This window comes from Ranitomeya imitator, chromosome 10 (genome assembly GCF_032444005.1).
Source record: "Ranitomeya imitator isolate aRanImi1 chromosome 10, aRanImi1.pri, whole genome shotgun sequence".
Taxonomy (NCBI): Eukaryota; Metazoa; Chordata; class Amphibia; order Anura; family Dendrobatidae; genus Ranitomeya; species Ranitomeya imitator.
In genome coordinates, this window is record NC_091291.1 from 18,539,618 (window position 1) to 18,659,854 (window position 120,237).

At 42.9% G+C, this 120,237-nt stretch overlaps 2 protein-coding genes across 3 annotated transcripts; both read left to right on the forward strand.

Moving 5' to 3' along the window:
- Positions 1-8,730: 8,730 nt before the first annotated feature.
- LOC138651346 (phospholipase A2 inhibitor and Ly6/PLAUR domain-containing protein-like) lies at positions 8,731-25,553 on the forward strand. Its single transcript, XM_069741460.1, has 5 exons — positions 8,731-9,569; positions 10,150-10,269; positions 11,982-12,137; positions 12,385-12,531; positions 23,015-25,553. Exons 1-5 carry the CDS (start codon positions 9,518-9,520, stop codon positions 23,152-23,154), a joined length of 615 nt encoding a protein of 204 aa, XP_069597561.1. The 5' UTR covers positions 8,731-9,517; the 3' UTR covers positions 23,155-25,553.
- A 22,873-nt stretch (positions 25,554-48,426) lies between these two features.
- On the forward strand, positions 48,427-95,858 carry LOC138651047 (phospholipase A2 inhibitor and Ly6/PLAUR domain-containing protein-like). Of its 2 annotated transcripts, XM_069740987.1 has the most exons (7): positions 48,427-48,596; positions 81,275-81,315; positions 82,855-83,042; positions 84,084-84,203; positions 91,698-91,847; positions 91,988-92,134; positions 95,541-95,848. In XM_069740987.1, exons 3-7 carry the CDS (start codon positions 82,991-82,993, stop codon positions 95,681-95,683), a joined length of 612 nt encoding a protein of 203 aa, XP_069597088.1. In that variant the 5' UTR covers positions 48,427-48,596; positions 81,275-81,315; positions 82,855-82,990; the 3' UTR covers positions 95,684-95,848. The 2 variants fall into 2 exon arrangements, with proteins under 2 accessions (XP_069597088.1, XP_069597087.1); XM_069740986.1 differs by lacking the exon at positions 81,275-81,315 and having other exon boundaries at positions 95,541-95,858.
- The last annotated feature ends 24,379 nt before the right edge of the window (positions 95,859-120,237 follow it).

The following is a 120,237-nucleotide window of genomic DNA, read 5'->3' on the forward strand; positions in this document are numbered from 1 at the left end:
CACTGATTGGCAGTTTTCTGTCAATGAACACAGAAAGCTGCCAATCAGTGATGGGGGCGGGGTTATACAGGGCTCAGCATTCTGAGCTCTGCTAGTTCTGCAGCAGAGAAAACATGGATTGTATAAAAATTACAGCATGCAGACCAGCAAGTGATATATTACTGGAATCGGAGTCTCAGTCCCTACATCATGCTGCTTTCAGATTAAAATCTAAGCCTCTCCAGTTGTTGAAAGCAGTAGTCAGGGCATGCTGGGATATGTAGTCTTAAAACAGCTGGAACACCACCGGTTGCACACTGTTGCTATAATTCAGCCTTGTACAGTTGCTCTCGATTTTCTTCTGTTATAGAGTTTCTTATTGTCACACATTTATTTTATTTTTTCTATATCTGTGTCATTTTCAAATACACATAAAACTTAATGGAAGCTTGAGAATATTTAATTTCAGACTTTCCATGCTATATAGACATATATAAATGCACAGTAAATATAATTATACTAGATGGTAGCCCGATTCTAACGCATCGGGTATTCTAGAATATGTATGTAGTTTATTTATGAAGATTTTAGAATAATACATTGAATACACAGGATTCGGCCAACTGCGACCAATTAGCGAAGCGTGGTTCAAATCTACGCCTGTCGCTGATTGTTCGCGGCCGGCCACCTAGTATAAAACAGCCCACATAGTAACTACCACAGTCACGTAGTACATATCACAGCCACGTAGTATATTGCACAGCCACGTAGTATATAGCACAGCCACATAGTATATAGCACAGCCCATGGAGTATATAGCACAGCCCATGGAGTATATAGCACAGCCACATAGTATATAACAGCCCACGTAGTATATAGCACAGCCACGTAGTATATAACACAGCCCACAGAGCATATAGCACAGCCCACGGAGTATATAACACAGCCATGTAGCATATAACACAGCTCACGTAGTATATAACAGCCCACGCACGCAGTATATAACACAGCCCACGTAGAGTATAACACAGCCCATGTAGAGTATAACACAGCTCACATAGTATATAACAGCCCACGTAGTGTATAACACAGCCCACGTAGTATATAGCACAGCCCACATAGTATATAGCACAGCCCACATAGTGTATAACACAGCCACGTAGTATATAGCACAGCCCACGTAGTATATAGCACAGCCACGTAGTATATTACATGCCACGTAGTATATTGCACAGCCATGTAGTATATTGCACAGCCACGCAGTATATTGCACAGCCCACGTAGTATATTGCACAGCCCACATAGTATATTGCACAGTCCACATAGTATATAGCACAGCCCACGTAGTATATAGCACAGCCCACGTAGTATATAACAGCCCACGTAGTATATAACAGCCCATGTAGTGTATAACACAGCCACGTATAATATTGCACGGCCACGTAGTATATAGCACAGCCCACGTAGTATATAGCATAGCCATGTAGTATATTGCACAGCCACGAAGTATATTGCACAGCCACGTAGTATATTGCACAGCCCACGGAGTATATAGCACAGACCCATAGTATATAGCACAGCCACGTAGTATATTGCTCAGCCCACATAGTATATTGCACAGCCCACGTAGTACATTGCACAGCCCACATAGTATATTGCTCAGCCCACATAGTATATTCCACAGCCCACGTAGTATATTGTACAGCCCACGTAGTATATTGTACAGCCCACGTAGTATATTGCACAGCCCACGTAGTATATAACAATGTGGGCATCATATCGTGTTAAAAAAAGAATTAAAATAAAAATAGTGATATACTCACCTTCCGGAGCCCCCGGATCCAGGCGAAGCGTTTACCAATGCTCCTCGCGTGCTCAGGTCCCAAGAGTGCATTGCGGTCTCATGAGATGATGACGTAGCGGTCTCGCGAGACCGCTACGTCATCATCTCGCGAGACCACAATGCATGGAGCGGTCACCGGGGCGTCGCGAAGAGCGGGAAAGGCCTGTTCTGGATCCGGGGGGCTGACGGACAGTGAGTATATAACTATTTTTTATTTTTTAATTATTTTTAACATTAGATCTTTTTTACTATTGATGCTGTATAGGCAGCATCAATAGTAAAAAGTTGGTCACACAGGGTTAATAGCAGCGTTAACGGAGTGCGTTACACCGTGGCATAACGTGGTCCGTTAACGCTGCCATTAACCCTGTGTGAGCGCTGACTGGAGGGGATTATGGAGCGGGCACTGACTGCAGGGAGGAAGGAGCGGCCATTTTGCCGCCGGACTGTGCCCGTCGCTGATTGGTCGTGGCTGTTTTGCCGCGACCAGGGTCGGACTGGCCCACCGGAGAACCGGAGGATTCTCCGGTGGGCCCAGGCCCTGACACCTGCTGGCATACAGTGCCAGCAGCAGCTTAGGGCCCCCGCTGCTCCAGGGGCCCCCAGCAAGTGGGGTGTCGCTAATAGCGCACACCATGCAGCTGCTATGGGGCCCCCGGTACCAGCGGAGAAGCAGCGGGTGACAGGTATCCTAAGCCTGTCCCCGCTGCTAAAGCGAAATGAATATTCACGCTTCCCCATGCCCCCATGGGCGTGGAGAGGAGTGAATTCATTTCACTATAATAGCGGGCAGCGTTTGCCGCAAATTGCAACTAAACACTGCCCGCTATTAGTGCCCGCAGACCAGGGCCCCCCCGCTGCTCCCTCAGGGGCCCCCTGCTCAAACGGCCGCTATGGGGCCGTAAGCCAGGGGTCCCGGTGCCAACGCCGCCCCCCAACGCTCATTAATGGGGAGAGAGCGTCAGATGACGCTCCCTCTCCCATGATTCCCCTCGCCGCTGACACACAGCAGGTGCGCAATGACGTCACTTCATCGCGCACCTGCTGTGTGTGAGGCCGCAGCTCCTGACATCGGAGCAGAGCCGCTGCTAGAGTCAGCGTGGGAGCGAGCAGGAGAGGTGAGTATTGTGCTTTTTTTTGTGTTTTCTTTATTATTGACCAGTCCTGGCTGGTTGTATGTGTGACGTGTCTGGGGTGGTGGACTCTCAGCAGAGGACAAATATACAAAACTAAGGTGTACATATAGGCCCTGGTCTACGAAAACAACTGCAGGCAGAAATTGGGGTAGTTTCATGTAGCAACCAATCAGATTGCTTCTATCATTTTCAAATATACTATGAAAAAATGTAAGCTAGAGTCTGATTGGTTGCTATGGTTGATTGCTTCATGCTCTGTTTGCAGTGGAGAAATGGAATATAATATTTTTTATAATATTTTATAGCACAGAGAACGTTCTGTGGGACAACCCTTGAATAAAAAAACTGAGAGGAGACATCATTTTTTTTTTCTTTTAGTTATGTCATTCTCCTCTTCTCACAGTTTGCTTTCGTCCCTCTCACATGGCTCGACCTGTGTTATTCCCTCAGACATCCATGTTCTCGTTTCTTTTTCCCTCCCCTCTCTCACGGCCCCCACTATACATGAGATATTTCCAGAGATAAATCTCTCCCTGAATGTTTGACAAGAGAGAAAGCGAGACGTGTGAGAGAATTCCTTCTGGGACCAAAAAAAGGGGGTCTCTTAAAAAAAACATAAATAAATAAAAAAAATGGCCGCCCTCCTCAGTATACCTTCCCATTCACAAACAGTAGACGGATTAGCCCGCGGTTTGTACGCGCACGTTCACAGCGACAAAAATGTAAACATAGGCCGCACTTTCCAGCCGCTAGGCCTCAGAATACTGCGAACCACATCTCCATGGCGACCCGTTGCGAGACCCCTACTTCTTCTTCTGTGGGACCGGGCTGTTTGTTTAGTTTACATGGTGTTCGTTTATCCGCATTTCGGGTTTTATAGGGATAAATGGCGTAACGTCAGCGCTGGAGAATTTCGTTCAGAATTTTTTATTTTTTTGCTCATTTGTATTGCTCATCTCTCTGAGGAAAAGTCGTTTAAAGTGGTAAGGGATTTCCTGGTGGGGAGGATTTTTAATCATTTCAGTCGCTGGCGAGTCTACGTAACGTGGGTGAGCGGTAGGACTCACTTCCCACGGGCCTGGCAGAAGAAAGGAGAAGAGGGAGGTGATGAGAACAGAGGTAAAGGATGGGGATCTGGGAGAGCGGGGTAGTGTGAGAGAGGTCTGTACGGGGTGACGTTAGGATGGAGAGGACACCCGGCAGGAAATGGCTGGGAAAGGCTGCCATCATCACTTCTATAGGGGGAAAACATAGGATCCCCCCTAGCGACTCTACTGTCTGTGAGACCCCACCAGAGCGCCCTGTCCCTGCATCCCCTCTGGACTCGCTGACCTCACTTCATGGCGGATTCCCACTAAAACTGAGGCTTTTATACTCTGTGATATGACCTAAAACTGCACTCCTCACCCCTAGCATAGCCCAATAGGTGAGAACGAAATTGGTGGAATCTGTAAAATTCCATTTAGAGTCTTTCTCTGGGATATTTTGGCTTTTTTTTTTGTAGGGACGCTCCTTTTAATGCATTATTCTTGTGTCGTAACGTAACGGATGCAGCAATTTCCATTTTATGTAATAAAACTTTTTTTTCATCATTTTGATCTCTTCTCTAAAACTCCATTACTTCTGTGTGCCCAGATTCTGGCAATGCCTAGTAGGAGTATATAGATGGCAAAGCAGAGAGCCTTTATAAGGCCCCCAAGTGCCACATCGGCACCACGCTTCAGGGGGGCAATCATTGGGGTGCTCCTTCCCAGTGGGCAAGGAGGGGGGTGAGCTGCATGATGCCTTATGGGGGGAGTGAGCTGCATGATGCCCTATGGGGAGGGTGAGTGGCATGATGCCCTATGGAGGGAGTGAGCTGCATGATGCCCTATGGGGGGAGTGAGCTGCATGATGCCCTATGGGGGAATGAACTGCATGATGCCCTATGGGGGGAGTGAGCTGCATGATGCCCTATGGGGGAATGAACTGCATGATGCCTTATGGGGGGAGTTAGCTGCATAATGCCCTATGGGGGGAGTGAGCTGCATGATGCCCTATGGGGAAGGTGAGCTGCCTCATACCCTATGGGATGGGTGAGCTGCCTGATACCCTATGGGGAGGGTGAGCTGCATGATGCCCTATGGGGGAAGCTGCATGATACCCTATGAGAGGGGGCAGCGTGATACCCTGTGAGGGGGCTACATTATATTCCATGAAGGGGCTGCATTATACCTTATGAGGGGGGTTGCACTATACTTTAAGGGGGCTACATTATACCCTATGGGGGCTGCATTATACTCTGAGGCTGGTTGCATTATATTCTAGGGTGGGGGCTACATTACATTCTATAGTGGGCTGCATTATATTCTGTGAGGGGGATACATTGTACCCTATGAGGGGGCTACTTTATTTTGTTTGAGGGGGCTACCCCAACCCCTGCTACATAATTAAGATGTGTACTACCTTATATTATACCCTGATATTAACGTGTTTTATCGCACAATTGGTGGTCTTGTATTTATTTCTATGTAGCTACATAGTGGGCCCCAACAAAACACCTCATGAAGGCATTAAATCACAGTAGCCACACACAGTGATATAAATATATTGTAAACTGTGATTTATATATCCTATAGGGACATTAATAACGGGAAAAGTCGCAAAGACTAAATCAACCACAGAAAAAGAAACGACAAGAAGCTCCCAGAATTATTTCGAATACTATATATAAATGTATTAACAGATCAGGTAAAAGATGACAAGAACAGGAAATGGGAGGGGAGTACAGCCACATAACACATGTCAAAAAAGGACACTCATAGGACTACAAAACAATCATAACCTTGTATGTAGGCAACACAGGACATACCTGCTAACGATAAAGTGTAATACAGTGTGAATATTGCACGGCGCCCATACTGCCTGATTGTAACCAAAATAGGTGCTAGGGTATGAATTACAAGTTCCAGAGATTGAAAGGGCCAAAGCCCTGGTGGGGTGGACACTCTGGGACTCCTCTCCTGGTGCTATACGGGTAAATATACTATTTATGTTATGTGGCTCAACTTTGGCCCTTTCAATAAAAGGGTGTGAGCAATATGTGTAAGTCATATGTATCTGGAAACAAATATTGAAGTCATGGTATGGAGCCACAATAGCTTGAGGTCACTTTTTAGGAAACTATGCAAGCCACTACATAGCATTATGACTAGCATTATGACTAGTGACGGGTGGACCTGTGGATGTCCGAATCCGTCGGGTTCAGCCAAACTTTTAACTTTTAACAAAGTTTCGTTTGGGTGACTTAACGGTACCCAAACTCAAACCCAAACCCAGACCCCATTAAAACGAATGGGAAGCCCAAACAACTGGTGGTTCCCATTATGTCATCTGTGTGATTCACCATTTCTGAGGAGACTGAGAGTTGATGTTATTAATCTGGGAAAGGAGAACAATATCTCCTTCCTAGGCTATTAATATCATCCTGCATCCATCTGTTTATCCTTTGCTGGTTAGTAAATATAGAGGGGACCCAACGTCATTTTTGGTGGGTCTCCTTGACAATTACCAGTAAAGGTTACTCAGACAGGTTAAGGCTGATATTAACAGCCTAGAAACATTCATAGTATAGTATAAAATAGTGGCCCCTTCCCGGAATATTACCAGTGCCCAGCTGTGTACTTTTACTCAGCTGGTTAATAAAAATATCTGTCTGACAGCATGGGAAACGCAGCACTCTGACCGATGGTAATGTGGAAGCTTGTCACCAGTCAGACCCGGTGTTTCCCGTCTCATCAGTTCTGTGGTTCCTGTATGGTCCGCAGTCTGTTAATGACCAATAACAACAACTACCAGTATCTCTTTACCATTGTTAGACATATTGGGAATTGTAGGTTTATGAGATACAAAACTATATGGGCCCGACTTAGAAGGATTCAGCTCGTCGATTTTTAATCACATGATGTCATAGACCTAATGGAAAAGGGAAGAATTAACTGGTTAGAAAAGCAAAAATGAGCAACTAACAGTGCAGAGTGCTATATAATAGTTTTACTTTTGATGGTATTTTCTGATGAAAAAGGGAGGGCAGTTTAGGGGTCCCTTTACCTTAGGCTCTGACCCATTCCTTTACTTGGGTGCTGATGGTTCATAGGAGTGGTGGTGGTGGGGGGGGGTAGTGGCATCAGCTTCATCTGCCTAGGACACCAAAATACCCTGTCCTGGCCCTGTTTGTCCCTCTTTGTCCCACTTGTTTGACAGATGGCTCGGCCTAACACAGCAGAGAGCCATTTGTCAATCAGCATGACATCAGCAGTGACGTCCCATCGACAGAGCAAAGCAGAAAAGAATGAACTGCTCTGTCAAAGACATCACAGGAAGCAGGAGAATCCCTGGTGGGTGCAAGTCTGTGGCTGCTATGATCTTCGAGAGGTAGTGACAGGGCAGGAGAGCCAGGTAGTTAGCAATTACCTGCCGATAAGTGCTTAGCTCTGTCCCACAGGAAGTCTTTAATGGGAAAAGACCTTCCAAATATTAGACCATCACAAAATACAACAAACAATAAAAACTCTGCTCAGCATAAAATATAGTAATTGGCTTTGAAATATATAGTATATGATATATAGTCTGACATTTGACCATACTTTCTTAGTCATACAGGGTGTGTTACTAAATCAACATTCTTTACTATTATTTTTCTAACAATGGCCTAATTCTATAGAGGTGAGAACCTGGTGAGTCACTTCTGGACATCAAATCACAGTAAGTAGGTGTTTTTCCATTATTATTATGATTCCATTTATAATTATACAAGTTTATGGTAAAAAAAGAGCTAGATCTGATGTCAGGGGTGAAGGTATAGAAGGTGTGGCGGTAGCAGTGTCATTAGGCCCCAGTCGCCACGTAGAGCTAAAATCCAATCTAACTTGAAAGAAGATTCCAGTATTATAAATTCTTCATGGTAGGTGAATGGCTCGGTTACTGACTTTGTGTTAGGGTCCAGGCTTTGTTACGCCTACATACACTTTTCATAGCTGTTGGCCGAACCATCATTCACCCGACAGCTATCTTGTCAGACTCTCACATACAGAGGAACACTCGGTCTACCGTGGTCAAACTTCCAGGACCTCCACAATCCAGAGAAGGAAAACCTCCAAGTCGGCAACTGATGTAGAAACTCCATCACAACCTCATTCACTTGATCAGATTCTTGGCCTTTTCATTCTGAGGGTAGGTTGGTGACCTGGAAAAGAAATCTACAATTGGGAACAGATTGTGATATAAATACACTTAGAGATTATTAGGAATATTACGGACATGTTGTGCTTCTAAAGATACATAAAACCTTGAAATTTTAGTTTGAAGGAATCCTGAAAATTGTAGGTATGTGAAAGAGTCAAAGAAAAAAATACTTTTAAGTAAAAATTTGGCCACGTATGATACATGTAAGTCAGAAGTTCTCATAATCACAAGTTTGTTTGAAGGACAAGATCACATGGAGTTTCTCTACTATTGGCAGTCATTTTTCATTAAGTTTAATGAAAAGTAAATATGGCGTTAACACCATGTTGGAGTCATTTCAGCTTTTTTTAATACTGTGAAAATGTTAAGAGCTTGATATAGAATTTTCTGCACAGTAAATTTGATTCTGGCAATGAGCCCAGAAGACCGGTTTAACATGCATGCCTTTTTGTGCCATCACCTGTAGTAACCAACCCTTCTGAAAATAACTCCTAGTGTATGCATGGTGAAAGCAGCTATTCCAAGTCAAGATCTTCACAGACTTTAGACTTTTTTGGTTCGATTAGGTCAATTATCGTATCTGGTTCTACCAATTGTTGCACCAATCACAATCAAATTAGCTCACTGGATCATCGTAATGGATAAAACCATGCATGACTAGTCAGGGACACTAAAGTGGACCAATTTGGTTGCACACAGATTTAGAAGAAGAGTTCAGTCAACTGGATATTTCAGCTCAGGTCCTTCAGTGGAGCGATATCAGGTATTAGAGATGAGCGGATAGTTTAAAATTCAAAATTGCTATCTTTATCAAATTCACCAAAACGGCACCCAACTGTCCCCCACTGGGACCTGCTGATCTCTGATAACCCAGGAACTGGCCAACAAATTACAAGGTATGATGATTTGGTCAAGAAACTAGTATAAACGACGTGATGTCATAGCTGTAGGACATTTTTGGGTAAAACGTCGTTAGATTGTTCTGTGATGTTTCAGAAAACAGTGCCTGGCAAGTTTTTCTTTGTAAGATTCTTACAAATCGAATCTAAAAGTGTTTGGATACATGTGGAACCACAAATTTGAGGAAATTCAACTCAAAGTCGATCCTGGCAATATCTAATATACAACAGTGAGTAATATCTACAAGTATTTTCTTTTTTTACTCAAACATTGGCAGCAGCTACAAAACCTCATGCCAGGTAACTCACGTAAAGGTTAATATTCAGCCTCATTTAAAGAATTTTTGTAGTTGCTATCCAAAAACCCTTCCCTGAATAAAAGCCACAACCTGGGGAAATTACCATTGTAAGACAGAAGAAGCTTACAGATTGTCAACATGACACAGTTCGCACCTGTTCTCACCATTCTCTTTGTTTTCATTGTTAAAGGTGAGTTGTTTTTTATATTGTTGTTTAGTATATTTTTGGGAGTAAATATTTTTGAATGTTTTAGTAAATTTAAGGATTTATTGGGGCGCACAAAAACATTTTAAGGACCATATAATTTTAAATTTGTAAATTAATAAATCGTTAAAAATACTGATTCTGCTTGTTCCGGGTCTGTCTGAGTCCAGGTTCTGCATTGGATCTCGGTTTGCAAAATATACAATCATGTGTTGGTCTTCTAAACATCACGTAAAGCCACATTGGTTATAGTCATAGTTAAGAAAGGACAAACTTACAACACCTGCATTTAATTCATCCTAAATGGAACAAAATAACAATACATCCTTAAAAAAAAACATTTTTGATGATTTAAGCCATGTGATTAAAAAGCGCAAGAAAGACATAAGAAATTAGGACACGCCCATATTGACCCTCTGATAATCCGCCCCTGTTGTTGAGGAAAAGGAAGTAGTTTCTTATAAGGACCAGTAATATTGAAGTTCTTATTGTCAAAAGGATCTCGATGGCTAATATTGAAGTGTTATCCTGGCTGTATTTCTGCAATACTTTTTTTTTCCAACAGGGAATTCTTTAAAGTGTCGAGAATGTACCACCACCTCCAAAGGCTTTTGCAGGGGTAAACTCCTCGAATGTCCATCCAGATCAAAAAGTTGCATAAAAGCTCTCGGACTAACAGTTATTGGTGAGTTTGCGTTTTTTATTTGTTTTCCTGGGGAATATTTGATCCACCCTTAATCTTTATAGCATAATAAATATTTGTTAGTAAGTATGCATTAATTGGTAAAAAAAATTACAACAGAATGTTTTTTGTGAAATGCAAATTACGTGTCTAATAAAAGTTGTTCCCATCTTCAATGAATGAGAGAACATAAAATAGACGACCTAACAAAATATTTGATTATATTGACCAAACAATCAGGTTCGATCATGGTCAGCCTTGATTCTATAAATCAAGAACCACCACAAAGTCCTTACAAAGACACGATGTGGTAATGTAATTCTAGAAGAAAAATTGAAATATATTCGAATGGAAAAAGCTACAAAGACATTTCAAGGATTATGGACCACATGGAACCCCTAATAAAACCATCACTTCAATATTGGAGAATATTTGAAACATTTTTCAAATTTTGAAAGTTTGGTTAACCTCACATAATGAAGTGGTGAAAAATCAACAAGAATGTTGCAACATGTCTTAATAAAACCACAGAAGAACTAAAAGCATCCTATCATTAGAGATTTTTTAGAAAAATAATGGCTGGACAATATGATTATATTGACCAAACAATCAATTTTCGATCATGGTTAGCCTTGTTACCACCACAGAGTCGTAACAAAGATATGATGTGGCAAAGGACATTTTAGAAGAAAAATTGAAATATATTCAAATGGAAAAAGCTATGAAGACGTTTCAAGGATTATGGACTACATGGAACCCCAACAAAAACCAGCATCTCAATGTTGGAGAATATTTGAAACGTTGGCCAAACGTTGAAAGTTTGGTTAACTTCACATAATGATTAAAAGTGGTGAAAAATCAACAAGAATGTTGCAAAATGCCTTAAGAGAACCACAGAAGGACTAACAGCATCCTATCATTAGAGAATCTTTAGAAAAATAATGGCTGGACAATATGATTATATTGACCAAATAATCAATTTTCGATCATGGTTATCCTTGTTACTATAAATCAAGAACCACCACAGAGTCGTAGCAAAGACATGATGCAGAAAACGACATTCTAGAAGAAACATTGACTGATATTCGGATAGAAAGAGTTATCAAGACAATACAAGCACTTCGGATCACATGGAACCACAACAAGAACCATCATCCCTACATTTGAGAATTCTTGTAACATTGGTCAAGACACAAAAATTTGGCCAAGTGCCCAAAATTATTACAATTGTTAAAAAATCATCAAATTATCCCAATAGAATCATGGAAGAACTAAAGACATCCAATGTTAAGAGAATCTTTTGAAAAATAATGGCTGAAAATAATGGCATAAAAGATAAGTGAAGTGGCCACCATATTTATTCAAAAGTAACATCTCTACACGTCTTAAACCCACGCTTAAAAACGATCTACATTTTCTGCAGGATAGAATATAGACAGCTTAGTCGAAAGTTGAACTTTGTGGTCCTTAATGTTTAAGGTACTCATGTAGATCCATAGGCTTCTATGTTCCAAGCAGACATCAATATGTGTCTTCTGGGATAAATCTGGATGAAATGGGTATGCTTACCTTTTATATATGAATGTGTTTGAAAGTTCGAGATGCAAGGGGTCACGTTTTTATCTCACGTCAGTACACTAACTGCAGAAATGTTTGGCTTAGAAAAACCAAAGCGGCTCAAAGTTATATCGTTTTTTTAACCTTTCTTCATGTAGGTGATGATGTTTACAAATCGTTTTTACGTGGCTGCAACGATGACGACCATTTATGTAACCGGGATTTTGTCATGAATAGTGGCCATGGGAATAAACAGACACGAATTATAACCGAGTGCTGTACGTCAGATGACTGTAATAGATGCAAGGCGAAGAGTAAGTGCTCAATATCATGGAAAAATTGCTTTAAAAAATTAAGAAGGAGAAATTCTGTAGCATCTAGGGTCATACCACCGTGTTTTCTCTCATCTGATAGAATCGGAACGATTATAAGAATCACACTCTAATCAGATTTTGATCAGAGTGTCTTTAAGAGGGTAAAAACTTTGACGGGAGGAGTGGCTCTTTAGTAGAAATATTACTTATCGTACTTGTGCTCACATGATACTGTCTTTACTCTTAGTACCTCCATATAATTCAACGCTGAACGGTTTCATCTGCCCTGTCTGCTACTCATACAATTCCTATGACTGTATGCACAAAGGCTACATTGAATGTAGAGGAAACGAACTGGAGTGCATTGACTTTGCGGCAACACTTCATAAAGAAGGTAACAACCTCCGATACCTAGATAATATAGCGAAACCAATGCATTACAGACAAGATGCTCCCTCAATTGAGTCGCGGTTATGGGCCATGTTCAAGACATAGTCATGTCTACTTAGTGGTCTATTTCATCCAAACCCCCAAAAACTTGATGTCTTAGTTCACCCCTTTTGGGATTTTTCAACTTAGGTGCTATAACATAGGACGCTTTTTCTGTATCACATTGTTCTTAACCCCTTCCCGACCTTTGACACAGCGTATGCGTCATGAAAACCCGTGCCAATCCGACCTGTGACACAGCATATGCGTCATGGCCGGATTGGGCTCCTGCAGGCCGGGTGAAAGGGTTAACTCCAATTTCACCCGGCCGACAGGGGGAGTGGTAGTTTAGCCCAGGGGGGGTGGCTTCACCCCCCCGTGGCTACGATCGCTCTGATTGGCTGTTGAAAGTGAAACTGCCAATCAGAGCAATTTGTAATATTTCACCTAAAAAACTGGTGAAATATTACAATCCAGCCATGGCCGATGCTGCAATATCATTGGCCATGGCTGGAAACACTAATGTGCCCCCACCCCACCCCACCGATCGCCCCCCCAGCCCTCTGATCTGTGGTCCGCTCCCCTCCGTCCTGTGCTCCGCTCCCCCGTCCTCCTGTCCGCTCCCCCGTGCTCCAATCCCACCCCCGTGCTCCAATCCACCCCCCCTGCACACCGATCCACCCCCTCGCACACCGATCCACCCGCCCGCACACCGATCCACCCCCCCGCACACCGATCCACCCCCCCGCACACCGATCCACCCGCCCGCACACCGATCCACCCCCCCATGCTCCGATCCACCCCCCCATGCTCCGACGCCCCCCCCATGCCCTGATCTCCCCCCCTTATACTTACCGAGCCTCCCGGGGTCCGTCCGTCTTCTTTCCTGGGCGCCGCCATGTTCCAAAATGGCGGGCGAATGCGCAGTGCGCCCGCCGAATCTGCCGGCCGGCAGATTCGTTCCAATGTGAATTTTGATCACTGTGATAAAACCTATCGCAGTGATCAAAATAAAAAAACAGTAAATGACCCCCCCCCCCTTTATCCCCCATAGGTAGGGACAATAATAAAATAAAGAATTTTTTTTTTCCACTAAGGTTGGAGTTAGAACTAGGGTTAGGGTTAGGGGTAGGGTTAGGGGTAGGGGTAGGGGTAGGGGTAGGGTTAGGGTTAGGGTTAGGGCTAGGGTTAGGGGTAGGGGTAGGGTTAGGGTTAGGGCTAGGGTTAGGGGTAGGGTTAGGGTTTCGGTATGTGCACACGTATTCTGGTCCTGTGCGAATTTTTCCGCAGCGGATTTGATAAATCCACAGTGCTAAACCGCTGCGGATTTATGGCGGATTTACCGCGGTTTTTCTGCACATTTCACTGCGGTTTTACAACTGCGATTTTCTATTGGAGCAGTTGTAAAACCGCTGTGGAATCCGCAGAAAGAAGTGACATGCTGCGGAATGTAAACCGCTGCGTTTCCGTGCAGTTTTTCCGCAGCATGTGTACAGCGATTTTTGTTTCCCATAGGTTTACATTGAAATGTAAACTCATGGGAAACTGCTGCGGATCCGCAGCGTTTTCCGCAGCGTGTGCACATACCTTTAGAATTAGGCTATGTGCACACGGTGCGGATTTGGCTGCGGATCCGCAGGGGATTGGCCGCTGCGGATTCGCAGCAGTGTTCCATCAGGTTTACAGTACCATGTAAACATATGGAAAACCAAATCCGCTGTACCCATGTTGCGGAAAATACCGCGCGGAAACGCTGCGTTGTATTTTCCGCAGCATGTCAATTCTTTGTGCGGATTCCGCAGCGTTTTACACCTGATCCTCAATAGGAATCCGCAGGTGAAATCCGCACAAAAAACACTGGAAATCCGCGGTAAATCCGCAGGTAAAACGTAGTGCATTTTACCCGCGGATTTTTAAAAAATAGTGCGGAAAAATCTCACACGAATCCGCAACGTGGGCACATAGCCTTAGGGTTAGGGTTGGGTTGGAATTAGGGTTGTGGTCAGGGTTAGGGGTGTGTTGGGGTTAGGGTTGTGATTAGGGTTATGGCTACAGTTGGGATAAGGGTTAGGGGTGTGTTGGCGTTAGAATTGAGGGGTTTCCACTGTTTAGGCACATCAGGGGGTCTCCAAACGCAACATGGCGCCACCATTGATTCCAGCCAATCTTTTATTCAAAAAGTCAAATGGTGCTCCCTCCCTTCCGAGCCCCGACGTGTGCCCAAACAGTGGTTTACCCCCACATATGGGGTACCAGCATAGTCAGGACAAACTGCGCAACAATTACTGGGGTCCAATTTCTCCTGTTACCCTTGAGAAAATAAAAAATTGCTTGCTAAAACATCATTTTTGAGGAAAGAAAAATGATTTTTTATTTTCACGGCTCTGCGTTGTAAACGTCTGTGAAGCACTTGGGGGTTCAAAGTGCTCACCACATATCTAGATAAGTTCCTTGGGGGGTCTAGTTTCCAAAATGGGGTCACTTGTGGGGGGTTTCTACTGTTTAGGCACATCAGGGGCTCTGCAAACGCAACGTGACGCCCGTAGAGCATTCCATCAAAGTCTGCATTTCAAAACTTCACTACTTCACTTCCAAGCCTCGACGTGTGCCCAAACAGTAGTTTACCCCCACATATGGGGTATCACCGTACTCAGGAGAAACCGGACAACAACTTTTGGGGTCCAATTTCTCCTGTTACCCTTGGGAAAATAAAAAATTCTGGGCTAAAAATTATTTTGAGGAAAGAAAATGTATTTATTATTTTCACGGCTCTGCGTTATAAACTTCTGTGAAGCACTTGGGGGTTGAAAGTGCTCACCACATATCTAGATAAGTTCCTTTCGGGGTCTAGTTTCCAAAATGGGGTCACTTGTGGGGGGTTTCTACTGTTTAGCCACATCAGGGGCTCTGCAAACGCAACGTGACGCCCGTAGAGCATTCCATCAAAGTCTGCATTTCAAAACTTCACTACTTCACTTCCAAGCCCCGACGTGTGCCCAAACAGTAGTTTACCCCCACATATGGGGTATCACCGTACTCAGGAGAAACTGGACAACAAATATTGGGGTCAAATTTCTCAGGTTACCCTTGGGAAAATTAAAAAATTCTGGGCTAACAAATTATTTTTGAGGAAAGAAAGCGTATTTATTATTTTCACTGCTCTGTGTTATAAACTTCTGTGAAGCACTTGGGGGTTCAAAGTGCTCACCTCACATCTAGATAAGTTCCTTTCAGGGTCTAGTTTCCAAAATGGGGTCACTTGTGGGGGTTTCTACTGTTTAGCCACATCAGGGGCTCTGCAAACGCAACGTGACGCCCGTAGAGCATTCCATCAAAGTCTGCATTTCAAAACTTCACTACTTCACTTCCGAGCCCCGGCATGTGCCCAAACAGTAGTTTACCCCCACATATGGGGTATCACCGTACTCAGGAGAAACTCGACAACAAATATTGGGGTCAAATTTCTCCTGTTACCCTTGGGAAAATAAAAAATTGTGGGCTAAAAAAATCATTTTTGAGAAAAGAAATTTTTTTTTTTATTTTCATGGCTCTGCGTTATAAACTTCTGTGAAGCACTTGAGGGTTCAAAGTGCTCACCACACATCTAGATTAGTTCCTTTGGGGGTCTAGTTTCCAAAATGGGGTCATTTCTGGGGGATCTCCAATTTTAGGCACACAGGGGCTCTCCAAACGCGACATGGTGTCCGCTAATAATTGGAACTAATTTTCCATTTAAAAAGCCAAATGGCGTGCCTTCCCTTCCGAGCCCTGCCGTGCGCCCAAACAGTGGTTTACCCCCACATATGGGGTATCTGCGTACTCAAGACAAACTGGACCACAACATTTATGGTCCAATTTCTCCTATTATCCTTGGCAAAATAGGAAAATCCAGGCTAAAAAATCATTTTTGAGGAAAGAAAAATTATTTTTTATTTTCATGGCTCTGCGTTATAAACTTCTGTGAAGCACCTGGGGGTTTAAAGTGCTCAGTATGCATCAAGATAAGTTCCTTGGGGGGTCTAGTTTCCAAAATGGGGTCACTTGTGGGGGAGCTCCAATTTTTAGGCATACGGGGGCTCTCCAAATGTGACATGGTGTCCGCTAAAGAGTGCAGCCAATTTTTCATTCAAAAGTCAAATGATAAGTTCCTTGGGGGGTCACTTGTGGGGGAGCTCCAATGTTTAGGCACACAGGGTCTCTCCAAACGCGACATGGTGTCCGCTAACGATGGAGATAATTTTTCATTCAAAAAGTCAAATGGCGCTCCTTCCCTTCCAAGCCCTGCCGTGCGCCCAAACAGTGGTTTACCCCCACATATGCGGTATCAGCGTACTCAGGACAAATTGGACAATAACTTTCGTGGTTCAGTTTCTCCTTTTACCATTGGGAAAATAAAAAAATTGTTGCTGAAAAATCATTTTTGTGACTAAAAAGTTAAATGTTCATTTTTTCCTTCCATGTTGCTTCTGCTGCTGTGAAGCACCTGAAGGGTTAATAAACTTCTTGAATGTGGTTTTGTGCACCTTGAGGGGTGCAGTTTTTAGAATGGTGTCACTTTTGGGTATTTTCAGCCATATAGACCCCTCAATCTGACTTCAAATGTGAGGTGGTCCCTAAAAAAAATGGTTTTGTAAATTTCATTGTAAAAATGAGAAATCGCTGGTCAAATTTTAACCCTTATAACTTCCTAGCAAAAAAAAATATTGTTTCCAAAATTGTGCTGATGTAAAGTAAACATGTGGGAAATGTTATTTATTAACTATTTTATGTCACATAACTCTCTGGTTTAACAGAATAAAAATTCAAAATGTAAAAATTGCGAAATTTTCGCCAAATTTCCGTTTTTATCACAAATAAACACAGAATTTATTGACCTAAATTTACCACTAACATGAAGCCCAATATGTCACGAAAAAACAATCTCAGAACCGCTAGGATCCATTGAAGCGTTCCTGAGTTATTACCTCATAAAGGGACACTGGTCAGAATTGCAAAAAACGGCAAGGTCTTTAAGGTCAAAATAGGCTGGGTCATGAAGGGGTTAAACCCTTTCTGACATGGGACGTACTATCCCGTCGAGGTGGGGTGGGCCCCCATGACCACGGACGGGATAGTACGTCCAGCGCGATCGGCAGCGCTCACGGGGGGAGCGCCGCCGATCGCGGCCGGGTGTCAGCTGTTTATCGCAGCTGACATCCGGCACTATGTGCCAGGAACAGTCACGGACCGCCCCCGGCACATTAACCCCTGGCACACCGCGATCAAAGATGATCGCGATGTGCCGGCGGTGCAGGGAAGTTTCCCTGAGCTTCCCTGAGCCCCACGCAGCAACGCGATGTGATCGCGTTGCTGCGAGGGTCTCACCTCCCTCCCTGCTTCCTCCAGCCCCGGATCCAAGATGGCCGCGGATCCGGGTCCTGCAGGGAGGGAGGTGGCTTCACAGAGCCTGCTCAGAGCAGGCACTGTGAAGGCTGCAGCGCTGCATGTCAGATCACTGATCTGTGATGTCCCCCCCTGGGACAAAGTAAAAAAGTTAAAAAAAAAAATTCAAAATGTGTAAAAAAAAAATAAAAAAAATATTCCTAAATAATGAAAAAAAAATAAAAATATTATTCCCCTAAATACATTTCTTTATCTAAATAAAAAAAAAAACAATAAAAGTACACATATTTAGTATCACCGCATCCGTAACGGCCCAACCTATAAAACTGGCCCACTAGTTAACCCTTTCAGTAAACACCGTAAGAAAAAAAAAAAAAAAACGAGGCAAAAAACAACGCTTTATTATCATACCGCCGAACAAAAAGTGGAATAACACGCGATCAAAAAGACAGCTATAAATAACCATGATACCGCTGAAAGCATCATCTTGTCCCGCAAAAAACAAGCCGCCATACAGCATCATCAGCAAAAAAAAAAAAAAGTTATAGTCCTGAGACTAAAGCGATGCAAAAATAATTATTTTTTCTATAAAATAGTTTTTATCGTATAAAAGCGCCAAAACATAAAAAAAGATATAAATGAGGTGTCGCTGTAATCGTACTGACCCGAAGAATAAAACTGCTTTATCAATTTTAGCAAACGCAGAACGGTATAAACGCCTCCCCCAAAAGAAATTCATGAATAGCTGGTTTTTGGTCATTCTGCCTCGCAAAAATCGGAATAAAAAGTGATCAAAAAATGTAACGTGCCCGAAAATGTTACCAATAAAAACGTCATCTCGTCCCGCAAAAAACAAGACCTCACATGACTCTGTGGACTCAAATATGGAAAAATTATAGCTCTCAAAATGTGGTAACGCAAAAAATATTTTTTGCAATAAAAAGCGTCTTTCAGTGTGTGACGGCTGCCAATCATAAAAATCCGCTAAAAAACCCGCTCTAAAAGTAAATCAAACCCCCCTTCATCACCCCCTTAGTTAGGGAAAAATTAAAAAAATGTATTTCCATTTTTCCATTAGGGCTAGGGTTAGGGCTAGGGCTAGGGTTAGGGCTAGGGTTAGGGTTTGGGCTAGGGCTAGGGTTAGGGCTAGGGTTAGGGCTAGGGTTAGGGCTAGGGTTAGGGTTAGGGCTAGGGTTAGGGCTAGGGTTAGGGCTAGGGTTAGGGCTAGGGCTAGGGTTAGGGCTAGGGTTAGGCTTAGGGCTAGGGTTAGGGTTAGGGCTAGGGTTAGGGCTATGGTTAGGGCTAGGGTTAAGGCTACAGTTAGGGTTGGGGCTAAAGTTAGGGTTAGGGCTATGGTTAGGGCTAGGGTTAGGGCTACAGTTTGGGTTGGGGCAAAAGTTTGGGTTGGGGCTAGGGTTAAGGCTACAGTTAGGGTTGGGGCTAAAGTTACAGTTAGGGTTTAGATTACATTTACATTTGGGAATAGGGTTGGGATTAGGGTTAGGTGTGTGTCAGGGTTAGAGGTGTGGTTAGGGTTACTGTTGGGATTAGGGTTAGGAGTGTGTTTGGATTAGGGCTTCAGTTATAATTGGGGGGTTTCCACTGTTTAGGCACATCAGGGGCTCTCCAAACGCGACATGGCGTCCGATCTCAATTCCAGCCAATTCTGCGTTGAAAAAGTAAAACAGTGCTCCTTCCCTTCCGAGCTCTCCCGTGTGCCCAAACAGGGGTTTACCCCAACATATGGGGTATCAGCGTACTCAGGACAAATAGGACAACAACTTTTGGGGTCCAATTTCTCCTGTTACCCTTGGGAAAATACAAAACTGGGGGCTAAAAAATAATTTTTGTGGGAAAAAAAAAGATTTTTTATTTTCACGGCTCTGCGTTATAATCTGTAGTGAAACACTTGGGGGTTCAAAGTTCTCACAACACATCTAGATAAGTTCCATGGGGGTCTAGTTTCCAATATGTGGTCACTTGTGGGGGATTTCTACTGTTTAGGTACATTAGGGGTTCTGCAAACGCAATGTGACGCCTGCAGACCATTCCATCTAAGTCTGCATTCCAAATGGCACTCCTTCCCTTCCGAGCCCTCCCATGCGCCCAAACGGTGGTTCCCCCCAACATATGGGGTATCAGCGTACTCAGGACAAATTGGACAACAACTTTTGGGGTCAAATTTCTCCTCTTACCCTCGGGAAAATACAAAACTGGGGGCTAAAAAATAATTTTGGGGGGAAAGATTTTTTTTTTCAATTTTCACGGCTCTGCGTTACAAACTGTAGTGAAACACTTGGGGGTTCAAAGCTCTCACAACACTTCTAGATGAGTTCCTTAGGGGGTCTAGTTTCCAAAATGGTGTCACTTGTGGGGGATTTCTACTGTTTCGGTACATTAGGGGCTCTGCAAATGCAATGTGACACCTGCAGATCATTCCATCTAAGCCTGCATTCCAAATGGAGCTCCTTCCCTTCCGAGCCCTCCCATGCGCCCAAACAGTGGTTCCCCCCCACATATGGGGTATCAGCGCACTCAGAACAAATTGGACAACAAATTTTGGGGTCCAATTTCTCCTGTTACCCTCGGGAAAATACAAAACTGGGGGCTAAAAAATAATTTTTGTGGGAAAAAATTTTTGTTTTATTTTTACGGCTCTCCATTATAAACTTCTGTGAAGCCCTTGGTGGGTCAAAGTGCTCACCACACATGTAGATAAGTTCCTTAGGGGGTCTACTTTCCAAAATGGTGTCACTTGTGGGGGGTTTCTACTGTTTAGGTACATTAGGGGCTCTGCAAACGCAATGTGACACCTGCAGACCAATCCACCTAAGTCTGCATTCAAATGGCACTTCTTCCCTTCCGAACCCTCCCATGCGCCCAAACAGTGGTTCCCCCCACATATGGTGTATCATCGCACTCAGGACAAATTGGGCAACAAATTTTGGGGTCCACTTTCTCCTGTTACCCTCGGAAAAATACAAAACTGGGGGCTAAAAACATAATTTTTGTGGGAAAAATTTTTTGTTTTATTTTTACGGCTCTGCATTATAAACTTCTGTGAAGCACTTGGTGGGTCAAAGTGCTCACCACACATCTAGATAAGTTCTTTAGGGGGTCTACTTTCCAAAATGGTGTCACTTGTGGGGGGTTTCAATGTTTAGGCACATCAGTGGCTCTCCAAACGCAACATGGTGTCCCATCTCAATTCCTGTCAATTTTGCATTGAAAAGTCAAACGGCGCTCCTTCCCTTCCGAGCTCTCCCATGCGCCCAAACAGTGGTTTACCTCCACATATGGGGTATCAGCGTACTCAGGACAAATTGTACAACAACATTTGGGGTCCAATCTCTTCTCTTACCCTTGGGAAAATAAAACATTGGGGGCGAAAATATAATTTTTGTGAAAAAATGTGATTTTTTATTTTTACGGTTCTACATTATAAACTTCTGTGAAGCACTTGGTGAGTCAAAGTGCTCACCACACATCTAGATAAGTTCCTTAAGGGGTCTACTTTCCAAAATGGTGTCACTTGTGGGGGGTTTCAATGTTTAGGCACATCAGGGGCTCTCCAAACGAAACATGGCGTCCCATCTCAATTCCAGTCAATTTTGCATTGAAAAGTCAAATGGCGCTCCTTCGCTTCCGAGCTCTGCCATGCGCCCAAACAGTGGTTTACCCCCACATGTGGGGTATTGTCGTGCTCAGGACAAATTGTACAACAATGTTTGGGGTCTATTTTCTCCTGTTACCCTTGGTAAAATTAAACAAATTGGAGCTGAATTAAATTTTTTGTGAAAAAAAGTTAAATGTTCATTTTTATTTAAACATTCAAAAAATTCCTGTGAAGCACCAGAAGGGTTAATAAACTTCTTGAATATGGTTTTGAGCACCTTGAGGGGTGTAGTTTTTAGAATGGTGTCACACTTGGGTATTTTCTATCATATAGACCCCTCAAAATGACTTCAAATGAGATGTGGTCCCTAAAATAAAATGGTGTTGTAGAAATGAGAAATTGCTGGTCAACTTTTAACCCTTATAACTCCCTAACAAAAAAAAATTTTGGTTCCAAAATTGTGCTGATGTAAAGTAGACATGTGGGAAATGTTACTTATTAAGTATTTTGTGTGACATATCTCTGTGATTTAATTGCATAAAAATTCAAAGTTGGAAAATTGCGAAATTTTCATAATTTTCGCCAAATTTCCATTTTTTTCACAAATAAACGCAGGTACTATCAAAGAATTTTTACCATTGTCATGAAGTACAATATGTCACGAGAAAACAGTGTCAGAATCACTGGGATCCGTTGAAGCGTTCCAGAGTTATAACCTCACAAAGGGACAGTGGTCAGAATTGTAAAAATTGGCCCGGTCATTAACGTGCAAACCACCCTTGGGGGTAAAGGGGTTAAAGGGAATCTCACCGGTCCTCCAACCAACCAGCATTAGACTATTTGTTGATAAATACCTTGCTTAACCAGTACCTATATTGTTTAACACCCATGTTTTAAAAAAGGCTTTATAAACTTTGCATCCCATAACTTAATAAGGCCATTGACAGGTCGACGGATCCTTTGTTTTCCGCAGACTAGTTGTCTATCTCTGCATGTTATCACAACTTTCTTCCCCCACATCATTGCTCCTCTGAAGCTGGGTGTACGCTTCCCGGCTTCGGAGGTGTATTGGAAGTGTCCTCCTCACAAGCCGGTGATTCTCCTGTGATGTCATGTTGAGCAGTTTCTTCTCTTCTGATCTGCTCTTCTGCACTGTCAATGTCATGTTGATTGAAAGCCAGCTTAGCCTAACACAATATTTCTTTGATGCTTTTTTAGGTCACCCCCTTAGAGGGAATATTGTCTCCATAGAGTTGGGTTTCACAGTTGGGATTCCCCTCTATGTGCCGATAACATCAGCTTATACGGTATTCTCCATGTACAACACCGTTGACCTTTCATCTGAATGACCAGCATGTACTATTACATTTACGGTCCAATGATATACCAAATAGTGTTTTTTAACTTTAAGATTCTCACTAATTGTATTTTTTTTATTATTTTTTGACAGGCTATCCAGATTTCAAGTTTGCTCTCATGGGATGCATCACTCAAGGAGGTTGTTCTCTGGGACCAAAAATTATACCTGGGACCAAAATAGTAGATGTAGAACGTTTGTCGTGTAAAAGCGCAAGACCAATTACCCACTAGTAGGAGTTTCTGCTTTGTCTCCAACCCCAGCTTGTTCCAATTAAAGACTAGGTCACTTCTTACTGTAGACAGAGGAGTTGTCTGATCATTTCGCATTATACTCTGAGTAGCATCAAAACCAACAGGATGGATTTATAACTGGGCAATGTGGAATAACAATGTCTATTCTGTCATAAATTGCTAGTACAAAATCATGGAACCCATGATCACATAGGGACCAAAGAGCTTAAAGGTACAGTACCACCGCAAAGTTATACCTACCCATCTAAATGTGATATACACTTGTTGATTGTTATAAGCACAAAATGTCTATCTATCTATTATCTAGCTATCTATTATCTATCTATTATCTATCTATCTATACAGAAAAAAATGTTCTTAGTGCATAAATTGGCCAATTCATGTGTGCCAAACAACCACGGCAAGGCGACCTCCCTCTGATGGGTCCTATTTCTTGTGTACATGCCACTCTTGAGCTATCAGCCCACAGTTAAATGCACAAACCTGTCTCGCTCAAGCCATGAGCCTGCAGTTCAAATGGGCAAGTAGAACTGATCAATGGAAGGAGTGCAGAGTCAGGCTGGAGGCAGTCACACGTCCCATTGACCTGCAGGTGATCGAAATCAGTTTGACTTGCCTATTTGAACTGCAGGCTCATGGCTCGAGAGAGACAGCTTTGTGCATTTAACTGAAGGCTGATAAGAGTGGCATCTATTATCTATCTATCTATCTATCTATCTATTATCTATCATCTATCTATTAAACTCTGCAATAGTAAGATTTGCTCGGGCTCATGGAAAAGTCCATCCTGGATTCCCATCTGTAACCTCCAAATGTTCTAATATGGAACAAGGCTGTGACCCTATAACAATTTTTTAAGGATGTACAGTGTACAATCCATTTTTACTTACATCTACTCTTACTTTTGTCCACCAAAAAGAAAGCATAGCTTAAAAAAATGTAGATAAGTCACCTAGGCAAGCTCACAAGCTCAGACTGGCCCACTAGGGAACATATAAAATTCCCCGGTGGGTTCTCCAGTGACTACATGAGCAGTTGTAGGCACAACTTCACTTTATACAAACATGGGAAGCATCTCATCATTAATTAAAAAAAACAAACAACCTAGTTTATACAGAAGCAGAGATATATTTGTGAATGAGGGTAATGTAATATTTGCATGTAGCTGAACAGTGGGCCACCAGACTCAATATTTCTGGTGGGCCCTTGGCATTCCAGTCCATCACTGGAGTGACCTATCAATCAAACCGAGCTGAGCAGTGTGAGGCTGGCAAAGAGTCTAAGACCCATATGGTTATATGACTTTTCTGGACGTGCCTGATAGGTTCCTTCTCAGTTATTCTATGTGGAGGAGAAACAACTCGATGCCATCAAAAAGAAGGCAAGCCATTGATAATATAACTTTATTTTTTTTCTAACTATCATTGTTGCTACTGTGTTTCTCCGAAAATAAGACAGGGTCTAATACTATGTTTTGTGTCCAGAAATGGGTTAGAGCTTATTTTCAGAGGATGTCTTATTTTTTTTCCATCAACAACTATCCACATTTATTATTCAACTATAATCACACACTGCACATACATGAACATATATATAAACACACTGCATGAGCGGTACATACTAGCCTCTTTCCTCTTCAGTTTCTCTAGACTCTCACATTTAAAAGGACCTTTGGTGATATCATGGTCACATGACCATGATGTCACCAAAGGTCCTGACATCATGGTCACATGACCATGATGTCACCAAAGGTCCTTAAGCAGCCCTAACCTCTGGGAGGCCAAAAGAGAGCGGGGGCCCTAAGTAATTACCCAGTTTCCCACCAATGCCGTCTCTAATTGTAACTATGGCTTATTTTTTATAGTAGGGATTATGTTTCAAGCATACCCAAAAAATCCTGAAAAATCATGCTAGTGCTTATTTTTGGGGAAAATAAGAATGATGGTAATGCTGACGCAGTCATGCACATTTTAATCCAAATTTCCATGTGTACTCATAGACCCTGACCATAAATATTCATATACACCGGGTATTAAGCCAGCAATCTTGTTGAATAATTTTGTAATGATTGTTCATGGATAAACAATCTTTCGTATGATTTTCCTAAAATAATCGAACACGGTCGACCTAATTTCAATTGATGACTGACTGTGGTAACATAGTAACATAGTAACATAGTAACATAGTTAGTAAGGCCGAAAAAATACATTTGTCCATTCAGTTCAGCCTATATTCCATCATAATATATCCCCAGATCTACGTCCTTCTACAGAACCTAATAATTGTATGATACAATATTGTTCTGCTCCAGGAAGACATCCAGGCCTCTCTTGAACCCCTCGACTGAGTTCGCCATCACCACCTCCTCAGGCAAGCAATTCCAGATTCTCACTGCCCTAACAGTAAAGAATCCTCTTCTATGTTGGTGGAAAAACCTTCTCTCCTCCAGACGCAAAGAATGCCCCCTTGTGCCCGTCACCTTCCTTGGTATAAACAGATCCTCAGCGAGATATTTGTATTGTCCCCTTATATACTTATACATGGTTATTAGATCGCCCCTCAGTCGTCTTTTTTCTAGACTAAATTATCCTAATTTTGCTAATCTATCTGGGTATTGTAGTTCTCCCATCCCCTTTATTAATTTTGTTGCCCTCCTTTGTACTCTCTCTAGTTCCATTATATCCTTCCTGAGCACCGGTGCCCAAAACTGGACACAGTACTCCATGTGCGGTCTAACTAGGGATTTGTACAGAGGCAGTATAATGCTCTCATCATGTGTATCCAGACCTCTTTTAATGCACCCCATGATCCTGTTTGCCTTGGCAGCTGCTGCCTGGCACTGGCTGCTCCAGGTAAGTTTATCATTAACTAGGATCCCCAAGTCCTTCTCCCTGTCAGATTTACCCAGTGGTTTCCCGTTCAGTGTTTAATGGTGATATTGATTCCCTCTTCCCATGTGTATAACCTTACATTTATCATTGTTAAACCTCATCTGCCACCTTTCAGCCCAAGTTTCCAACTTATCCAGATCCATCTGTAGCAGAATACTATCTTCTCTTGTATTAACTGCTTTACATAGTTTTGTATCATCTGCAAATATCGATATTTTACTGTGTAAACCTTCTACCAGATAATTAATGAATATGTTGAAGAGAACAGGTCCCAATACTGACCCCTGCGGTACCCCACTGGTCACAGCGACCCAGTTAGAGACTATACCATTTATAACCACCCTCTGCTTTCTATCACTAAGCCAGTTACTAACCCATTTACACACATTTTCCCCCAGACCAAGCATTCTCATTTTGTGTACCAACCTCTTGTGCGGCACGGTATCAAACGCTTTGGAAAAATCGAGATATACCACGTCCAATGACTCACCGTGGTCCAGCCTATAGCTTACCTCTTCATAAAAACTGATTAGATTGGTTTGACAGGAGCGATTTCTCATAAACCCATGCTGATATGGAGTTAAACAGTTATTCTCATTGAGATAATCCAGAATAACATCCCTCAGAAACCCTTCAAATATTTTACCAACAATAGAGGTTAGACTTACTGGCCTATAATTTCCAGGTTCACTTTTAGAGCCCTTTTTGAATATTGGCACCACATTTGCTATGCGCCAGTCCTGCGGAACAGACCCTGTCGCTATAGAGTCACTAAAAATAAGAAATAATGGTTTATCTATTACATTACTTAGTTCTCTTAGTACTCGTGGGTGTATGCCATCCGGACCCGGAGATTTATCTATTTTAATCTTATTTAGCCGGTTTCGCACCTCTTCTTGGGTTAGATTGGTGACCCTTAACCCCTTCATGACCCAGCCTATTTTGACCTTAAAGACCTTGCCGTTTTTTGCAATTCTGACCAGTGTCCCTTTATGAGGTAATAACTCAGGAACGCTTCAACGGATCCTAGCGGTTCTGAGATTGTTTTTTCATGACATATTGGGCTTCATGTTAGTGGTAAATTTAGGTCAATAAATTCTGCGTTTATTTGTGATAAAAACGGAAATTTGGCGAAAATTTTGAAAATTTCGCAATTTTCACATTTTGAATTTTTATTCTGTTAAACCAGAGAGATATGTGACACAAAATAGTTAATAAATAACATTTCCCACATGTTTACTTTACATCAGCACAATTTTGGAAACAAAATTTTTTTTTGTTAGGAAGTTATAAGGGTTAAAATTTGACCAGCGATTTGTCATTTTTACAACGAAATTTACAAAACCATTTTTTTAGGGACCACCTCACATTTGAAGTCAGTTTGAGGGGTCTATATGGCTGAAAATACCCAAAAGTGACACCATTCTAAAAACTGCACCCCCTCAAGGTACTCAAAACCACATTCAAGAAGTTTATTAACCCTTCAGGTGCTTCACAGCAGCAGAAGCAACATGGAAGGAAAAAATGAACATTTAACTTTTTAGTCACAAAAATTATCTTTTAGCAACAATTTTTTTATTTTCCCAATGGTAAAAGGAGAAACTGAACCACGAAAGTTGTTGTGCAATCTGTCCTGAGTACGCTGATACCTCATATGTGGGGGTAAACCACTGTTTGGGCGCACGGCAGGGCTTGGAAGGGAAGGAGCGCCATTTGACTTTTTGAATCAAAAATTGGCTCCACTCTTTAGCGGACACCATGTCACGTTTGGAGAGCCCCCGTGTGCCTAAAAATTGGAGCTCCCCCACAAGTGACCCCATTTTGGAAACTAGATGCCCCAAGGAACTTATCTAGATGCATAGTGAGCACTTTGAACCCCCAGGTGCTTCACAAATTGATCTGTAAAAATGAAAAAGTACTTTTTTTTCACAAAAAAATTATTTTAGCCTCAATTTTTTCATTTTCACATGGGCAACAGGATAAAATGGATCCTAAAATGTGTTGGGCAATTTCTCCTGAGTACACCAATACCTCACATGTGGGGGTAAACCACTGTTTGGGCACATGGTAAGGCTCGGAAGGGAAGGAGCGCCATTTGACTTTTTGAATGAAAAATTATTTCCATCGTTAGCGGACACCATGTCGCGTTTGGAGAGCTCCTGTGTGCCTAAACATTGGCGCTCCCCCACAAGTGACCCCATTTTGGAAACTAGACCCCCCAAGGAACTTATTTAGATGCCTAGTGAGCACTTTAAACCCTCAGGTGCTTCACAAATTGATCTGTAAAAATGAAAAAGTACTTTTTTTTCACAAAAAAATTATTTTCGCCTCAATTTTTTCATTTTCACATGGGCAGTAGGATAAAATGGATCATAAAATTTGTTGGGCAATTTCTCCCGAGTACGCCGATACCTCATATGTGGGGGTAAACCACTGTTTGGGCACACGGCAGGGCTCGGAAGGGAAGGCGCGCCATTTGACTTTTTGAATGGAAAATTAGCTCCAATTGTTAGCGGACACCATGTCGCGTTTGGAGAGCCCCTGTGTGCCTATGCATTGGAGCTCCCCCATAAGTGACCCCATTTTGGAAACTAGACCCCCCAAGGAACTTATCTAGATGCATATTGAGCACTTTAAACCCCCAGGTGCTTCACAGAAGTTTATAACGCAGAGCCATGAAAATAAAAAATAATTTTTCTTTCCTCAAAAATGATTTTTTAGCCTGGATTTTCCTATTTTGCCAAGGATAATAGGAGAAATTGGACCCCAAATATTGTTGTCCAGTTTGTCCTGAGTACGCTGATACCCCATATGTGGGGGTAAACCACTGTTTGGGCGCACGGCAGGGCTCGGAAGGGATGGCACGCCATTTGGCTTTTTAAATGGAAAATTAGCTCCAATCATTAGCGGACACCATGTCACGTTTGGAGAGCCCCTGTGTGCCTAAACATTGGAGATCCCCCAGAAATGACCCCATTTTGGAAACTAGACCCCCAAAGGAACTAATCTAGATGTGTGGTGAGGACTTTGAACCCCCAAGTGCTTCACAGAAGTTTATAACGCAGAGCCATGAAAATAAAAAAAAAATTATTTTCTCAAAAATGATCATTTAGCCTGCAATTTTTTATTTTACAAAGGGTAACAGGAGAAATTTGACCCCAAAAGTTGTTGTCCAGTTTCTCCTGAGTACGCTGATACCCCATATGTGGGGGTAAACCACTGTTTGGGCACATGCCGGGGCTCGGAAGTGAAGTAGTGACATTTTGAAATGCAGACTTTGATGGAATGCTCTGTGGGCGTCACGTTGCGTTTGCAGAGCCCCTGATGTGGCTTAACAGTAGAAACCCCCCACAAGTGACCCCATTTTGGAAACTAGACCCCGAAAGGAACTTATCTAGATGTGTGGTGAGCACTTTGAACCCCCAAGTGCTTCATAGAAGTTTATAATGCAGAGCCGTGAAAATAATAAATACGTTTTCTTTCCTCAAAAATAATTATTTAGCCCAGAATTTTTTATTTTCCCAAGGGTAGCAGGAGAAATTGGATCCCAAAAGTTGTTGTCCAGTTTCTCCTGAGTACGCTGATACCCCATGTGTGGGGGTAAACCACTGTTTGGGCACACGTCGGGGCTCAGAAGGGAAGTAGTGACTTTTGAAATGCAGACTTTGATGGAATGGTCTGCGGGCGTCACATTGCGTTTGCAGAGCCCCTGGTGTGCCTAAACAGTAGAAACCCCCCACAAGTGACCACATTTTAGAAACTAGACCCCCCAAGGAACTTATCTAGATATGTGGTGAGCACTTTGAACCCCCAAGTGCTTCACAGACGTTTACAACGCAGAGCCATGAAAATAAAAAATCATTTTTCTTTCCTCAAAAATGATGTTTTAGCAAGCATTTCTTTATTTTCACAAGGGTAACAGGAGAAATTGGACCCCAGTAATTGTTGCGCAGTTTGTCCTGAGTATGCTGGTACCCCATATGTGGGGGTAAACCACTGTTTGGGTGCACGTCGGGGCTCGGAAGTGAGGGAGCACCATTTGACTTTTTGAATACAAGATTGGCTGGAATTAATGGTGGCGCCATGTTGCGTTTAGAGACCCCCTGATGTGCCTAAACAGTGGAAACCCCTCAATTCTAACTCCAACACACCCCTAACCCTTATCCCAACTGTAGCCGTAACCCTAATCACAACCCTAACCCCAACACACCCGTAACCCCAACACACCCCTAACCCTAACCACAACCCTAATTCCAACCCAACCCTAGCCCTAAGGCTATGTGCCAACGTTGCGGATTCGTATGAGATTTTTCAGCACCATTTTTGAAAAATCCGCGGGTAAAAGGCACTGCGTTTTACCTGCGGATTTACCGCGGATTTCCAGTGTTTTTTGTCCGGATTTCACCTGCGGATTCCTATTGAGGAACAGGTGTAAAACGCTGCGGAATCCGCACAAAGAATTGACATGCTGCGGAAAATACAACGCAGCGTTCCCGCGCGGTATTTTCCGCACCATGGGCACAGCGGATTTGGCTTTCCATATGTTTACATGGTACTGTAAACCTGATGGAACTCTGCTGCGGATCCGCAGCGGCCAATCCGCACCGTGTGCACATAGCCTAATTCTAAAGGTATGTGCACACGCTGCGGAAAACGCTGCGGATCCGCAGCAGTTTCCCATGAGTTTACAGTTCAATGCAAACCTATGGGAAACAAAAATCGCTGTACACATGCTGCGGAAAAACTGCACGGAAACGCAGCGGTTTACATTCCGCAGCATGTCATTTCTTTCTGCGGATTCCGCAGCGGTTTTACAACTGCTCAAATAGAAAATCGCTGTTGTAAAACCGCATTGAAATGCGCAGAAAAAACATGGTAAATCCGCCATAAATCCGCAGCGGTTTAGCACTGCGGATTTATCAAATCCGCAGCGGAAAAATCCGCAGAGGAACAGAATACGTGTGCACATACCGAAACCCTAACCCTACCCCTATCCCTACCCCTACCCCTAACCCTACCCCTAACCCTACCCCTACCCCTAACCCTACCCCTAACCCTACCCCTAACCCTAACCCTACCCCTAACCCTACCCCTAACCCTACCCCTAACCCTACCCCTAGCCCTAACCCTAACCCTAACCCTAGTTCTTACCCCAACCTTAGTGGAAAAAAAAAATAAATATTTTTTTTATTGTCCCTACCTATGGGGGTGACAAAGGGGGGGGGGTCATTTACTTTTTTTTTTTATTTTGATCACTGAGATAAGTTATATCTCAGTGATCAAAATTCACTTTGGAACGAATCTGCCGGCCGGCAGATTCGGCGGGCGCACTGCACATGGGCCCGCCATTTTGGAAGATGGCGGCGCCCAGGAAAGAAGACGGACGGTCCCCGGGAGGCCAGGTAAGTATAAGGGGGGGAGATCAGGGCACGGGGGGGGGGCGTCGGAGCACGGGGGGGGGTGGACCGGAACACGGGGGGGTGGATTGGAGCACGGAGTGGGGGATCGCTGTGCGGGCGGGTGGATCGGAGCACGGGGGGGGGGAATCGCTGTGCGGGGGGATCGCTGTGCGGGGGGGGATCGGAGTGCGGGGGGTTTGATTGGAGCACGGGGGTGGGATTGGAGCACGGGGGGAGCGGGCAGGAGGACGGGGGAGCGGAGCACAGGACCGAGGGGAGCAGACCGCAGATCGGGGGGCTGGGGGGGCGATCGGAGGAGTGGAGTGGGTGCACATTAGTGTGTCCAGCCATGGCCGATGATATTGCAGCATCGGCCATGGCTGGATTGTAATATTTCACCATTTTTTTAGGTGAAATATTACAAATCGCTCTGATTGGCAGTTTCACTTTCAACAGCCAATCAGAGCGATCGTAGCCACGAGGGGGTGAAGCCACCCCCCCTGGGCTAAACTACCACTCCCCCTGTCCCTGCAGATCGGGTGAAAAGGGAGTTAACCCTTTCACCCGATCTGCAGGGACGCGATCTTTCCATGACGCATATGCTGCGTCATGGGTCGGAATGGCACCGACTTTCATGACGCAGCGTATGCGTCAAAGGTCGGGAAGGGGTTAATATAGGGTTTTCATTGTTTCTTGGGATTTCACCTAGCATTTCATTTTCCACCGTGAATACCGTGGAGAAGAAGGTGTTTAATATGTTAAGCTTTTTCCTCGTCATCTAGAACCATACTTTTCTCACAATTTTTTAAGGGGCCTACATTTTCAGTTTTTATTCTCTTACTATTGATATAGTTGAAGAACAGTTTGGGATTAGTTTTACTCTCCTTAGCAATGTGCTTCTCTGTTTCCTTTTTGGCAGCTTTAATTAGTTTTTTAGATAAAGTATTTTTCTCCCTATAGTTTTTTAGAGCTTCAATGGTGCCATCCTGCTTTAGTAGTGCAAATGCTTTCTTTTTATTGTTAGTTGCCTGTCTTACTTCTTTGTTTAGCCACATTGGGTTTTTCCTATTTCTGGTCAGTCTGTTAAGGCAATCATTCATTCTAAAATTGGATTTTTTGGGGGGATTGCCTTCCTGTTATTTTTATTTTGCATAACCCGAGTTAGTGTGTGTGCTTATAACAATCAATGATGGTAGATGTTGCATTTAACATTTAGGGCCATGGTATCATAAAATCCATCTGTATTTAACTTGACATAAGCTAAAACAATCTAGAATGTATTGGCTGCATTTGTAGTTCTCTTAATCAGAAGCAGAAAATAAAGAATCAAGCATTCAGCGGTCCTAGGCCACTTTTCTTTCCTACGCAGCGTTACCGCCTCCAATGAGGTCACTTTGCTTAGATATTAGACATAAAGGCTGAATATTTATGTTCTGATAACTGATTTAGGAGAAGGCTGGAAATATGTACACGATGAGTGTTTTCTGTATTTGTAACTTGGTGGGATGAGTTGGCATTGATGTGGAAAGCTTTAGCAGAAGCTCGAAAGGTTTCACATGCTTGCCAGTCAATCGGAGACAAGGGCACACAACCAGCGTGTGTTGGTGTATGAGCTTGTCTGGTCTCAAAAAGTTTTTCTTACAACTATAAAGATATGAAAAGGAATATGGCTCTACATTACCTAAGGAAGAAGGTATTTTATTTGGGAATAACAGTCATAAATTATAGATACTGCAGAAGTCCTTGAAACTTCTGCCCTGCTTCCAATGCCTTCTGTAACAAACAAAGCTTAACCTTCAAGACAAATCTATATCGGAGGCAATGCCCTGTGTTATTGCTTTTATGAAAAAGACTTATAAAGCTAATTTAATTTAAGCTATTTACTTTTTTATTAAAAAGTCAATATACTTCGATGAAGCCATTAAATTTGTCATTGATTAGCAATGTTTTCTTTTGCCAAAATCTTCGTTCATCTCTTAACTTCCAAGAACTCATGTTGGATGGATTGTTCCTTTTTTTTTACTTGTATGATATTTCAGAATTTGGCAAATCTTCGGCACCTGGCAATCATTCAATGACAAAACCGTCTCTCCAGCGCATTCTTAAATATTCCGAACAGAGAGTTAATTGAAATACAACATAATTTACCCTTTGCATTGAATATTGCAAATTTAGATGGGAAAGTATTTACAGGTCCAAGGCTCCCCTAGTACAGGTAGGGGTAATATCCAATAAAATTTTTCTTCCATATAACGAATCGGAGAATAAGGAAAAGTTTTAAAAGGAAGTAAGTTGCAAAGGAAAACCCAAAGAAAATTGATGTAAGAAGGCTACCATAATTTTTCAGCATAATTGGTGCTATTCAAATGTTAAAAATGTTGTCTATTTTGCTCCCGTACCTAAAAATGGTTTTCTTTATTTAGTCTTCAAAGCTCCTGTACTACCACCCTGAAATGCCTGATATCTATCATGCCGCAGCTATGCAGGTAGATGCACACTCTACTAGATGGCAGTAGAGTGGAGGGAAGACTGCAACACTTGCCAGAGCAGACCTGCAGCGCTGCAGCGAGGCCAACACCAGGTGGCAAAAGGGTAGTCAAATAAGCTGCATCAAAACCTGGAGAGTAACATAGTACAAAGGGGAAAATCAACTCAGAGTCAGAGACACGCCAGAGGGTCAACACCAGACGGAAGCAGAAGTACCAGGAGCAGGAGTCAGGTCAGAGAAAAGCCGAGTCAAGTACCAGAGAGTCCAAACACAAAGGGAAAACACTGAGTCAGAATGGGGGAAGGGGAATGAACAAACACGGGAACAGTCAGGAATCGCAGCAGGACAAATCAGGATATACCCAGAGTCAGCTACTCACGCCATAGGCAGAAGCTATAATTGACACCGCCTGCAGGATGCAGCGGAGATAAATAGAAAACCTGAGACCAGACAGAGGCTGAGAAAAGTTAACCCCTGACATGATCAGACCGGGAAAAAGGAAGACAGGACTCAAAATCCGTTCTGGATCATGACAATATCATTATTGTCTTTCAAAGGTTTCCTAAATTATTCTTCCATCACTTATTCTGCAATGTTTCTCATTATTTATTCAAGCTTCTCTTGCGCTGCACTTGGGTACTGGAATTCTTTTTGCTATACATGTCTTTAATTCTTTCCTATTCTGCTTCTATAAAATTGACCTTGCATTGATAATTTCAAGAGTGTAACCAGCAACAGTATGGCCCATTTACAAAACATTAAAATTATTGTCCGCTGCTTGGACAACCCCTTCTTTAATACTATAATCCCCAGTGTAAAATTAAAAAAAACAGATACTTGTGTCCAGAACCATACGTTACAGCCATATCTCCAGGGGCTTGCTGGACATTATTATGTCACATGAGCACTGCAGCCAATCAGATGTTGCTAATGAGCTTCTTTGCTCACTCCTCCTTTGCGCAAACCTCAGATGTCTTAAGAATGTTTGAGAACTTCAGGCAATTAGAGATCCCTGATCGGCTGCAGTGCTTGTTGCATAATCATCAAAGTCAGCATATGGCGGTCATGTAGGAGCGCTGAGGAGGCAGCCAAAAGGATGAAAAAAGTGTCGAGTACGGCCGCAGCTCCAGCCGAACACCTCCAAGAGAGGAAGGAAACAGGATCTGGTGATGGGAATCGGTCACAGGAGCACTGAAAGGAAACTCTGACACAGGATAGAATTTAGCCACAACGCGTTTCGACCGACGTGCCGTCTTCAACAGGTGGGAGTTTTAGTTTCAAAACTCCCACCTGATGAAGACGGCACGTCCGTCGAAACGCGTTGTGGCTAAACTCTATCCTGTGTCAGATCCTGTTGCATAATCATGTCACACAAGACCCAAGGAGACCTGACGTTAACATCGCTGGGTGCGGGAGGCGAGTATATGTTGCTTTATGTTACACTGGGGAATAGAGTATTTAAGAAGGGGTTGTCAAAGTGGTAATACTCCTCTAGGACCCCAATTTTGAATTAATATTGTCTGCCATTTTATTCAATTTGCTGCAAAGTCTGTAAGCCAAATCTGAAAGATGTTATTAAAAAAATACTTAAAAGAAGGCAGCAGATCAGGGCTTATATGTCTTTTGAAGAAAAAGGTTTCAGATCATTCAAACCTGTTCTGGTTTTCCTCCAACCCATTTTGATCTCAGGTCTTTCACGATATGAGCTAGAAATGGTTCCATAAAGATCAATACTTGGCGGTTTGTAAGTGGAGCGCCGGCAATAGTCCCAGGAAGGGGAAGGTAGATGGCTCCAGCCGGGCACCCCTGATGGAGGATATAACGACAGGTTGTAGAAGAGAAAGCCGGTCCTAGGAGCGCAAAATAAATGACTCTGACACCAGGTTAAGTTGAGCCACTACGCGTTTCAACGGCATACATAGTCTTTTTCAGGTGGTCCACCGTTGAAATGCGTAGTGTCTCAACTTAACCTGGTGTCAGAGTCCTTTATTCTGCGCTCCTAGGACCAGCTTTCTCTGATATAACCAGAAATGGCTCCATTACCTTCTATTCCATTAGTTATGCCCAGGCACCACTCACGTTCGGTGTATGGGAAGGTCTTGACACTCCTCGACAGAGATAAGTTAAGGTACCGTCACACTTAGCGACGCTGCAGCGATACCGACAACGATCCGGATCGCTGCAGCGTCGCTGTTTGGTCGCTGGAGAGCTGTCACACAGACAGCTCTCCAGCGACCAAGGATCCCGAGGTCCCCGGTAACCAGGGTAAACATCGGGTAACTAAGCGCAGGGCTGCGCTTAGTAACCCGATGTTTACCCTGGTTACCATCCTAAAAAAACAAACAGTACATACTTACATTCAGCTGTCTGTCCCTTGCCGTCTGTTTGCTGCACTGACTGCTGGCCGCAAAGTGAAAGCAGAGCACACCACAGCCACAGCGGTGAGTCACCGCTGTGTGACTCACCGCTGTGCTGTGCTTTCACTTTCACTTTGCGGCCAGCAGTCAGTGCAGGAACCAGACAGCAAGGGACAGACAGCTGAATGTAAGTATGTACTGTTTGTTTTTTTACGATGGTAACCAGGGTAAACATCGGGTTACTAAGCGCGGCCCTGCGCTTAGTTACCCGATGTTTACCCTGGTTACCAGTGAAGACATCGCTGAATCGGTGTCACACACACCGATTCAGCGATGTCTGCGGGGAGTCCAGCGACGAAATAAAGTTCTGGACTTTCTTCCCCGACCAGCGACAGCACAGCAGGGGCCTGATCGCTGCTGCCTGTCACACTGGACGATATCGCTAGCGAGGACGCTGCAACGTCACGGATCGCTAGCGATATCGTCTAGTGTGACGGTACCTTTAAGTTGGGGTGGTATAAATAAGCTACTGCCAGAGTTGTCTATCAGGAGTTTGACAAAAAATACATATGGCTGGACTCTGGTGATGACTCACGCTTAGTCCTATTACTGGAGATAATGGGAGTCACTGCACATTGAATTAATAGAAGTGTCGGGAGAGGTTCCTTCTCACACACTTATTGTGTTTGCGGTAATATTGACTTTTTACATTAAGTAAATTAAAACGAAATCTTTTAATTAACATTAATTGCTTCTTAGGTTCTGGTTGCCAAATGGTAAATACATTGTTCCGCATGTTCTTGTAATACAGGAACTGAGATACCTCATCATCATCTTGTACAATACAATACAAAATGGAGAACAAAGGGTATATCCATCATTACGTCCATGATAGGTAATTAAAGGCAGAACTCTTTGTTAGGCCGTGTTAAAAATTCAATAGATAAAATTCCATAGAAAAAAAAGAGTAAGGTATGAACAGAGAAAGACCTCACGCATTTCGGACACACATGTTCTAAGTCATACTACAATTCCCTCTCTTGAATGACTCGATTTTACAACAAAGTAAGAGGAAATTACATTTGCGGTCCAAAATCTGGAGAATGAATGGCATAATTTAAAATAATAACTTAATGAATATACATGAGGTCAGAGCTAAAATTCATCTAATATTCACTACATACCAACGGCCAATCAGAGGCCGGCAGCCAATGATGTCGTTCTTGTGACTGGTGGTGCATGACAGTGACGTCATGCGCTTCCCATCGCTTGCTATAGAAGAGGACACCACATGGTGTTGGAGTGGGGGCAAGGTGAGTAGAATCTTTCATTTTGTTTTATGTAGTAAAAATCAGCGGAAAAATGGGGGACATATATACCAGGATGGGCCCAGGATATGGAACATATTTACCAGGATGGGCTCAGGATGTGGAACATATATACCAGGATGGGGGGCATACTGTATATACCAAGATGGGGACATATATACCAGGATGAGGGACATATATACCAGGAAGGGGCCCAGGATGGGGTACATACAGTACAGACCAAAAGTTTGGACACACCTTCTCATTTAAAGATTTTTCTGTATGTTCATGACTATGAAAATTGTAAATTCACACTGAAGGCATCAAAATTATAAATTAACACATGTGGAATTATATACTTAACAAAAAAGTGTGAAACAACTGAAATTATGTCTTACATTCTAGGTTCTTCAAAGTAGCCACCTTTTGCTTTGATGACTGCTTTGCACACTCTTGGCATTCTCTTGATGAGCTTCAAGAGGTAGTCACCGGGAATGGTCTTCCAACAATCTTGAAGGAGTTCCCAGAGATGCTTAGCACTTGTTGGCCCTTTTGCCTTCACTCTGCGGTCCAGCTCACCCCAAACCATCTCGATTGGGTTCAGGTCTGGTGACTGTGGAGGCCAGGTCATCTGGTGTAGCACCCCATCACTCTCCTTCTTGGTCAAATAGCCCTTACACAGCCTGGAGGTGTGTTTGGGGTCATTGTCCTGTTGAAAAATAAATGATGGTCCAACTAAACGCAAACCGGATGGAATAGCATGCCGCTGCAAGATGCTGTGGTAGCCATGCTGGTTCAGTATGCCTTCAATTTTGAATAAATCCCCAACAGTGTCACCAGCAAAGCCCCCCACACCATCACACCTCCTCCTCCATGCTTCATGGTGGGAACCAGGCATGTAGAGTCCATCCGTTCACCTTTTCTGCGTCGCACAAAGACACGGTGGTTGGAACCAAAGATCTCAAATTTGGACTCATCAGACCAAAGCACAGATCTCCACTGGTCTAATGTCCATTCCTTGTGCTCTTTAGCCCAAACAAGTCTCTTCTGCTTGTTGCCTGTCCTTAGCAGCGGTTTCCTAGCAGCTATTTTACCATGAAGGCCTGCTGCACAAAGTCTACTCTTAACAGTTGTTGTGACTACCTCTTGAAGCTCATCAAGAGAATGCCAAGAGTGTGCAAAGCAGTCATCAAAGCAAAAGGTGGCTACTTTGAAGAACCTAGAATATAAGACATAATTTCAGTTGTTTCACACTTTTTTGTTAAGTATATAATTCCACATGTGTTAATTCATAGTTTTGATACCTTCAGTGTGAATTTACAGTTTTCATAGTCATGAAAATACAGAAAAATCTTTATTTATACAGTGTGAGCACCTACATAGCCCCAATATGCAAAATGAGCCCTTGCATAGCCGCAATATAGAGTATGAGTCCCCACATATCATCCCTATATACAGTATGACCCCCCACATTGCTTCATATATACAGTGTGAGCCCCCACGTCACCACACCATATGCAATATGAGCCCCCACATAGCCTCTATATAAAGTATGAGCCCTCATAATACCTCCTTATATACAGTATTAACCTTCACATAGTTCTTAAATGCAGTATGAGCTACCACATAGCTTACTATATACAGTATAAGGTATGAGCCCTCACATAACCCCCTATATACAGTGTGAGCCCCCACATTTCACCCCATATACAGTATGAGCCCCCTCATTGCTTCTATATATACAATGTGAGCCTCATATAGCCTCTCTATATGTGATATGAGCCCCTCCATAGCCTCCTATATACATTATGTGCCCACACATAGCCTCCTATATAAAGTATGAACCCTCATAAAGCCTTCTAAATACAGTATGAGCCCTCACATGGCTTTTTCTATATACAGTAAAAGATCCCACATAGCTTCTTTCTATGCGACGTGAGCCCCCATATAGCCTCACTGCATATGTGAGCCCTCACATACCACCTATATACAGCGTGAGCCCCTACAGAGCTTCCTACATACAGTATGAGCCCTCACATAGCCTCCTATACAGTGTGAGCCCCCACATAGCTTCCTATATACAGTGTGAGCCCCCACATAGCTTCCTATATACAGTATGAGCCCTCACATAGCCTCCTATATACAGTGTGAGCCCCCACATAGCCTCCGATATACAGTGAGAGCCCCCACATAGCCTCCTATATACAGTATGAGCCCCCATATAGCCTCCTATATAGTGTGAGCCCCCACATAGCCTCCTACATACAGTAAGAGTGCCCATATAGCCTCCTATATATAATATGAGCACCCACATACCCTTCTTTATACACTTTATACACTTCTTTATACACTGTGAGCCCCCACATATTATCTCTACATACAGTGTGAACCCTCAAATAGCCCACTATATACAAAATGAGCCCTCCAATTTCCCACTATATGCAGTAAAAGCCCCTACATAGCCTCTTATATAAAGCATGAGCATCCATATAGCTCCTATAGACAATGGAGCGCACGATGGCAGCGCTCAAGCCATTATAGTGAGGGTAATCTGGCTATGGACCCTCCCGGAGTCACGTGGCCCCAGGCGGTAGCCCAGATTGCCTTTATAGTAATCTATGTTTGATGACATCATCCACCAATCACACAGTGCTGTTAAATACTTTATTAATAAGCAGTAGACGATTCACGGCACTAAAGCTGTTCATATGTTACTAATATTACTAAAATCATTATCAGGCTATGTTCACACTGAGTTTTTTGATGACCAGAAACCGCTTCAGAATACTTTTCCTTCTTTTGAGACCAAATTTTCAGAGATGTTTTACTTTTTTCAGAAGATTTTCCTTGGGAAGTATTGAAAAGTTTTGGAAGACTTTTTTCCTTCATTGTGTCGTTTATTTTTTTGCATTAATTTGATTGGACAGTGCCTGACTTGAAGAGTTTTCCTTCAGGATCTCCTTTAAAGAAGTGACATGAACTTTCATTTTTTTTTCTACCATACAGTTTTCAAACCAACAAAATAATGTTGAAACGTACGTCGGGGTCTGAGAGGAAGGCTTATGTGACACATTCTATTATTATGTAACTTTATCTCTTCACTATTGATATTATTTTTGTGCATTACATTGCACCAAAGCTCTATATATCTAACTCGCTGAATTGCATTATAGTTACCTTTGCGGATATTCATTATATCCATATACATCCCTGTTATCATCACTTCTTGGCAGCATTCTGCAATCTATTGTCTACCCTTTCTATTGTTTTCTTGCTTTAATTATTTTATGTCTCTCATTGGCCTCCCCCTGCTTTCATTGTAACTTGTTTTTATTTTTAACTTTTAGATTTTATTTTTTTACTGTGTAGTCGAGCATTTTAATAAAATATTTATTGCATGTATACTTTTGTCTAATTTGTGATTAAATTGGAGTAACACATATATTTTTCAAAGACTCTTCTGAAATTAATGCTAAAAAAACTCCTCATCTGAGCAGCAAATTGGATTTCCCATAATAAATTAATAAGAAGAGTTTTCGAAAAGGATTTTGAATGGATCCACTACAAATACTCTTCAAAAAACTGTGTGTGCACTTAGCCTTATGCTACTAAAGTTACTAATTCTAAATTGATTACATTCTAAATGGTCTTTGCTTTTTCACAGATGAAGTGATCTCTGTCAATTTCACGAACTCCTGGAACAGGCTTATATTCATATTTGCAGCCAAGTTCTGTAATGCAACCTTGTACAGACATCCCCACAGTCTGTCCATCTATAAAAAACAGTAAAAAAAAAAACTCCATTAAATGACTTAGTGAAGTAGGGTATGTCATAAAACTCCACAATAATAATCGTCTAGAAGTGTGAAGATTAATGTCGAATTAAAACCAGAATTGAACCAGAAGGGAACTGAAGGTAACTGGCCAGTCACTGTAAACAATGATTCTGTTTATTTTCACTCTCAGTCTCAACCCTATAATCCTTCACTTTCTGCTAACTCCCCTAATTCCTACAGTAAGGAACTGTTCATCTCGTCATCAATCCTCCCTATCCATCTCACCTCCTCCTCAGAACTGTTCCTCAACATACAATCCTCTGTCTCCAAGCACAGACAGCCACCTCATGTCCTCTCCTGCTCCACCTGCTAACACTTTCTCTGCTCCTTCTGACTGCTGGTGATATCTCTCCAAATCCTGATCCTCCTCACCACATCCTCACAGTCAGTTCTACCTCCCATCCACGCTCTATCACAAATTTCCGTAACCTCTCTAACCTTATACCCATTCGCCCAGCCCCCACCTCCCCAGTCCCACTAACAGGAGCTCTGTGGAACGCTCGCTCTATCTGCAACAAGCTTTCCTACATCCATGGTCTTTTTATTACTCACAAGCTTTCCTTCCTCGCCATCACCGAAACCTGGCTCACCCCTTCTGACACAGCCTCTCCTGCTGCACTTTCGTATGGTGGCTTCCAGCTTTCCTACACACCCCGCCCCAGCAGCAAGCAAGGTGGAGGAGTAGGTTTTCTCCTGTCAGACAACTGCTCCTTCACCCCAATCGTACTGCCACCCTCTGTTACCCTCACTTCCTTTGAGGTGCACTCTGTGCCCATCTACTCCCCCTCCAACCTTCAACTGGCTGTCATTTATCGCCCCCCCAGGGCCAGCCACCACCTTCTTTGACCACTTCACCACCTGGCTACTTCATTTCCTTTCTGCGGACATCCCCACTATCATCATGGGCGACTTCAACATCCCCATTGACAATTCCCTCTCAGCAGCCACTAAGCTTCTATCTCTCACTTCCTCCTTCGGCCTCACTCAATGGTCTTCTGCAGCCACTCACAAAGATGGTCACACATTGGACCTCATCTTATCCCGCCTCTGCTCCCTATCTAACCTCTCTAACTCACCTCTTCCTCTTTCTGACCACAATCTACTTACATTCTCTTCCCTCTCCACTCCTTGTCTACAATCCCCACCCTACAAACTTGCAAACCCTCGCACAAATCTTAAACACCTTGATCTACACTCACTCTCTGAATCCCTCCTCCCTCTCACAGACATAAGTTCCCTACACAATGCGGATGACGCTGCCGCTCTATATAACACCACAATAGCTGTAGCTTTGGAATCTCTTTCCCCTCTCACACATACCAAAGCTTGCAAAATCAACAGACAGCCCTGGCACACCAGCCTGACCAAAGAACTGATGCGAGCTTCCAGGGCTGCTGAGCGGAGATGGAAAAGATCCCACTCCAACGAGCACGTCATCGCATTCATACAGTCCCTCACTACTTTCAAGACCACACTCGCCACAGCAAAACAAACCTACTTCTCATCTCTCATATCCTCCCTGTCTCACAACCCTAAACAGTTATTCAACACCTTCAACTCTTTCCTCCGTCCCCCAGCACCTCCTCCCTCCCCACTCATCTCAGCTGAAGACTTTGCCTCATTTTTCAAGCAGAAGATTGAGAACATCAGAGACAGTTTTAGTCAACAACCTCCAGAGCCCTTCCTCCCAAATACCCAGCCCTCCACCTCCAAAACCAACTTCTCCACCATTACAGAAGATCAACTCTCCACTCTACTCTCAAGATCGCATCTCACCACCTGTGCACTTGACCTCATCCCAAACCTTGCCACAGTCTTCATCCCAACCCTAACCCATCTCTTCAACCTATCACTAACAACTGGTGTTTTCACCTCAAGGTTTAAACATGCCTCAATCACACCTATCCACAAAAAGACCTCTCTTGACCCATCCTCTGTATCTAGCTATCGCCCTATATCACTTCTCCCCTATGCCTCAAAACTACTGGAACAACACGTCCATCTTGAACTGTCCTCCCATCTATCTTCCTGCTCCCACTTCGACCGCTTACAATCAGTCTTCCGGTCACACCATTCCACTGAAACTGCCCTAACTAAGGTCACCAATGACCTATTAACCGCCAAGAGCAAGCGACACTACTCTATCCTCCTCCTCCTGGACCTGTCCTCTGCCTTTGACACAGTGGACCATTCCCTGCTGCTGCGGACCCTCTCATCCCTTGGCATCACAGACTTGGCACTATCCTGGATCTCATCATACTTAACTGACCGGACATTCAGCAACTCCCACTCACACACCACCTCCTCAGCTCTCCACCTATCTGTCGGAGTCCCGCAAGGTTCAGTTCTAGGGCCCCTGCTCTTCTCCATTTACACCTTTGGCCTGGGACAGCTCATAGAATCTCACGGTTTTCAGCATAATTTCTATGCTGACGACACACAGATCTACATCTCTGGACCAGATATCACCACTCTACTAACCAGAATCCCTCAATGTCTATCCGCTATTACATCCTTCTTCTCTGCTAGATTTCTAAAATTTAACATGGACAAAACAGAATTCATCGTCTTTCCCCCATCTCACGCGCCCCCCCCCAACGAACCTATCCATTACAGTAAATGGCTGCCCACTCTCCCCAGTCCCACAAGCTCGCTGTCTCGGGGTAATCCTTGACACTGATCTCCCCTTCAAACCGCATATCCAAGTCCTTTCCACTTCCTGCCGCCTTCAACTCAAAAATATTTCACGGATCCGTACATTCCTAAACCAAGAATCTGCAAAAACCCTAGTCCATGCCCTCATCATCTCCTGCCTCGATTACTGTAACCTCTTGCTCTGTGGCCTCCCCACTAACACTCTCGCAACCCTATTCTAAACTCAGCTGCCCGACTAATCCACCTGTCACCCCGCTATTGCCCGGCCTCTCTCCTCTGTCAATCCCTTTACTGGCTCCCCATCACCCAGAGACTCCAGTACAAAACCCTAACCATGACGTACAAAGCCATGCAAAACCTGTCTCCTCCATACATCTGTGACCTCATCTCCCAGTACTTTCCTGCTCGCAACCTACGATCCTCACAAGATCTCCTTCTCTACTCCCCTCTTATCTCCTCTTCCCACAATCGCATACAAGATTTCTCTCACGCATCACCCCTACTCTGGAACTCTCTACCACAACACATCAGACTCTCACCTACCATAGAAACCTTCAAAAAGAACCTGAAGACCTACCTCTTCCGGCAAGCCTACAACCTGCAGTAACCACCGATCAACCAAACCACTGCACGACCAGCTCTATCCTCACCTACTGTATTCTTACCCATCCCTTGTAGATTGTGAGCCCTCGCGGGCAGGGTCCTCTCTCCTGTACCAGTTGTGACTTAAGAAAAGAAAAAGTCTTACTCGACAGTTGAAGAGTTCCGCCATATCTAAAACACTCGGTTTCGGTTCTGCCGCAAACCATCTCTCCTTCAGCTGTACATCCTTTGGTAGTGTTGGTAAGAAAACAGCTTGGACACTTATATTTATTCAGTGGCAACGGATCCTCGCAAATTTCTTGTAAAAAAAAACAAATAATACATTAATAAGTCCTTAACAAGTAATTATTAATACATAAAAGAATTAAAGACATAAACAGTATCATAAATAACAAAATAAATAATCAAGGAAATTAATAAATAAGGTCTAAAGAAATGAAAAATGTAATGATTAATAGGTTGAAGGAGTGCTTGAAAAATGCGAAAATGGAAGCAAACAAAACAATGAATGAACAAATAAATGAAAAAAGTAAATAAATTAAGTAATTAATTTAAATAATTTGTTGAAATGACATAAATAGATCCATGCATTGAAATACTAGTGGAGTATCTAAATATGACACGACTACATATGGTGCACACAACAAAATGATTTCCACCATGTTCCTGCAATCTGCATTACATGTATGTAAAGCCTCAATCAGAAGTCCCTTCTTCACGTATGTGTTCTACCATGGTTTTCAAAGATAGAACAAGTGCGCGTTAGTTTATATGGCAGTGTTCCCCAACCCCAGTCCTCAAGGCCCAAAAATAGATCACGTTTTCTGGTTTTCCTTAGTACTCCACAATATTACTTAGTTAATACTAAGGGAATCCTGAAAACACAACCTGTTGGTGGTCTTTGAGGACTTGGGTTGAGGAACACTGGTCTACGTTCCTGTTAACATGATTTTTTTTGCAGTTTTTTCAGTCTAGGAAGACTTCTGTGAACTAAGTAGTGAAGTAATCTAAAACTTAATTCTGTTTTGCCGTATGGAAGAATAGAAGAGAGCAATATTCAGGAAAGCTGATTATTAGTCAAAGCTTTTCGAAGTTCCAGACTTCTTTATCAAGACAAACTACAGTGACACTGTGGTTCGTCCTGATGAAGAAGCTTGGAACTTTGGTCTCCCCATTGTGACTTGGATAAAACCTTATTTTCCCTTTATTTTTACTCAAGATTTTCCTTATGATTAAGTACAGCAGTAACATGAACATGTTCCCTATCTAGCGGTTGACTTCACATGCCCTACATTCATTTTCTGAGAACAGATGAGGTCTCGTGAATAGGCATGAGCAAATAAATTTTTAGTGGAACTGAATTTTGCTTTTATTTTACAAAAATCTGCTTTCTCCACTGGCAGTCATTTTTCTGAACCATTATGAATTGCCAAAAGGTTAAAAAATAAAAAAGAAAATATTAAATCCACCTCACCACTTACCATTTTGGCCCCTTCTCTATTCATCCGTCCTGTCATCTTCTGATCCCCACCGCTCATGATGAAGTCTTCGGTTCTCTCGCACTGTGAAGGATTTCAGGGTGTCCAAAAGGGTTATGAGCAAGTGCAAATGCTGCTAGCCTCTCACGCTTCCATGCAGAAACCTCCCAGACGCCATGAATCCCAAAGTCCAGAACAGTGCGAGAAGACCAAAGATTCCAACATGAGGGTATCAGAAGATGCGATGAGGACGTGATGAGTGATGGTGAGTTGCGGAAGGGCCAAGGTGAGCGATAAGATGGGTATAACAAAATTCCTTTCTATTCAAATATTACCTTCATTATGCTCTGGGGTCTTGAGGGATCTTAGAGTATAATTAAGGACATTCAATTTGTAAAGAATAACTCGAATTTCCCAGGAAAACTAGTGAGAACTTTGACTTATGCTCTCACTCTTGACCCAAACTCAACTGCCTCCTATGTGTTTAAGAGGCTGTTGAGCTTTGTTCAGGAGAGCTCTGGCCAGCATGGACATTGTGGTCTGCACTTACAATATTTCTATATAGCCGACTCCACATAGCTGACATTAATAGTTTGAGTACAGACCACAATGTCCGTGCCGGCCATGACTGTCCTGAACAAAACTCAACGACCTCAAACCGATCAGAAGGCCTCGATCAGCTGTCATTCTCAATGGCAGGATATTATTTGGAAAATGACTCGAAAAATGTATTGGTAAATATAGAAACTGGGAGAAAGAAGAGAAAATAGAGAAATATTTATACTCACTTTTGAAATTCAGATCAGCATTGCTACGTTCTCAGTCTCCACATTCATTACTGACTCGCAGCTGGAATCCATGGATGTTGGATGCAGAGTAGCAGACACCGCAAAGCTCTTCTATCGCGCAGGTTTTCTGTATTGTGTTGAATTCTACACCCTCTTAAATTAAATGTATAAAAGTTGATTTAAAGAATAATTCATTTAAAGGCTTCATAAATAAATTGTATGTGGGGATATATAATAAATATATGTGAATAAAGTCAATCTGCTATGATGTCTCCCATACACTGCACACAAAGACATGAGTGATTCCTACTCTACTGTATCTGTGGTCTGAAACAGCAGCAGCATTAGTAACATCATGGAGCAGAACTGAACAAAGTAGCTGTGAATCCAGCATAAATGTACGTCTGATTGGCTCTAGACTTGTTCTGCAGCACGAAAATTACCCCAACCACCCAACCAATGTCGTTAAGAACTATTTTAAGTGTAAAGAAGAAAAATAAGCGATTACTACTCTATTGTATCTGTGATCTGAAACAACAACAGCATTGGTAACATTATAGAGCAGAACTGAACAGAGTAGCTGTGAATCCAGCATAAATATATGTCTGATTGGCTCTAGATTTGTTCTGCAAAGAACAAAAATTCCTGGAAGTGATGATATGTGTTATGATCTGGTGATTAAGGAGCGACATGCGTCTAGCTCTGAGCAGGTGGCAACTATACTGACCGCAGTCCCTAAGCTCAACACAACACTAGAAGTAGCCGTGGAATGCTCCTAACTCTACCTAGGCATCTCGTCACAGCCTAAGAGCTAACTACCCCTAAAGATAGAAGCAGGAAAACTATCTTGCCTCAGAGTAAATCCCCAAAGGATAGATTAGCCCCCCACAAATAATGACTGTGAGAGGAGAAGGAAATGACATACGTAGTATGAAACAAGATTTAGCACAGGAGGCCACTTCTAGCTAGATAGAAAATAGTACATGACAGAACGCTGTGCGGTCAGTAATAAAAACTAGAAAAAGTCCACCGCAGAGAAATGCAAAAATCTCCACACCTGACTAAAGGTGTGGAGGGCAAACTCTGCTGCCCAGAGCTTCCAGCTTAGCTGAATAGATCCATACTGAAAAGCTGGACAAATGAACAAAAACAAGAAGGTGCTGAACAACAAGTCCACAACAAGAGAACCGCAAAAGCACAAGCAAGGACTTAGCTTTGATGAACTGGTCAGAGTGTCAGGAAAGTCCTAAGAGCAATGACTCCAGGCAGGAACAATTGACAACTGGCATTGAATGAAGGATAAGGCCAGACTAATATAGCCGAGCCAGAAAGACGATCAGTGAAAACAGCTGCTGAAGCTAAATCCAAGAAGCAGCCATACCACTAAAAACCACAGGAGGGAGCCAAAGAGCGGAATTCACAACAGATATGGCCCTACAGAGCCCTGATCTCACATCATCCAGTCTGTCTGGGATCACATGAAGAGACAGCAGGATCAGAACAAGCCTCATACACAGAAGATCTGGGGTCTGTTCTCCAAGAAATTTGGAACAATCTCCCTGCTGAGCTCCTCCAAAATCTGTATGCAAGTGCAAGAGTATCTAAACGACCTGAAGAAGGTAAAGAGCAGCCATCAAATATTGATTTGATTTAGATTTATCTTTTGTGAATTTACATTTTATTAATTCATGAAATTAAACAATTAGCACTTCTAATTTTGGAAGCATTCTTTGCAATTTTTTTCAACACCTGCCTAACATTTTTGTAAAATAGGGTACATTCTTTTAGTTTGTTAATAGATTTTAGAGTGAGCCACTGATGCTCTATTATATAACCATGACGTATTTTGTAGAAGTCACACTTACTGCATTTACAATATTCAGAAGTCGTCATACACTTAGATCCAGGGCAGTCAATTTCTTTTTCGTTGCAACATTGCATGTAGTCATTAACCCAGCATCTTTTGCATTTGATGCCATGAGCTGAAACAGAGGTAACATTTTTAGACAAAAGGGTAGATAATAGATAACAGATAATAGATACAGATGATAGAGAGATAGATCAATAGATAGTTAGATAATAAATAGAATAGATAGATAGATAATAGATCGATAGATAGATAATAGCTAGATAATAGATAGATAATGGATAGGTAGATAATAGATAATGATAGATAATAGATAGAGAGATAATAGATAGATACATAGATAATAAATAGATAATAGATAGATAATAGATAGATATACAATAGATAAATCGATAATAAATAGATGGATAGATAATAGATAATAAATCGATAGATAGATAGATAGATAGATAATAGATAGATAATAGTTAGATAATAGATAGATGATAGATAATAGATAGATAATATATAGATGGATAATATATAAATGGATAGATAATAGATAGATAATAAATAGATAATAGATAGATAGATAGATAAATAGATAGATAGATAGATAATACATAGATAATAGATAGATAATATATAGATGGATAATGGATAGATAGATAGATAGATAATAAATAGATAATAGATAGATAATAGGTAGATAGATATGTGATAGATAGATGATAGATAATCTACTATATAATTGTCTAAGGGTCACTTCCGTCTGTCTAACTGCCGCGGCATAATGTGGTGTAACCCAGTCTGTTAGCGCTGCCATTAACCCTCTGTTTGACCAGCTTTTTACTATTGATGCTGCCTATGCAGCATCAATAGTAAAAACATATAATGTTAAAAATAATAAAAAAAGTAAAAAAAATCATTATATACTCACCCTCCGATGGCCCCCGGATCTAGCCCAGGCCTTTCCCACTCCTTGCGCGCTGCTTCGGTCCCCAGAATGCATTGCGGCAATGACCGGAGATGATGTAGCGGTCTCGCGAGGCCGCTACATCATCACATGTTATTGCCGCTTGGGACCGCACGAGGAGCGGGAAAGGCTTGGGCTGGATCCGGGGGCCGTCGGAGGGTGAGTATATAACTATTTTTTTTAATTCTTTTTTTAAACAGGGATATGGTGCCCACATTGCTATATACTGTGTGGGCTGTGTTATATTCTACGTGGGCAGTGTAATATACTGCGTGGGCTGTGTTATATACTACATCGGCTGTGCAATATAATACGTGGCTGTGCTATATACTACGTGGGCTGTGTAATATTCTATGTGGCTATGCTATATACTGCGTGGGCTGTGCTATATACTGCGTGGGCTGTGTTATATACTGCGTCAGCTCTGCAATATAATGTGTCGGCTGTGCAATATACTATGTGGCTGTGCTATATACTACTTGGGCTGTGCTATATACTACGTGGCTGTGCAATGTACTACGTGGCTGTGCAATATGCTAGGTGGCTGTGCAATATACTTCGTGGCTGTGCAATATACTACGTGGGCTGTGTAATATATTACGTGGCTGTAATATACTGCATGGGCTGTGCTTTATACTGCGTGGGCTGTGTTATATACTGCGTCGGCTGTGCAGTATACTACATGGCTGTGCTATATACTATGTGGGCTGTGTAATATACCACGTGGCTGTGTTATATACTACATGGGCTGTGCCATATACTATGTGGACTGTGCAATATACATTGTGGACTGTGCAATATACTACATGGACTGTGCAATATACTACATGGCTGTGCAATATACCACGTGGCTGTGTTATACACTACGTGGGCTGTGCCATATACTATGTGGACTATGCAATATACATTGTGGACTGTGCAATATACTACGTGGACTGTGCAATATACTACATGGCTGTGCAATATACCACGTGACTGTGCTATATACTACTTGGCTGTGCTATATACTATGTGGGACTACGTGGCTGTGTTATATACTGCATGAGCTGTGTTATATACTACGTCGCTGTGCTATATACTACATGGGCTGTGTAATATACTACATGGCTGTGTAATATACTGCATGGGCTGTGCAATATACTATGTGGCTGTGCTATATACTACGTGGCTGTGCAATATACTACATGGCTGTGCAATATACTATGTGGCTGTGCTATATACTACGTGGCTGTGCAATATACTATGTGTGCTGTGCAATATACTACGTGAGCTGTGCCATATACTATCTGGCTGTGCAATATACTATGTGGCTGTGCAATATATTACGTGGGCTGTGCAATATACTACGTGGCTGTCCAATATACTACGTGGCTGTGCAATATACTATGTGGCTGTGCAATATACTACATGGGCTGTGCAATATACTACATGGGCTGTGCAATATACTACATGGGCTGTGCAATATACTATGTGGGCTGTGTTATACACTACGTGGCTGTGTTATACACTACGTGGGCTGTGTTATGTACTCCGTGGGCTGTTATATACTATGTGGGCGTGTAATATACTACGTGGCTGTGCAATATACTACGTGGGCTGTGCAATATGCTACGTGGGCTGTGCTATATACTACGTGGCTGTGTTATACACTACGTGGGCTGTGTTATATACTGCGTGGGCTGTGTTATATACTGCGTGGGCTGTGTTATATGCTATGTGGGCTGTTATATACTACGTGAGCTGTGTTATATACTACGTCGCTGTGTTATATGCTATGTGGGCTGCTATATACTACGTGGCTGTGCTATATACTACATGGCTGTGCTATATACTACGTGGCCGGCCGCGAACAATCAGCCACAGGCACACTCCGGCCGCAAAGATTTGAACCGCACTTCGCCAATTAGTCGCGGCCAGCCGAATTCTGTGTATTCATTGTATTATTCTAAAATCTTCATAAATAAACTACATATGTATTCTAGAATACCCGATGCATTAGAATCGGGCCACCATCTTGTAGACAGATAATAGCGAGATAGAGAATAGCTACATAGATAATAGCTACATAGATATGTGATAGATAGATAATAGATAGATAATAAATAAATAGATAGATGATAGATAGATAATAGATAGATAGATAATAGATAGATAAATAGATAGATAGATCGATAGATAGATAGATAGATAGATAATAGATAGATAATAGATAGATCAGCATCTACATTGCTAGTAGAGATATTCAAAACTATTCCAACCACCCTGGACTGGTATTTAGTTCAGTTGTTGAAGGCAGTTGGACCAGGGCAATGTTCAGTTGCGCCTAGTAATCAGCAAAGGCAGCCAAGATGCCGGGCAAAAATTTGTCGGTGCAGAAGTGAACATTGCCCTGATCCAACTGCTACGGAGAATCCAAATGGATCCCGCTTGAGAGTAATTTGAATAATTTTGATAACCTCTAATAGATATACAGTTGGTTTCAGTAGAGTATACACATACATCAGCAAATTCCCTTGGATATATTGTTCGTTAAATCTGAACTATGTTGTTGGCTTTAAAAAAATTGCAGTATGACCACCATGGGTCATAGGTTTCCCCTTTGGGAAGGGCATGATTTACCATGGTGGACAGATCTATCGGTGTATATAGCTGCATTTTTATTGGCTACACAATGGCCCAAATTAATCAAAATCATAATCAAATCTTGCATAAAACATTGAAAAATTGCAAAATTTTTGAGTAGCGCAATGTTCTGAAACATATTTCAACTTGCCATGTTTGCATCTGTTTAGGCTCGTTTTGCCAAAATAGGTGTAGCTGGTGGGGGAAGGGAGAACACTCGTCTAATTCAACATAAATTGTGGTGTAACTTAATGACTGGAGTAAGTTTTTTGATGAAGTGCACAGAGTAGCTGCCACCTTTAAGACGCGCTTGGTTCTTCAAGCGGCGTGCACCTCTTAATAAATCAGGTGTCTCAGGTTCTACTATGCCCCCTCATATATACCGGCATAAGCAACACCGGTCTTGATGAATTGGGGCCAATTTGTCACATTTTACTATAGGAAATATACTTTATAAAGGAATCTAACAAAATCAAATCTGTAGAGTCTATAACTAATATAGAATGGGTGTCTATCGGTAAAATGAGTAATGGGAGGCTAATGGTGATTGTGGTGGAGGATTAGATGGCTACATGTCACTATACATGAGTAGCCAGCTAACTTTATTCTATTTCTAAGGCTTTTAGAAAAATCTTTAGGGCTATTTTGCAAAATATCATAAAATTATGTACTTATTAGTCTATGGAACAACTCACCAGCACCAATAAGAGCAATGAAGAAAAGAGTCAAGTAAGTTTTCATTTTCACGGACTTACTCTTGGTCTTTGGGTTCTCTCCTGTCCTTCTCATCCTTATATATAGCATGCTACTAATCTCCATCATTTGATGTGATGCTTTGGGGAAAAAACAACATTATGTCCCAACCAAACCTCATTAGTGAAGAAACTGGTGATGTGCCCGGATACCTGGGAGGCTTAGATGCCAAATATTTGACATTTGGACCAAAGTAACTTTGGCACTGTAGACAGATAAAAATATGTTAATATTTAGAATTCAGATTAGTCCACAAGCTAATTAGATAATGATCATTTGAGCGTTTTTTTTCATTTACTTTGGGTTAAACCTTATATTTTGTTTATGAAAATTGTGTTTTGGAGCATTAATTATTAATCATTTCTTTCCAATTAGTGGCCATCAAGATAGAGATGGCTTCAATTTTGCCATTAGATCAGTCTTTTCTCCTCTTGAAGGACTTTCCACTAGACACTGGAACATGGCTCTGGTCATGCTGGCTTATTGGGGCTAAGGATATGTATTTGATTCAGGATATCCAAAATGAATCCATATATACAAAATGCATTATGAATCAAAGAGACTGATGATGTGTCTATGTGCTAGAAATCATACCTGTCATTAGCTTTATAGAACACTTATATGGACTTTGATATGATAGCGTGTCCACTTTATATTAATAAAGAGTTAAGTAATGCTTAGGAAAAGAACAGAATCATAAAGCCAATGAATATTGACTACAGTCCTCCCGAGTGTGGAGAAATTAGGGGGTTTTACTAATGATCAGTATGATAAGTGATAATCTTTAAAAGGATGTACCTTTTCCAGAATAAATCAGATTTTCTGCTTGTGACTGTGTGTTCAATCCCTAGTAGTTTTTCTCCGTGTACATTTAAATCTCTCTGATATACAATTTGGCAACAAACAATTAAGATGATCACACAGCTTTAGTGTGACTCTAATAATATATTATGCACATGGAGGACCAAAGTCCGTTCATCTCTGGGACACAGAACCCGTCTCCTTCCTGAGCGGTATGATGGCTAGACATTCCCATCTTGTTTGTACTTGCGTATAATTGTTTGTAAAGATGAAAGCGGAACCTTCAGGTATCTTGAAATTGTACCCAAGGATGAGCCAGTCTTGTGCCCATGGATGAGCCAGACTTGTACCCAAGGATGAGCCAGACTTGTACCCAAGGATGAGCCAGACTTGTACCCAAGGATGATCCAGACTTGTACCCAAGGATGAGCCAGACTTGTACCCAAGGATGAGTCAGACTTGTACCCAAGGATGAGCCAGACTTGTACCCAAGGATGAGCCAGACTTGTACCCAAGGATGAGCCAGACTTGTACCCAAGGATGAGCCAGACTTGTACCCAAGGATGAGTCAGACTTGTACCCAAGGATGAGCCAGACTTGTACCCAAGGATGAGTCAGACTGGTACCCAAGGATGAGCCAGACTTGTACCCAAGGATGAGCCAGACTTGTGCAAGTCCACAATTCTCTTCATGATATCTGGGCTGATTTCTTTAGACTTTCCCATGATGCTACACAAAGAAGCTGTGTGTTTCATTAAAATACATCCACAGGTGAGACTCTATTTAACGCAGATGTTGCCAAAAAAACCTACCAGAATCTTCCAAGCACATGACATCATCATATGGACAGACCAGAATTGTTTAAAGGCATAGTAATCTTAGTGTATGTAAACTCTTGACTTTGCAGTTAGTAATAAAAATGCTTAAAACATTCTCTCATTATTCTGGAATTTGGCAAATATTAATAATTATGGTAATACTAATTGACTTAAAATGGGAAAGGTTTATTCTAATTTCATGTCAGATATTGAGAAAAACATGCAGATGTGTCTTTTTATATAGTGGATGAAAACGTCTGGTTTCAACTGTATATATTTGATCATAAGAGAAAGTACTACACAGATATAGTAAAACAATTGGATGTCGGAAACATAGGTGAGTGGCTTGAAAGTTGCATGATATACTGGAACATTGACAGGTGGCCTGGAGCAAAGATCTAAGTGGAGTTAAATAGAGCAGCCAGCTAACGAATTAACCTCGTCACCTGTGAAAGGAAACTCAGAAACACCCACCAGAGGAAGTCCATGGACAGAACAAGCCGAAATACCATTCATGACCACAGGAGGGAGCCCGACAACAGAATTCACAAAAGGAGACCAAGGCACAGATACACCTGGGTGGCGATGACTACTGCCCTGGTCCAGACCCCTATATTTGCAATGCGGAGAAACTGTGAAAAGAGAAGATGATGATTTGTATGCCACTGTTGTGACCAGAGAGAACAGTGGTGAAGAATTTGTGGATGCTTTTGAAATATTGGATGCGATTCACAAACTGGACTTGTATTATACCGTGAAAGAGACTGACATTGTGGTGGCCAAGATAGCTGCCATGAAGATGGAGTGAAATAACGCCAAAGAAGAGGTTGATAACGTGGACCTCACCCTTTGTGGGCGTTTCAGTGCAGTAAAGGTGCCAAGATCCACCGAGAGAACCCGACCTGGCAGACCGTAGGAGGACATCACAGGAGTCTCAACTTACCAGCTTGCAGAGAGACCTCTGGCGCCAGTGCAGCATCCAGAGCCAGAGCTGCATGCGGAACCAGCAGAGCCAAAACAGCAGGCGGAAACCATGTCTCGGCACCAGGAGGAGGAACCTCATCATCCTGGAACTAAAGTTGTTTGCTCAGTGGGAGCCGGAGGGGGCGACCTCTCCAGAGAAACTACTACCAAACACTGAGGACGGGCTGGAACTACATCTTGCAGCCGCAGCTGCGGATGGATTCAGTGTTCCCGGGACTGGCTCAGCTCCTGGGCGGGTGAGTGCACCTCAACCCTCGATAACAGAGGGATGGTACTTACCCCGGGCAATCGTTCACCCTGTGTACAGGAAGGGGGGTCTGCTAATCATTGCTGTCCCTTGGAGGCCCAGCCGCTCTCCAGCTCTGCTATGGCCCTTTCCCTACTCCCGGGCAGGCGGCCTGGATTGAGAGCATCATAAAGCTGAAGAAACAGTGGGAGCAAGAGATCTGGGCTGAGTTGTGCCAACCAGGAGGGGGTACTATGGCTGGCCATCACACCCGCGTGAGGTTGGTTTAAACTGATATAGGAAGAGGATACAGATTTATCCGGGAAGACGTGATGGATGCTAAGATCTACGTCAATGTAGCATCCGTGAAATTCGGGAAGCCTTTGTGGGAGGGTGACCGAGTCACATTTTTTTAGGAACTGCCTCCAGGAGTATTATGCCGTTGCAGTCATCCTTGAGGCGGTGGGTGACCAGGAACACTGTCCGGGCCCTGAGCTGGCTCAACCTATACCTGACACCCAGGCTGCTACAAGGCTTGGTCAGTTCTCCACTACTTCATGGCCATCCATGACCCCTGCAGCTGCAGGGTCATCTTCAGCCCAATACCAGGCATGGTATTCAGCAATGTGTGCCGTGGCACAAGATACACGCCGCTGATTTTGTGTTTTGCTAAATAAGAGTAGTGCACGTTGCACCTTGAAAGATGGAACTGTTCTGCGTCCCTAAAAAATGGGACTGTTCTTTGGCCCTGCGGGCGATGGAGCCCTGGAGCACCCTAAGAAATAGGTGTAGTATGGCCAGACGGCTTGAGAGAATAATAATTTCATTTTTTTTTTGTTGTTGTGCTTGTTGCGCCCTTTCTGCTGGAAAGCAGGAACTGTCTTCCCCGGGGGCTTTGAGAAGGAAGGGGTGCGCTTCCTGACACCTAAAGATGGTTAAGCCTGCATTGTGTTACTAGTGGCATCTTGTTATTTTTGCATATGGGATACCTGAGGGACCCTGTACAGCGTATGAGCACTACCACTATGTCAGCTATATAAAGATACATTGGGAGTGCTTCCCCCTCTTTGCTCAAATTCCGTCATGCCTTTCCCTTATTGTCCCTCCTTAGCCTGCATGGTGCTTACAGCACACGTTTGCGGCATTTGACTTATCTTTGTATATGTTTGTTGATACATTTTGTTCATAATAAAATTACGATTGACATTTTTAATACAATTATGTCTTCGTGGACTTTATCACTCTGTTTTTTCGTGTTTATATTTGTCTGGAGTGGTCCCAGTGATAGGACACCTTATTGGTGTTTGGGGAGAGCAGAATTTTGTCGCTCTCAGATATATCATACTTCGGTGCTTCTTGATTGTGCTATTAATCAGATGAAAGCAAGTTCGCACTGAGCACATGTGACAGACGTGACAGAGTCTAGAGATGCCGTGGAGAGCGATCTGCTGCCTGCAACATCCTTCAGTATGACCGGTTTGGCAGTAGATCAGTAATAGTGTGGGGTGGCATTTCTTTAGAGGGCTGCACAGCCCTCCATGTGCTCACCGGAGGTAGCCTGACTGCTATTAGGTACCGAGATGAGATCCTCAGACCCCTTGTGAGACTATATGCTGGTGCAGTTGGCCCTGGGTTCCTCCTACTGCAGGACAATGCCAGACCTCATGTGGCTGGAGTGTGTCAGCAGTTCCTGCAAGATGAAGGCATTGAAGCTATGGACTGGCCCGCCTGTTCCCCAAACCTGAATTCGATTGACCACATCTGGGACATCATGTCTCGCTCCATCCACCAACTTCACGTTGCACCACAGACTGTCCAGGAGTTGGCAGATGCTTTAGTCCAAGTCTAGGAGGAGATCCCTCAGGAGACCATCCGCCGTCTCATCAGGAGCATGCTCAGGCGTTTTAGGGAGATCATATAGGCACATGGAGGCCACACACACTACTGAGCATCATTTCCTTGTCTTGAGGCATTTCCACTGAAGTTGGATCAGCCTGTAACTTCATTTTCCACTTTGATTTTGAGCAACATTCCAACTCCAGACCTTTGTGGGATAATAGTTGTGATTTACCTCGATCAGTATTAGGTTTTATTGTTCTCAACACGTTCCACTATGTAATGAATAAAGATTTACAACTTGAATATTTCATTCAGTGATATCTAGGATGTGGGATTTTAGTGTTTCCTTTATTTTTTTGAGCAGTATATATATATATATATATATATATATATATATACTAGATGGTGGCCCGATTCTAACGCATTGGGTATTCTAGAATATGAAATAAATATAACAAAAGAGAAAAAACGGCTGAAAGCCGCAGCCAGCTCACCGACCAGACCACCAGATGTAGAGCACGAGAGTCCGTCCTGACCAAGACGCCAAGCGAATGCAAATAGTAAAGATGAATGGAAACTCCAGCTCCAATAAAAGGTGAAAGTCTTTATTAATCCAAATTTAAAAATGGTAATCCAACGCACATAGTGAACAAGTGGATGAGAGCGATAGTGTCGGCTACGCGTTTCGATCCATAAGGATCTTACTCATGCCTTAGGAAAAACCGGATATAAAGGTCTAGATATACCTATCATAAGCCAATGACACAATTCTAATTGAACACGTGATAAATCCGGAAAGGTCCTAAACATATATGACAAAGACATATAACAATATGGCTAAATAGTACACAAATTGAATAAAAAACAATTAAAACATTAACAATAATGATATAATATTTCATTTCTTTTGTTCAGACCTGCGGGAAAACGGGTGTTTAAATTATATATCCAAAAAGCCTCTCTAGTTAAAAGGCGTCTTTTCATATCCCCGCCACGATTATTTTGATATACTATTTCAATACCATGTACTCTAAGATTAGATACATCCCCACCATGCACTGTGCCAAAATGCTTAGACACCATAGAGATGTTTCTATTAGGGACATGTAATTTATTAACATCTCTCAAATGTTCGGTGACCCGTGTTTTTAATTTTCTCAAAGTACAGCCTACATAAGAAATTCCACAGACTAAACAGTCTATCTTATAGATCACATTTCTAGAATGGCAATTAATAAAACTTTTGATGTTATATTTATTTGTATTCTCGGAGTTCTGAAACGTATTTCCCAAATGTGCGTGTGCACAAGTGCTACACGCAGCAGTGCCGCATCTAAAAAACCCCTTATAATCAAGCCAAGTACCAGATTTGTGGATCGCAGGTGGAGCACTAGGAGCGATGGAATCTCCTATGGTTTGGGCTCTTCTGGACACCACGCTAACGCCATCCTTAAAGGGAACCTGTCACCTGAATTTGGCGGGACTGGTTTTGGGTCATATGGGCGGAGTTTTCGGGTGTTTGATTCACCCTTTCCTTACCCGTTGGCTGCATGCTGGCTGCAATATTGGATTGATGTTCATTCTCTGTCCTCCATAGTACACGCCTGCGCAAGGCAAGATTGCTTTGCGCAGGCGTGTACTATGGAGGACAGAGAATGAACTTCAATCCTATATTGCAGCCAGCATGCAGCCAGCGGGTAAGGAAAGGGTGAATCAAACACCCGAAAACTCCGCCCATATGACCCAAAACCAGTCCCGCCAAATTCAGGTGACAGAGTCCCTTTAAGAATATGCATCAGCGTGGAATCCTCATGTAAGATAGGTAATCTTTTGTTGATAATGTCTCTAATAGAGTTAAATTGGGGACTCCGAGAATACAAATAAATATAACATCAAAAGTTTTATTAATTGCCATTCTAGAAATGTGATCTATAAGATAGACTGTTTAGTCTGTGGAATTTCTTATGTAGGCTGTACTTTGAGAAAATTAAAAACACGGGTCACCGAACATTTGAGAGATGTTAATAAATTACATGTCCCTAATAGAAACATCTCTATGGTGTCTAAGCATTTTGGCACAGTGCATGGTGGGGATTAGAGTTGAGCGACCTTGACCTTTTTAGAGTCGAGCCGGGTTTCGCGAAACCCGACTATCTCAAAAGTCGGGTCGAGTGAAATCGGCCGATTATGACGTAAAGTCGGGATCGACCGAAACACGAAACCCAATGCAAGTCAATGGGGCAGCATAGTCGGCAGTGAGTGGGGGCCAGGAAAACACCTAGAGTGCCCATTTTAATGTCAAAACCATCCATTCTTCTTAATGAAGCTTGTCAAGCGTAATTTACCTTATAATAATTGGAAGGCATTTGAAATTGGGGGTCATTTGGCTAAAGTTGTGGTGGGTAGGGCTGGTTCAAGTAATTAGTGGGCCCAGGAAATCTGGACCACGTCACGGCAGTGGAGCAGGGAGAGGTAAGTATTTCAACTTTGCAAGTGCTGTGAACCTGAGCAAGCAGGGGGGGCCCACTCGTTGGCATTGGCACTGGCACAGGGCCCCTCAAAGTACAGCGGTGTGTTTGCACGGCGGGGGCGCCTCCTACCGGCAGCAACACTTTTGCGTACCATGAGAGGCCCTGTGCCAGTGACGTCGCCAACTAGTATTCCTCCCCCCACCTGATGAAGGAACCTGCACTTTCATCTGCACCTTCCTGTTTGTCCCCGTGTAAGGTGGTATGGTATGCGGGAAGGGGGACCTGACTTTCAGCAGGGTCACAATCTTGCAGTGTAGCGTGCACGGGAAATGTTGCGTTATGGGTCAATGTACCAGCAGACTCATCTATCACTGGCTGGGCAATGGGCAGGATGAGGAGGAAACACAGATATAGGCCCAAAGAATAAAGTGGGCTAAATGCAGTTCAAAATTGGTAACACAGGACTAATCAGGGGGCATTGCAGTGGAGGACAACTGGAATGAGAGGCTGACACAGAGAGTAGGCCCAAATCAGTAAGTAGTCGAAATGCAGTTCAAAATTGGCAACAGTAGTAAACAGGCGGCACAGCTTTGTTCAGTGGAGGAGAACAGCAAGGAGTGGCAGACACCGATAGTAGGCCCCAACCCAACTAGTAGGCCAAATGCAGTCTAACATTAACAACTACTTAACGAGCGCCTGAAAACGGAATTTCAGGACAGGAAACCAGGAGAACAGCAAGGAGCGGCAAACACCGATAGGCCCCAAACCAACTAGTACGCCAAATGCAGATGTTCCGTTTAACCACAATTTAATGAGAGCCTGAAGATAGAAGTTCAGGAAAGGCAACCTGGAGAACACCTTGGAGTGGAACACACCATCTCTCTACACCCCATACCCAATTTGTAGGCCTAATGCAGCGTAGTTTCCAACAACTACTAAACGAGAGCATGATGATCGAAGCATTGGCGAGGAAACCTGGGGAACACCTTGGAGTGGAACACACCATCTCTCTACAGTGGAACACACCATCTCTCTACACCCCATACCCAATTTGTAGGCCTAATGCAGCGTAGTTTCCAACAACTACTAAACGAGAGCCGGAAGATCGAAGCAATGGAGAGGAAACCTGGGGAACACCTTGGAGTGTAACACACCATCTCTCTACACCCCATACCCAATTTGTAGGCCTAATGCAGCGTAGTTTCCAACAACTACTAAACGAGAGCCGGAAGATCGAAGCTCAGGAAAGGCAACCTGGAGAACACCTTGGAGTGGAACACACCATCTCTCTACACCCCATACCCAATTTGTAGGCCCAATGCAGCGTAGTTTCCAACAACTACTAAACGAGAGCCGGAAGATCGAAGCAATGGAGAGGAAACCTGGGGAACACCTTGGAGTGTAACACACCATCTCTCTACACCCCATACCCAATTTGTAGGCCTAAGGCAGCGTAGTTTCCAACAACTACTAAACGAGAGCCGGAAGATCGAAGCAATGGAGAGGAAACCTGGGGAACACCTTGGAGTGTAACACACCATCTCTCTACACCCCATACCCAATTTGTAGGCCTAATGCAGCGTAGTTTCCAACAACTACTAAACGAGAGCCGGAAGATCGAAGCAATGGAGAGGAAACCTGGGGAACACCTTGGAGTGGAACACACCATCTCTCTACAGTGGAACACACCATCTCTCTACACCCCATACCCAATTTGTAGGCCTAATGCAGCGTAGTTTCCAACAACTACTAAACGAGAGCCGGAAGATCGAAGCTCAGGAAAGGCAACCTGGGGAACACCTTGGAGTGGAACACACCATCTCTCTACACCCCATACCCAATTTGTAGGCCCAATGCAGCGTAGTTTCCAACAACTACTAAACGAGAGCCGGAAGATCGAAGCTCAGGAAAGGTAACCTGGGGAACACCTTGGAGTGTAACAAACCCTCTCTCTACACCACGGAAGGGCTGATTCTTAGGAAGGAAGGCTGTCGGAAAGAAGCAGGGCGCGTCCGAGGGTGATTATATTCTTATTAGGTATATACTCACCCTCGGACGCGCCCTGCTTCTTTATTTGTAATGAATGTTTATTTGCAATGTGGTTTTGACTTACTCTATTTTTTTGGTAAATAATGATTTTATTATTTTCATTGTTTTGCATCTTCTTGGCAATAATATAAAGAAGACGCGACAGGACAACACTCGGTGGATGCCATATCTGTGTTTAAAATTGAAAAAACCTTTCAGTTAACTACTTGCAGGAGAAAGTTATTGTAGCTGGTGGCCATTTTTAGTACTGTACCAGATTTTTGTTGTATGTGTTTGTTTTTAATGTTAAAATGTCTGCATTTGATATCTCTCCAGTATTTTCTTTTTTATAAGCAAAATACTTATTTTTATATTTTCTGATGTTGGTTCCAGGGGTACACGGGCAGCAGTGGTGCGGTCAGTGGAGGCCTAGTGGAAGGAGTGACCGCAGACAGGCATCGAAGGCCTAAAATAATAACACATGGCTGTAGGCAATTTTAAATTGGTTACAGGGGTACACGGGCAGCAGTGGTGTGGTCAGTGGAGGCCTAGTGGAAGGAGTGACCGCAGACAGGCATCGAAGGCCTAAAATAATAACACATGGCTGTAGGCAATTTTAAATTGGTTCCAGGGGTACACGGGCAGCAGTGGTGTGGTCAGTGGAGGCCTAGTGGAAGGAGTGACCGCAGACAGGCATCGAAGGCCTAAAATAATAACACATGGCTGTAGGCAATTTTAAATTGGTTACAGGGGTACACGGGCAGCAGTGGTGTGGTCAGTGGAGGCCTAGTGGAAGGAGTGACCGCAGACAGGCATCGAAGGCCTAAAATAATAACACATGGCTGTAGGCAATTTTAAATTGGTTCCAGGGGTACACGGGCAGCAGTGGTGTGGTCAGTGGAGGCCTAGTGGAAGGAGTGACCGCAGACAGGCATCGAAGGCCTAAAATAATAACACATGGCTGTAGGCAATTTTAAATTGGTTCCAGGGGTACACGGGCAGCAGTGGTGTGGTCAGTGGAGGCCTAGTGGAAGGAGTCACCGCAGACAGGCATCGAAGGCCTAAAATAATAACACATGGCTGTAGGCAATTTTAAATTGGTTACAGGGGTACACGGGCAGCAGTGGTGTGGTCAGTGGAGGCTAGTGGAAGGAGTGACCACAGACAGGCATCGAAGGCCTAACATAACAAAAATGTCAATACAATGGTATTGTTAGTGGCAGGCATTGAAGGATGTCAGCGCATAGACTAAACATTGGTGGAGCTGTGAGATAATTTTGCAAGTGGTAGAGCACTGTTTGAGCTGGGGTGGGGGGAAACTGTCTTGTGTCCGGCGGTACAGGCCCAGGGCCCCTCATATTACAACGGTGTGTCTGACGTTGGGTGCGCACCACCACCGCCAGAGACACTTTATTGTACTAGGAGGGACCCAGTGGCAGCGCCGTCGACCAAAAGCGGGCTCACCCACCTCTTCAGACGAACTGCACTCTCACGGGTGCTGTCGCCAAGTGTCGATACCACGGCCCCGTGTGGGGAGTTTGGCCATTTAGTGAGGTGTAAACATGTCGTATGCTGGACAATCAGGTGCAGAAAATTACGAGATTGGAAAAGGCATTCAGAATAGTCCACAGGCAAGACCTTTTCATAGGAAAGCTAGGGGTCAGCCGGGCAAGGTGGGGCAAAAGATTTCGAAATCCAGTTGTGGTTCATTTTAATGAAGGTTAGATCATCTACATTTTGGGTAGCCAGACGAGTCCTTTTTTCTGTTAGTATTGAACCTGCAGCACTGAATACTCTTTCTGATAGGACACTAGCTGCCGGGCAAGCAAGCTCCTGCAATGCATATTCTGCCAATTCTGGCCAGGTGTCTAATTTTGATGCCCAGTAATCAAATGGGAATGACGGTTGAGGGAGAACATCGATAAGGGATGAAAAATAGTTTGTAACCATACTGGGCAAATGTTGTCTCCTGTCACTTTGAATTGATGCTGCAGTACCTGTCCTGTCTGCGGTCATAGCAAAATCACTCCACAACCTGGTCAGAAAACCCCTCTGGCCAACGCCACTTCTGATTTCTGCCCCTCTAACTCCTCTGGTCTGCTGGCCCCTGCAGCTCGTGTGAGAACGATCACGGGCGCTGTGTGCAGGGAATGCCAGAAGCAAACGGTCAACAAGAGTTGATTGTTTGGTTGCTAATATTAGTTCCAAGTTCTCATGTGGCATTATATTTTGCAATTTGCCTTTATAGCGAGGATCAAGGAGGCAGGCCAACCAGTAATCGTCATCATTCATCATTTTAGTTATGCGTGTGTCCCTTTTGAGGATACGTAAGGCATAATCCGCCATGTGGGCCAAAGTTCCAGTTCTCAAATCTGCGGTTGTGCTTGGTTGAGGGGCAGTTTCAGGCAAATCCACGTCACTTGTGTCCCTCAAAAAACCAGAACCCGGCCTTGCCGCGCCACCAATTTCCAGTGGCCCCGGAAAAGCTTCCTCATTAAAAATATAATCATCCCCATCATCTTCCTCGTCCTCCTCCTCCTCTTCGCCCGCTACCTCGTCCTGTACACTGCCCTGGCCAGACAATGGCTGACTGTCATCAAGGCTTTCCTCTTCCTCAGCTGCAGACGCCTGATCCTTTATGTGCGTCAAACTTTGCATCAGCAGACGCATTAGGGGGATGCTCATGCTTATTATGGCGTTGTCTGCACTAACCAGCCGTGTGCATTCCTCAAAACACTGAAGGACTTGACACATGTCTTGAATCTTCGACCACTGCACACCTGACAACTCCATGTCTGCCATCCTACTGCCTGCCCGTGTATGTGTATCCTCCCACAAAAACATAACAGCCCGCCTCTGTTCACACAGTCTCTGAAGCATGTGCAGTGTTGAGTTCCACCTTGTTGCAACGTCTATGATTAGGCGATGCTGGGGAAGGTTCAAAGAACGCTGATAGGTCTGCATACGGCTGGAGTGTACGGGCGAACGGCGGATATGTGAGCAAAGTCCACGCACTTTGAGGAGCAGGTCGGATAACCCCAGATAACTTTTCAGGAAGCCCTGCACCACCAGGTTTAAGGTGTGAGCCAGGCAAGGAATGTGTTTCAGTTGGGAAAGGGAGATGGCAGCCATGAAATTCCTTCCGTTATCACTCACTACCTTGCCTGCCTCAAGATCTACAGTGCCCAGCCACGACTGCGTTTCTTTCTGCAAGAACTCGGACAGAACTTCCGCGGTGTGTCTGTTGTCGCCCAAACACTTCATAGCCAATACAGCCTGCTGACGTTTGCCAGTAGCTGCCCCATAATGGGAGACCTGGTGTGCAACAGTGGCAGCTGCGGATGGAGTGGTTGTGCGACTGCGGTCTGTGGACGAGCTCTCGCTTCTGCAGGAGGACGAAGAGGAGGAGGAGGGGGTGCGAACGGCTACAGCCAATTGTTTCCTAGACCGTGGGCTAGGCAGAACTGTCCCAAAATTGCTGTCCCCTGTGGACCCTGCATCCACCACATTTACCCAGTGTGCCGTGATGGACACGTAACGTCCCTGGCCATGCCTACTGGTCCATGCATCTGTTGTCAGGTGCACCTTTGTGCTCACAGATTGCCTGAGTGCATGGACGATGCGCTCTTTAACATGCTGGTGGAGGGCTGGGATGGCTTTTCTGGAAAAAAAGTGTCGACTGGGTAGCTCGTAGCGTGGTACAGCGTAGTCCATCAGGGCTTTGAAAGCTTCGCTTTCAACTAACCGGTAGGGCATCATCTCTAACGAGATTAGTCTAGCTATGTGTGCGTTCAAACCCTGTGTATGCGGATGCGAGGCTAAGTACTTCCTTTTTCTAACCATAGTCTCATGTAGGGTGAGCTGGACTGGAGAGCTGGAGATCGTGGAACTCGCGGGGGTGCCGGTGGACATGGCAGACTGAGAGACGGTGGGAGATGGTATTGTTGCCACCGGTGCCCTAGATGCAGTGTTTCCTACTACGAAACTGGTGATTCCCTGACCCTGACGGCTTTGGCCTGGCAAAGAAACCTGCACAGATACTGCAGGTGGTGCGGAAAATGGTGGCCCTACACTGCCGGAAGGGATGTTGCGTTGCTGACTAGCTTCATTGGCCGAGGGTGCTACAACCTTAAGGGACGTTTGGTAGTTAGTCCAGGCTTGCAAATGCATGGTGGTTAAATGTCTATGCATGCAACTTGTATTGAGACTTTTCAGATTCTGTCCTCTGCTTAAGGTAGTTGAACATTTTTGACAGATGACTTTGCGCTGATCAATTGGATGTTGTTTAAAAAAATGCCAGACTGCACTCTTTCTAGCATCGGATACCTTTTCAGGCATTGCAGACTGAGCTTTAACCGGATGGCCACGCTGTCCTCCAACAGGTTTTAGCTTTGCCACGCGTTTTGGGCAAGATACGGGCCCGGCAGATGGAACCTGTTGCGATGTTGATGCCTGCTGCGGCCCCTCCTCCTCCGCTTCAGAACTGCTGCCGCCTGCACCCTGTTCCCCCAATGGCTGCCAATCAGGGTCAAGAACTGGGTCATCTATTACCTCTTCTTGTAGCTCGTGTGCAACTTCGTCTGTGTCACCGTGTCGGTCGGTGGTATAGCGTTCGTGATGGGGCAACATAGTCTCATCAGGGTCTGATTCTTGATCAGCACCCTGCGAGGGCAATGTTGTGGTCTGAGTCAAAGGACCAGCATAGTAGTCTGGCTGTGGCTGTGCATCAGTGCACTCCATGTCAGATTCAACTTGTAATGGGCATGGACTGTTAACTGCTTCACTTTCTAAGCCAGGGACGGTATGTGTAAAGAGCTCCATGGAGTAACCCGTTGTGTCGCCTGCTGCATTCTTCTCTGTTGTTGTTTTTGCTGAAGAGGACAAGGAAGCGACTTGTCCCTGACCGTGAACATCCACTAACGACGCGCTGCTTTGACATTTACCAGTTTCACGAGAGGAGGCAAAAGAGCTAGAGGCTGAGTCAGCAAGATAAGCCAAAACTTGCTCTTGCTGCTCCGGCTTTAAAAGCGGTTTTCCTACTCCCAGAAAAGGGAGCGTTCGAGGCCTTGTGTAGCCAGACGACGAACCTGGCTCCACAGCTCCAGACTTAGGTGCAATATTTTTTTTCCCACGACCAGCTGATGCTCCACCACTACCACTACCCTCATTACCAGCTGACAATGAACGCCCCCGGCCACGACCTCTTCCACCATACTTCCTCATTGTTTTAAAAACGTAAACAAACTAACGGTATTTGTTGCTGTCACACAAATTACACGGTGAGCTATAACTTCAGTATGATTTAGCTACCCCTTTACAGGTGAGTGAGACCACAACGAAAATCAGGCACAATGTTACACACTCTGTTGTTGGTGGCAACAAATGAGAGAGATGCCACACATGCAGGACTGTCACTGAAGCACAAATGTAAATATTAATCTCCCACTGATTTGATTTTTTTTTTTTTTTTCAGGGAGACTTTAGGAAAAAAAAAAAATAGAATAAAATGATTTTTTCAGGAAGAATTTAGAAACCAAAGAAAATAAAATGATTTTTTCAGGGAGAATTTAGAAAACAAATAAAACAAAAAAAGGCTTTCTATGGCCCACTGAGTGAGAGATGACGCACACAGGAGTCAGGAGTGGCACACAAGCCCAGAGGCCAATATTTATCTCCCACTGATTGATGTAGTGATTTTTTCAGGTAGATTTTGGAACCCAAATCAAGCTAAAAAAAAATAATAGGCTTTCTATGGCCCACAATTGGAGAGAGAGAGAGAGATGGCACACCCAGGAGTCAAGACTGGCACACAAGCAGAAAGGGCAATATTAATCTCCCACTGATTTGTTTTTTGTTTTTTGTTTTTTCAGGGAGACTTTAGGAAAAAAAAAATAGAATAAAATGATTTTTTCAGGAAGAATTTAGAAACCAAATAAAATAAAATGATTTTTTTCAGGGAGAATTTAGAAAACAAATAAAACAAAAAAAGGCTTTCTATGGCCCACTGAGTGAGAAATGACGCACACAGGAGTCAGGAGTGGCACACAAGCCCAGAGGCCAATATTTATCTCCCACTGATTGATGTAGTGATTTTTTCAGGTAGATTTTGGAACCCAAATCAAGCTAAAAAAATAATAGGCTTTCTATGGCCCACAATTGGAGAGAGAGAGAGAGATGGCACACCCAGGAGTCAAGACTGGCACACAAGCAGAAAGGGCAATATTAATCTCCCACTGATTTGTTTTTGTTTTGTTTTTTTTCAGGGAGACTTTAGGAAAAAAAAAATAGAATAAAATGATTTTTTCAGGAAGAATTTAGAAACCAAATAAAATAAAATGATTTTTTCAGGGAGAATTTAGAAAACAAATAAAACAAAAAAAGGCTTTCTATGGCCCACTGAGTGAGAGATGACGCACACAGGAGTCAGGAGTGGCACACAAGCCCAGAGGCCAATATTTATCTCCCACTGATTGATGTAGTGATTTTTTCAGGTAGATTTTGGAACCCAAATCAAGCTAAAAAAATAATAGGCTTTCTATGGCCCACAATTGGAGAGAGAGAGAGAGATGGCACACCCAGGAGTCAAGACTGGCACACAAGCAGAAAGGGCAATATTAATCTCCCACTGATTTGTTTTTTGTTTTTTTTTTTCAGGGAGACTTTAGGAAAAAAAAAATAGAATAAAATGATTTTTTCAGGAAGAATTTAGAAACCAAATAAAATAAAATGATTTTTTCAGGGAGAATTTAGAAAACAAATAAAACAAAAAAAGGCTTTCTATGGCCCACTGAGTGAGAGATGACGCACACAGGAGTCAGGAGTGGCACACAAGCCCAGAGGCCAATATTTATCTCCCACTGATTGATGTAGTGATTTTTTCAGGTAGATTTTGGAACCCAAATCAAGCTAAAAAAATAATAGGCTTTCTATGGCCCACAATTGGAGAGAGAGAGAGAGATGGCACACCCAGGAGTCAAGACTGGCACACAAGCAGAAAGGGCAATATTAATCTCCCACTGATTTTTTTTTTTTTTTTTTTTTTCAGGGAGACTTTAGGAAAAAAAAAATAGAATAAAATGATTTTTTCAGGAAGAATTTAGAAACCAAATAAAATAAAATGATTTTTTCAGGGAGAATTTAGAAAACAAATAAAACAAAAAAAGGCTTTCTATGGCCCACTGAGTGAGAGATGACGCACACAGGAGTCAGGAGTGGCACACAAGCCCAGAGGCCAATATTTATCTCCCACTGATTGATGTAGTGATTTTTTCAGGTAGATTTTGGAACCCAAATCAAGCTAAAAAAAATAATAGGCTTTCTATGGCCCACAATTGGAGAGAGAGAGAGAGAGATGGCACACCCAGGAGTCAAGACTGGCACACAAGCAGAAAGGGCAATATTAATCTCCCACTGATTTGTTTTTTTTTTTTTTTTTTCAGGGAGACTTTGGGAAAAAAAAATAGAATAAAATGATTTTTTCAGGAAGAATTTAGAAACCAAATAAAATAAAATGATTTTTTCAGGGAGAATTTAGAAAACAAATAAAACAAAAAAAGGCTTTCTATGGCCCACTGAGTGAGAGATGACGCACACAGGAGTCAGGAGTGGCACACAAGCCCGGAGGCCAATATTTATCTCCCACTGATTGATGTAGTGATTTTTTCAGGTAGATTTTGGAACCCAAATCAAGCTAAAAAAATAATAGGCTTTCTATGGCCCACAATTGGAGAGAGAGAGAGAGATGGCACACCCAGGAGTCAAGACTGGCACACAAGCAGAAAGGGCAATATTAATCTCCCACTGATTTGTTTTTGTTTTTTTTTTTTCAGGGAGACTTTAGGAAAAAAAAAAATAGAATAAAATGATTTTTTCAGGAAGAATTTAGAAACCAAATAAAATAAAATGATTTTTTCAGGGAGAATTTAGAAAACAAATAAAACAAAAAAAGGCTTTCTATGGCCCACTGAGTGAGAGATGATGCACACAGGAGTCAGGAGTGGCACACAAGCCCAGAGGCCAATATTTATCTCCCACTGATTGATGTAGTGATTTTTTCAGGTAGATTTTGGAACCCAAATCAAGCTAAAAAAAATAATAGGCTTTCTATGGCCCACAATTGGAGAGAGAGAGAGAGATGGCACACCCAGGAGTCAAGACTGGCACACAAGCAGAAAGGGCAATATTAATCTCCCACTGATTTGTTTTTTTTTTTTTTTCAGGGAGACTTTAGGAAAAAAAAATAGAATAAAATGATTTTTTCAGGAAGAATTTAGAAACCAAATAAAATAAAATGATTTTTTCAGGGAGAATTTAGAAAACAAATAAAACAAAAAAAGGCTTTCTATGGCCCACTGAGTGAGAGATGACGCACACAGGAGTCAGGAGTGGCACACAAGCCCAGAGGCCAATATTTATCTCCCAATTTTTGTTTTTTTTGTTCCAGGGAAAATTTATAAACCCAATAAAAAAAATAATAAATAGGCTTTCTATGGCCCACTATCTGAGAGACAGAGAGAGATGGCACGCTTAGGACTGGCACACAAGCCCAAAGGCCAATATTAATCTCCCTTTTTTTTTTAAGGGAGAATTTATAAAACCAAAAAAAAAAAAATAAATAGGCTTTCTATGGCCCACTATTTGTGAGAGAGATGGCACGCTCAGGACTGGCACACAAGCCCAGAGGCCAATATTAATCTCCCACTTTTTTTTTTTTTCCAGGGAAAATTTATAAACCCAATAAAAAAAAAAAAAAATAAATAGGCTTTCTATGGCCCACTATCTGAGAGAGAGAGATGGCACGCTTAGGACTGGCACACAAGCCCAAAGGCCAATATTAATCTCCCACTGATTGATTTATTGATTTTTTCAGGTAGAATTTAGAACCCAAATAAAGCAAAAAAAAAAAAAAATGGCCTTTCTATGGCCCACTGAGTGAGTGATGATGCACACAGGAGTCAGGAGTGGCACACAAGCCCTGAGGCCAATATTTTTCTCCCACTGATTGATGTAGTGATTTTTTCAGGTAGATTTTAGAACCCAAATCAAGCAAAAAAATAAATAGGCTTTCTATGGCCCACTGAGTGAGAGATGACACAGACAGGGATGGCACTCTAGCAGAAATGTCAATCTTAATCTCCCACAAAAAACAAAAACAAAACAGGGAGTGTCCTTCAATTACTATCTCCCTGCAGTAATCTCAGCCAGGTATGGCAGGCAGCAATAAGGAGTGGACTGATGCACAAATTAAATAAAAAGTGTGGACAAACCAAAAAGATAGCTGTGCAGAAAGGAAGGAACAAGAGGATTTGTGCTTTGAAAAAAGCAGTTGGTTTGCACAGCGGCGTACACACAGCAATGCAGCTATCAGGGAGCCTTCTAGGGCAGCCCAATGAGCTACAGCGCTGAGGAAAAAAAAAAAATGTAGCTTCCACTGTCCCTGCACACCGAAGGTGGTGTTGGGCAGTGGAAATCGCTACAGCACAAGCGGTTTGGTGGTTAATGGACCCTGCCTAACGCTATCCCTGCTTCTGACGAAGCGGCAGCAACCTCTCCCTAAGCTCAGATCAGCAGCAGTAACATGGCGGTCGGCGGGAACGCCCCTTTATAGCCCCTGTGACGCCGCAGACAGCAAGCCAATCACTGCAATGCCCTTCTCTAAGATGGTGGGGACCAGGACCTATGTCATCACGCTGCCCACACTCTGCGTTTACCTTCATTGGCTGAGAAATGGCGCTTTTCGCATCATTGAAACGCGACTTTGGCGCGAAAGTCGCGTACCGCATGGCCGACCCCGCATAGGGGTCGGATCGGGTTTCATGAAACCCGACTTTGCCAAAAGTCGGCGACTTTTGAAAATGAACGACCCGTTTCGCTCAACCCTAGTGGGGATGTATCTAATCTTAGAGTACATGGTATTGAAATAGTATATCAAAATAATCGTGGCGGGGATATGAAAAGACGCCTTTTAACTAGAGAGGCTTTTTGGATATATAATTTAAACACCCGTTTTCCCGCAGGTCTGAACAAAAGAAATGAAATATTATATCATTATTGTTAATGTTTTAATTGTTTTTTATTCAATTTGTGTACTATTTAGCCATATTGTTATATGTCTTTGTTATATATGTTTAGGACCTTTCCGGATTTATCACGTGTTCAATTAGAATTGTGTCATTGGCTTATGATAGGTATATCTAGACCTTTATATCCGGTTTTTCCTAAGGCATGAGTAAGATCCTTATGGATCGAAACGCGTAGCCGACACTATCGCTCTCATCCACTTGTTCACTATGTGCGTTGGATTACCATTTTTAAATTTGGATTAATAAAGACTTTCACCTTTTATTGGAGCTGGAGTTTCCATTCATCTTTACTATTTGCATTCGCTTGGCGTCTTGGTCAGGACGGACTCTCGTGCTCTACATCTGGTGGTCTGGTCGGTGAGCTGGCTGCGGCTTTCAGCCGTTTTTTCTCTTTTGTTATATTTATCTTATATTATCTGACCTTGCCGTGGTCTCCTGACTTTTTGCTCATTTTTAGCACTTTTAGTGGACTTGTTGGGTGTCTGCTGTTTTCTATTTCTTTTGTTTTATTCTGCATTAACTACCATGTTATCTCAAGAGAGACTGGCTAAAGCAGCCCAGGTGTTTAGAAATACGGGCTCTGATTCAGCAGAAAGCAATGATTTTACCACACATTTAATTGAAGCCGAAAAACTCATGAAACTAGAAACAAGATTATGGTGGAATCATACCACCTTGCAAAATTATGTGGCAAAAGAAATGATTCCACGTGGTTTGAGAATCAAAAAGATCTCGACAATTCCCTATTCTGATGAATTTAAAAAGGAGTGGAATCAGATTCTTTCCATCTGCTCACTAAATCTTATGAAACTGATCATAAAAAACGAACAAATGAAATTAGAGGAAACGCAAATTAACGTGGAGAAAATAAACAACACTCTGGAAGAATATAGAGCGTTACCACTTTTTGAGTCCTCTTTGAAACAACTGAAAGATAATGTGAGCATTTTGGAAAATGAAATTATGAACCGCAAAAGAAGAAAATTTGAGAGAGATCTTAACGACTACAAGACTGATAGTGTTTATGATTGGGGCAAATGGGAAAGAATGCATAAAACACCCAGACCCATTCTGAAAAAAAGTTATTCCCAAAATAAACCGACCGAAAGACCACAGGTGTTTTTTACATCAACAGAGCCGGAGTCTTCTGACACCAACGCAAGTACTTCTGATTTATCAGTTGTAAGTAATACTCGAGAAAACAGAAAAAGACATACAAAAAACTCAAAAAACGCAAGAGAAGAGCTGGGAGAAAGCACAAGAAACCAGCAAGGAGTAACTACCCGATACAGAAGGAAATACAAACAATAAATAATGACAATGTGATCAATTTATCTTCTCAACCTCTCACCAAAGATCAATTGGATGTATTAGCTTTGGGCTTGAATTTTGCACCTGATTCTGACTTTGATCTTTTTCTGACTATTCTGGACATTAATAAATTTATAAGAAACCTCACTATAAAAAGACATTTTTTCTTGGATAAGGATGCACCAAAACGGATAAATACAACTCCCATGGAACTGAATGAGTTTGAAGGTTTGGAATTTAAGGAACAAGTAGCATTAAATTGTTTATTAAGATTATCTAGAGATCAACAAGAAGAATCTATCATCAATAAATACAACTCTTCTGAAAATTTTACAACGAAAAATCCTTACTTCTACCCTCTGCAATCTCGAGTGGAATGTATGGATAAATTCCAGGAACTAATTGAAAAAGATCTAAAGAACCTTAAAGATGGCTGGAACAAGACTAATTGTAATAATTTATCCCGAAAACAATGGAGAGCACTTAACGAACTTAAAAATATGGAAAATATTATCATAAAAAAAAGTGACAAAGGAGGCCTCATCGTTATTCTTAATGAACAAGATTATAAAGATAAAATGTTTGATCTTTTGTCTGATACTTCAACTTATGAGAAACTTCCAAATAATCCAAGTAGTAATATTAATGCCAAAATTGCCAAAATCATAGAAGAGGGTCTTAGTCTATCAGTCATTGATAAAAAACAGGCCGACTATATATATGTACAATTTCCCAAATTACCCATTATGTATGGGCTACCCAAAGTACATAAAAGTGATGGCATACCAGCTATGCGTCCCATAGTGTCAGGCATTGGATCCATGACAGAACATTTATGTGAATGGGTGCATTCATTACTTAAACCTTTAGTTTGCAAATTACCAGGCTATATAAAAGATTCAAAAGAGGTTCTTAAGACACTGAGTAATTGGAGATGGAAACATAATTATACTTGGCTCAGCTGCGACGTGGTGTCTTTATACACTAGTATTCCACATAATATAGCTATGGAAGCACTACATTTCCATCTTACTGAGTCCGGGCAATTTTCCCAAGATCTTATTAATTTTACGTTGCAAGTTTCTTTTTTTCTTATGAAGAATAATATCTTTTCATTTGACAAACAAATTTATGTACAAAAGTCGGGAGTTCCGATGGGTGCGAAATATTCCCCTTCCTTAGCGAACCTAACCATGGCATATTGGGAACAAAGGTTCATTTATTCGGTTAATAACCCTTTTATGGACCACATCTCCTGGTATGGCAGATACATCGATGACACCCTCATAATTTGGGGGGGCGATGTGTCTGCCATACCGGGATTTGTGGATTATATTAATGCCAACGATTTTGGAATTAACTTCACTTTTGTTTCTGATCCACACAAAATTTCTTTTTTGGATCTTGAGCTATCTGGGCATGTGAATGAAATTATTGCCAGCAAGACATATGCTAAACCAATCAGTGGTAATGCTATTCTCCACGCTACTAGCAGCCACCCAGCCCACACAATTAAAGCGATACCTACTGGTGAATTTACAAGATTAAAACGTAACTGCAGCAGAGAGATTGATATGAATAATGAGTTTGAGAGCCTAAGAAATAGATTGAGAGCTCGAAAATATCCACAGTGGTCACTGGATAGAGCTAATGCTATAGTTGATAGAAAAACGAGAGAAAATTTGTTGGTCTCTGATAGGATCAACAATACGCATGCCAGTAAATATGAGAATAAGCCATATGTTTCCTTAAAATTCAGTCCCCAATTTAACTCTATTAGAGACATTATCAACAGAAGATTACCTATCTTACATGAGGATTCCACGCTGATGCATATTCTTAAGGATGGCGTTAGCGTGGTGTCCAGAAGAGCCCAAACCATAGGAGATTCCATCGCTCCTAGTGCTCCACCTGCGATCCACAAATCTGGTACTTGGCTTGATTATAAGGGGTTTTTTAGATGCGGCACTGCTGCGTGTAGCACTTGTGCACACGCACATTTGGGAAATACGTTTCAGAACTCCGAGAATACAAATAAATATAACATCAAAAGTTTTATTAATTGCCATTCTAGAAATGTGATCTATAAGATAGACTGTTTAGTCTGTGGAATTTCTTATGTAGGCTGTACTTTGAGAAAATTAAAAACACGGGTCACCGAACATTTGAGAGATGTTAATAAATTACATGTCCCTAATAAAAACATCTCTATGGTGTCTAAGCATTTTGGCACAGTGCATGGTGGGGATGTATCTAATCTTAGAGTACATGGTATTGAAATAGTATATCAAAATAATCGTGGCGGGGATATGAAAAGACGCCTTTTAACTAGAGAGGCTTTTTGGATATATAATTTAAACACCCGTTTTCCCGCAGGTCTGAACAAAAGAAATGAAATATTATATCATTATTGTTAATGTTTTAATTGTTTTTTATTCAATTTGTGTACTATTTAGCCATATTGTTATATGTCTTTGTTATATATGTTTAGGACCTTTCCGGATTTATCACGTGTTCAATTAGAATTGTGTCATTGGCTTATGATAGGTATATCTAGACCTTTATATCCGGTTTTTCCTAAGGCATGAGTAAGATCCTTATGGATCGAAACGCGTAGCCGACACTATCGCTCTCATCCACTTGTTCACTATGTGCGTTGGATTACCATTTTTAAATTTGGATTAATAAAGACTTTCACCTTTTATTGGAGCTGGAGTTTCCATTCATCTTTACTATTTGCATTCTAGAATATGCATGTCCATGTAGTATATTGCACAGCCCACGTAGTATATTGCCCATCTACGTAGTATATTGCCCATCTACGTAGTATATTGCCCAGCGACGTAGTATATTGCCCAGCCACATAGTATATTGCCCAGCCACGTATTATATTGCCCAGCCACGTAGTATATTGCCCAGTCACGTAGTATATTGCCCAGTCACGTAGTATATTGCCCAGTCACGTACTATATTGCCCAGCCACGTAGTATATTGCCCAGTCACGTAGTATATTGCCCAGTCACATAGTATACTGCCCAGTCACGTAGTATATTGCCCAGCCACGTAGTATATTGCCCAGTCACGTAGTATACTGCCCAGTCACGTAGTATATTGCCCAGCCATGTAGTATATTGCCCAGGCACGTAGTATATTGCCCAGTCACGTAGTATATTGCCCAGCCACGTAGTATATTGCCCAGTCATGTAGTAGATTGCCCCGCCATGTAGTATATTGCCCAGGCACGTAGTATATTGCCCAGCCACATAGTATATTGCCCAGTGACGTAGTATACAGCACAGACACGTAGTATATTGCACAGCGACGTAGTATACAGCACAGAGCCACGTAGTATATTGCACAGCGGCGTAGTATATTGCCCAGTCATGTAGTATATTGTCCAGCCACGTAGTATATTGCCCAGTTACTTAGTAAATTGCCCAGTGACATAGTATACAGCACAGAGCCACATAGTATATTGCCCAGCCACGTAGTATATTGCCCAGTCACGTAGTATATTGCCCAGCCATGTAGTATATTGCCCAGTTAAGTAGTATATTGCCCAGTGACGTAGTATACAGCACAGAGCCATGTAGTATATTGCCCAGCCACATAGTATATTGGCCAGTCACGTAGTATATTGCCCAGATACGTAATATAATTGCCCAGCCACATATATCACAGGTTAAAAAATAAAAATATACTCACCTTCCGAGGGAGCCCTTGTAGTCATGTCGCCTGTGTGCGGTGAACACGGCAGCTTCCGGTCCCAGGGTTGGTAGTGCAGGACCCGTGATGATGTCGTGGTCACATGACCGTGACGTCATGGCAGGTCCTTCTCACTGTGACGACGGGAAGACGTGAACAAGAGTGGACCCACTGGGTCACGGCACTGAGGATCCAACGGGCGAGCGAGCCTGGGAACAACCTCTATACAGGGACTGTGAGGAGCAGGCCCGAGGGAGTCAGATGCCGCAACAGCTGGAAGCAAGAGGGACGGCTCAAAAGAGAAAAAGCACAGGACAGAGTAACAGCGATGCTAGAGTCAGAGGGGAATAGGAATACGGACAAAGCCAAATAACCTGGACGGAACAAGGAACGGGCCAAAAGCACGTATGGAATACACACGATAATCAGGCGCCACCATCATGGCGGAACTGCCTGATATATCCTGTGCTGAAGGCTGATTGGGAGGCAGGGACTGCTGGGAAGGAACAGAAGGGGTTAACTGCAGGTAAGAGCGCGCGCCTGCGACCTAAGGGGTTTGCAAGGAGCTGACACAGGTCGGGAGAAAGGATGAGAACGTGCAGCATGCTGAGGCCCCCTAGTGGCTGCAAGGGAGGACAGAGGAAGCATGCGACGCTGGAAGGAAGGAGACGGAGCAGAACCCCGGGGAACAGCAGCGTCAGAGATGGCGGCGAGGTGTCCAGAGCGGCGAGGAGGAAGCGAGAGAGCGGACCCTGGAGCAGGAGTAACGACAGCACGACGCGTGGAGAGGTAAGTAGCGGCAGAAGCGGAGGAAGCAGCGGCAGAAGCAGGCGGAGCAGCGGCCATAACACTCACGCAGGCATGCAGGACCTGTGATGAGGTTGCAGTCACATGACTGCGACGTCATGGCAGGTCCTTGTCGCATACCATCCTTGCCACCGGAACCTGCCGCTTGCATGGAGCAGTTACCAGAGCGTCGCGAGGAGCGGGAAAGGTGGCGGAAGGTGAGTATATAATGATTTTTTTTTATTATTATTTTTAACATTAGATCTTTTTACTATTGATGCCGCATAGGCAGAATCAATAGTAAAAAGTTGGGGACATGCAGGGTTAATAGCAGCGGTAACGGAGTGCGTTACCCGCGGCATAACGCGGTCCGTTACCGCCGGCATTAACCCTGTGTGAGCGATGACTGGAGGGGAGTATGGAGCAGGTGCCAGGCAGTGACTACGGGGAGTAAGGAGCAGCCATTTTTCCGCCGGACTCTGCCCGTCTCTGATTGGTCGTGGCAGTTTTGCCACGACCAATCAGCGACTTGGATTTCCATGACAGACAGAGGCCGCGACCAATGAATATCTGTGACAGAAAGAAAGACGGAAGTGACCCTTAGACAATTGTATAGTAGATATATATATACAGTAGATGATTTTTAGATTCCTGGTGCCAAGACAAATTATACGTATATCCTAAAGTTTTTATATGTGTAAACTAGTGTTCCCTAACTTCAGTCCTCATGGCCACCAACAGATCGTGTTTTCAGGATTTCCTTAGTATTTAACAGGTGACGAATTATTAAAGAAAAACTATACCACCTCGCCACTCACTTGTCCTACCGCCGCCCAAACCTCCAATTCAGTTTTCTGCAAAGCTCCATCAAGCCTCCTTTTTCTTATGCGTCTGATGTCTCCTTACGCCATCTCACCCTTTGCTGGGGCTTATGGCACTGTGGAAGCTTGAAGTCCTGGTACGGAATAAAGATATCAGAAGAGGACAAGGTGCATCGATGAGAAAAAAGTCCGAATGGAGCTTTAGTGAACATCTAATTGAAGGATTCTGGCAGTGAGCTGTGAGGTTTTTTGTTAACGGCTTTCCCGGCCATCTACAAATCAGTACAATGGTGGTAGACCGGCTCAATTTTTACTTTATTTGTATGAAGAGAATGACAAAAATATTGAGATTCAATTGAATCCATTTTTTTTAAAATTCCGAGCAAATTTAATTCTCCCTGTACCGATTTTCTCATCTTTACTAATGATTCATATTCAACAAAAAAAAGTAATGTTTTAAAAGCGTCAGGCTTTTATCGACATAAATACTCAATGTGGAGTCTAAAGTGGAGCTGATGACCACAAATTTTAGGACAAACCAACAATTTTGTTTTTTTACTCATGAGATTCTTCACTTGAGCCACAACATCCCCTCGGGTAGTTTCATAGCACCTGCGATGTAAAAAAAAAAATTTGTATGTTCTGTTGACTTCCAGCAAATATTTCTGCACCTGGTAAATGTTAGTGTTTCATATAGTACTGCCAACGATAAAATAGCAGATAATATCATAAACCAATGTTTTCCAACCTTTTGGGCATCCTTAGTAAAAACAAATCTAAATTTGGAGAATCAGCAAAAATATTTTATTTTTTTGCCAACATCCAAAAACACCTAAAAACATAACACACAACACCTATTATTCACTCTTAGAGTAAAAATGTGACATTAAAATTGAAAAAAGTAGGTTTCCCTCTTCAGTGACACCTGGGCTTCCTTTACCTTCCACAAGACTTGAAACTAAGACTTGAACACGGAATAATAGTGGGCAGGAATAGGCTTCCGGGGGCCCACCTATTGGACTTGTCTACTACGTGACTTTTTCCAACTTTTATAGTATGTCTCTGAAATGCTGCAGCATTTCCTTTAATATAATGTGCTCCCTGAATCTAAAATTTAACATATTCCTCTGACTGAATATATAATTTATATACACTGTACCTCTTGAACATTAAAAAAAAAACCATAAAATAAGTAAATATATGAATATTTAGAGAGGACAACACATTTGTTTTATTATTATTATTATTATTTATTTATTTATATAGCACCATTAATTCCATGGTGCTGTACATGAAAAAGGGGTAACATACAGATTTATAGATATCGTTTACAGTAAACAAATTTACAATGACAGACTGGTGCAGAGGGGAGAGGACCCTGTCCTTGTGGACTTACATTCTATGGGATAATGGGGAAGAGACAGAAGGTCGGGGGTGCGGCAGCTCTGGTGGTGGTGAGGCGACAGCTCTGGTGGTGGTGAGGCGGCAGCTCTGGTGGTGGTGACGCAGCTGCTCTGGTGGTGGTGAGGTGGCAGCTCTGGTGGTGGTGAGGTGACAGCTCTGGTGGTGGTGAGGCGGCAGCTCTGGTGGTGGTGAGGCGACAGCTCTGGTGGTGGTGAGGCGACAGCTCTGGTGGTGGTGAGGCGGCAGCTCTGGTGGTGGTGACGCAGCTGCTCTGGTGGTGGTGAGGTGGCAGCTCTGGTGGTGGTGAGGCGACAGCTCTGGTGGTGGTGAGGTGGCAGCTTTGGTGGTGGTGAGGCGGCAGCTCTGGTGGTGGTGGTGACGCAGCTGCTCTGGTGGTTGTGAGGTGGCAGCTCTGGTGGTGGTGAGGCGACAGCTCGGGTGGTTGGTGAGGCGGCAGAATGGTTTTTGTAGGCTGTAGGCTTTCCTGAAGAGATAGGTTTTCAAGTTCCGTCTGAAGGATCCGAGGGTGGTGAATAATCGGACGTGTTGAGGCATGGAATTCCAGAGGATGGGGGATATTCAGGAGAAATCTTGGAGGCGGTTGTGTGAGGAGTGAATAAGTGTGGAAGAGAGTAAGAGGTCTTGGATGATTGAAGATTACGTGAGGGAAGATATTGGGAGATTATTTCAGAGATATAGGGAGGGGACAGGTTGTGGATGGCTTTGTAGATCAGTGTTAGTAGTGAGCACAATATGTTAATATATGTATGTGTACTAAATAATCAGGTATAAAGATTAGATATTACAAAAAAATTTTTTTACAGTAATGGTGATCAATGAGTGGAACAGGCGGCCATGAGAGGTGGTGAGTTCTCCTTCAATTGAAGTCTTCAAACAGAGGCTGGACAGACATCTGTCTGAGATGGTTTGGTGAATCCTGCACTGAGCAGGGGGTCGGACATGAGGACCCTGGAGGTCCCTTCTGACTAATATTCTAGGATTCTATGATATATATTGTATATATATATATATACTAATCAATTGTACCCACGCTTTGAAGATACAGAGGTGATTAAATATGTTAGCGGCTTCAAAAAGCCAAGGTGTGGAAGAGCAGTCCATCTTGCCAAATACAGTTTGCCAAGAGAGGGTCAGGATAGAAAAATAAGAGAACGTAGAGGCTTTTTCCACTGCCCCTCATCAGTGTAAAGTGTGAGATCTGATTTGGCTGAGTGAGAGGCATCTGACCGGGATCCAAGAAGTATCGTTTCTCCTTGCGGAGAGTGACATGTTAAACATGTCGAGATGAGGAGACTTAAAGCCGCAATGCTCCTTTGGGAAACATACATAACTATTTGTAAGCCAAAATCAGGAGTGGAACAATCAGAGGAGAAGTATAATAGAAACATGTCACCAGTTCTGCATTTTTTTTAATTCATGTGACTTGTTGTATTTCACACGTATTTCCAGACAAATATATGGCGGGTGCTAGTATTTTATCTTGGGCACTCCGGTCAGGTACGGACTGGGGCTGAAATTCAGCCCTGGCATTTGAAACCACACAAGCCCATGTTGTCATCGTCCCCAAGAACCAGATGGGATATATTACTAATATTACCCAGGTTGGAGGAAAGAGAAGATTTACTACATGACCAATATTTCAAATGATACCCATGGCATGCTGGGTAAGTGACGGAGTCAGTGACTTTGTGCTTCATCACAACTGTTACCAGTATGGGTGTCCTGAGAACATCGATTCTGTTAACAAAGTTGCAGACAAAGCAGCCCACAACTAGACCGGCCCTTCTGGCATTTGCCAGAATTGCCCAATGGCCAGTCCGGCCCTGACTCCGGTACATAATACAATCTCAGCTCAATTTCAGTGTGGTCATAAATTAGCATATAGAAGCTCAGAATTACAGATAAGAGCTATAAACCCCAACAAACGTAATGTAAAGTGAAGCAATGATACACACTATACTGTTCAAATGTTTTAATAAAAAAAAAGATTTTGAACCTAAAGTATGTCACTGAAGTGGTCCATACCGTTAAATGTCTAAGAAGTCAAGTTTTGTTAACTTGAAGCCTAATGTTGATCAGATGACCACAAATTTTAGAACAAACCTTTAGTGTTGTTGATTCTTCATGCGGTCTTCTTGACCGACTGCCTTACAGTGTTGACATCTTAGAGCGTCACCTTAGAGAAAATTTGAAGACAATGGTTCTTCATGAATCCCAACAATCCCTAAGGTAGATTCGAACTACTTAAAAAAACAAAACAAAACAGAGATATACTGCTGACTTCCAGCAAATAAACCTATGCTGAGTAAATGTTAGTCATTTGTACAGTACAGCCAACATTAAAATAGCAAATAACATATTTTATTACTATGTTACATAATAGATCAGCTTGTGCCAAAAGAAGCTACCAAGTACGGTCTAAAGGTCTCTCTACTAACCAGTCAAAATACAACCAACCAAACTTATCGTGTAGACTTGTCATCCAGTTACCTTCAACTTGAGCTTCAGATTCATCGACAATGAAGTACTTCCTTGTCTACTTGGTCTTTGCCATTGGTGAGATCACTATAGGTAAGAGAATAATATCGGTGTATATTACGTTGTATTTTTGATTAACGTTCATTATTTTTTGGTCACTTTATTGACTTTTCTCAGACCACATCAAAATGTAGAACGGTAAAATGGAAGAGATCGAATTATTGTTTCTAACTAAAACAAATGAAAATTGTGTACCGAACTATGTCACAACATATCATACAAAAAAATAAAGAAGACCAATTTGGTCAAAAACATGATGTTAGGCTGCACTGATATAATAAAGAATCCTTAGGGCCAAGATGGGTTGATCGGTTTTTATTTCGACAACGCGTTTCAACGCTGAATTAGCATCTTTCTCAAGTGAAAAAACCAAATACATCTTGTTTTTTTTCACTTGAAAAGGTGCTAGTCCAACGTTGAAATGCGTTGTCAGAAAAAAAATGTTCAACTCATCTTGGTCCTAAGGATTTTTTATTACAGCGGCATAGCACGATATCATGTTATCGTCAAAATTGGTCAACTATCTTGGAGGAGAGCCACGAGGCAGCATTAGCTCATATATTCGGGTGTTCATATCAGTTGTGCCTGCACACAACCTTCTCAGGTGAGCACCTTCCTATTACTTTACTAAATGGGTATCACCCGATGGTCTTGTGGGCTTTTGTTGCCCTACAGTTTTTTTGCTACAAAAGGGTTGAGCAAATTTGTTACCCACATGTTGAAGGATGGTTAATAAGAACCTCAAGGTTCTTCTGTTTCCTTTGTGGAGGTCATTGATAGTTTATGTGTTAGACTCCATTTTCTGGTTTTGGAATAATCTTATTATCCATTGTATTACCCTGAAGTTCTTCAAAGCTAGTATGATTGAAAAAAAACTTATGTCCTTCAAGTTCAACAGAGGAATGGAAGATGGCATTGAATGAAGGGAAGAGGTATACTGTAGGTCCAACTGTCTTTTTAACTCTTTGTTATAGACCTTAATATTGAATGACGCAATTGCTGATATTAAATGTTTGTGATGGCCAAAGTCACTGTGTAGTCACAGCCTTAATTTTTCTTCAAACTTTCTCTTAGGTAATGCCCTAAAATGTCAACACTGTAAGGCAGTTGGTGAAAATGACTGCTCAGGACCCTCACTTGAGTGCAAAAATGAAGATGACGTTTGTGTTCAGGGAATTGAACACAACATTCTCGGTAAGTCGGACCAAATGAAAACCAAATTGTACATATTGGTTAATTAAATGTGCATAAATATCACTATTTGTGAGCAACATGACACATTTCTTATAGGGTTGATTCAGGTACACAGTTCACTATTTGGAAACACTGTTCGTTTCCAGATATTTTTCATTTTCGGTTTCTTTCATTTCCAGTCTCTTTATGTATCATGTTATAACTATCTTTGTTCCCTTATCAGTTTTAAGTCATAACAAGGACAGCCAAAGGCTAATTAGACAAGTTGTTTATCTGGATTATAAACATAAGGATGAATGACCTCGGGGAGATCAAAACATCCAACATCGCGGAGACACCATCACATGTTTCCCAACGCAGTGATCCAGAACACTGCCCCCATCCCTTATGGGAAATATGCAAATGCATGTAGAAAAGCCGCGGAGACACCATCACGTGTTTCTCAACGCAAGCAATAAATAGTCAGGTCTTTCACCGGGAAGGAACAACCACGGGAAGGGCAGCATCCAAAAAGGAAAACCACCTATGCCAAAACATGGTATCCTGTTGTGAATTCTGTGGCAGAGCTCCCTCCTGTGGTCACAAGTGGTACTTCGGCTGATTCTCTCTGTGAGCTTCTGTTGGTGGAGGGAAGTGGTACTGCGGCTTCTGAGTTTCCTCCCTCAGGTGATCTGGTGAGGTCGTTAGGTGCTTCTCTACTTAACTCCACCTAATGCTTTGATCCTGGCTTCCTGTCAATGTTCCAGTGTTGGACTTGCTTTTCCCTGGATCATTCCTGTGGCCTGCTGCTCTGCATAGCTAAGTTCTTCTTTGCTATTTGTTTGCTATTTTTTCTGTCCAGCTTGTCTAATTTGTTGCTGGTAGCTCTGGGACGCAAAGGGTGTACCTCCGTGCCGTTAGTTCGGTACGGAGGGTCTTTTTGCCCCCTTTGCGTGGTTTTTCTTTAGGGTTTTGTGTTGACCGCAAAGTTACCTTTTCTATCCTCGCTCTGTTAAGAAAGTCGGGCCTCACTTTGCTGAATCTATTTCATCTCTACGTTTGTCTTTTCATCTTAACTCACAGTCATTATATGTGGGGGGCTGCCTTTTCCTTTGGGGTATTTCTCTGAGGCAAGGTAGGCTTATTTTCTATCTTCAGGCTAGTTAGTTTCTCAGGCTGTGCCGAGTTGCATAGGCAGAGTTAGGCGCAATCCACGGCTGCCTCTAGTGTTGTTTGGAGAGGATTAGGGATTGCGGTCTGCAGAGTTCCCACGTCTCAGAGCTCGTTCTGTGATTTTGGGTTATTGTCAGATCACTGTATGTGCTCTGACCGCTATGTCCATTGTGGTACTGAATTGCCTTTCATAACAGTACAGGAAGCCAAAAGTACTAATGATTCTCAATAGAGGGAAAAAAGAAGTTCTGAGACCATTTTTTTTTCTTTGCACTGTGTTTTGCCTTTTTTTTCCCCTAGACATTTGGGTGGTTCAGTACACAGGTGTAGCGATGGACATTAGAAGTCTGTCTTCATTTGTGGATCAGCTCTCGGCAAGTGTACAAAAGATTCAAGACACTATTGAAGATAGAACTAAGTTTCTGAGTTTCAAAAATAATTGTAAATTATTTCTGGCCTTGAAACCTCGCTCCTCTGGTGATCCAATTCAACAGGTTTTGATTGCTATTTCTTTTTTGCGTGGCGACCCTCAGGACTGGGCGTTTTCTCTTGCGTCAGGAGATCCTGCATTGAGTAATATCGATGCGTTTTTCCTGGCGCTTGGGTTGCTGTACGATGAACCTAATTCAGTGGATCAGGCAGAGAAAAATTTGCTGGCTCTTTGTCAGGGTCAGGATGAGATAGAGGTATATTGTCAGAAATTTAGAAAGTGGTCCGTGCTCACTCAATGGAATGAATCTGCGCTGGCAGCTATGTTCAGAAAGGGTCTCTCTGAAGCCCTTAAGGATGTCATGGTGGGATTTCCTATGCCTGCTGGTTTGAATGAGTCTATGTCTTTGGCCATTCAGATCGGTCGACGCTTACGTGAGCGTAAATCTGTGCACCATTTGGCGGTATTACCTGAGCTTAAACCTGAGCCTATGCAGTGCGATAGGACTTTGACCAGAGTTGAACGGCAAGAACACAGACGTCTGAATGGGCTGTGTTTCTACTGTGGTGATTCCACTCATGCTATCTCTGATTGTCCTAAGCGCACTAAGCGGTTCGCTAGGTCTGCCACCATTGGTACAGTACAGTCAAAATTCCTTCTGTCCGTTACCTTGATCTGTTCTTTGTCATCGTATTCTGTCATGGCATTTGTGGATTCAGGCGCTGCCCGGAATTTGATGGACTTGGAGTATGCTAAGCGTTGTGGGTTTCTCTTAGAGCCCTTGCAGTGTCCTATTCCATTGAGAGGAATTGATGCCACGCCTTTGGCCAAGAATAAGCCTCAATACTGGACCCAGCTGACCATGTGCATGGCTCCTGCACATCAGGAGGTTATTCGCTTTCTGGTGTTGCATAATCTGCATGATGTGGTCGTGTTGGGGTTGCCATGGCTACAAGCCCATAATCCAGTATTAGATTGGAAATCCATGTCGGTGTCCAGCTGGGGTTGTCAGGGGGTACATAGTGATGTTCCATTTCTGTCAATTTCGTCATCCCCCCCATCTGAGGTTCCAGAGTTCTTGTCTGATTACCGGGATGTATTTGATGAGCCCAAGTCCGATGCCCTACCTCCGCATAGGGATTGTGATTGTGCTATCAATTTGATTCCTGGTAGTAAATTCCCAAAAGGTCGACTGTTTAATTTATCCGTGCCTAAGCACGCCGCCATGCGCAGTTATGTGAAGGAATCCCTGGAGAAGGGGCATATTCGCCCGTCATCGTCACCATTGGGAGCAGGGTTCTTTTTTGTAGCCAAGAAGGATGGTTCGCTGAGACCTTGTATAGATTACCGCCTTCTAAATAAGATCACGGTTAAATTTCAGTACCCCTTGCCATTGTTATCTGATTTGTTTGCTCGGATTAAGGGGGCTAGTTGGTTCACCAAGATAGATCTTCGTGGTGCGTATAATCTGGTGCGTATCAGGCGAGGAGATGAATGGAAAACTGCATTTAATACGCCCGAGGGTCATTTTGAGTATCTAGTGATGCCATTCGGACTTGCCAATGCTCCATCAGTGTTTCAGTCCTTTATGCATGACATCTTCCGAGAGTACCTGGATAAATTCCTGATTGTGTACTTGGATGACATTTTGATCTTCTCGGATGATTGGGAGTCTCATGTGAAGCAGGTCAGAACAGTTTTTCAGGTCCTGCGTGCTAATTCTTTGTTTGTGAAGGGATCAAAGTGTCTCTTTGGTGTGCAGAAGGTTTCATTTTTGGGGTTCATGTTTTCCCCTTCTACTATCGAGATGGATCCTGTTAAGGTCCAAGCCATCCATGATTGGACTCAGCCGACATCTCTGAAAAGTCTGCAAAAGTTCCTGGGCTTTGCTAATTTTTATCATCGCTTCATCTGCAATTTTTCTAGTATTGCCAAACCATTGACCGATTTGACCAAGAAGGGTGCTGATTTGGTCAATTGGTCTTCTGCTGCTGTGGAAGCTTTTCAAGAGTTGAAGCGTCGTTTTTCTTCTGCCCCTGTGTTGTGTCAACCAGATGTTTCTCTTCCGTTCCAGGTCGAGGTTGATGCTTCTGAGATTGGAGCAGGGGCTGTTTTGTCGCAGAGAGGTTCTGATTGCTCAGTGATGAAACCATGCGCTTTTTTTTCCAGGAAGTTTTCGCCTGCTGAGCGAAATTATGATGTGGGCAACCGAGAGTTGCTGGCCATGAAGTGGGCATTCGAGGAGTGGCGTCATTGGCTTGAAGGAGCTAAGCATCGCGTGGTGGTATTGACTGATCATAAGAACTTGACTTATCTTGAGTCTGCTAAGCGGTTGAATCCTAGACAGGCTCGTTGGTCGCTGTTTTTTGCACGTTTTGACTTTGTGATTTCGTACCTTCCGGGCTCTAAAAATGTGAAGGCGGATGCTCTGTCTAGGAGTTTTGTGGCCGACTCTCCGGGTTTGTCTGAGCCAGCGGGTATCCTCAAGGAAGGAGTAATTGTGTCTGCCATCTCCCCTGATTTGCGGCGGGTGGTGCAAAAATTTCAGGCTAATAAACCTGATCGTTGTCCAGCGGAGAGACTGTTTGTCCCTGATAGGTGGACCAATAAAGTTATCTCTGAGGTTCATTGTTCGGTGTTGGCTGGTCATCCTGGAATCTTTGGTACCAGAGAGTTAGTGGCTAGATCCTTTTGGTGGCCGTCTCTGTCGCGGGATGTGCGTGCTTTTGTGCAGTCCTGTGGGATTTGTGCTCGGGCTAAGCCCTGCTGTTCTCGTGCCAGTGGGTTGCTTTTGCCCTTGCCGGTCCCGAAGAGGCCTTGGACACATATCTCTATGGATTTTATTTCTGATCTTCCCGTTTCTCAAAAGATGTCAGTCATTTGGGTGGTCTGTGATCGCTTTTCTAAGATGGTCCATCTGGTACCCTTGTCTAAATTGCCTTCCTCCTCTGATTTGGTGCCTTTGTTCTTCCAGCATGTGGTTCGTTTACATGGCATTCCAGAGAATATCGTTTCTGACAGAGGTTCCCAGTTTGTTTCGAGGTTTTGGCGAGCCTTTTGTGGTAGGATGGGCATTGACTTGTCTTTTTCCTCGGCTTTCCATCCTCAGACTAATGGCCAGACCGAACGAACCAATCAGACCTTGGAAACATATCTGAGATGCTTTGTTTCTGCCGATCAGGATGACTGGGTGTCCTTTTTGCCTTTGGCTGAGTTCGCCCTTAATAATCGGGCCAGCTCGGCTACCTTGGTTTCGCCATTTTTCTGCAATTCTGGGTTCCATCCTCGTTTCTCTTCAGGACAGGTTGAGTCTTCGGACTGTCCTGGTGTGGATACTGTGGTGGACACGTTGCAGCAGATTTGGACTCATGTAGTGGACAATTTGACCTTGTCCCAGGAGAAGGCTCAACGTTTCGCTAATCGCAGACGCCGTGTGGGTCCCCGACTTCGTGTTGGGGATCTGGTTTGGTTATCTTCTCGTCATATTCCTATGAAGGTTTCCTCTCCTAAGTTTAAACCTCGTTTCATTGGTCCGTATAGGATTTCTGAGGTTCTTAATCCTGTGTCTTTTCGTCTGACCCTTCCAGATTCTTTTTCCATACATAACGTATTCCATAGGTCATTGTTGCGGAGATACGTGGCACCTATGGTTCCATCTGTTGATCCTCCTGCCCCGGTTTTGGTGGAGGGGGAATTGGAGTATATTGTGGAGAAGATTTTGGATTCTCGTGTTTCTAGACGGAAACTCCAGTATCTGGTTAAATGGAAGGGTTATGCTCAGGAAGATAATTCCTGGGTTTTTGCCTCTGATGTCCATGCTCCCGATCTTGTTCGTGCCTTTCATGTGGCTCATCCTGGTCGGCCTGGGGGCTCTGGTGAGGGTTCGGTGACCCCTCCTCAAGGGGGGGGGGTACTGTTGTGAATTCTGTGGCAGAGCTCCCTCCTGTGGTCACAAGTGGTGCTTCGGCTGATTCTCTCTGTGAGCTTCTGTTGGTGGAGGAAAGTGGTACTGCGGCTTCTGAGTTTCCTCCCTCAGGTGATCTGGTGAGGTCGTTAGGTGCTTCTCTACTTAACTCCACCTAATGCTTTGATCCTGGCTTCCTGTCAATGTTCCAGTGTTGGACTTGCTTTTCCCTGGATCATTCCTGTGGCCTGCTGCTCTGCATAGCTAAGTTCTTCTTTGCTATTTGTTTGATATTTTTTCTGTCCAGCTTGTCTAATTTGTTGCTGGTAGCTCTGGGACGCAAAGGGTGTACCTCCGTGCCGTTAGTTCGGTACGGAGGGTCTTTTTGCCCCCTTTTTCTTTAGGGTTTTGTGTAGACCGCAAAGTTACCTTTTCTATCCTCGCTCTGTTAAGAAAGTCGGGCCTCACTTTGCTGAATCTATTTCATCTTTATGTTTGTCTTTTCATCTTAACTCACAGTCATTATATGTGGGGGGCTGCCTTTTCCTTTGGGGTATTTCTCTGAGGCAAGGTAGGCTTATTTTCTATCTTCAGGCTAGTTAGTTTCTCAGGCTGTGCCGAGTTGCACAGGCAGTGTTAGGCGCAATCCACGGCTGCCTCTAGTGTTGTTTGGAGAGGATTAGGGATTGCGGTCTGCAGAGTTCCCACGTCTCAGAGCTCGTTCTGTGATTTTGGGTTATTGTCAGATCACTGTATGGGCTCTGACCGCCATGTCCATTGTGGTACTGAATTGCCTTTCATAACAGTATCCATCCACAGACAGCTGTTTCGGGGTATTTGCCCCTTTGGCATAGGTGGTTTTCCTTTTTGGATAATGCCCTTCCCGTGGTTGTTCCTTCCCGTTTATCTGGATTAGGCATTCAGTAGATGACCACTTCATCGATTATCAGCCTGTGTAAACTTGTAGGCAATCACTAAAACAACTAGCAACATTTTCATTCGTTGGGTGATTGAACACTTCATCTTGGCATTAAAATCATTGTTATAGGTAGCACATGATCCTTGTAAATAGTAGATGTTCTGCCGAGAGCAATGATGTTCTATATGATCAGAGATCATAAGTAATGAGTGTTCTGTACCACAGGATTCTTGTTAGTATGTCCAAACAGGCCAATAAATGACCACAGATTGGCTTGTAGAATAGCCAATTGGTAGTCATTTATGGGATGAAGATGGCAGGCATAAATGTAACTTAAAGAGTTTGCAAGCCATACAGACTTTTTTGTCTGTGCTATTGGTTTTAAATGGGTGGATATGGCTTACCCTGATGAGTGAATAAACTGGTGTGCTTCCTGAGGGATTCATGGAACCAGGAAGAAGCATCTGCTAGATGCGAAACGGCTATTATCCATGCATAGGAGTATGCTATTCACGACCACACTGTTACTTATCTATTTGGAAATAAAGCCTCTGAGATTTATGCATGGATGAGTGCTGCAATTTCCTCCATTCTACAATACTATTGGACTTTCTATATAGTCATTGACGGGCACCATCAAAAGTGAACGAGATAACATGATTTTGTGGAGTGCCAATATTTTGTCTTTTCATTGGCACGTTAAAGAGGTCTTATGAAAACAAGCAATTTTCACCTTGCTTCTTATGGAAAATCTCAAGAATGGAGGTATTTTTAATTTGATATTTTATTGTTCTGACTAGGTTACCATCCACTTCCGTAGTCTGTTAGTGGTGGCCAGTTTCCTAGACAAGGAGCATGATGCTTCCAAGCACATTCCAATAAAGCTTTTACAAGCTGCTAGGAAGCTGGCCTCTGGTCCAAACTGTCCATCCTTATGCCCTTTGGCAAGCAAGGAGCCAAAAAGGGGAGCGACGAGCTCCGGAAAATCAATAGTGAGACAATCTCATTTCCTTAGGAACAGAATGCAGTTGAGAACACTGCTATAAACATTCCGGCTTGATAATATCTTAATGTTCTTACCTTTTCTAGATGGCGATAAGAGACCCACTGCCCACAGAGGATGTTTTAATTTTATGATGGTGTGCGACCAAATTGTCACTTTGAATACAGGGCGCTTCCAGCTGAATTTTTACAACAAATGCTGCAAAACTGACAACTGTAATTCCGATCCAATTGAAAGTATGTAAAATAAAACCACCAACATATGTCATAAAATGTGTATTTTGAAATCTAAAGCTGGCAGCAGGTAGATGCCAGGGGTTGACTATCTAAAGAAACATAACTATTTATAATGTTCCCTTTCTCTTACAATGTTCTAGTGCCACCTCCGAATAACACAAAAAATAGACTCTATTGCAAGTCATGTTTTGTGGAGGGAAGCTACGAATGTGAGACCTATGAGTCTGTTGCCTGCACTTGTAATCAGGGAGATTGCATGGAGTTTACTGGAGATGCAACTCGTCCAGGTAACACTTTTCTGTTTAGGAATTGTATTACTATGCAAAATGTCTTGATGTATAGTTAGCTGGTTGGCTGATAATTAACATGTGACAGATAGAGTCTCTTGATCATTATCTCTGAAATTAGCAGAAGCTTGTTTACTTGTGCTGTTTTAAGAAGTTGTTGTCGTGACATCTAGGGTGTCTCTGGCACTGCCTAGGGGGCGCTATCAGGGGGGCACAAATAAACATAGTGAGTGCAGAAGCAAGTCACGCCGAACTCAAGTACCTTACTCTAATGTAGTGAGCACAGGACCTGGTACAGAGCAGTCATGTGACCAGGGGGCGGAGCCACAGCATGTGAGTGTAGGGAATGACACTGAGCACACAGTGTTAAGGGCACAGACAGAAAACATAGTCAAATAGAGCAAAAAGGTCAAAGCCAGGAGGGAGTGAAGTACCTTTGGGAAAAGACAAAGAGTAAACAGGGACAAGCCAAGGGGTCTGATAACCAGGAGAGACAGAGCAGTACAAAGCAGAATGCAAAGATGGAAGTCAGAGAACAAAGCCGAGTCATACACAGGAAGGCACACTAGCACAGAGGCACAACGTTTACGGACGAGAACCTGGGTCAGCAACCACAAGCCGAGCATACGGAAGTATCACCGACACACAATCCAGGAACTGCCAACATTAAATAGCCGCCCCAGAACCAAAGAGAGGCGGACTAAAATTAACCCTGACCTGACCAGGATGGAGGTGGCACCCTTCTGTCCAGAGTCATGATAGTTGTTTCATCATAGACTTCCCCCTTATCTCAGAGCCACTAAGAAAATTAACTGATATTCATCATGGCAATTTTTAAAGAATGGCTTCTCTTTTAGGGACAACTTCTGTCACCAGGTTTTCCCTTATAAAGTGGGGCTAGCACCTGTAAACCCTGATATACAAAATTTTAGAATGATGTATCTATGTCCGCAACGTAGGGTGTGATCCAGTCTGATGGGCATCGATCTTCTTGATCCAGAGCCTTATCTCTTCTTCTCTCCATCTTGCTTCACCTGGATGATGCATCCTACGTCATCCACACAGCGTCCTCCATCACGCCCTTGCGTAGGCGTACTTCTCTTAGCACAGTAATGTGGCCAAATATCGCCGATGTATGCCCACTACAATGCTTTGCTTTCTAATATGGCAGGAATGGATGCCTTCAGCTGACTCATAGCTAAGATGACAACCCATTGGTATCCCAAGGCCATTATACTAGGGTGCCGATGGGAACACTAAATGGACTCCCGTGCAAGATTCTAGTGTTAGGAATACCTTCCGTGGACGCAATCGTCCTCCTCTGGTTTCCAGACTTCCCTGCCGGTGTGTCCATGCTGGGTGCAGAGTTTCTCATGTGTGAAAGTGGTGAGTTATGTGGAAACATGGACTGCCGCGCTTCCCACTTGTTTCGAGGCCCGGGAGACATGTGACGCTGTGTCATGCAATGCAGAACAATGCCTTCTCTGGTGTTAGCCAATGGTGGAGATGGGTGCCCCCTGCTTTACAGGTGAGCAGGGACTGGCTGGGAGGAAAGCATCACCTGATTTTTATCTTTAGCATTGGGTTAGATATTTAATGGTCAATTCTCATTGGACATTATTCACATACAAAAAATTGTAGAATAATAGGGAAGGGAAAAGGAAAAAGAGGGGTATGTGAATAAAAATTAAATTTTATTGATGTGTTAGATAATAATATGTTTTAAAAAACATTAAATTCACATACATCCAAATGAGGTCGTATATTATTATTTTTATTATTTATTGTTATAGCGCCATTTATTCCATGGCGCTTTACATGTAAGGAGGGGTATACATAATAAAAAACAAGTACAATAATTTTAAACAATACAAGTCACAACTGGTACAGGGGGAGGAGAGGACCCTGCCCGCGAGGGCTCACAATCTACAAGGGATGGGTGAGAATACGGTAGGTCAGGGTAGAGCTGGTCATGTAGCGGTTTGGTCGATCGGTGGTTACTGCAGGTTGTAGGCTTGTCGGAAGAGGTGGGTCTTCAGGCTCTTTTTGAAGGTTTCGATGGTAGGCGAGAGTCTGATGTGTTGTGGTAGAGGGTTCCAGAGTAGGGGTGCTGCACGAGAGAAATCTTGTATACAATTGTGTGACTAGGAGATATATTGGGAAGGGAAGAGTATATTGGGTCATAGTTGAATGGGTAGTTGTGGGAATATCACAAGCGGTAACCCACTAAAGTCCTGATATAGCGCCTGATTGCAGAGATATAATTATTTATACAAGTCTTGGAGAAATGTATGTGACCCTAAAAGTATATAGTATACAATTTCCATGGGTGGCCCAGTGGTTTCCCTTTTAGGGACGGTGAAAGGAAAGAAAGGGTCTATAGGAAACTGTTCGGAAACTACTTTAAGCACCACTCCAGCATTTATTTTAATTGCAGCTCTGAAGTGGTGTTATTAATCTATGATACCTGGCCCTAGTCTCATTCTTACCTGCTGCACCCTTCACCTTCTATCAGCACCACTACAGTTGGTCTTCAGGAGGTTGTGAGCTGTTGGATCACTCCAGGGTTTGTATAAGGAGCGAGCCAAGGGCACTTTTCAATGTAAGTCTACGATAGCCATGTTCTGGCTCTCTATTCTTACATTTAGCGTTTGTGACCATTACCACTGACTTCCGGTCAGTCAAAAGTTGGTTTTACAAGATGGCGCCGTGAAACCGGAGTAACGCCAATAAAAGGAGAAGACAACGGTGGGTAAGTATAAGACTAGAGTCTGGGCCTTAAAACCAGTAGCACCACTCGAGTGCTGTAAACTAAACCTTGCTTTATTCATGAAGAGCACAAGTCATACAAGTTCATCATTCTTGATGGAATGAATAATCTCACAATAGCCAATGGCTTGTAATCTACAGATCTTGGGTAGGTAATCCGGTAGAATCTCCACCACAACAGGATTAACGTTGACAAGGTGATAACTTTTCTCCGCCAACAAATTCAAGACAATAAACTCAAGAGGCATAAATCTTTAATAATGCAGGTGGATACAGGGGTGGACTCATTTTCCAACCTCTTACAAGCTGATCACAAAGTGTCACCTTGCTCGATTTTACGGTGGTCAATTAGAATTTTTTGGGGAAATCGTTTTTTAAGTGTTTATTTTCTCTGCAGCATAACCACAGGGGAAATCAGTCATGGGTATTCCAAAAGGTCATTTCTACAGAACCTCATGACCTTTCTAATTTCCATTCTAAGAAACTCAACCTTCCATTGGCCATAATGGTAGTCACATTAGTTGACGTCTACATGTTCTAGAAGAATTTGGACAAAAAGCCTTGTCCACAGATACAGACATGTGAATATGTCTTTTACTAAACTGTAAACTGTAAACTTTTGGTCTTTTGCATTTAGGCGATGTGGAGAAGAAAAATGCATTCGCTGGCTGCGCTACTAAAGGAGCCTGCGATATTGGATGTAAAATACTAATTGGGACCTCAGTGGGAGAAGTTCAAATCCTGCGGTGCCCTTTGGAAAACATCATATCTGTTAAATAATAACTGCTCTCCGAGAGCCAGAAAATACAGATGAAAATCAAATGAAACTATGCATTGCCTTCTGCGTAAGTTCAAAAAACGTATAAAATAATACGTAAATCAAATAAATTTATGCATTGCTTTCTGCATATGTTAAAAATTCTCTTAAAATACTAAATAAATTTTCTTGCAAATTAAAAACAAAATCTTTTGTGTATTTTTTAAGTATTTCCACTCATTTCTAGCTACTCTATATATGTATGGCACACTATCTAAACCCGACACCCAACCATCCATACCAACTCAGACCATTGAGTTCAAATTAAAGTTCAGGTCCATCTAACATTCGATAGTACAGGAATCATGAATCACAAGCCGTAACTCATGCCCCAAATATTTTTTAGTAAACCGATGTGACGATGAGTCTTCTTTAGAGATAAACAAATAGATTTGATGCTTATCAAACCTGTATCAAATTTTATGAAATTTTGTCAAATTGGAAAATTTGTGATTCGATTGCGGCAAATCACCAAAAATTGCTTCTGCGTTTTTACACGTTGAAGGTTATTGCAATAGCCACAGAGGCACACATGACCACAGATGTGAGAAAACCAATCAGTTTAGGATCTTCCCACTACAGGTCTCTGGTTGATTGCTTTACCAGCCAATCAGATGAGGATCCTCCCAATAGGAGCCGGTATCTGAGTTAAGTATGATCATACCAATGTTGGATAAATTATTTCATTGATATGTAGCTGTTTTCTGATTGGCTGCCATGAGGCCAAGTTTATTTGTGATCTTTTTGAGATGCCAGAATGGGAAAAAGTTGTCATGATGATGCTGACACAGAGACGACTGTTAAAAGGTATCTGTACCTAATCTGCTTTGAAGACAATATGATAAACCTCCACAAGCTGTGACTTGACTAAAGAGAAATCTACGGGCGAAGTGTCTGGAGAAACTGAAGAGAGTGGGATCTGAAGTGACACTCTCGAGAGGGAAGCCTTTGGAGGTTGCCGAGAGATCCCTGAGATGAGAACACCAACTGTGAAAACTGAGTAGTCTGTTTGGCACGAGAAACCTACACGAGATGTTTATCCCCAAAAATATAAAAACAGGCTGAATGAGAGCGTAAGCTAAAATAATTAATTTTTATTAGATAATTTGATAAAAACATTGAAAAAAATGCAAAATAAATATAATGAAAACAGAGAGCCCAAAAAGGGGAGATGCTGTGCCGTGATGCTGTCCTGTAAGTCACGTGATAAAAAGGCGGCACTATTAACAATAGGAGTAGGGTTAATACAAGTTATACTGTACATCCAGGTCAGTGACCTCCTAGGAAAAATTCAAGCTTTATGAAGACTACTATGCAAAAGACAAGCTAAAGTAGCGTAAGTAGAGTAAATAAATGTGTTACCAGGGCAGCCAGGTGGAGCACAGCCGTGTAGGTAGACCTCAGTGTCTCTCCTCACCCCGACGTACGTTTCACGTCCTGATTCTTCTCGGGGTCTTTGAATTCAAATTTACTATGTGACTACTAAATATCAAACAGCTTTCATCTACAAACATTTAGAAATAAGCACCTCAATCTGCCATAGAGCACTTGTACCCTGCTGTGTGCACAAATAATACAAGAAGGACATTGTTCCAGTATGACTCCTCCAATTTTTTAAATAAAAAATAAATGGCTACAAAATTTAAAATGAAAAAAATAGATTATTCAATTATTGTCAATCAGTACGCTTGGGTTGACGTGGTGTGACCACCGGGAAGAGAATCGAGAAGCAAAAATAAGGCAAAAATACTGTAGATTCAGGAGCATGCCTGACAAGCAAGCAAGAAGTAAAATTTTAGACAAGTTCGTGGTTGTGTAAGGAGCACATCGCCCTGGTCAGGTTGTTTTGCTTTTTATAACAAAGGAAAGCGTATTTTGATATTTTGAGAGTAAACAGAATCAAAAGTACATGATTGGAACACCATGTAAACTTAACTCTTTCAATGGCAATCATAGGAACTTTTTAAGATCTTGGTAGACAACTTTTAGCGATGTCCTTGAAGTGGGACATTTTTTTTTCCTTATACCCATACCCCATTCAGACCACACTACTTTTTTGGATATTCAGCACTTCTTTGACACCTCCAATGCCTCTTTCACCTGCTTGAGGGGCTGATGTACTATCTAACAAAAAAGCATCCTGGTTTCACGGACGGTAAAACTTTCACAAATGCAGTTTACCAGGAGGTCTTAGTGGTGCCCATGAAATTTTTCAACTATTGCGGAAGTCCTGGTCAATTCTATTTTTAAAGAGCCTTATGGATGTTCCGGGAGGGTAAATGTATCTCCAATAGGGCAAACTAGGCAGAGTGACTATGTTAGAGTAGTTTAGATTGGTTCAGATGTCAGTTGTTTGGTCCATTTTCAAAACTGAGTCAGAAGGACAATTCTGACAGAGACAGGAAATAGGGAAGAACAAGGATTCCTTTGGAGGCTTGAAGATCCCTCTGCCCCAAAAGATGGACCTTAAGAGTTATAATATAATGGTCTTTTATATAGTTTTCATTTTGATTGTTTTCTGATTTTGGACACTTTGTCCTATGGAGACATTGGTGAAGGAACCATCTTGTGTCCCAAATTTAAGTTGGATCAACATCTTTTTCAAAAAATGGAAACACCTAGGATTAACAAGAAACAGCATTTGTGCTAAATTTTAATCAAAGTAGTTTATATGGGTCCTTCTGTATTTTAAGCCTTCCAGCCAACACACAACATATTGATTTTAATTTCAGGTATTCTAGATTAATTTTAGACTTTTATGCAGCAGCTTAGGTTTCCATGGTTACGACCACTCATATAGTGACAGTTAGCTGTTAATGGTCGTAACCATGGATAAGAAAGTTACTGCAATGCCCTTCACGTGAGATGAGCAACATAGTAAATCAGAAGAACTATAATACATTTCTAAAATTATTAATATTATTATTACACCTTCTACATATTGGTGTAGGATCTTGAAGATGGGTATACCCCTTTAAGTTAGCAGCTTACAAACACAATGGCATGAAGTTTGACCTGACATATAGAAGATGTTGACATGATTGTTGATTTAAACAGAAACAGTAGCACAGTCCACGTGTGAGCATATAAATGCGTTAGTCGTCGGGCTCCCACATAAAAAAAAAAATCAAATTTGATACTGCCCAGAAAACCTCCTTGATTTTGAACATGATTAGGCTCTTGGTCGTCTCTTTTACTATCTTCTGGGCCATTTTATGGACAGGTAAGATCTTTTAAATGTATTTATGATTGTAAGATGAATTTTCGATATCTGTAACACTAAAAAGAAGACCACATGATTTCAAGTGAAGACGAGACGGCAACTCAAGTAAAGTAACAGTCCAGCAGGTCTAAAATGTTATCCTGACCTGAAGACAAGAATATGGAGCTTGTTCTCCTGGAAGAACCACTTTGATGGTTTCTCGTAGGAGGATAGTCCTCCTGTTAGATATTTTTTATGTCCATTATTTGATGTAGTTGTGAAACGGTTTTAAAATATAATAATAATACTACTAGATTAAGATAAATGTTCTGTCTGTCTAGTCTTGGCTCTTAAAGAGAACCTGTTACCAGGATCAGGCACGTTAAATTAATATATGGGCATTAAGGAACTGTCTTACCAGTTTATCAAAGAATCCCAGAATGTTAGAATTGGAAGGGACCTCCAGGGTCATCGTGTCCAACTCCCTGCTCAATGCAGGAGTCACTAAACCATCTCAGACAGATGTCTGTCCAGCCTCTGTTTGAAGATTTCCATTCCCAAAATCGATTCAGAAGGACAATTCTGACAGAGACGGGAAACAGCCAAGGTCAAGGATTTCTTTGGAGGCTTGAAGATCCCTCTGCCACCAACAAGGGACGTTAAGGGTTATAATATAATGGTCTTTCATATAGTTTTACTATTGATTGTTTTCTGATTTTGAACACTTTGTCCTGTGGAGACAATGGTGAGGGAACCATCTTGTGTCTCAAATTAAAGTTGGATCAACATCTTCTTCGAAATAGACACACCTAGGATTGGCAAGAAACAGCATTTAGGCAAAATTTTTAGTTAAGTCTTTAATATGGGTCCTTCGATATTTTAAGCGTTACAGCCAACGTACAACATACTGATTTTGAGGAAATAAATTCTAGATTAATTTTAGACCTTTATGTACACAACATTGCAGCCGATGAGGCATCTATGGTTACGACCACTCATATAGTGACAATTAGTTAGTTGTTAGTGGTCGGAACCATGGATACCTAAGTTACTGCAATGTCCTGACATGGGATAAGCAATATAGGAAATTAGAAGAAAAATACTACATTAAGTGCCATTGCAACTCAGAAGAAATATAAAAGGTACATTCACTATAAAAATCTAAAACATGGTCAATCTTTAATTATCTTTGGAATTTTGTGTGCAATAAGCTGTTCGTGCATCAGGGCGAGACTGTGATTGGGGTATTTGGCTCTATGGAGGCTCTTCAGCTGCCTCTGGTGTCAGTATATTTTTACTGTTTTAAATTTCACGCTTGTGCAGTTTTGTCCCATTACATCTGGCGTATAAGTAACACAGCATTTCATAAAAGGAACATTATACCAACAGTAAAATATAGTGGTGGTAGTATGATGGTCTGGAGCTGGTTTGCTGCTTAATGACCTTGAACCATGAATTCTGCTGTCTACCAAAAAATCCTGAAATAGAGGAGGTTGTTGGCTAAAATCTTGGGATATATGACTCCATCCATCTTTCCTTCAATACGGTGCAGTCGCCCTGTCCCCTTTGGAGAAAAGTACCCCTAAAGTATGATGTTTTTCCCACCATGCTTCACAGTTGGGATGGTGTTATTGGGGTTGTACTCATCCTTCTTCTTCCTCCGAACACGGCTAGTGGCGTTGATACCAAAAAGTTATATTTTGCTCTCATCTTACCATAAGACCTTCTCCCATGCCTCCTCTGGATCATCCCCATAGTCATTGGTGAACTTCAAACAGGCCTAGACATGTGCTGGTGTGAGCAGGGGGACCTTGTATGCCCTGCAGGATTTTAATCCATGAGGGTATTGTGTCTTACTAATGGTAATATTTAGCCTGTGGTCCTAGCTCTCTTCAGGTAATTGCCTAGGTCCTCCCATGTAATTCTGGGCAGATTCCTGACCTTTCTCAGAATCTTCCTTACCCCACAAGGTGAGATCTTGCATGGAGTCCAGCCCCAAACTGAGGCAGATTGACAGTCATCTCGTGGTTCTTCCATTTTCTAATAATTGCACCAACAGTTGTTGCCTTCTCACCAAGCTGCTTGCCTAGAGTCCTGTAGCCCATCCCAGCCTTGTACAGGTCTGCATTTTTTCCCCTGGCATCCTTAGACATCTCTTTGGTCTTGGCCATGGTGGAGAGGTTGGAGTGTGATTGATTCTATTATCTACCTATCCTATTATCTATCTATTAATCTATTATCTATCTATTATCTATCCATTATTTATTATCTATCTATTATTTATGTATCTATTATCTATCATCTATCTATTATCCATCTATTATCTATCTATTATATATCTATCTATTATCTATCTATTATAATAGTTTTAAATAAATAAATAATTATTTATCTATTATCTATCTAGCATCTATTATCTGTTATCTATCTGTCGTCTATCTAGCTATTATCTATCATCTATCTCTCTATCTATCTATCTATCTATCTATCTATCTATCTATCTATCTATCTATTATCTGTTATCTATCTATTATCTATCTATCTATTATCTATCTCTCTATCTGTTATCTATCTATTATCTATCTATCTATCTACGGTATCTATCTAAGAGAAAGAGAAATAGAGCAGCACAAAGAAAGAGTCCGGGTGCAGACCCCCCCAAGGCAAATACCAAACCTCAATTATAAAAATCCAGACAAATTGGAGGCAGCACACCATTTTGTAGTTAAAAAGGAGCTATTTAATCAGCCCAGAAAGCGACGTTTCGGTCCCAACAGGACTTGAGAAAGGTTCTATCTATCTATCTATCTATCTATCTATCTTCTATCTATCTATTATCTATCTATTTTCTATCTATTATCTATCTATCTATTATCTATCTATTATCTATCTATCTATCTATCTATCTATCTATCTATCTATCTATCTATTTTCTATCTATTATCTATCTATTATCTATCTATTTCTATCTATTATCTATCTATATATCTATCTATTTTCTATCTATTATCTATCTATCTATCTATTTATTATCTATCTATCTATCTATCTATTATCTAACTATCTATCTATCTATCTATCTATCTATCTATCTATCTATCTATCTATTTTCTATCTATTATCTATCTATTATCTATCTATCTATCTATTATCTATCTATTTCTATCTATTATCTATCTATATATCTATCTATCTATTTTCTATCTATTATCTATCTATCTATCTATTTATTATCTATCTATCTATTATCTATCATCTATCTATCATCTATCTATCTATCATCTATCTATCTATTTCTATCTATTATCTATCTATTATCTATCTATCTATCTATCATCTATCTATTTCTATCTATTATCTATCTATCTATCTATCATCTATCTATCTATTTCTATCTATTATCTATCTATTATCTATCTATTTCTATCTATTATCTATTATCTATCTATTTTCTATCTATCATCTATCTATCTATCTATCTATCTATCTATCTATCTATCTATCTATCATCTATCTATTATCTATCTATCTATTATCTATCTATTATCTATCTATCTATCTATCTATCTATCTATCTATCTATCTATCTATCTATCTATCTATCTATCTATCATTTATCTATCTATCTATCTATTATCTATCTATCATCTATCTATCTATCTATCTATCTATCTATCTATCTATCTATCTATTATCTATCCATCATCTATCTATCTATCTATCTATCTATCTATCTATCTATCTATCTATCTATCTATCTATTATCTATCTATCTATCTATCTATCTTTTTATCTATCATTTATCTATCTATTATCTATCTATCTATCTATCTATCTATCTATCTATCTATCTATCTATCTATTATCTATCTATTATCTATCTATCTATCTATCTATCTATCTTTTTATCTATCATTTATCTATCTATTATCTATCTATCTATCATCTATCTATTATCTGTCTTTATATAAGATTGATTTATTTGTTTTGTAAACTAGCCTTACGTTACATGGAATATTATGATGTGAAGAAGGTGATGTTAAAAACGCATTGCATACGGATGCCATAGTGATGCTTGGTGAGAAAAAAAATCGCACACTTGCATTGCACTTGCATAACATACGGAGTGACATTCTCATGACTTTTGTCCGACTTTTTGTGATGAACATTGGAGCCACATTCACACTAGCAGTATTTGGTCAGTATTTTGCATCAGTATTTGTAAGACAAAACCAGGAGTGGGTGATAAATGCAGAAGTGATGCACATGTTTCTATTATACATTTCCTCTGATTTTTCCACTGCTGGTTTTGGCTACAAATACTGATGTAAAATACTGACCAAATACTGCTAGTGTGAACGTGGCCTAAAGGTCTCCAATCAAACTTATCGTGTAGACTTGTCGTCTAGTTACCTTCAACTGAAGCTTTAGATTAATCGACAATGAAGTTCGTCTTCATCTTTTTGGTCTTTGCTATTGGTGAAATCACCGTATGTAAGAGAAGAATATTAGTTTATATTATATCTTACTTATGACTAACGTTCGTTATTTTTGTTAACTTTATTGACTTTTCTCAGGTTACCACGACGGACCACATAAGGATCTAGAACGCTAAAATGGAAGAGATCGAATCATTATTTCTAACTAAAACTTGATACTGTTCTATGTCACGACATATCATAAAAAACAAGGGTTGAGCATATTTGTTACTCACATGTTGTAGGATGATTATTGTGAACCTCAAGGTTCTCCTGTTTCTTTCGTGGAGGTCCAGACCAGCTCACATGTGGACATCACAAAATTGATAGCTATTGTGTCAGGCTCCATCTTCTGGTTCTGGAATGAACCTATCATCCATGATATAATCCCGAAGTTCTTCATAGTTAGTAGGATTGAAAAAAGACATATGTCCTTCAAGTTCACGAGAGGAATGGAAGAAGACATTGAATGAAGGGAAGAGGTATACTGTAGGTCCAACTGTCTTTTGAACTCTTTGTTATAAACCTTAATATTGAATGGCATAATCACTGGTACTAAATGTCAGTGATGGCCAAAGTCACCGTGTAGTCACAGCCTTAATTTTTCTCTTCAAATATTTTCTTAGGTGAGGCCATAATATGTCAAAAATGTAAGGAAATTGGTCAAGACGACTGCTCAGGACCCTCAGAGGAGTGCGAAAATGTAGATGCTGTTTGTGCTAAAGCAATTGAACACAGCAGTATTTGTAAGTTGGACCAAAGAAATAAAAATTGTACATATTAGTTACTTAAATATGCATAAATATCACTATTTTTGTGCGATATGACAAATTGTTCTTATAGGACTGATTACACAAGTACCCAGTTCACTATTTGGAAACACACTTCTCTTCTGTCAAGGTTTTATCATTCCCTACAGCCTAGGGATGTTGTGATTGACAAATTGCCACCCTATAAGATCTGGAGTGCCAGTATTGTGAGTGACAGCCCAGTTGTCCAATCTGATTCTGGAGCTGGCTGGGCGGCCAGCATTTTGATTGACAGCTGTGCTGCTCAAGCTGGCCTACTCTGAGGGCGTTCCTCTGGGTGTCTCCCGTTCCTGATTATTTGCTAGCTATTTAGCTGGCTACTTTTGAGCGGATCGTTGTCAGCTCTAGCATTGCTCTGTGATGTGTGTGCTTGGCTTTGTGTCTGATTTCCTGATCTCGTTGCCGGACCTAAGATTTGTTGTGACTCTTCGTGTGTGTTATCCCTTTTTGCTCTTGACGCTCTCTGACCTCAGGTTCCTGACCCCGGACTTGGCCACTGACCATCTGTTTCTCTTATCCCCTTTAACTTGATGTACTCTCCGGGCATTAGTCCCCGTGACTGTTACATGACCATGTCCTTGTATTGCCCCTCTAAGCTACTAGTTCTCCTGGTGTCTGCCTCAGACCTTCTGACTACCCTGTCTCATAGCTTGTTACTGAGACTCACAGCCTCCAGATATTTTTCATTTTCTGTTTTTTTTTGTCTGTACTTTTGTTTTTAAATGGGTGGGTATGGCTTCCCCTGACGAGGAAATAAACTGGTGTGCTTCCTGGGTGGTTCTTGGGACCAGGAAGAAGCACCTGCTAGATGCGAAACGGCTATTATCATACATAGGAGTATGCTATTCACTACCACGCTGTTAATTTTAACTACGGTATTTTGAAATAAAGCCTCTGAGCTATCACTTTTAGGCAAAGTGCAACAATTGAACATTCCCTTTAAGAGGAAAAATCAGTCTTTTCTGAGGTAGTGCAAATAATCAACAAGTCAGTAATCAACTTTTAAGATAAGAGAAACTTTCACGTCATCATCAGGAACATTTTTTTCGCAAAGTCTTCTTTCTTTGTAAAACCAGTAGAGAGCACCTTTTAGAAGGTGCAAACTATATACATAGGACAGTTCGGGAATCATTCACCGTCCATGATTCTAATGTTCTTTAAAACCATGATAACTTTTGTGCAAACTGGAACAAATAGGGATCCCGGGAAAACAAAGTGATCCCTTTAATCTTACTTCTTCTAGATGGCGATTCTGAGGTCACGGCCTTCAGAGGATGTTTGGATTCCATGACCAAGTGTAACCAACTTCTGACTATGAATGCAGGTGTCTTCAATATGACTTTTTACTGCGACTGCTGCGACACTGATGACTGTAATAGCGGTACAATTGTAGGTATGTAAAATAAACCATCAACATACAGTATGTCATATAATGTGTGGTATAAAATCTGAAGCTTGCAGAATGTAGATGCCAGGGTTTGCAGGACCCATGGCAATCTGAAAAAAAGCGAACTATTTATATTGTTGCCTTCTTCTTATAATATTCTAGTGCCACCACTGAATAAAACAGAAAATGGAGTCATTTGCCCACAATGTTTCGTGGCGGGAAGCTACCAATGTGAGGAGTATGGTTCTATTGCCTGCACTGGTAATCAGAGAGCTTGTATGCAGTTTAGTGGAGATGCGACCCGTGCAGGTATCACTGATGTCTGTTTAGGAACTTTATTACTATACAAAATGTCTTGTTGTATAATTTGCTGCTTGGCTGTTAATTAATGCGTGACAGATAAAGTGTCTTGTTCACAGGACCGGCGTTAGGATCAGACAAACAAGGCAAATGCCTAGGGCACAACCCACAAAGTGGGCCCCCTGCTTCTGCAGCCCCTTTATGAAGTACACAGAGGGTGTAAAGCATTACTTACAGTAAGGGCTGGCGTTAGGGGTAGGCAAACAAGGCAAATGTCTAAGGCCCCACCGACAAAGGGGGTCCCGTTCTTCTGCAGCCCCTTTATAAAGTGAACAGAGGGTGTACAGCATTGCTCACAGTGAATAATGCTCTGTAGTCCCTGCCCGTGCCTCTCTCCCCTTACTCTGGCAGTGTCGGGTTGGATGCTGAGAGTGAGGGGGAGGGGCTGTCTCACAGCACCGCAGAGGTCAGACGCTAGGGGCAGGAAGCTACCTGCAGTCCTGTCTGTGTCTGTGTCCCCTCCTACTCATCATGGCTGCTGCTAAACCATATATATCTGTTTCTGTGTGTGTACATGTGCACAGTATACAGTGTGTGTTTCTGTATATGTGTATATAGTATGTGTGTACATATATACAATGTACAGTATGATTGCGTATATCTGTGATGTGTATATATATATATACATATATAAGTACTGTACATATAGTATATAGTATGTGTGCATTGGTATACATTTATTATATATATATATATATATATATATATATAGTACAGACCAAAAGTTTGGACACACCTTCTCATTTAAAGATTTTTCTGTATTTTCATGACTATGAAAATTGTAAATTCACACTGAAGGCATCAAAACTATGAATTAACACATGTGGAATTAAATACCGTATATACTCGAGTATAAGCCGAGAATTTCAACCCATTTTTTTACTCGAGTCATACCCAGGGGTCGGCAGGGGAGGTGGAGTTGCAGCTGTCTGTCTAAGCATACTCACCTGCTCCTGGCGCGGTCCCTGGTTCCCCGATGCCGGCAGCTTCTTCCTGTAGTGAGCGGTCACATGGTACCGCTCATTACAGTAATGAATATGGACCCCACTCCACCTCCCATAGGGGCGGAGCCGCATATTCATTACTGTAATGAGTGTTACCATGTGACCGCTCACTAGAGGAAAAGCTGCCGGCGCCGGGAAAGCAGGGACCGTGCCAGGGGCAGGTGAGTATAAGCAGTGCGCGATATTCACCTGCTCCCCGTTCCACCGTTGGCGCCGCTGCATCTTCTGCATCCTCTGCACTGATGCTCAGGTCAGAGGGCACGGTGACGCGATTAGTGCGCGCCGCCTTCTGCCTGAGCAGTCAGTGCAGTGGACGGGGAACGTAGCGGCGGCTGGCGGCGGTGGAACGCGGAGCAGGTGAATATAGGAAGTGCCGAGGGCCTGAGCGATGGAGAGGTGAGTATGCGATTTTTTTTATCGCAGCAACAGCATATGGGGCAAATGACTGTATGGAGCATCTTATGGGGCCATAATCAGCATTTATGGAGCATTACATGGGGCAAATGACTGTATGGAGCATCTTATGGGGCCATAATCAGCATTTGTGCAGCATTATATGGGGCAAATGTCTGTATGGAGCATCTTATGGGGCCATAATCAGCATTTGTGCAGCATTATATGGGGCGTATTTTGTATGGAGCATCTTATGGGGCCATCATGAACTGTATGGAGCATTATATGGGGCTCCTGATTCAATATGGATATTCAAAAACACTTAACCTTCTGATGTCTCAATTAATTTAACTTTTATTGATATCTTTTTATTTTTGAAATTTACCGGTAGCTGCTGCATTTTCCACCCTAGGCTTATACTCGAGTCATTAGGTTTTCCCAGTTTTTTTGTGGCAAAATTAGGGGTCTCGGCTTATACTCGAGTATACACGGTACTTAACAAAAAGTGTGAAACAACTGAAAATATGTCTTATATTTTAGGTTCTTCAAAGTAGCCACCTTTTTCTTTGATGACTGCTTTGCACACTCTTGGTATTCTCTTGGCGAGCTTCAAGAGGTAGTCACCGGGAATGGTTTTCAATTCACAGATGTGCCCTGTCAGGCTTAATAAGTGGGATTTCTTGCCTTATAAATGGGGTTGGGACCATCAGTTGTGTTGAGCAGAAGTCTGGTGGATTCACAGCTGATAGTCCTACTGAATAGACTGTTAGAATTTGTATTATGGCAAGAAAAAAGCAGCTAAGTAAAGAAAATCGAGTGGCCATCATTATTTTAAGAAATGAAGGTCAGTCAGTCCGAAAAATTGGGAAAACTTTGAAAGTGTCCCCAAGTGCAGTGGCAAAAACCATCAAGCGCTACAAAGAAACTGGCTCACATGAGGACCGCCCCAGTAAAGAAAGACCAAGAGTCACCTCTGCTTCTGAGGATAAGTTTATCCGAGTCACCAGCCTAAGAAATCGCAGGTTAACAGCAGCTCAGATTAGAGACCAGGTCAATGCCACACAGAGTTCTAGCAGCAGACACATCACTACAACAACTGTTAAGAGGAGGCTGTGTGCAGCAGGCCTTCATGGTAAAATAGCTGCTAGGAACCCACTGCTAAGGACAGCCAACAAGCAGAAGAGACTTGTTTGGGCTAAAGAACACAAGGAATGGACATTAGACCAGTGGAAATCTGTGCTTTCGCCTGATGATGAGTCCAAATTTGAGATCTTTGGTTCCAACCACCGTGTCTTTGTGCGGCGCAGAAAAGGTGAGCCACCTTTTGCTTTGATGACTGCTTTGCACACTCTTGGCATTCTCTTGATGAGCTTCAAGAGGTCGTCACCGGGAATGGTTTTCACTTCACAGGTGTGCCCTGTCAGGCTTAATAAGTGGGATTTCTTGCCTTATAAATGGGGTTGGGACCATCAGTTGTGTTGAGCAGAAGTCTGGTGGATTCACAGCTGATAGTCCTACTGAATAGACTGTTAGAATTTGTATTATGGCAAGAAAAAAGCAGCTAAGTAAAGAAAATCGAGTGGCCATCATTATTTTAAGAAATGAAGGTCAGTCAGTCCGAAAACTTGGGAAAACTTTGAAAGTGTCCCCAAGTGCAGTGGCAAAAACCATCAAGCGCTACAAAGAAACTGGCTCACATGAGGACCGCCCCAGGAAAGAAAGACCAAGAGTCACCTCTGCTTCTGAGGATAAGTTTATCCAAATCACCAGCCTCAGAAATCGCAGGTTAACGGCAGCTCAGATTAGAGACCAGGTCAATGCCACACAGAGTTCTAGCAGCAGACACATCACTACAACAACTGTTAAGAGGAGACTGTGTGCAGCAGGCCTTCATGGTAAAATAGCTGCTAGGAAACCACTGCTAAGGACAGGCAACAAGCAGAAGAGACTTGTTTGGGCTAAAGAACACAAGGAATGGACATTAGACCAGTGGAAATCTGTGCTTTCGCCTGATGATGAGTCCAAATTTGAGATCTTTGGTTCCAACCACCGTGTCTTTGTGCGGCGCAGAAAAGGTGAGCCACCTTTTGCTTTGATGACTGCTTTGCACACTCTTGGCATTCTCTTGATGAGCTTCAAGAGGTCGTCACCGGGAATGGTTTTCACTTCACAGGTGTGCCCTGTCAGGCTTAATAAGTGGGATTTCTTGCCTTATAAATGGGGTTGGGACCATCAGTTGTGTTGAGCAGAAGTCTGGTGGATTCACAGCTGATAGTCCTACTGAATAGACTGTTAGAATTTGTATTATGGCAAGAAAAAAGCAGCTAAGTAAAGAAAATCGAGTGGCCATCATTATTTTAAGAAATGAAGGTCAGTCAGTCCGAAAAATTGGGAAAACTTTGAAAGTGTCCCCAAGTGCAGTGGCAAAAACCATCAAGCACCACAAAGAAACTGGCTCACATGAGGACCGCCCCAGGAAAGGAAGACCAAGAGTCACCTCTGCTTCTGAGGAAAAGTTTATCCGAGTAGCCAGCCTCACAAATCACAGGTTGACAGCAGCTCAGATTAGAGACCAGGTCAATGCCGTACAGAGTTCTAGCAGCAGACACATCTCTACAACAACTGTTAAGATTAGACTTTGTGCAGCAGGCCTTCATGGTAAAATAGCTGCTAGGAAACCACTGCTAAGGACAGGCAACAAGCAGAAGAGACTTGTTTGGGCTAAAGAACACAAGGAATGGACATGAGACTAGTGGAGATCTGTGCTTTGGTCTGATGAGTTTAAATTTGAGGATCTTTGGTTCCAACCACCGTGTTTTTGTGCGACACAGAAAAGGTGAACGGATGGACTCTACATGCCTGGTTCCCACCATAAAGCATGGAGGAGGAGGTGTGATGGTGTGGGGGTGCTTTGCTGGTGACACTGTTGGGGATTTATTCAAAACTGAAGGCATACTGAACCAGCATGGCTACCACAGCATCTTGCAGCGGCATGCTATTCCATCCGGTTTGCGTTTAGTTGGACCATTATTTATTTTTCAACAGGACAATGACCCCAAACACACCTCCAGGCTGTGTAAGGGCTATTTGACCAAGAAGGAGAGTGATGGGGTGCTATGCCAGATGACCTGGCCTCCACAGTCACCAGACCTGAACCCAATCAAGATGGTTTGGGGTGAGCTGGACGCAGAGTGAAGGCAAAAGGGCCAACAAGTGCTAAGCATCTCTGGGAACTCCTTCAAGATTGTTGGAAGACCATTCCCGGTGACTACCTCTTGAAGCTCATCAAGAGAATGCCAAGAGTGTGCAAAGCAGTCATCAAAGCAAAAGGTGGCTACTTTGAAGAACCTAGAATATAAGACATATTTTCAGTTGTTTCACAAATTTTTGTTAAGTATATAATTCCACATGTGTTAATTCATAGTTTTGATGCCTTCAGTGTGAATTTACAATTTTCATAGTCATGAAAATACAGAAAAAAATCTTTAAATGAGAAGGTGTGTCTAAACTTTTGGTCTGTACTGTATAAGATGGGAATGCTGTAACAAATTGTCTTTATAACTTATAAATCCCATAATTTTGTGAAATTCAGTCATTGCCTGAAACCATTGACCGGCCTTTCAACAGGGTAAACCCCCACCCCTTACAGTGGCTGAATAGGGTGGTGTGATTTGGTTTTATTCACCATTGTCCGATTTTAACACGTAAACTAATCAATGTGAAAAAAGTCTTGGGGGGACAGCTTAATGCTGCACTGGGATGAGGAAATGTGCGTGATTGCTGATGTTGGTTGCGAATGTCCAATGATAAGGGCAGGGCAGGAGGCACCGACGCCTGCATCCTAGACATGGGATTGGCAAGCATGTAGCACAGGCGCCGAGGCAGTGGGGTCACTGATTGTTGACCCAGGCCCACCTAGTCGCATGCTTGGTTGACATGTGCCTGAGCACTGAGCATGCTGGTGGTGATCAAGCCTGTAAATGCACTATCCATTCTCCAGCATCTTTTCCTACACTAAATACCGCTAACAAAGGTATTTGTAATGAATAGATGTAACCCTGAAAAGGACTTTTGGTTATAGGTTTCAGCAGTAAGGATTGTAAGGCATTACTCTCCCTTCTTCAGCAGCTATCCCTACTCTGTTTCCGGGGTACAGTGTGGTAAACATTGCGCCACCCAATGATGTGTTGCAGCCGATCAATCACAGTAGTGCCAGAAGCCAACATGGCTATGTCATTACCGCGATTGGCAGGCAATCCCCGCATGTTTAGTGGCTGAAAACCCGCAGCACAAAAAGACCACGTGCATCTCGGATTCGAGCATGTGCTCGATCAACCAAGATACTCGAGTATTAAGCATGCCAGAGCACCCTGATGCTCGATCAAGTATCGAGCAGTGCCGAGCACGCTCGATCATCACTGGTGGTCAAGTTACAATTTGTCGGGAAATGTGTTGATAAGTTTTATTTTCTCTCTTTATCTTACATGGGTTTTCCTTTACATCACTTCTAGAGAACCTCATGACATTTCTCATTTCCATTCTAAGAAACTCAACCCTTGCATGACCCGGAATGGTAACCGCATTAGTTGACATCCACTTTTTCTAGGAGATTATGCAGCAAAAAGCCTTGTCCACAGATACAAAAATGTAAATGTGACTTATAGAAATGTTAATTTACATCCCTTTGCCTTACTTTTGTTCTCTTGCATTTAGGCCATGAGGAGGGCAACTATTTTATGGCTTGCTGCGTTTCAGAAATTGTCTGTGAAATTGGATATGGTGTACTAATTGGGTCCAGTGTGGGAGAGTATAGAAACCTGAATTGCACCGTGCAAGGATAATATCTGTTAAAGACTAAGTGCCCTCCAAGGGTCAGACAATAGAGATGAAAATCGAAAAAAAAACTATACATTGATTTCTCCATATGTTAAAAATTCTCTTAAAATACTAAATAAATTTTCTTGCAAATTTGAAAAAAAAACCTCTTGTGTATTTTTTGCATGCGTAGCCACCCCATATATATATGGCACACTATCTAAACCCGACACCCACTCCATGACCTTTATGGACTCGAGTTACCATTATGATATCCATACCATCTCAGACCATTGAGTTCAAATTAAAGTTCAGGTCCATCTAGCATTCGATAGCACCGGAATCATGAATCATAAGCCATAACTGATGCCTCAAATATTTCTTAATAAACAGATGTGACAGTGAGTCTTCTTTAGAGATTAAGTAATGGATCTGATGCTAAACAAATCTGGGTCAAAGTATATGAAATTTGCAGGTCCTGGCAAATTAAAACAATTTGCGATTCAGTTGTGGCAAATCACCAAGAAAAGTTCTCCTGTATTTTTCTACTTTGAAGGCTATTGGATTATCCACATAAGGCATGCCTGACCTCAGACGCAACCACGCAGCCTTCCCTATAATGCCTTGCAGCTATCTCATGACATGAGAAAGGAAACCCATCAGGATGGACTATTGTAGCCTGTATAAAAGCCAAGGCAGGGAATTTAGCGTCTGTTTTATTGTGATTTATGATGGTGAATAGTGAAACCACATCAAAGCTCACAGACCAGTGGAGCACCCGCTAGGACCATGGGGTACTTGGGCAGGGTCCGTCTGTTCTTAAGGGGGATGTCACGGCAGCAGTGACCCGGTCCGTGGCCCTGGGCATCCAATAAAAGTAATGAAATGAAGGGGAAATAGAGTCTATAGGGGGTTAGTTTGTGACGCCACCTGTGGTGTCCGGCAATGGATGGCTGACACTGGTTAAGGGGATCGGTGGGGCTGATGGTGACACAGCTGGAATGGTTCTGCTCCCCACAGGTGGAGCAGGGCCCCAGGCTTACCGGTATAGTTGATAAGGGATTGTAGATGATGGAATGCAGGACTGAGGGAGCATGAAATGACTGATGGACACAAGGATTGCAGTTTCCTTTACCTTTATGTAACAATCGGCATCACTGCATGGCCACCTGTCTGATACATCAACTCACTCATCCCGGGCGATGCTGTGAGTTCTGTCTGCTGCAGGCTCCATGTGGTGTGCCTCATTGCTGCCTGTTCTATGTACACTTCCTGGCTGTGTGCATAGGGGGGCGGCGCAGGCAAATCCAGATTCTTATTGAGACTGTGTGCACCTCGCTATGTTGTCCCCGGCCAATTGCCTAGAGGCCTCTGATACTTAAGCCGTCCTCACCCATGGGAGGATGCCTGAGCAAACTATTTCCCTCAGTTAGTATTTGCTACTGAGCCGCCAGGTCATGTTCTGTCTCTGTCTCTGATGGCTGAAATATGCAGGCCTATATCTGTGTCCAGTTCTAGTATCCGTGTCTGTTCCTATCTAAACTCTGGTCTATGTCCGTTTGTGTTGATTCTTTGTTTGCCATTCCCACTCTGCTGTGCATACCTCTGTCTTCACTCCCTCTGCTCACCACTGTCCGTGGCTCTGCACTTCTCTGCTCTGCTCGCCACTACCTGTGGCTCTGCACCTCTCTGCTCTGCTCGCCGCAAGCTGTGGCTCTGCACCTCTCTGCTCTGCTCGCCACAACCTGTGGCTCTGCACCTCTCTGCTCTGCTCGCCACAACCTGTAGCTCTGCACCTCTCTGCTCTGCTCACCACAACCTGTGGCTCTGCGCCTCTCTGCTCTGCTCGCCACAACCTGTAGCTCTGCACCTCTCTGCTCTGCTCACCACAACCTGTGGTTCTGCGCCTTCTGGCTCCTGGCTCTGCCTCCAGCTGTTCTGCTCTTGGCTCCACCTCCAGCTGTTCTGCTCTTGGCTCCACCTCCAGTGGTTCTGCTCTTGGCTGCTCCTCCACCTTCTCTGCTCTTCGTTCCGCCTTCTCCTTCTCTGCTCTTGGCTCCGCCTCCTACGTTTCTGCTCCTAACTCCGTCTCCTGTGGTTCTGCTTTACATCTGCTCTTGTGTTCTTGATCTACCTCCGTTCTGCAACTTGCCGAACAAGTCTCTACCTGCTTCCTTATATCCCCCAGTCTGAACAGGTCCCTACCTGTTCCCATATACCTGCCTGTGTGTACAGGTTCCTACCTGTTTCCACATACCTGCCTGTATACCAGTTCCTACCTGTCCAGCCAGAGTATCAGCCCTGTTCGCCTATCCTGCCAGAGTGCCAGTCGTGCCTGCCTGCCTGCCAGGGTCTCAGCCATGCCTGCCTATCTGCCAGAGTGCCAGCCATGCCTGCCTGCCTGGCAGTGTCTCAGCCGTGCCTGTCTGCCCGGCAGAGTCTCTGCCATACCCATCCGTCTGTCAGTGTCACAGCCGTGCCTGCCTGTGTTCTGTCCCCCTGTGGGATCAACAGCCACAGCTAGACACCACCCTGGAGTGGTACCTAGTAGCTACCTGCCGCACAAGTCTGACCTCACCATCCAGTGAATACCTAGGAAGATACTTAGTCATGCCCCTTCCAGCGTAGTCTGGTCAGTGGTCCAGTGGTGCCACACCCCTGCACGCCCGCGCTAACCAGTCTGGAAGCGAGAGTTACACTTTACTTGTCAGTTGCAGGTGCAGTCTGGGGCATGGATAACAGATGATGATGGGATTAAAGCAGCCTGGAAGCAACTTGGGATCCACCTAGCCAGGTGGGTTTGGAGGCCTTCCTTCTGCGCTATACTCTAGGTCCTTGCAGCTTTAAGCTCTGCACAGTCCTTCCTGCATGTTGCTTCTAACCTGTATGGCAGGCAGCGTGAGCCTATTATGGACTCTGACTTTTCACTGGCAGACCTGGCCCTTGGTCTGCTGCGATGCCTCCAGGCATTCAGTGTGGCCAGGGAGCTTTCAGATCCCTGCCCTCCACATTTGGCTGCCGGGGCGTACAGCACCCACACAGCCAAGGACTCTGACGTCCTCTTTATCAGTGCTCTCTTCTGGGGTGAGATGGTTACAGCTCCACTCCCCAGGTTATCCTAAACTTCTCTCCTCTCTCTCCCTCAGACTATGACTGACTAACTCTTTCTCCAGGCTAGAACTTATAGGGAAGCTCCCCTGAAACCGGGTGTTAGAGCTCCCCTTTTTGGTCTGGAGTCAGAAAAGTGTGGATGCTGCTGCTACCTGGTAAGGGGACCCCTCCTTGCTTCCAGGCATGACATCACCCCCTGTGAGGGAGGCAATGCCACTGTGGAAACCGGACTCCTGGGGTGCCAATAACAATAGGAAGATAAAACCCTAAAACATTGGCCAAATGCTCCACATAGTTTTTCAACTGCAGCACTGAAGAAAATGAGAGAAATGGTCTAAAATAATGCAGATTCAATTGATAGGGTAAGAAACATTGGAAAACCTATATCGATAGCCTCAATAAAGGGGGTAACATGTGCCAAAATAAACCAAAGAAAAAACACCCCTAAAAAAACCTTTTTTTTAATGATAATTAACATATTACACACTAGTATACACTGCGCAAAAAAATAAAGCGAACACTAAAATCCCACATCCTAGATATCACTGAATGAAATATTCCAGCTGTAAATCTTTACTCGTTACATAGAGGAATGAGTTGAGAACAATAAAACCTAAAAATTCTGAATGTAAATCACAACTAATATCCCACAGAGGACTGGAGTTGGTATGATATTCATAATCAAAGTGGAAAATGAAGTTACAGGCTAATCCAACTTCAGTGGAAATGCCTCAAGACAAGGAAATGATGTTCAGTAGTGTGTGTGGCCTCCACGTGTCTGTATGATCTCCCTACAATGCTACTGATGAGGTGGCGGATGGTCTCCTGAGGGATCTCCTCCCAGGCCTGGAATAAAGCATCCGCCAACTCCTGGACAGTCTATGGTACAACGTGACGTTGGTGGATGGAGCGAGACATGATGTCCCAGATGTGTTCAATCGGATTCAGGTCTGGGGAACGGGCGGCCAGTCCATAGCTTCAATGCCTTCATCTTGCAGGAACTGCTGACACACTCCAGCCACATGAGGTCTGGCATTGTCCTGCATTAGGAGGAACCCAGGGCCAACCGCACCAGCATATGGTCTCACAAGGGGTCTGAGGATCTCATCTCGGTACCTAATGGCAGTCAGGCTGTCTCTGGCGAGCACATGGAGGGCTGTGCGGCTCTCCAAAGAAATGCCACCCCACACCATTACTGACCCCCTGCCAAGCCGGTCATGCTGAAGGCTGTTGCAGGCAGCAGATCGCTCTCCACAGCGTCTCCAGGCTCTGTCATGTCTGTCACATGTGCTCAGTGTGAATATGATTTCATCTGTGAAGAGCACAGGTCACCAGTGGCGAATTTGCCAATCTTGGTGTTCTGTGGCAAATGCCAAGCGTCCTGCACGGTGTTGGGCTGTGAGCACAACCCCCATCTGTGGACGTCGGGCACTCAGACCATCCTCATGGAGTCGGTTTCTAATCGTTTGTGCAGACACATGCACATTTGTGGCCTGCTGGAGGTCATTTTGCAGGGCCCTGGCAGTGCTCCTCTTGTTTGTCCTTGCACAAAGGCTGAGGTAGCGGTCCTGCTGCTGGGTTGTTGCCCTCCTACGGCCCCCTCCACTTCTCCTGGTGTACTGGCCTGTCTCCTGGTAGCACCTCCAGCCTCTGGACACTACTCTGACAGACACAGCAAACCTTCTTGCCACAGCTCGCATTGATGTTGCCATCCTGGATGAGCTGCACTACCTGAGCCACTTGTGTGGGTTGTAGAGTCCGTCCCATGCTACCACGAGTGTGAAAGCGCAATCAACATTCAAAAGTGACCAAAACATCAGCCAGAAAGCATTGGTACTGAGTAGTGATGAGCGAGTATACTCGTTGCTCGGGTGGTCTCCGAGTAGTTATGACTGCTCGGAGATTTAGTTTTCCTTGCCGCAGCTGGATGATTTACGGCTGCTAGCCAGCCTGAGTACATGTGGGGGTTGCCTGGTGTCTAGGGAATCCCCACATGTAATCAAGCTGTCTAACTGTCCCAAATCATCCAGCTGCGGCAAGGAAAAGTAAATCTCCGAGCGTACTCTGGAAAACTCAAGCAACGAGTATACTTGCTCATCACTAGTACTGAGATGTAGTCTGTGGTCCCCACCTGCAAAACCACTCCTTTATTGAGGGTGTCTTGATAATTGCCAATAATTTCCATCTGTTGTCTATTCCATTTGCACAACAGCAGGAGAAATTGATTGTCAATCAGTGTTGCTTTCCAAGTGGACAGTTTGATTTCACAGAAGTTTGACTTACTTGGAGTTATATTCTGTTGTTTAAGTGTTCCCTTTATTTTTTTGAGCAGTGTATGTTTATCCTCTTAACGTCCAATGATGGGCAGAGTCCGTCATTGGACGCCTCCTCTGTTTGGTGCGGGTCCGGCGATGAGCCCGCACCTTTTCCGGCACATGACAGCTGATCTGATCAGTTGACATGTGCCCCTAGCAGCCGCGAGTAGAATCATGATCCACACGCGGCTGTTAACATGTTAAATGCCGCTGTCAAACATGCAGGAGCAGGAAGCGCGTCATTACCTCCTCCCATCGGCGCGCGGGTCACATGACCGCGGGTCACCAATGACCAATGAGTTGGCATCACAACCCGGGGTCAGCAGGAGACCCCTGTGATTGTCATAGCTTGATAGCTATGAGCATCGCCAAGCGTTGCAGCCATGCACTATGTAGCACAAGCTATCAGATGATTGAAGCTTCTAATCTCCCGTGGAACAGTTAAAAAAAAGTTATTAAAAATATTTAAAAAAATAAATAAAAGTTCAAATCACCACCTTTTCGCCCTATTCAAAATAGAACAATAAAAAAATCAAATATACACATATTTGTTATCTCCACTTTCAGAATCGCCCGATCTATCATTATATAAACAGAATTAAGCCAATTAGTAAACGGTGTAGTGAGAAAAAAATCGAAACGCCAGAATTACGTTTTTTGGTCACTGCATCCTTGCAATTAAATGCAATAATGGGCGATCAAAAGATTGTATACACAGCAAAATGGCATCAATAAAAATGTCAGATGCGTGCAAAAAATAAGCCCTCACCCCCCAGATTCCGAAAAATGGAGACACTACGGAATATGGCAACTTTTTTTTTTTTTGCAAACTTTGGAATTTTTTTCCACCACTTAGATAAAAAAGAATCTAAACATGTTTGGTGTCTATGAAATCGTAATGATCTGGGGAATCCTATCGGCAGGTCAGTTTTAGCATTTAGTGAACATGGTAAAAAAAAACCAATTGTTGAGTTGCATTTTTATTGTCAATTTCACCGCATTTGGAATTTTTTTTCCCATTTTCCAGTACATGATATGGTAAAATTAATGGTGCCATTCAAAAGTACAACTTGTCCCGCAAAAAAACAAGCCCTCATATGGCCATATTGATGGAAAAATAAAAAAAAGTTATAGCAGGGGGGAAAAGGTGAGCAAAAACTGGAAACGCAAAAAGGAAATAAAACCTGGTCCTGAAGAGGTTAAAAAAGCCGAATTAGAGATGTTAACTAGAGGCAAGCAAGAAGCAGAATTAAAACAAGTTTAAGGAGCACATCGCCCTGGTCAGGTTGTTTACTTTGTACAACAAAGGAAAGCATAGCTTCATATTTTGAGAGTGAACAGAATCAAAAGTGCAGGATTAGAGCACCATGGAAACTTAACTTTTCAGGGACAACCATATCAAACTCACTTTTTAAGATCTTCCTAGACAACTTTTATCGATGTCCTTCTGGTAGGATATTTTTTCCTTATAACCATGCCCCATTAAGACCACACTAATTTTTGGATATTCAATACTTTGACACCTCCAATGAGTCTTTCACCTGCGTGTGGGGTTGTGCTCTATAATAATGAAAAAGCATCCTGGTTTCATGCACTGTAAAACGTTCAAAAATGAAGTTTGCCAGGAGGGATTAATGGTGCCCGTGAGATTTTTCAACTCTTGGGGGAGTCCTGGTCATCTATTTTACTTAAGGGAGTATATAAATACTAGCTATTGAACCCGTTCTACGCCCGGGTGGCGAGCATTTATATTGGTATATGGTCTCCATTCTGGTATGTGCTGCTCCATCCTGCGTCCCCATCCTGTCATGTGCTGCTCCATCCTGCATCCCCATCCTGACATGTGCTGCTCCATCCTGCGTCCCCATCCTGTCATGTGCTGCTCCATCCTGCGCCCCCATTCTGTCATGTGCTGCTCCATCCTGCGCCCCCATTCTGTCATGTGCTGCTCCATCCTGCATCCCCATCCTGTCATGTGCTGCTCCCATCCTGCGCCCCCGTTCTGTCATGTGCTGCTCCCATCCTGCGCCCCCGTTCTGTCATGTGCTGCTCCCATCCTGCGCCTCCATTCTGTCATTTGCTGCTCCCATCCTGTCATGTGCTGCTCCCATCCTGCGCCCCCGTTCTGTCATGTGCTGCTCCCATCCTGCGCCCCTGTTCTGTCATGTGCTGCTCCCATCCTGCACCCGTTCTGTCATGTGCTGCTGCCATCCTGTGCCCGTTCTGTCATGTGCTGCTCCCATCCTGCGCCCGTTCTGTCATGTGGTGCTCCCATCCTGCGCCTGTTCTGTCATATGCTGCTGCCATCCTGCGCCCGTTCTGTCACGTGCTGCTCCCATCCTGCGCCCGTTCTGTCATGTGCTGCTCCCATCCTGCGCCCATTCTGTCATGAGCTGCTGCCATCCTGCGCCCGTTCTGTCATGTGCTGCTCCCATCCTGCGCCCGTTCTGTCATGTGCTGCTGCCGTCCTGCGCCCGTTCTGTCATGTGCTGCTGCCATCCTGCGCCCGTTCTGTCATGTGCTGCTCCCATCCTGCGCCCGTTCTGTCATGTGCTGCTGCCATCCTGCGCCCGTTCTGTCATGTGCTGCTGCCATCCTGGGCCCGTTCTGTCATGTGCTGCTGCCATCCTGCGCCCGTTCTGT

Coding starts and splice junctions, on each gene's coding strand:
- LOC138651346 (XM_069741460.1), top strand. CDS start 9,518: ATGACACAGTTCGCACCTGTTCTCACCATTCTCTTTGTTTTCATTGTT. Junction 10,270..11,981: donor TCTCGGACTAACAGTTATTG/GTGAGTTTGCGT, acceptor TTCTTCATGTAG/GTGATGATGTTTACAAATCG. Junction 12,532..23,014: donor GGCAACACTTCATAAAGAAG/GTAACAACCTCC, acceptor ATTTTTTGACAG/GCTATCCAGATTTCAAGTTT.
- LOC138651047 (XM_069740986.1), top strand. CDS start 82,991: ATGAAGTACTTCCTTGTCTACTTGGTCTTTGCCATTGGTGAGATCACT. Junction 91,848..91,987: donor TAATTCCGATCCAATTGAAA/GTATGTAAAATA, acceptor ACAATGTTCTAG/TGCCACCTCCGAATAACACA. Junction 92,135..95,540: donor TGGAGATGCAACTCGTCCAG/GTAACACTTTTC, acceptor TTTTGCATTTAG/GCGATGTGGAGAAGAAAAAT.